This window comes from Salvia miltiorrhiza, chromosome 4 (genome assembly GCF_028751815.1).
Source record: "Salvia miltiorrhiza cultivar Shanhuang (shh) chromosome 4, IMPLAD_Smil_shh, whole genome shotgun sequence".
In the NCBI taxonomy this organism is placed as follows: Eukaryota; Viridiplantae; Streptophyta; class Magnoliopsida; order Lamiales; family Lamiaceae; genus Salvia; species Salvia miltiorrhiza.
Genome location: NC_080390.1, coordinates 37,502,310 through 37,646,488, shown reverse-complemented (window position 1 = coordinate 37,646,488; position 144,179 = coordinate 37,502,310). Strand labels below are relative to the sequence as shown.

The 144,179-nt window shown below is 36.6% G+C and overlaps 10 protein-coding genes and 2 long non-coding RNA genes across 20 annotated transcripts; 6 read left to right on the top strand and 6 right to left on the bottom strand.

The window, feature by feature from the left end:
* The first annotated feature begins 10,336 nt into the window (after window positions 1-10,336).
* Window positions 10,337-13,749, top strand: LOC131021470 (ninja-family protein mc410-like). The gene is made up of 3 exons (XM_057950667.1): window positions 10,337-10,723; window positions 11,165-12,190; window positions 12,948-13,749. Exons 2-3 carry the CDS (start codon window positions 11,185-11,187, stop codon window positions 13,433-13,435), a joined length of 1,494 nt encoding a protein of 497 aa, XP_057806650.1. The 5' UTR covers window positions 10,337-10,723; window positions 11,165-11,184; the 3' UTR covers window positions 13,436-13,749.
* A 4,254-nt stretch (window positions 13,750-18,003) lies between these two features.
* On the top strand, window positions 18,004-20,917 carry LOC131021469 (uncharacterized). The gene is made up of 2 exons (XR_009100957.1): window positions 18,004-18,173; window positions 20,697-20,917. It is a non-coding gene; the product is annotated as an uncharacterized LOC131021469 (long non-coding RNA).
* Window positions 20,918-23,947: 3,030 nt separating this feature from the next.
* On the bottom strand, window positions 23,948-24,391 carry LOC131023393 (uncharacterized). The gene has a single exon (XM_057952932.1). The coding sequence runs from the start codon at window positions 24,389-24,391 to the stop codon at window positions 23,948-23,950; it is 444 nt and encodes a 147-aa protein (XP_057808915.1).
* An 11,391-nt stretch (window positions 24,392-35,782) lies between these two features.
* Window positions 35,783-42,240, top strand: LOC131021467 (putative E3 ubiquitin-protein ligase LIN). Its single transcript, XM_057950664.1, has 15 exons — window positions 35,783-36,704; window positions 37,445-37,606; window positions 37,710-37,783; window positions 37,864-38,928; window positions 39,302-39,446; window positions 39,526-39,786; window positions 39,870-40,176; window positions 40,248-40,372; window positions 40,438-40,554; window positions 40,663-40,794; window positions 40,871-40,993; window positions 41,094-41,204; window positions 41,287-41,433; window positions 41,501-41,746; window positions 42,080-42,240. Exons 1-15 carry the CDS (start codon window positions 35,943-35,945, stop codon window positions 42,095-42,097), a joined length of 3,795 nt encoding a protein of 1,264 aa, XP_057806647.1. The 5' UTR covers window positions 35,783-35,942; the 3' UTR covers window positions 42,098-42,240.
* Window positions 42,241-42,415: 175 nt separating this feature from the next.
* On the bottom strand, window positions 42,416-46,858 carry LOC131021468 (uncharacterized). Of its 2 annotated transcripts, none has more exons than XM_057950665.1 (3): window positions 46,435-46,858; window positions 43,464-43,776; window positions 42,416-43,252 (listed from the first exon to the last, which is right to left on the bottom strand). In XM_057950665.1, the coding sequence occupies exons 1-3, from the start codon at window positions 46,646-46,648 to the stop codon at window positions 42,658-42,660; spliced, it is 1,122 nt and encodes a 373-aa protein (XP_057806648.1). In that variant the 5' UTR covers window positions 46,649-46,858; the 3' UTR covers window positions 42,416-42,657. The 2 variants fall into 2 exon arrangements, with proteins under 2 accessions (XP_057806648.1, XP_057806649.1); XM_057950666.1 differs by lacking the exon at window positions 46,435-46,858 and adding an exon at window positions 43,976-44,756.
* Window positions 46,859-49,556: 2,698 nt separating this feature from the next.
* Window positions 49,557-60,378, bottom strand: LOC131021466 (GCN5-related N-acetyltransferase 6, chloroplastic-like). Of its 5 annotated transcripts, none has more exons than XM_057950658.1 (9): window positions 60,242-60,378; window positions 60,060-60,165; window positions 59,857-59,909; window positions 58,717-58,753; window positions 58,585-58,650; window positions 58,372-58,503; window positions 55,826-55,979; window positions 50,399-50,475; window positions 49,557-49,818 (listed from the first exon to the last, which is right to left on the bottom strand). In XM_057950658.1, the coding sequence occupies exons 1-9, from the start codon at window positions 60,289-60,291 to the stop codon at window positions 49,726-49,728; spliced, it is 768 nt and encodes a 255-aa protein (XP_057806641.1). In that variant the 5' UTR covers window positions 60,292-60,378; the 3' UTR covers window positions 49,557-49,725. The 5 variants fall into 5 exon arrangements, with proteins under 5 accessions (XP_057806641.1, XP_057806644.1, XP_057806642.1 ...); XM_057950661.1 differs by having other exon boundaries at window positions 50,399-50,469; window positions 60,242-60,365; XM_057950659.1 differs by having other exon boundaries at window positions 58,372-58,500; window positions 60,242-60,365.
* Window positions 60,379-61,843: 1,465 nt separating this feature from the next.
* LOC131021465 (uncharacterized) lies at window positions 61,844-67,582 on the bottom strand. Its single transcript, XM_057950657.1, has 6 exons — window positions 67,402-67,582; window positions 67,164-67,298; window positions 63,011-63,163; window positions 62,753-62,928; window positions 62,472-62,579; window positions 61,844-62,109 (listed from the first exon to the last, which is right to left on the bottom strand). The coding sequence occupies exons 2-5, from the start codon at window positions 67,293-67,295 to the stop codon at window positions 62,477-62,479; spliced, it is 564 nt and encodes a 187-aa protein (XP_057806640.1). The 5' UTR covers window positions 67,296-67,298; window positions 67,402-67,582; the 3' UTR covers window positions 61,844-62,109; window positions 62,472-62,476.
* A 7,708-nt stretch (window positions 67,583-75,290) lies between these two features.
* Window positions 75,291-77,654, top strand: LOC131021463 (serine/threonine-protein kinase RIPK-like). The gene is made up of 5 exons (XM_057950656.1): window positions 75,291-75,852; window positions 75,967-76,102; window positions 76,580-76,716; window positions 76,792-76,915; window positions 76,989-77,654. Exons 1-5 carry the CDS (start codon window positions 75,484-75,486, stop codon window positions 77,375-77,377), a joined length of 1,155 nt encoding a protein of 384 aa, XP_057806639.1. The 5' UTR covers window positions 75,291-75,483; the 3' UTR covers window positions 77,378-77,654.
* Window positions 77,655-79,447: 1,793 nt separating this feature from the next.
* Window positions 79,448-83,976, top strand: LOC131021464 (uncharacterized). Its single transcript, XR_009100956.1, has 5 exons — window positions 79,448-80,799; window positions 80,896-81,121; window positions 81,214-81,677; window positions 81,823-83,263; window positions 83,360-83,976. It is a non-coding gene; the product is annotated as an uncharacterized LOC131021464 (long non-coding RNA).
* A 6,091-nt stretch (window positions 83,977-90,067) lies between these two features.
* On the top strand, window positions 90,068-94,189 carry LOC131021462 (RING-box protein 1a). The gene is made up of 5 exons (XM_057950655.1): window positions 90,068-90,805; window positions 90,943-90,993; window positions 91,083-91,142; window positions 93,694-93,765; window positions 93,857-94,189. The coding sequence occupies exons 1-5, from the start codon at window positions 90,655-90,657 to the stop codon at window positions 93,892-93,894; spliced, it is 372 nt and encodes a 123-aa protein (XP_057806638.1). The 5' UTR covers window positions 90,068-90,654; the 3' UTR covers window positions 93,895-94,189.
* A 15,631-nt stretch (window positions 94,190-109,820) lies between these two features.
* LOC131021460 (guanine nucleotide-binding protein subunit gamma 3-like) lies at window positions 109,821-113,262 on the bottom strand. 4 transcript variants are annotated; one of them, XM_057950653.1, is made up of 7 exons: window positions 112,846-113,262; window positions 112,634-112,738; window positions 112,297-112,547; window positions 111,037-111,089; window positions 110,831-110,875; window positions 110,700-110,744; window positions 109,821-110,290 (listed from the first exon to the last, which is right to left on the bottom strand). In XM_057950653.1, the coding sequence occupies exons 3-7, from the start codon at window positions 112,438-112,440 to the stop codon at window positions 109,951-109,953; spliced, it is 627 nt and encodes a 208-aa protein (XP_057806636.1). In that variant the 5' UTR covers window positions 112,441-112,547; window positions 112,634-112,738; window positions 112,846-113,262; the 3' UTR covers window positions 109,821-109,950. The 4 variants fall into 4 exon arrangements, with proteins under 4 accessions (XP_057806636.1, XP_057806635.1, XP_057806634.1 ...); XM_057950652.1 differs by having other exon boundaries at window positions 112,634-112,807; window positions 112,916-113,262; XM_057950651.1 differs by having other exon boundaries at window positions 112,634-113,262.
* LOC131023392 (uncharacterized) lies at window positions 112,739-117,168 on the bottom strand. Its single transcript, XM_057952931.1, has 4 exons — window positions 116,271-117,168; window positions 115,864-116,159; window positions 115,557-115,712; window positions 112,739-112,807 (listed from the first exon to the last, which is right to left on the bottom strand). The coding sequence occupies exons 1-4, from the start codon at window positions 117,166-117,168 to the stop codon at window positions 112,739-112,741; spliced, it is 1,419 nt and encodes a 472-aa protein (XP_057808914.1).
* Window positions 117,169-144,179: the final 27,011 nt, after the last annotated feature.

Sequence of the window (144,179 nt, the reverse complement as noted above, 5' to 3'; positions counted from 1 at the left end):
AGATTTTATTCCAAGATCAAGCAATGATAAGTGTTGAAAACTATTTACCCCAGAATGCAACAATTGCATGACTATTTTAACATGCAAAAATAGTATATCAAATGCTAACAACAGTTTAACTACTAATGAGCTACTGCAAACTAACTCATAATCATATCTCCGCTCAAGATTAGAGTCCTTGAGAGACTACCTATTCTTCAATATATACTGACAGTGTACTTCTATCTGTATTATATAGTATATCCTGATGAGGAGTAATATATGCAGAGCAGAGGAATCAACTTGAATAGATGAATTATTTGGATCAGGGGAACCATCTACATCAGAGGAATGGACTCAGTCAGAGGAATGAGCTTAGCCAGAGGAACGAGCACAGTCAGAGGAATCCTTGAAGCCAGAGGAATGCTCTACCATATGAGATAGTCAATGATAAGAATGACCGCTTTACCCGGGAAGCACCAGAGCAGAGGAATCGCCCGCCCACAAGCGAAATTACCATGATACCCCCGACCATGCGGGGTGCATGACCCCAAAGGCAAAATTACTATTTTACCCCTAGCATGTACTCTATAAATACCCCATGTACTCCTGCTATGCAATATTGCGTGCTCTTTACTAATACAACAACAAATCTATTTTCTCTCGGCAATTCAATTATCTTCTTGCAACTTCCACGATCTACACTAGGTAAAACTCATAATCTAACCATAATTCACCGATTAAAACATCACTCGTTCAATCACGATTCACCAGCTGGCGCCATCTGTGGGAAAATGAGTTAAGGCGTGAGTTCCAACTTGCGCATGTAGATCTGCAATTGTGGGTGGATTTGCGTGCGCAAGTCCTGATTGGTCCGATGTTTCGAGTACCCAGGTGGATTCGGGATAATAGATCTACTTTTTTCATCCTGATTCGTCCGAAAACTCACAGATTCGTGGGTTTCGTTATTTTCTCGTGTGTGCATGTTCGGATGAGGGGTGAACTTGAGAATCGGGCGCTGGTATCTGTTTATTTCGCATGTTATGATGTTAAATGTGTGTAGTTCTCATGTTTTTTTTATGCGATTTTCGTTTTATCATATCTAATGTGTTTCACTGACAATCTCTTGGTTGTTGCTCTATTTTTACTTGTTTTTGGGTTTTCATGGGTGATTTCTCTGGTAATTTGTTCTTTCTGCCGAATTCAAACCTGAATCCGGGAGGAAATCTGTGTTGTCCTTTCTCCATGTCTGAATCTGTGCCCTGGATTTCATAATGGCCTTCGCGCCAGTGTTCGGGATTTCTTATTTCGGGGATTCCTCTGACAGGGAGCAGATCGATCTGTCTTTTATTGGGTTTTTTCTCACATTTTTTATATGTAGGTACCATGGATTTCTCTGATGCTCGCCGTACCCTTGAGAAGGACTTCGACAACACCGGGCTCAACTATGTCGCCCGTACTGAGATGCCCACCTATCTGCTTAGCAGTCTGCCAGTCAGCACTGTTTTCTCTACACCGCCGGGTTTCCTCAACACCTCCGCCACTCCGCTGACGGGCCAGAACATCACCCCCCAGAGATCTGCTCTGGTGGCCACTGGATCTGAATTGCAGGGCTTAGTCCCCACATCTGGTGGTAGACCACTAAACTTCATCCTGGCAGAGCAGATGATGGCTCTACTAAGTTATGTTGTTGTACGTCAGGCGTTGGAAACTCCGCTCTTATCAACTGTCCCTACCACTACTCCTCTGCTGGGAATGCTCAACCAACAGAGCACTGAACTCCCGCCTCACGCTGCCCTCGAGGTGAATGAACAACTTGCCAACAAGCAACCTGCACTGTCGAAGGAAACACAAAAGTTCCCCGCTGAAAGGAAACCAGAAAGGAGGCCAGAGGGGTGCCGCGTTATGCTGAGTAGCATCGTCAGAAGGGAAGGGGTAGACGAGTCTGATAGTCACTCCATTACTCCTATATTTGAGGAGGAAAGGCCAAGGGAAAATGCGAAACTAAAAAATCAGGTATCACAGCTGAAAAACCAACTTAAGGATCTGGAGGATACTCTGAGGGAGAAGTCTCAGAGGGTTGAGAAAGCACAGAGGTCAGAGAGATCTCGTAGGGCAGATAAATCATACCGGTCGGAGAAGTCACATCGGTCAGAGAAGTCACGTCAGACTGAGAGGTCAGAGGGACGGGAACAGGAGTACACCTCTGGCAGACAGGGACACAAGGGCCACAAACGCCACCACGCTCATGACTCACCAAGGGACAGGAGGGAGCATGGGAGAAATAAGGATGATAAGCACGCCAAAACATCAAGGATCCAAACCACCACTAGCCTAAGCCCGTTTCCCGCTGACATCCTGACGGATACTTTGCCGAGAAGCTAAAGCCCATCTCACTCGACTACGACGGTACCACTGATCCGGAGGTGCACCTCAGCCGGTTTGAGGGTTTAGTCACGCTGCATATGTATACAGAGGGCATCAAGTACCGCATATTCTCTACTACTTTGACTAGACCCGCCCAGTTGTGGTTTGGAACACTAGCCCCGAACTCTATTCATTCTTTCGGGGACCTGCAGACACGTTTTCTTAGGTAGTTCGCGAGCTCGCGAAGGGTAGGGAAGTCAGCCATCTCTCTGATGGATATAAAACAGGATCAGAATGAAACACTCCGGGAGTACACTGCCCGATTTAACCTCGTTGCCCTGGAGGTTCCAGAGGCAGAGTCACAAATCAAAAACTGCGCATACGTCAGAGGGTTGAAACCCGAGCTTTTCTTTAACGAGTTGCAGATCAGACCGACCAGAGATTTTGACGACATCATGGCAAGATTATCGGGGTACTTAAAATTGAAGGACGCCCGAATGCCACGAAAGGCTGAAAATGACAAGCATAAGGCCAGAAGGGCTGAGGCCGCACCGGAGCAGAACACCAAGGGCCAAGATCGGGCACCTTTCAGAGGGTTGCCCCCTAGAATACTTCCTCCTCAAGCAGAGGTATCACCCCACCAACAACGCATCGTGAATGAGGTTAATCGCTTCGATGAATACACTCATTTGAATAAACCACAAGAAGAGATCTTTCATCTGATTAAGAATCAGCCGTTCTTCAGGGCACCAGGTACTTACAGGGACGGGCAGCCACAGCCGGGGCCTAACAATAAATTGTGTGAATACCATAATTCTTACGGGCACTATACCAGATACTGTGGGCATCTTAAGCACCAACTGGAGTTTTTAGTGCGCCAGGGCAACCTAGATCAGTTTATAGCTAGAAGGAATGAGAGGCAGGGTCAGCAGGCCCAGGGAAATTATCAGAGGCAGGATCAGGGAAATAACCAAGACCGACGCCCGGAGGACAACCGCGATCAGCGTAGAGAGGTCGTACAGGGTCGAGTACCTCCCCACCCGGCCAGAAGGGAGGTGCACATGATCTTCGGCGAAAATGGGATACCAACCTCCAATCGGGCCAAGAAATAAATTGTGCGGGCCTTGAAGTCAGGGTACTATCCTAAGCAGGTGATGGAGATCACAGGTGCAGCGGAGAAGCCGGTCATTACTTTCGGGTCAGAGGACCTGAGAACGGTCATGTACCCCCACGATGATGCATTGGTTTTCACAGCCGATATAGCAACTTGCATTGTACATCGTATTTTTGTAGATTCAGGAAGTGCGGTGAATATTCTATACCTGGAATGTCTCCAGAATATGGGGATCGAAGCCAATATTGAGCCCACGAACGCTCCTCTGTTCGGATTTGGTGGCGAAATCATCATGCCACTAGGATTTGTGGAGCTACCAGTTACGCTCGGAAGGGCAGATGCTTGCAAGAACAAGATGATACGATTCCTGGTGGTAGACATGCCCAAACCATCTTACAATGTGATACTTGGACGCCCTGCTCTGACGGCATTCAGAGCAGTCATTTCAATGCTCCACCTGAAGATAAAATTCCCCATCGGGGCAGGAAGAGTGGGAGAGGTATGGGGTGATCAGAAAATATCAAATGAGTGTCACGTGCGAATGCTCACACACTCCTCGGGTCAGAAAAGAGAAAGGATAACAGAGGGATCAGATACCAGGAAAAAAGAGAAGACGGGTGATATCGCTGCTCTGGCAGAGGAACGGCGGGAATTGACAGAGTTGTCGAATACTCGGGAAGGTTCAGAAAAATCCGCCTTGATAACTACTAACGACGTGTGTAACATGATCGAGTTATTCCCAGGAAGGGAGGGTTTTCAGACAAAGATCGGGTCATCTATGGGCGAACAAGTTCTTTGCAGTTAGTTTGACCTAGGCTTTGGATAAACAAGGGTTTGCCTAAGGTCTAAGAGAATTTATGTAATCAGCAGTGACTGATTTTTGGCTTTGGGATTCTCTTCTTCGATTCAAACTTTGGAGAGGCTGGGCTTTGGCTGAGAAACAATTTTGGCAGAGTTTCAGCTTATGTCGTTGAATCGGTGAAGATTGAAGTGATCCTCGAGCGCTATTTATAGGAGAAGTCTTGAATAGATCCGTTGGCAGAGAAGGTCTTCAAGATTTCTTCCGTTAGAGAGTAATTTGAACTTGGGCTGAGGCTTCAATCTTCGAGGTTCCTTGTTTGGTGAGAACGGCTATCTTGAAGAGCAGGAGATGCGACATCTCTGAAAATGTAATCACCAAAGAGGAGTGACCTCTGCAGAGAAAGGATGATCCTGAGATCTCTGCGTTTAATGCGGCTGTACTTCTGGAGTGCGTGGCTTCCTTTGAACGTTGGAGGTTCAGTCCGAGGAATAATGCTTAACTGATACTTGACTTTAGTATCAGTCTGCTGAATCCACGTGGCACGCATTAAGTAATCAGTTCAAAACTGATTCTTCGACTGTTGCTTCAGTCGGCAACTTCAGTCTTCAGTCCTTCGTTCTTCAGTCTTCAGTCTTCAGTCTTCAGTCTTCAGAACAGCAAGCTAAACTAGAAAAAGAACTCTAACACTTGAGTTCGACCAGTTCTAGTCTATTACAAAAGAAACCTATTGATTTTGGTATCATCAAAACAAGGATTATGATATTTCATTAAGTTTCCAACAACCTATTTAGGGTTCCCAACTTTAATTTTTCAGTTTCATAGCTTTAGATTATCATTGATTTCTAGTTTTCTAGAGTTTGGATTGGAATTCTGCAAGGATTGAAGATTCAAGATTGTTCATCAGTTTTATTCAGAGTTTTATTTAATTCAGTTTTTTTACAATTGCGTTCTTTTTAATTATGTTTCTATTTTATTTTAATATGTCTGGCTAGTTTTCTTATCTGATTCTAGGGTTTGTAAATAGTTAATTGAATTCATGTGATTTATTTGTTAATACTTATTTACCTTCCAGTTTATGATTCATAATTACTGGTGTTTGATTTCTTGTGAATTATCTGATTAATAGTTTGCATGTTTAGCTATTCGGTTTGAGACCTAGCGGAGATAGGTGGATCATAGGGAGCTATTCTTATGCGCTTTTGGGAGTTAGTAGATTTTCTTGAGACCTAGCGGAGATAGAAAATATACTAATCTACGATCGTTGCTGCTCTAGCGAGAGTAATTGATTAATTAAGTGATCTCTCATCATAACTGGATTAAACTGGTACATAAGATTAATAGATTAACTGTGTAGATTTAGTTAATGAACTTACTACCCTAGGATCAATTGTTTTTTTTCTTTATTTGATTTAGTTATTTACATTGTCTATTCTTTTGTTGGTATTTTATTTTTGAGTAATTCAACCTCTATTTTATGTTGCTTGTCTACTATTTGTGTTTGTTTAGGAGATAGCTAGAGTAATTTTGATATTTCAATCCTTGTGGAGACGATATTTTTACTTGCTATTTAGTATTACAATTGCACCGTGTTAGTTGCGGTTTAGTTGCTAGAAAAATAGTACATCAATTATTGATTAAGGTTATTTTGATATTTTTTTATTAAATTGTGTGTCTGAAAACTGAAGAATTGAAATCGAAGTCGCAACCGAGGAGATTTCTATTAACGGTCATGGCTACCTATCAAGCTGAACTTGCAGCTATAAAAGCAAGGAATCCAAAGTTAAGGGATTCTCCTATAAACTAGGACCGTGGACGTAGGAGTGTTCTTCGAACCACGTAAAACTAATTCTGTTCTTTACTTTCTGCACTTACATTTTAGTTTGATTATCTTGTTATCTGCTTTTCAAACTAAGCTCACGTTGCACGATCAACACAAACATTAAACTGCACATCAGCACACACAGTCAGACTGACTTAAGTCACTGCCATTGCTAAGCAGAAAAGATAACGTTTAAGATTTTATAAAAGAGTTTACCAACCACCACATTCCGCACATCAGTTAATAGTCCAATTGATCAGCTTTCGAGCAATTAGTAGGATTGCTAACTGATTAATTAGCTAGAACAGTTTCCTTTAGATATCAGTCAAATTGCTATCAATTTACTGATCTGTATCTACCCAACTGACTCATTATCAACTGAGTTGTTCAACACTTAACTTCTCTAATAAAACGAGCAAACACGTTAACTAGTGGATACTCCCATACACCAATACATACTCATCTCGAGACCAACAAAATATGCAAAAAAAAATATATAGGAAATTAAAAGTGGGACATAAATGGGACACCATGTGTAGTACAATGAATCTCAAGTGGGTTCCGATCTTAATTTAGTTTAAGTTATATCTATGTGTATATATAATATGAAAATTCCATAATAATGTATGTATGTTAAAGTTGTTTTTCTTAATTCATTGATGCAAAGATATATATTTTAAAAAACGATCAGGTTAAAACGTTTTTTTAATGAAAAATACGTTTATTAAAATTAGGGAAAAGAAAAACCAAAAGAATAAATTATAAACTATCTTCTTGGGCATATACCTAAGGCAGGAGACAGCCGCTACAATCCAATGGATTAAGGGCAGGGAAGGAGGGACTCAAAGTCATGAGTTTTAAAAAAAATAAAGGGAGTCTTTGCATAGGACTTTATTACAAGTTGATAATAACAATCATAATGTGTTTTTGTGGTATTGTTTGTTCGAATGCGCTAGGAGAAATATGTATAAATTAACAAGGCATGAGTCTAGTTTATACTTATCCCCTATTTTTCAATGATTTTCGAGTTGTTTGGGAAAGGTGCACTACTTCGGTTTTGGCCTAGGGCAATCCCTCCACACTCACACACCCATTTTTACTAAATGTGTTTTGAGTTAGACAGCTCATGGCTACATGATAATATCCCCAAGCCCCAAAAGAAACATTTCATTTTCCTTACAATAAGGTTAAAGAATTAAGCAGCCCTTAGACCATCTTTATCAGCAACCATCCAACCATCTTTAATATTTAATTAATTTCTCTCTCTTCCACATCACTAATATTCATCCCAACCCAACCACCTCTATTTTTGTTCATTTATCAATGACCACCCCAACCATCCAACCACTCAACCACAACATAATTTTATAATTATTTTATTATTATTTTTATTCGTAATAATTTTAATAATATTAAATATAAATTAAAATATTATAAAAAAACTAAAATACAAAAAATAACAAACTAATAAAAATTTAAATTACGACAAACTAAAAATATAAATTACAACAATCCAAACTCGAAATAGAAAAAAAAACTAGATGTTATATGTAGAGAATGAAAATAGAAGAACTTGAAGGTGTGTTGAAATATAGCAAGAGTGGTCTCTATTTAAAGAGAACGAAAAAATATAAATTTTGGTATAATTATTATTATTTTTTAATATTTTATATAAAAGATATAATAGTTTTTATCAATTATCTAAATAAAATCTACTGAATCAATTATATGTTGACAAGTGTCATGTTCTCAATGGATGAGATAAGGGGAGAGAGAGAGACCAAGGGAGGTCGGTTTTTTGCCTAGGTCGACCACCTCCCTTTTGCCACTTTGAATTCTTATTTTCCTTTTCCCCACTTTTAATGACATGGCATGTGACCAGGTTGATTTTTTTCAACCGATAAACATGGTCTTATGGATATAGGGTGGTCGGAAGAATTTTTACCTTTTTGAGTTCATGGATCTGTGGGCAAGGCCGAGAAATACTCAAGGTCGGCTTGGGCTGAGAGGTGTGCCATAGTGCCACTGATGGCCTGTGATGTAGGAGATTCTCGATAGGTACAACCGAGAGCCAATCTCGGATGAATGGATCTTTGGGAATTTTTCAGCAGGCTCTAGTCGAAGGCCGAGTGCAGTCTCGGTGGGCAACAATTAAAGGCCAAGCAATAGGCAACATTTAAAATGGTTACCTACTTAGACATTTCAATGTCTATTCGGGTCACTCGCGATTTTTTTTTTTATATTGGTCCATTGTGTCTTTTTGTTGCTCGAGTTCCTGTCCCGATGTACAAACGCATATGAATGAATCAAGAATTTGAGGAAAAGTGTTATAAGAGAGATATGATCTAGTAATGTCATCAGGTTATGCCCATTGTATTTGCCACGAGGGTGTTAAGTTCCATGTGAGCTCACACTTTTTCCATAGAGAAGATTCCGTTGAGGCATCTATAAGTATCACTTTGGATGTTCTTGATAATCCTCTTGATATTGAAGGGTTCATCCTCAAAGATGACTTGGTTGCAAGCGAACCAAAGGTGATTGACTGTGATAGCTAATGCTATCGGCTTAGCTTTTTGGATTATTACGAATCCTTGTTTTTTTAGTCATGACGTGTTTGATAGCACTAGGGATTGTGCTCATCTGTTGCTTAATCTTTAGCCATTCACGGATGAGATTCCATACTTTTTTGGTTCTTGCATATTTAAAAAATAAGTGGTCATATATTTCATTATACATATTACAAATGGAATAGAGTTTAGGCATTCCCTTTAATATAACATTGATGTAGTAGTATTGAAGTTGCATTTGTGTGTCATCGCAACCATCATCAAGAACATCAGAACTCTAATACATACTCTCTCTGTCTACGAAAGAACTTCCTAAGAGGGAGTAACACGGGTTTTAAGAAAAAGATTATTGAGTGTATTGAGAGTGGAGAAAATGTTGTTGAGTGTATTGAGAATGGTGAAAATGTATATTAATTAGTATTGAAAGAGGTAAAAAGGTAAAAAGTAAGAGTAAATGAGATATTTATAAGTAGTGGGGTATATTTTAAAAATAGATATGAAGTTCTTTTATGAACGTCCCAAAAAGAAAAGGTAGAAAGTTCTTTTGTGAACGGGAGAAATATCTTTATTTTAGTTTATGGGTATCTAAAGTTGTCACATTCGATGCACACAATCTAACCACATTCAAAATAATTGCTAATATTTAATAATATAAAATAATTTAAAAATTACTCTCTCTGCCTATAAAAAGTTGAGCCTATTTTTTGGGTACATATTTTAGTAAAATGAGTGGTAATTTTTATATAGTAGATAAATGATTTCATCATTATATAAAATGAGTGGTTGTAGTCGAATTAATGATGAATTTTATAAATAAGCGGTATTTATATATATATATATATATATATATATATATATATAGGGTTGAGTCCAACAGAGAATTATCTTTTTATTCATCATGAACAAATCTATATATTTTACGAACAGATCAACATAACTAATGAACAGACGTATTTAGTCAAAATATAGAAAAACTCGCCACCAGCAGGATTCGAACCCGGGGCAAATTGTTATTCATGCGGTACATTGATCTGTTCATTAAAATTATAGATCTGTTCGTTTTTATTTTACGAATTCTCTATTCTCCACAATATTTAGCTTATCTGTTGAACCCTTCTATATATATATATATATATATATGTGTGAAATGATGTACTAAAAGGAAAAGTGCACTACTTTTCAGAAATAGTTGGCCCTTATTTTCGTGAATGAGGGGAGTAATATTTTTTCTTAAACAAAAATAAAATGTTCTAAATCCAAAACAAAAACAAAATGTTTAACATGTGCATTGCTACTATTATTACTTAGTAGTTTTAGACTTTTAGTGTAATGTTTTTTTTTTTCCTTTTGAGGCAATTAAAGACAATTATTCATTAGGGTGCGTTTATTTTGATGAAAGGAAGAGAAAATGTATATTTTCACTTTTTTATCATTTTCATATATTTATTACTATGATAGAAATTTTTCTCTAAACATGTGGAATATTTTCTCGAGCAATCGATTTTCACTCATTTTCTCTATAATGCTAAATAATATTACAAGGATGTGAAAATATTTTTTAATATTCTCATATTTTCATCTTTAATAAATATATAATAAAAAAAATTTATTTTTTCTTATCCATCATTTTTCTAATAAAAATTTTAGGCTCAAAGTAAACGAACTCTAGTGCACTTATTTACCAGTGTAATTGAAATAGGAAATTATAGACAATTACAAACAGTAGGAAATTAAAAGAAAGAAAGCCCTAAACTTGTGATGGCCGCTTCTTCGTCTTCTCCACCGCACTTCTCTTTCAGTTCTGTCCTACGCCAATAAACAAAGATAGGCAAGAAACACGATTCCCCAATTTTCTTATATGACCTTTGACCTTTTCTTAGTTGTATTCCCCCTTATTTTTTTATCATTACCCAAAATTCTTAGACATCATTTCCACTAATTCATCCTATTGCTCCAGAAATTTTCCTGATCTATTCTCATCTGCCCTAATTCACAACATCTGAAATCAATCTACGACGATGTATTACACTCGGTGACAGAATCTGCGTATTTGTTGTAGATTCAGAAGATCTAAGGTACATATGGTATCATAAGTTTTAATTCATTGACAAAGCATACGTAATTCTGTATTTGATATTGGAAGTAATTTATTTCTTCTACCACTTGTGATAATAACTAGTTGTATCTCTGTTAATTCAATGAATGTTGAAAGTTTATACAGAAGAAGTAACTGAATTTGTATTGAGCACAAAACTAAACTAGTAAGGAGCAAGTTATTTAATGGAATTCTGATTTAGTTTTCATTGGATTGTTCTTCACCTTACTTTGCTATTTAGGATGTTGTAGCTTGGGACTGCACATCTTAAGCTATATAGTACTTATATTGCAGATATTTCACTAAGATGGTGTTTTGATAACTATTTGGTATTTGCTTCTTTTTTGTTGTTTCTTTTATGTGGCTAGTATTAAATTTTTTTTTGAGGAGGCTGAGTAGGCAATATGTGAAAATCTTGTAGACAAATTTTGACTCTATCAAATGGAGGATGAGAAAGGTCTCGATCTGAGCTTGGGCCTTCCGTGTGGCGGAAATAGTTCCTCAAATAAAAGTAAACAGGGCAGCTCATCTGATGTCAAGTTAGATGAAGGCGATAGAGGTAGCAAGTTAATCAATGAGTTCAAAAACTTTCTAGAAGGTGGAAATCAACAACATCCACCACAAGTTGGAGAGACCTTTAATTACAACTTTCCTAAACCTGCTGCTGAATTAGAAACTTCAAAGAATTCAAATGCTGAAGGATTGTGGTTACGAAGTGATACCAGGCCTATTGAAATTGATGAAAAGACTTCAGGTGTTGGTGAAAAGCGGAAAAACCTGTTTATTGAGACGAACCAACAGAAGAAGTACGAGAGAGAAACCAGTCATCCTGATTTGACTGATAAATCCAAGGCATCACACATCTCCATAACCACGGATGAGGGATCAACTGCAGAAAACGAAGATGTTGCAGATTCAGAAGTAGATGGCTCAACTTCAAGGCATGTTTCTCAGCATGATGATGTTCCAAAACGGTTTGCGTCCACTGGTGGTGTATCCAGGGTTCAGAAGGAATCTCATGCATTTGGAGATTCGAGTGGTGTTGAAATTCTAGGACAGAAAAGATTTACAATCTCATCAGAAAAGGAATTCAACGTGATGAATATGTCCGTTTCTTATGGTGCTACACTCCCAGTTCCACCAGCAAACATGAACATGTCTTACTCGCAACCTGTTAAGGATTCTAATTCTAGTGGTACACCTAATCCATCCAACTATCCAAAGCCTAGCATGATGCATGCAATGCCTACCACAAACATTGAGCGACCAGGTGGCCATCCAGTTATGCCTGCTAATTTTCCTCTAATGTATGGGTACACTCCTGTCCAGCTTCCAGTGCTAGACAGAGATAACTCTCGTGGCATCATTTCTCATCACCAACAAATTAACCCAACTTATTCTGGAAGGAACCCGGACACTCAAAATGATGGCCGGAAGCTCACTCAAGGTATTCCCTTAAGTTTCTTCTATTTATCTATTTATTTTCAATTGATACCTTTTAAGTTTTAGTGACTTCTTTGCTAATGGAACTATGTAGCATTGTTCACTTAGTGGTGTTTGGTAATTTGCACGTTTCATTTGATTTTGATCTCAAACTGTATTGCACTTTTATCTGCATCATCTGTTAAGAAGGTGGCTGCGTTTTTTAACTTCTTCTACAAAGCTCCTGAATCCAAGAAAGTCATCAGCTGCAGCTTGTAACATCTAATCATTTCCATCAATTCTTTTTTAATTTTAGAATCCATTACCTTGAAGTTTTTTTAAGTGTCGTAACATTGTTAAGTAAAACAAAGTCATTTTGATGAGATACTTGCAATAAGTTAAATCAAAATGGGAGCTGTTGACGCATTCTCAGTATCTTCATTCTCATCCTTGGTTAAGAAGATCAGTCATTAGTAATATGCTAACTGTGATGTCAAGGATCTAAACATGAATTTAAAAATAAAACAGCAACACCAGCGCCTTGAATTGTCTGAATGTTGTTGGCACACATCTAGGCCAAGATAGGATGTATATTTATGCTATATTATGCAACAGAGTCTGTGTATACGTTGTAGTACAACAAGCTCATTGTAGAGTTAATGCCCTCCAACAATTTTGACATGATCAAATTAGATAACTGCGAGTTTGCTTGAAAGTTTTCCATGTATACATGAAAAGTGAGGTTCCTAATGATTATTCTGTTCGCTTTGATCCCTTGGCAGTAATTTCACACAAGTCATCTGAAACTACTCAGTGTGATGTGAGGGCTGTAGAACCTGGAAAATGTTATGGAAAGCAGCAAGTTGGTGAAGAAGGTTCATCTTCTCACACAGATGGTGATCTGAAAGGGAATCACACAATTCATCAGGTAAAAGATTCACCTAATCAGCCAAGAGCAGAATCTCTTCCGTCAGAATTTCCGGCTATAAGGCCTGGTATCACTGCAGATCTCAAATTCGGGGGTTGTGGATCTTACCCGAATCTGCCATGGGTGTCTACTAACGGCTCAGGTCCAAATGGCCGAACAATATCAGGTGTAACATACAAGTTCAGCCCTACTCAGATTAAGATTGTTTGTGCCTGCCATGGTTCTCACATGTCGCCTGATGAATTTATACAACACGCCAGTGAAGAAAACAACAGTCCAGATGCTGGCACTGGTTTAACTTCATTATCAGGCAGCAATCCTGCAGCTTCGGCTCAGAGTTGATGCCAGAAGTAAAGCGCGTCAGATTATTAGGTTTGACATTTCAATGAATAATCCTCTGCTTGACATGCTGTTGATTATACTGGAATGTGTGTATGTTGCTCATCTACTGTACATCTGTGTCGTTCATTCTTTAAGAAGCTTATTGTTATTTAGAGTGGTATGGTGTCTTGACATGCTATTGGCTTACAGTATTTATTTTTGAGCAATCTACTTTTGTAAGATAACAATAATTGTTAAAAGTGTGTGATTGAGTTGGTTGCATGTTTTACAAAGATGTATCTGCCATTGGGCTGATAATAATAATTTGTGTAGTATCTTTTCCTTGTTAAATGTATATAGAATTGCTTTACAAAGAAAGCTGGTTCATTTGTGGAGATATCAAGTTTTTTCGCCTCGTGAGAAGGCAGCAAAGATGCGAAATTTTCAGCTTTTTCTGTACAATTGGTGCTATGCTATTTCTTTTAATCAGCTGAGCTGGTTGAAGCAATATTTGCTTGCATTGTTCGTGATTTGTTCAAGTTGATGCGAGGAGTATCAGGGTTGTGATTCAGCATTACTCGACTTTAAGTTGTGGTATATTCGAGCATATTGAACTTGAATGATACTCGAATTTAACATAATGTATATATTTAAAGTAGAATGCATCTAAAGAAGTTGTTTACCTCTCATGAAAAGTTTAGTTAGATAGGTGAGTAATAAATAGGTCTGTTTTTTTACTGGGTCGTCCCAAATATAATGACATGTTTTTATTTGGGTAATAATTTCACTACAAATAATATGATCCTACATACACTTTTACACACTTATACTTATGCACACAATTTTATTCTCCTAAATATCCATATCAAAATAAATAGGTCATCAATATTGAGACGGAGAAAATACTTCTTTATCAATATGTAGAGATACATAGATCAAATATTAAGTGTTCTATTGAAAATGACAAAATTTCATTAATATTGAAAGTGGCAGATAAGGAAATTTTGCCACTTTCAATAGAACACTTAATATTTGATCTTTGTATCTCTACATAGGGGGGTGTCTGTTAGAGGTGTAATTATTAAAAAAAATTGATATTGAACATTAATTCATTTTTACTTATTAATAATTAAATTTTGGTATAATATTTGATATTATATGAAATTAGTGATTTAACAATTTTGGAGGCTAATATATAATTTAGAAATATATATATATATATATAATAAAAAAATTATAAAAAAAATAAGTGGAGAGTGAATATTCAAAAAAATATTCTTTTAAATTTTTGAGTTTGACGTAAATTGTTGGAGTAGAATTACTATTTGGAGTGATATTTGCTATAAAATAGGTATGGATTTGGTCTAAAGTAGTGTTAATTTGCGAATTAAATCATGTACATTTTCTATAGTTTGATTTTTGTCCAATTTTTTAGAACTGTACCATCAATATCACAAACTTTCATTTTGGTGTGTCCCCCCGAAACAGAATTTCAATGACATTAAAACCAATGTTGCAATCGAAAGTGTGTAGTGTGTGACATAAGAATGTGTTAAAATGTTGCAAATATTTTCATGAATTCTAGCGTTTCAATCGCGTCCTCATGAAGTTGCTCAGAGATTAGCATAAATGTAATCATCATATAAACAATATTTATTAACAAGATCTCGAGTACACACTACTACAAATAAAAATAAAATTTCAATTCTAAAAAGAGGGGAAATAAAATTCCACAATTCAATTTTCAAAAAAAAAAATCCACAATTCAGATTTCGACAGCAAGTATGCAGGCTTCGTTTAAAATGGTACTACAATATTTTACCATTTTTGGCAAATTTTTGGCAAGTTTTTTTACTATTTAATACTATAACGAATTAACGATATTATTTAGATAAGTCAAAATTGTCTTTTTAGCGGTGAGAGTCAAGGTCATATATTTCTCTTATTACGCAAAAATAATTAAAAACTCGTGTTTTATTAACTCGTGGCCCAAATCCTCTTCAGGGCTCGAAGCCCACACAGGGCCTCCTTCAATTTCTGGAACGCGTGGAAAGTTCTCCGGAACAATCCCAAGTTCAAATCGATGTACATCGTTGGAGACGTGTATGCCTCCAAGAGGACAAAGACTACGGAAGAGGGCGGCTTCACCACCTCGGCGTCGGGCGAGGAGATCTCTTCTGCCCGGCTCATTGGCAACAAGGCGGCGAAGGCGGCGGCGAAGGCTGCAAAGCGGAAAGGGAAGGCAGCAGCGTCGCATACGAGCTCGGAGCCTCCACCGGAAATAGTGGAGAGGTTGGACAGGTCCGACCAGCAGATGAGGGCATTCATCGCCCAGTACCAGCGGAGGAACGATATCAGGGAGAGGGAGCTTGATATGCAGCTCCTGAACGCGGATACGACGCACATGACGGACGCACAAAGGGCATTGCACGCGTCCATGGTCGCCGACTTGCTCAGGCGTCGTGGTCTAGACTAGGATTTTAATTATGTGATTTTAACGATGGGGTAATATGATGTTTTAGGTGTTTTTAATTTTTATGTTTAATGGCGTATTTAACTAATGTTATTACAAAAATATGTTATTTAAATTATGCAATAAAATTTAAATGAAAAACATAAAATCAAAACTAATGTTATCAAGTAGGCTATCAAGGAACCCCAATGCAGCACTACCTACTCAATAACACAACCACTATCAAGTAGGCTATCAAGGAACCCCATTGCGGATGCTCTTATATACGCACTCCCGTGCGATGCACGGCGATTATCGAATTAAGCGACAAATGAATAAATATAAATATTAAACAGAATTAAAATATAAAAAAATGCAAGTATATTTTGAAAATGAAATAAAATAATCGACATCAGTTACTCAATAAAAATCCGAATACGAAAACGTAAATCCTGGAGGAGGGGAGAAAACTCATTCTTTCTATATTACTTATACGTCCACCCGTGCATCGCATTGGTCAAAGCATTTTTTATACGAAAATATTGAGATGATAATTTTTTTTGATCCATCCATGAAAAATTTATCACTTTTATTTATAATAATAGGGTGTATATTATTACATCACAAATCCACTCACATTTTATTAGATCTCGTGCCGTTCAGGATGTGGCAAAAAATTTATGAACGGAGAGAGTAATTATTTAAAATTTTAAATTATGTAGTGCCAAAAAATCACTATTTATGACTTAAATTAATTAATAAGAAAAACATATATTTTATTATTCAAATATTACTTTATTTGAAGTAGTGTAAAATAATGAATATTGTGAACCCAATGAAAATAATATTAAATTTAATAAATATCATATTACAAAAAATAAATTATAAAGAAAAAATTAGAATTATCATAGCAATAATACAAGCTGACATTTTTTATATATATAAATCAATTATTGATGCATATTACAATATTCAATTTATTTTTTTATGTAACTAACATTTAAATAATTATTGTACTATATAGTCTATATCAATTAACATTAAGATTGTAAATGAGTCTGCGTTAAAAAACAATGAATCAATAATTAATCGGATTTGATATTCAATGAGATGTTGATGAAATATTTAAATGTGGATATATTCAAATTCTATACTGAAGTAAAGGTCTAGATTTTTTCTAACACCCCATTATATTTAGTGGGGTTGTGGTTTGACTCTGCCATTTTATATGTTGTTGGGCTGCGCAGCTTTTAATGTATTTACCCTTGATATGTTATTTTATTTGCTAAAATGCCACAAACTGTGTTTTCATATAATAGATAGATAGATTAGCCAATGACGCCTAACTCAAGTGACAAAGTTGAGACACTCAAATACTCTCTTTTGTGAGAGATACGTCTGCGTGCGAATAGTTTTCCTATTTTTATGTGGATAGTGATTTCGCATGCTGTAATACCCGGGATTTTGATGACGTGTTTAATTTCTTGAGTTTGAATAATTAGGGTTTAGATCCCTTGTTTGATTTACTTTGTAAAGAGATGAGGAGTTATATGAAGTTTTCTTGTTATTTTTTTTAAGATGTTGAGATGTTCTTTCGATGATGTGAGATTTTATATCCGTATTTGAGTTTGAGTATTTGAATAATTCGAGATAATTATTTGAATGAGAACGATGAACTCGGAAGTGAGATCTGAGTCCGTTAAGACGTTTTTCAAAATTTTGACTTTTTGACGATGAATAGTAAAATACTGCTATTTCGTCTTTTTGTCGACTTTCAAAATCTTATGTGCACGTCGTCGAGAAATATTCTTAGTTTTTCGATACGAGTCCAATAATGAAAGTTTTTATTTTTGGACGACGAGTGAATAGTAAATCAGGATTTCTCGATAAACGAAATGAGCTCGTTTATCAGAATTTCGAGAACGAGCTTGCGTTTTCTTTATTTATATAGAATTACGAGTGCAATGAAAGTGAGTAGAGGTTGAGAGGGCGAGTAACGAAGAGTATGGGTAGTTAGTCGTTAAAACGAGACGAAACGAGATATTTAACGACTAACGGGTTAATATCCTAAATATCTAAACCTACCCTACCCCAAACCACCCCCCAACCAACCAAACCCACCCATTCACATTTATTACACGGCTATATCAGCCAACTCACACAACAACAAACACATTCACACACACAACACCTAAAACACACACACACTTCACGCCATTTTCATTTTAGCTTGAGCTCAAGCTTTTGACTTCCGATTTGAGCACCGAGACGAGCGCCGATCATCTTTTCGATCACGTATCTAAGTAGGTAAGATCTCTACCTACGTTTTGATGGTTTTCTTTTCGATTTTCGTCGACGTCGAAAAACGTCGATTCTCGACTTTATTTTGAAACGACGTCGGATCGTCGTGAAATTTTAGTATGTTGTTCTTGGGTAGATGTTGAGCATGTTTAATGAAGGGAGTAAGAACGGAACGGACCGTAGCTATGAAACCCATGAGGGCAGCCCCGTTTTTCACATATTAGCTTGTCTTTCGATTTTTGTTTGATCGTTTTGACTTGATATTTGTGCTTAGGGGTATGCTAGAATCGATATATATTAAATTCGTATTTTTCCAAGCACGAAAATTGTATAAGTTTTTAGAGAATGATTATTTAAATTCGTGAAGTTTGGGACGTTGCATAATGAATATTATTGCGTATATGTGTTCTACGATATCACATGAGCATGCTAATTGATTTACAATTTATGGATGATAATTGTTGAACGAAATTAAAACTGGAATTCTGTCAAAATTTTACAGCAGTTTCAAGCTTATGTTTCGATGAGTTTTCATTGCTTGATGGCTCTGAAATTTTAGTATGTTTATCTATGATATGTGTATTCCGTCGCTGCAAAATTTCATGTCTTTTGGATGATGTTTGCTATTTTAAAGATATTTTGAAAAATCCTTGACAGAATCTGTTAACTGTTGGTAGACTTCACAAAAACGTTTATATCTATTAATCCATGAAGGATTTTGCATCACCGTTTTTTTTAAACGAAACTAGACTTCAATACTTTTCTAAAAACATAAGATTTCGATTTTTATGATCTCTGAAACAGAGCAGCTTATTATTTCAAAAATGCCCTGTTCTGCTGTCATATTTGTCCAACAGTAAAAGTGTATGAGTTTCATTGTTTATTTGGCAGATCATATGAACGTTTTTTCTTGTGAAATTTTAACCAAATCTTCAAGGATACCTTTAGTTTTGGCTGATTAAATTTGATGGAATTTTATTAAGGTTCGCCTTGGTTTCTAATGGCCTAAACAAAATTGGCAGAAACTGTCAATCATTGACAGCCTGCACTAAAAGAGCAATATCTCCAAAAATCTTTAACCTTTTTGGTTAACTACCATTTTTAGAGTGAACTACACTTCATGAAGTTTTTGAGATCAATTGGTATGAGAGTTTATGATGATTGAGTTGGTTGTTATGAAGTTTTAAAGATGACACAAAAACAGCAAAACTTTCTAGAAAATAACTTGATTATATTTGTTTTGATGGATGATACGATATGACTAAATGGTGTGAGTTGTGAGAGTTATGATTAACGCACATAAATGTTGGTATCTGACACTCGAACAATTGGTGTCGAGTATAAATGATAGTTTACTGATAAAGAGTTTTGATGATTTTGAATTGTTTGGGTTGCGTTGAAAAGATGTCAAGATGTTAAGTTTTGAGTCGAGAGACGAGTTCACGTAGTGAGATTCACGCGTTGAAATCTCGTGGCTGACATTATATATGAATAGGTCATGCCGAAATTTTTAGTGAAATTAGAATTTGAGCATAGTCGATTCTTGTTGACCCGTGACTCAAATACATGCCTAATGGAAAGTTTAACTTTCTAATTGGTTAATTAGACGAGATGAGAGCGAATAGATCTGCTAAGAAAGTGGACTTTTCGATGTGTTAAATATTTCTTTTAATTGAAGCGCTGCTAATTATAACATAAGGATGTTATAATTAATGAGTAATGACGAGAGATAATAATTGTTATATTGATTAACAATCAAGAGAGATGAACATTAGAGATACTAATGTTTCATAAAAGAAATTAGATTATTAATCGAGGTTTCTTTTATAACTTCTCACCAATTCTTCATAACGATGAAGGTCCTGTTGGGAAGTAACGACTTGAGGGAGAGAGTGATGTTACTCATTGATACAGAGACACAACGAGGTGGGCATTACTTTTACTATACGTATATAGAGATCCCCTGCGTGTCGTAGGCCTCTTATACGAATGAATGCATGAGATGATTTAACTGTTAATTTTAGTTTTATATATCTATCAAACGAGTTTAATGCTACCTTTGAGCAAGTTATTTCATGACAAAATCTTTGAGTTAAAGTTATTTCAAGTATTGTCTTGCCATAAAGTGTTTAAATTTTAGTATGATATCTATCTGCTTTGGCTTTGCCAATGATGCAATCGAATTCGGGTCCTGAGCAGTTGATAGCTATCCTGCCAGGACTAGTGTACACCAGTGACCGTGAGTCATCTAGCGGGTTGGCCGGTCAAGTGACCGTGAGAGGTGGCCACCTCTCCGGCACACAGTTTCAGATATGATAGATTACAAAAGAACTTAGTCTGATCAGACGAACTTTAAGAATCACAAATGAACTTAGTAAGCTTGGGCATTTTTAGCGAAAAACTCCCTTGCTGTACTGATTATGATGGCATGACAATTTACAGTTTTGAAGCATGTATTTTTATACCTAGGCATACGTGCCCACTGAGTGCTTTTGTACTCAGCCCTGCATATGTTTTCTAAATGTGCAGGTTGAGCTGATGTGATGATGGTGCTGCAATGAGCGGAGTCTCCAGGGTTGTTAATAAATAGTTAACCTGTCTAGAATATGTCTTCATACATATGTCTAGCTACTTTCCGCTGCAAGATGTTGTTGATGTTATAGTATGTTATGTCATACTTTGAGTCTTAAGAGAATGGTTTCATATGATGTATAACTTGATTAATGATATTAATTAAGTTTTATGCTGTCTTTCATAGACTGTTTTCAATTGAGTATTAATGAATAAAAATGACGAGTTTTATTAAGATGAGTAAGTTTTACGGCTATAAATAACGCCCCTTTTCTTCCCCTTCTTCTTTAACCCCATCCCTAGTCGTAGATCACTCGGCCTAACTATCCCTAGTTAGGGCGGGCTGTGACACATGCGTACGGGTTACTTATTTGATTATAGGGAAAATGTGCAGATAGACCCTTTAAGTTGTAGCCCTTATATAGTATAACTCCTCTTACTTACTGTGTGTGCAATTAAACCTCCGAACTCAAAAAAATCGTGCAATTAGGCCCCTGACCAAACCGCGTTATCTACTGGTAGTCAAACTTTTTTTTATTTTATTTTATAGTAATTTAAAAGTGGGGCCCACCATTAGCGTGTTACAACAGTGGATAAAAAAAGTTTGAGACGGGTGCCAAGGTGGAGATTAAGCTTTGAGGTGCTTGGTTTCCGGCGGCGATTCTTCGAGATTTGGGGAATGGGGCGTATTTGGTCGAGATGAAGGATAAAAATGGCGAGATGGTTGAAGTTGAAGTCGATTTTGGGTCATATTAGGCCTTGCCCTCCCATTTTTAGAGAGAGAAAGTTTGGGACTTGGTAAAAAGTGGATGCGTTCATCGATTTTGGGTGGAGGAGTGGATTGATAAAGGAGAAGAGGTTGATAAGAATGAATACATTGTGTTTTTTGAGCTCACGAATTGGAATAGACTGTTAAAACAGTCGGAATTGAGGCTCCATATGGATTGGCGGGATGGGAAATGGTTCATTTGCGGCGGCGGCACAACGCAGAATGATTCAGGGGAAAAACACAACTCCCAAATGCGGCGGACTCCATCTCCAATTCATGGCTCAACTTTGCTGCAATGGGATGATGGCTCAACTCTGATGCAATGCCGATGGGCATTAAACTCAAAAAGAAGAAGAAAATTGCGTGTTGCGAAAAACTACAAACCCCCAAATGAGAATGCAAATCAAGAAAACGAGCAGATTCTTGGCCGCCAATTGATCGATGGAGCCAAATTCCGCTGTGGTAGTAGCAGAATCGATTGAGCCGCGGGAGCATAACCTATTGCCCTTTGTGAAGCGCAATGCAGTTTGGGAAGCCGTGGAGTCGATGGAGGTGTTCAGGAAGATGCCGCATTTCTAGCCCCTGCGCTTCAACAAGGAGCGGGAGCGCGAGGGGCTGGCCATAGGCTGCATGGTGACCTTCTCCGACTTGGTGGAGATGGCTCGCAACTTGAAGTTCAGCAACCCCAGAAGCGTGGTGGACGAGCTGCACCAGACGCTGCTCGATCTTGAGGCACACGGGTTCGAAGCTGGGACGGTGAGGGAGCTTGTGGTGAAGCTGGTGGCGGCCAAGGAGGAGGAGTAGAGGCTTGTGTGTGAGGCGAAGAGGATCAAGGATGAGATTGAGGAGCGCGGGTGCAGGAGGATCAAATGCGGGAGCTCAACGAGCAGATCGGGATGCTCAATTGTAAAATTATAAAATACATAAAATTATAAAATTTAAAAAAAAAAAAAAGTTTGATGAACCGTAGATAACACCGTTTGGTCAGAGGCGCCTAATTGCACGGTTTTTTTTAGTTCGGGAGTTTAATTGCACACACCGTAAGTAAGAGAGGTTATACACTATAAGGGCTACAACTTAAAGTGTGTATCTGCACCTTCTCCCTTGATTATATTTAGACACCTCTTGTAATTCTAATTCAAAAAAACTTATACACCTATTCAAAGTGGCTATATATTACTTTCCACCCTTATAATTTTGTCGAAATATTGATTCGAGGAAGAATCTATATAATAGGAGTTTTTTTTCTCCATTTTTTCCGTTTCTTTTTCTCTCTTTTCTTTCATCAATTTTTTCACTATTTTTTATTGTTCATTTTTTATATTTTAATTATTTTCTTAGCATCGTCAAATTTGATCCATGAAAAAATATTTAATATACATTTTAAATTTAATATAGTATAAAAATCATGAAAAAGTGAATTTATATAATAGGAGATTTTTTTTTTCTCCATTTTTTCCATCTCTTTTTCTCTCTTTTCTTCCACCAATTTTTCCACTATTTTTTTAATTTTTCTTTTTTATATTAATTAAAATAGGATTTTATTAAAAAAAGGGAAAAAAACGAAGAAAAAACAACAGAACCTAAACCCTTGAATGCACAGAAACGCAGACTAAGGGCCGAGCCTCGTTAAAACCTCAGGTAGAGGAAAAAGAGTACTCGTCTATATGAAGAGAAGGTGTTAGAAGTGGAATTGAGAGAATCTCAGAAACTCCGGCCGCACCATCGTTCCTAGATAATCTCGGCTTCTCAACACAAGAAAAAAACCCAAATAAAATAGAACACAAAGGAAAAAGAGTCAAAAACGAAAAAGCAAAAGAAACGGCAATCGGAAGAACCTCAGCCGGTAATACGCCGTCGCTGAGGCCCTCTACCAGACCGCCGAAACGCAAGAAAAAGAGGCCAAACAGCCGGTGATGCGCCGTCGCTGAAGACCTATTTCTTGGAAGAAGAAAACCGCTGACAATCTCGCAACAAGAAGCGTCCTCAAGAAACATTCCAATCAAAAAATCGAGCCCTCCCCCTACATCTGAGGTAGATACGTCCCAGAAGAATTAAAAACACGGGTAAGGTAGTCGAATCGGCCGGTTTGATGCCGTCGCCGAAGACATATCCTTCCCGAAATAGTCTCCCATCTCCAAAGTCTGATACTTAGCTCAACCCAACAGACCAGCATCCTCTCATCCCCTGAGCTGTAACGCCGCCCGCCAGTTGTATGAAGAAAACCCGCAATGAGAGGCCGAAATCTCAACCATCCCCAGATCACCACCAAATGCCAAGGAGTAGTCATCAAGCCACAACAAACGCTGTCCAAGAGCTGCGGCAACACCTTGAGGATGAAGCCCCTGCCCGCATGCCCACCAGCTGTTCGAAGAAAATCCGCAGAAGCTCTACTACTGCCGAAACAGCAGCGCAAAAAGCTACCCCAAAAAAAAAACAATCAATGCTTGATTCGGACATGACTGTGGGTCGCCATGTCTTTGACCACGGCATGTTTGATTTCGTCTCGAGCATAAGGCCACCATCCTTCCGGCATCGCCGGATTAGCCATCAGATCAGCTACACAATTTCCTTCTCGAAAAATATGCGACACATGCACCGAGAATTCCTCCAAAAGCCGAAGGGCCTTCTTCCAAGCTGCCATGAAACGCCAGGGAACGTCTAGCGACCTAGCCTCCAACAGACGAACAATATAAGCAGAGTCCTCTTCAATCCACAACATTAGCCAACATCTTTGATGCGCAATTGTAATAGCATAAATCACGGCAAGGAGTTCTGCCTCAAAGGCAAAACCCGTTCCACCTTTAAAGTGGTAACAGCCCCGGACCCAGCCCCAATGATCCCTGAAAACACCACCAGCTGCAATGCTTCCCGGAGCACCCATCGCAGAACCGTCTGTATTAACTTTCATCCATTGTCCCACCGGAGGCCACCAATGGACTTCAATCATAACCGGTGGAGGAGCAGCACGAGTGGACACCCCAATACTTCGTAAAATTAAATAATCCGACCAAGTATTATTAGAGGTACCAATTTTGGAAAAATGAGCATCAATTTCTTTGAAAGCCACCTTAATAAAACGACTGACATCCCGTGGTTAGAAGTTTTTATCTTCAAAAGTAACTTGATTACGACAATCCCAAATCTTCCATAAAATATTGATGACCCCCGCTTTCCAGAACGAATTAACCAACGGGCTGAATTGAGCATTCCATGCAGTGACAAGGAAATCATGAATGTCCACATGATGCATATACTCGGTCTTCTGAAACCACTCCAAGAACTCGCGCCAAACCAGTTTTACCGCCGAACAGTTCCAAAACAAATGGCTTAAAGATTCTTCTTCCGTACCACAGAGAGCACATCTATTCGGCCCCATCATCATGCCATGACGGATTAGAAGATCTTGTGTAGATAAGCGCCTATGAATAATTCTCCAAGTAAGCAGAGATCTACGCTCCGGGATAAACTTTTCCCAAATCCAACGGCCCCAGCACACTTTGAGAAAACAATGACTATTGGCCGCAAACACCAAAGCAGCCGAAACCTCACCAGAGAGCGACAGTTTCCAGAAGCGCTGATCTTCTTCCTCACCAAAGGGGATGAGCAGAATATCCACAACAATATCCGAACAATGAATAATAAAGTCCTCCGTGAAATGCCAAACCCCGTCGAAAAAAATAGTCCTCAATCGCCTGGTTGAGGAAGTCATGCATAAAAACAGGGATATTCAGCTTATCAACGAGCTTATAACCCAACCAATCATCTTTCCAAAAGTATGTAGTCGACCCCTTGCCCACATAAGAATAAGAATTCTCAACAAGATGATTCACATGTTCCCGAGTGCCCGTTCAGAAAGGAGAAGAGGCAATGCTGATAACATGCTGAAAATAGAAAAAGACAAAAAAAAAAAAAAAAGCAAAACAAAAAGAAGAAGAAAAGGAAGAGAGAATAGCGTAAGGGATAAATTTACAGGAGCGTATTATTATGAGAACAAAGCATCTCTATTTATAGAGAGATACAATGTCTTCATCTATACTAGGAAATGCATATTTACAACAAAAATTCAATTGTTGCAATCCTATTTACCACTAACGATAGCACGTTCATTTTAAATTTAACAAAGAAATCCATAAAAGTTAAATCAATTGCCCAAAAAATTTCTGTCAAAACTTTATTAATATCACTATTAATAATGATTAATTTCATTATTAATTACATTATATATATATATATATATATATATATATATAGGGTTAGGTTCTACTGATAATTTGAATTTTCATGAGAAATGAGAATAATGAACAAAATTATAAATATATGAATATAGAAATATAACTAATGAAATAACGTATATATTTAATATGTTGAAAATCTCATCACCTCCAAGATTCCAATCCCAAATCAAAATGTTTGTTCATAAAAATTATTATTAACATGTTCATCAAAGTGAAAGAACTTGTTCACGACTGTTAAGACGAATTCTCAAGTCTCACACTACATGTGAATTCTCAATAGATCATTTCTATATACATATATGTATATGTAATTAATTTGTTTAAAGAATTTCTATATTCAATTAATTATAACCTAATTTAGTGTCAATCAATAGATTTCAATTTTAATTTTAATAATTTGTGTGGATATTCTCATACTTCTTTATTTAAAGATAATTAAATTAGATATAAAACTACCAAACATCTTATAAGTGTAGATATTCACATATGTATGGGCCTATATTAAAATGTGATAGTCAAATCAAATGTATATGATTTTACTATAATTTGTGTAACTAATTTACTATATTTTCATATATAATGTTATAATAATTATGAATCTGAAATATAATATTTGGAATTTGATTTTATCTATATAATAACAGAATGATAGCAAAATTATTTTCCCACATTTGCAAATATAGTTTTTTTTTGGCAAAATAACTTACTATTGTTGGAAAGTTTAATTGTTTGTTGGCCAAATTTGATCAAAATAATTTATCCATTTAATGCATAAAAAATATTTAATCCTTGCTCATCTATTTTAATATAATTGTTTTTAGGCGGTACTTGTTACTCCCCCGTCCTACTAAAAATAACATGTATTTCATTTTGGACTGTCCCATTATAAATGGTCTGTTTCCATAAATAACAAAATTTAACCTTTAAAAAAGTGTAGGCCTACAATTTTTAACCAATTTACACATTCTCTTAATTTACATGCCCAAAAGTTTTGTGCCACTTATAGTGGAATAAATGGAGTATTATTTTATCAAAATACAAATTTTTAAATTAAACTATATATTCATTGAATATAAAAATAGTATATATATATATATATATATATAATATTAACACACTCTCTCTCTCTCTCTCACACACACACATGTGTGTGTGTGTATATATTAGTAGATTTTTTTGTATGTTATTTTAATATATATTATATCAGCTTTGATTTTGTCATGTCAATTTTGATTTAGGAGAAATCAAAATTAAGGGTAAATTTCAGAATGAGCTAAAATTTAGAGAATATGCACTCATATAGCCATATTGGAGATTGGAACTCAATATTAGGCCCTTCATCTTGAAAACACAAATTTTGGCAATTTTTTGCAATTTCGAACTGTATTGCCCTTAATTTGAGCAGATCGGATCAAGTTGGATGTGGGTTTGAGTGGTACTTTTGGCACTAATGTTATAATTTGTGCCAAAATTAAGTACCAAATTGCTTAGAACAAAAAAATATCAAGTAATTTGGTACTTTTGGCACTAATATTGTCATTTGTGCCAAAAGTACCAAATTGCTTGATTTTTTTTTATTTTTTATTTTTTAAATTTCTGTTGGTACTTTTGGCACTAATATTCTCATTTATTCTAAATAATTTGATACTTTTGGAACAAATTATAATATTAGTGTCAAAAGTACCAAATTATTTAGTGTTTTTTTGTTTTGCTTTCTGTTGATACTTTTGGCACAAATTATAACATTAGTGCTAAAAGAATCACTGCGTGCCCACCGATCCCATCCGCCCAGCGGAATACAGTTTGAAATTGTAAAAAATGGTCAAAATGTGTATTTTTAAGATAGATGGCCAAATATTGAGTTTCATTGCTCAATATGACTATCTCAAAAGTTGACTCTAAAATTTATGTATTTACATTACAATTTTATAGAGTCGAAAAATAACTAAAATTCACTAATAGTTTTTGAATTTACAACCAATTAACGTCTCGAAAAAATATGTTGTGAAATACAGATTTATAAAAAGTAATTGAAAGTTCCAAAATTTCTTTATAGACTAATAGAGAATTTGAAAGAAAAAATATCTAGATGTTTTGGTGGAAATTTTAAGTAACTAATAATAATCATTAGATTAAAAAGATTTTGTCAAGATCTTGGTCATTCATTTGATACGCCTCCAACTATAAGACGATTGTATCTTCATTTTAACGCTACTATTTTTGTTAGAGGTATTTTATATAATATATAAGAACTTATTGAGTATTATTTTCTAACTATAAAACATTCTAAAAAATATAATTTTTTTTACTATTTTAATTAAGTAGGTAACACATTGCATCGGACGGCAGTAAAACTCATAAATAATGACATTTTGATATTTTTACACAATTTAAAATTTTTAAAATAATAAAATACAGTGTGGCCCGTGGATCGCACATGAGTGCATACTAGCATAATATAAACAAGAACAATAAAGTAAAACAAGAGAGTAACAATAGAATTATAGAGCAAGAGAAATGAATTTAACACATAAAGAATGGAGGAGAATTAGAAGCAGAAGAGAAGAGAGTGTAAAATTGTTAACACAATGGGATCGTTTAGAAGGTGGAAGAAGGGGGGTATTTATAGATAAAATTGGGTGGGAGAAATCTGAATTTGAATTTGAATAAAAAAATTAATTTAAATTTCGGCAGAAATCGTCAGTTTTGGGTGGAAAGCGCCAGTTAACCGCTCAAAATCGGCGGTTTCTGCCTTCAACATCGTGCGTCTGCCGCCTAGCCCCTGCCGCACCAGTGCCTCATCTGTCATGTCGGGCCTGCCAGTTTTCAGGCCGAACTGCCGAGCTGCGATTCAAAATATCTCGGCCCTGAACCGTGTTAGCAGTTTCGGTTTCGAAACCGGCACGCAGTCAATGGTCCGGGCCGGAACTGTTGACCACGGGTCGGTTCGGGCCCAAACCACCGGTTTTAGTTTAATTGTGGCAACACTAGGTGAAAGTGGACGTAAACCTGTTATTGGATCATCAGGCGCCGATGGCCATAAATCATAAACGGTCAAATATCCTAAGGTCAGGCTTCACTGTAGAGCCATGATCATGTCATAAAGAAAATAGACCTTAACCCTAATCCAAATTAGAATAAAATCAACCCACAATCTAAATTTGTTTATTTTAATTTGGGTCAGGTGTTGCATCCGCGGTCTATTTGCTTTATGATATGATTATGACTCTCTAGTGAATCCCACATTAGGATATTTGTCTATAGCCCAAGGTGCCTGATGATTCAATGATAGGTTTATGTCTATTTTCACCTCCATCGGCATCACCATTTAATACAGTAATTATTACTCCCTCAAAGAGTGTGCGGTGAAGTGAAGGGCATGGATTTTAATAAAATAGTTGGAAGTTATGATTTTAGTGTTAAATGGTCCCACAAAGAGTAGTATTGGGCCCACCAAATTGTAAAAGTCAAGCGTGAGTATTTTGTAAATATTGAGTATGAATGAGGTTTAAATTATAAGGGGTTTCTAAAAAAGAAAAACACACAATCTTTGTGGACGGACTAAAATAGTAATAAACACACATAAACCTTAAACCTTATATATCTATTAAAATTTTGTTTTATTTATTAGGCGACGCAGATTTCGCCAACACTTCACTCCAATTTGGATAGATTTTGGCCAAATTTGAAGTCTTCCGACCACACATGGTGTATTTAGCGGAATTGACGAGGCCTGTTATTTTGATATAGCCTTAGTATATATTTTAATAAAAGTTTTATTTTATTTATTAGGCGACAACATTCCGATTGCACTTCGTTTCGATATGAATCGAGTTTGGTCGAATTTGTATGGATCAAATAATATTACATTTTGGCCGCAATAATGAAATAGGTACGGTGTTTATAACGGATTTGGCAGCGTCACTTATTTTGAGTAAGGCTGGGAAAATATACCGAAAATTCGGTATATCAGCCAAATCGTACCAAAAAATATTGTAAAATACCAAACTTAGGTATACCGGACTTTTTGGTAAGGTATGATACCGTACCAAAGATTTTCGATAAAGTAAAGGTATGAGTTTTTTCAAATATCGGGGTATAGCAGTGTATATCGGTACCGTAGTATATACAAAAAAATCAATAAATATCGTATTAAAGGTATATACCGGAACAAGGTATGATACCATACTATTGTTATACTGGTATATACCGTCTAACGATATGTACCACTAATGCAGTATGATACCTTTGCATGGTATACCGCAATTTACAGTATATACCGGTAATACGGTATCATACCTTGTGCGGTATGATACCGCAATTATCGGTATACCAAAAATTACGATATATACCGTATCAAAATCTATATTTTTAATATATATATATATATAGGGGTGGGAATGGGCTACCATGAGAGCACATCTTAAAATAAGAAATATGAGCAATTTTTAATAAATGAATTTTATGTAGAACACGTATGAATTCGCTGTATAAAGGTATGAATTGTGAAAAATAAATTTTTGCTACCTTTGTGATTCGAACTCAGGACCATAAATCCATCCAACAGGATTACGAATCAACCGTAGATCTTGATGATCTAAGGGCTGAAAATGATTCTTATTTTATATTTTAAGAAATGCTCTTATTTTAGCCATTCCCTAGAGCACCTCTTAAAATAAGAAATAAGAACTAAGGAAAATGTATGAATTTTATGTAGAACACGTATGAATTCGCTGTATAAAGGTATGAATTGCAAAAAATAAATTTTTGCTACCTTTGGGATTCGAACTCAGGACCATGAATTCATCCAACAGGATAATGAATCAACCGTAGATCTTGATGATCTAAGGGCTGAAAATGATTCTTATTTTATATCTTAAGAAGTGTACTTATTTTAGCCATCCGCTATATATATACATATATATATATATATATATATATATATATATATACACTTTTAAAAGTATTGATTAATAATATTGTAGAATGATGTATACAATCTATTGTAGTTTATTATACAATTTAACACTATAATATATGAATATACACGTATGAGAATATATCTAACTTATAACATATAATGTAGTTTATTATAATATATGAATATACATACATGTATTAGAGAGAATATAAATATAATCAAACTATATAAAAATAAATAAAATGTAATATATAATTTATATAATTTAATATAATCGAATTATCACATTGTTTATACTAACATTATAATATTATTAGTATAGAATTACCTTATATGAGCTACATAGTTATAATATACATATATGTGAATATGGTATTGTAGACTTGTACTAATTTGAAATTATTGAGACATGAATAAACTTTGTGTAGTTAATTATTTTATTGTGTTTGAGTTTATTGTAGTTATTATATTTGTTAGATGTTGTTCATTAGGTAAGCATGTCTGAAAAAATAAGTTATCGGTAATGCCGTATCGAAACTTATCAATTTTAATATACCGATTATTTTGGTATATCGTAAAAGTACGGTATACTGAAATATGATACGGTATACTGAAACACGGTAAGATATACCGAAACAAAAGTACGGTAAAGGTATAAGATTTTTTCATACCGTACTTTAATTAAGGTATACCGGATTAAGGTAAACTGTAGGTAAATATAAGGTAAAGGTATGCGATTTCTTTATAACGAATGTAAAGGTAAGGTATAAGGTATAAGGTATGAGGAATTTAGTAAGATATACCATACCGTCCCACCCCTAATTTTGAGCTAGCGATACGGTTATATAAAGGGTTGTATAATTTGTACCTGTTGAGTCATCCCACGTTATCATATATAGTCCGTAAATGAAGACATTCAGAATGTGTTTAACAAATAACTAAATGATATTAGGTCATCGTTCTAAGAGCACCTCCAGCGCGCGAGGCGAAGGAGGCGTCGATCCGCGTCGCTGGAGAGGCTCCCGCGCTGGAGACCCAGCCAGATGCGAAGCCGTGGCGAGGCAGAGACCTGGGGCGAAGGCTGAAAAATTCTCCTGCGTGGATGCCACGCGCGTGAAATAAGAAAAAAAAAATTGAAGAGCGAATTGAAATTTGCAGAGCGGCTGGGTGGGGAAGGAGGGGAAGAAGGAAGGGAAAAAAAGCTGGGTGGGGTGGGGTCGGTGGGGTTTCAAAAAAAAATTTCTTTTAAAATCCTATTTATTTTAGTTAATGTAATATTGAATATTTCAATTTTTAAAATCCTATATTTTTTTATGTATTTTTTTATTATTTAAATTATGTAATATTTTTTATTGTAATGTTTGAATTTTATTTTTAATAAAAAATTGAAATTTTAAAATTAAAGTGTAGAATTGAGGATTTTATTTTAAAATTGGAGTTGAAGGAGCACATTTGGTCTCGTTTTGATCCGATTGAGCCCTAGAAAATTATTGTAATTTTTATTTTATTATTATATATTTAAATTATGTCTTTAAATTATTGTAATATAGAATTTTAATTTTAATAAAATTTAAATTTTAAAAATAAAAGTGTAGAAATATGATTTTTGTGGAAATGGGGATTTAAGCACTCACCTAAGACAATGCATTGGAGAGGGGTGTGTCTTAGGTGGGGCCCACTCCTAAGACACCCCTCTAAGACACCACCATTGGAGGTGCTCTAATTGAGGGATGTTTAGAACAAGAATTGTCATGGATGAGTAATTGGATCAAATCATAATTAACATTATTATAACTAAGTATCAAAAAATACTTTTGGAGTCATTGAGGAAGATTAGTTGCAATAAAATGGAAGTTTGATTCTGCGGTTAACCTTAAAAATAACAATCGGTTAGAGCTTAAACATGTTGTATTTATATTTATTGTTGAAGGGGTTTAATTACATGGAGTTGGTCATCATGAGAATCCTTATTTTTCGAATGTATCAATATTGCATTAAACATATAAAACTATTACGTTTGCTATTAAATGTAATTGCTTTTAATTTTTCCAATAACAGTTAATTTGATTGTTTGTGAATGCAATGACTGTATATATGTAATACTAATGTTCTTATATTCTCATAAAAAATAAGATTTTTCATTTGAATCTACTCTCAAATACACCATTCTAGTAGTATATCATACTTAATTGTTAGTATTTCAAAAAGTTATATACCTTAGCTTTGATTTTACCAACCTATTACTAGTTAATAGAAGTAAAATTAAATGATAAAAAAATAAATATATACCTTAATTGGATAAATAAAGCCTAGTCCATAATTGCAAAATTGAATTAAAACATATAAAATTGAAATTAGATTAAAAATATACTCTATCTATCTACAAAAAATAGTTCATTTTTGCCGTTTTGGGATGTCCATAAAAATTAATCCATTTCCATTTATAGAAACTATCTATCACATTGATGGGTCTCATTCTTCACTCACAAGACAATTAATTATCATTATGAGATCATTTTCCACTCATAATACAATAACTATTTTTATTAAAATACGTGTCGTATCTTACTAGCACCATTTTTTGTGGGCAGAGAAAATATATATAATAAAAAAATGAAATTAAAACATAAGATGGGACACCAAATATGGCACTCTATATCTCAACTCCAGTTTCAACCATCCCCATCTTATCTATACTAACAGAAAAATAGATTAAGGCAGTCTAAGGCATAACTTTTGAATTGCCTATTTTACCCATGTTATATACTCCCTCCGTCCACCAATCAACTACCCATTTGATGGTCGGCACGGAAACTAAGAAAGCTGAAAAAGGTGGTGTAAAAGTGGTGTAAAAGACTAAAAGGGTAGTGTTAATATATTTTTATTACTTTTACTAATCTTTCATTAGCTATTTAACATAGATTATGCCTTGACTTATTAAAGTGTTCTTTTTTTTATAAGCTATTTCTTTCTTTCTTTTTTTACTCTTTAATTAAATAAATTGAAAATTCAGAAAATAAATAAACTGGAAATAAATAAATAAATAAACTGAAAATTCGAAAACAAATAAATAAATAAATTAAAAACTGGAAAATAATTTTTTTAGAAAATAAATAAACTTAAAGTTCGAAAATAAATAAATAAATAAACTGAAAATTCAAAAAATAAATAAACTGGAAATAAATAAATAAATAAACTGAAAATTCGAAAACAAATAAATAAATAAACAGAAAATTCAGAAAATAAATAAACTGGAATTAAATAAATAAATAAACTGAAAATTCGAAAATAAATAAATAAATTAAAATCTGGAAAATTATTTTTTTAGAAAATAAATAAACTGAAATTAAATAAATAAATAAACTGAAAATTCGAAAATAAATAAATAAATAAATAAAAATCTGGAAAATTATTTTTTTAGAAAATAAATAAACTTAAAGTTAGAAAATAATTAAATAAACTGAAAATTTAGAAAATAAATAAACTGGAAATAAATAAATAAATAGACTGAAAATTTGAAAATAAATAAATAAATAAACTGAAAATTCAGAAAATAAATAAAATGGAATTAAATAAATAAATAAACTAAAAATTCGAAAATAAATAAATAAACTGAAAATTCAGAAAATAAATAAACTGAAAATAAATAAATACACTGGAAATAGATAAATGAATAAATAAACTGGAATTAAAATTTTCAAAAAATAAATAAATAAATAAACTGAAAATTGAAAAATAAATAAACTAAAAATTCGAAAATAAATAAATAAACTGAAGATTCAAAAAATAAATAAACTGGAAATAAATAAATAAATAAATAAATAAAATGGAATTAAAATAAATAGAAAATAAATAAATAAATAAACTAAAAACTGAAAAATAAATAAACTGGAAATAAATAAATAAACTGAAAATTCGAAAATAAATAAACTGGAAATAAATAAATAAATAAATAAACTGAAAATTCGAAAATAAACAAATAAATTAAAATCTGGAAAATTATTTTATTTAGAAAATAAATAAACTGGAATTAAATAAATAAATAAACTTAAAAATCGAAAATAAATAAATAAATAAATTAAAATCTGGAAAATTATTTGTTTTAGAAAATAAATCAACTTAAAGTTCGAAAATAAATAAAATAAACTGCAAATTCAGAAAATAAAATAAACTGAAAATTCAGAAAATAAATAAATAAATAAACTGAAAATTGAAAATTAAATAAACTGGAAATTCAGAAAATACATAAACTGGAATTAAAATTTTCAGAAAATAAATAAATAAATAAACTGAAAACTGGAAAAAAAATAGAAAATAAATAAACTGAAAATTAAAATATATATATATATATATATATATATATATATACTGAAAATTTCGAAAATAAATAAACTGGAAATTTAAAATATCTTACTCCATTTAATTAACATCAAAATTAGATTAAGTAGATAAGTAATGGTAGAGTGTGGTCGGTCCAATTGGTAAAGTGTAGTAATTTAAAAAGTAAGGGAGGGGTATATGTGTCCAAAAAGCAGAGTAGGTAGTTAATTGGTGGACAAAATTTTAGAGGCAAATGGGTAGTTGATTGGTGGACGGAGGGAGTATTTCTTATTATATTTATAAAATATAAATCTTTTTTGATATACATTTATTTATCACCCAAATCTATAAAAAAATACTTATTTTGCATTAGAAAAGAGTCTTAGGTACAACATGTGGATTGCCTATTTTACCCTTATTATATATTTTATTTTAAGGTTATATTACATATTATATATTTATAAGAATATATAATAATTAATTAGATATTACACTAATTCTATGCGATATATATCTATAACTATTGATAAGGCTTATAAATAAATATATTCATCCAATAAATTATCTAATAAAAGTAATGAATTAATAGATTTTTTTAGATAATAGATTATCAATTAAAATAACATTAATTACACGTACAACGTACGTTCTTTATGCTAGTATATATACCTAAATTTGCACTTTTATTTTCTACAGTGAAATCAAGCTCAAGATTAAATTGCTGAGCACGATTGATTCAACAATTCAACGGCTGCTGTTTTCTTCGGCAATTACGCATTAAGATGGAGGAATAGTAAACTTCTAAGTTCCGCATTAAAAAGAAAAACATGCAAATGGCAAATTTATATAATCACTGAATAAAATAAAGCACAAGTAGTAAAATAATGTGCCGGCGGAGTGGTAAAGGCCGTCCAAAATCTCACACATTAGGCGCCAACACAAAAAACAGGTGAAGTATGTTAAGTATAACCAACAACAACAAGTCCTCTTCCACCACCACCACCACCACCGCACCAATGTCCGCCGCCGAAATCCTCTCGCACACGGCCCTCTTCCTCTCGGAAACCGTATCCCAACCCGAGCTCCGCCGCCAGCTCCACTCCACCTTCCTGGAGAGAGTCCCCACCGCACTCGCAAAGCCACTCGGCTTCGCCTCCCAAACCGTGGAGACGGCCATTTGCAGCAGCAGCCCCTCCGTCCGCGCGTCGTCCCTCCGCCTCGCCGAGAAGCTCCTCTCATCCAACCCGGCCAACCCCTTCTCCTCCTTCCTGCTCTCCCTCGTCCACCACATCTCCCACCGCGCACTCGACGCCGCGCTCAGCCTGCTCGACGTCTTCGAAGCCGAGCCGTCCCTGTCCCGCCTCGAGATCGCGCCGTTTCTCTTTCAGGAGCTCTTTCTCGTCCATTTCGCTCAGATTCTCGAATGGTACGACCGCCAGAGATCCAACATCCTCGATTCCGGCAACGCCCAATCCATCTTGTCGGAGATGAACGGCGGGCAGGCTTCGGCGCTCAAGGATTTGGAGAGGGACTACGAGGTTTTGCTGGAAGACAACTGCAGGATTTTCGCACAGTATATGAAGCAAGTGCTGCGAAGCCGAGAGGAAGTGATTTTCCCACCTGCGATACTACTGTTTCGCAGAGGTGAAAGTGAGGATGGTGGCGATCAACATCATATCAGAAACCAAGGATTCGAGTCGCCAAACAGACGGTATAATGTAATGCATGCTTTATTTATCTTCAACCTTAATTTTTTATTCATTTCCTCATAATTTATCTCTAGATGTGGCATGCACTCCAAAAATACATCGTCTGGATTCACTTGCAGATCTTATAATTACATTCATATTAGTAATTACGGGTTTGTGTTACATTTTTATTAATAAATAAGTTTCAAATATAATTAATTGATCTGTTAGTAACAATAATTTGTGCAAGTCTTTTTAAGTACATGGAATCTTGTTTGAAATATAAAAGAGAAGAATCGCTTTCAGAAAATAATAAAGGAGCCCCTGATAATCTGATATTATATCTAGAGTTTATAAGAATTTTCTTACCTAATTAATATCTTATAGTATAATAAAATAAAAAAAAGGACCATGAGACGTGACCTAGCGTTCTCATGGAAAAAGGTTACTAGTTGGTAGAACACAATGAAAGGCATCGACACAAAAAAAATTAAAAAGAAAAGAAAAGCACTACTATTCAATAAGTAGTAGTCATTAATTAGTGTCTAATTTAATTAGGTACAAATTAGTCAAAATTCTGTGCTGTCACCCTATTTGTTTATGCCCCGTTGCACCTTTCGTTCTGGACAAAATATTCCCCAAAAATTGTGCTTGTTCTTGTTTGGCGTCCCCCAAAATCAACTAAAATAAAAAGAAGAGAAGGTCAAACAGTGTATAAATTCATCATTTCATTTAAGATTAACGTGTGGTTAGTTGTGTTGCACTTGCAGCCAATATGGTGTGAATTAGAAGACAGATCATTCGAATCAAAGACGACAGATTCCAAGAGACTCTCCAAGTTCCCATCCCTCTGCCCAGTCAGAGTATCTGCCGAGGTCCTGATGAATCAAATCCCATCTCGCCAAAATGATGATTCCCAAACCCAAGATAAGGTATTAATGAATCGATGATACCAACAATATAATTAATGAAAACGCAACAGATGGCAAGCTACTTAAATATTCCAAGAGGTTGATCAAGTTACATGTCGTGTAGGAAAACATCCAGAAACCGGCATTGTTTGACTCCACAAAGAAGCAGCAGCAGAGCAGAAAACTAAGCGATCGACGGTAGGAAATATATCCATCACAATTACTGAAAAACAAAATACATATTCGTATATTTGGATTAAGGCTAGTTGATTGCTCAGTTGCGTGGATGATTCTTCAATGGAAGAAGCAAGCAGTTGCAATGCCCCAAAAGACTTCGTGTGCCCCATCACGACGCGCATATTCGAGGATCCCGTGACGCTGGAGACAGGGCAGACCTACGAGAGAGAGGCCATTCAAGAATGGGTCGAAAGAGGAAACTCGACATGCCCCATCACGCGCCACAAGCTGCACAGCTCCGACCTGCCCAAGACCAACTACGTGCTCAAGCGCCTCATCGCCAGCTGGCGGGAGCGCAACCCCTTCCCTTCCGTCTCGCCCAAGAGCGTCATCACCACCGCCGACGGCGCCATCGCGGCCGACCTCAGGCTCGCCATCGCGGACGTCTGCACCTCCGAGGTGCTGCGTGAGGCCGAGGCCGCGGTGCTCAGGATCGGGCGCTGCTGGAGGGAGGGGGCCCTCGAGCAGCACCAGATGCTGGCCATGCTCGCCAAGCCGCCCGTCATCAACGGCTTCGTGGAGATGCTGCTCAACTCTGTGGACGAGCAGGTGCTGAGAGCCACCGTGTTCCTTCTGAGTGAGCTCGGGTGGCGAGACGACAATGTGGTGCAGACGCTGACGAGAGTGGACTCGGACGTGGAGAGCATTATCCAGTTGTTGAAGAAGGGCGTGGTTGAGGCTGTTGTGCTGGTGTACCTGTTGAGGCCGTCGGCGACGAGCCTCGTGGAGATGGAGCTGCCGGGATATCTGCTGGATACGCTCAACAGTGATGAGGAGGTTGAATATAAAATGTTTATGGAACCCAAAGCAGCTGCAGTGCTTCTGCTGGCGCGCATTCTTGGTCAATTGCAAGGCAGTGGTGCACAGATAGTTAGGAGCATTGTTTCCACCGGAGCAATAGACAAAATCGTGGAAGCTTTACAGACTGAGCAAAGGGTTGGTGCTGTTAGTATTTTGCTGAGATGCATTTTGGAGGATGGCAAGTGCAGGAACATAGTAGCTCGCAAAGCGGAGTTAGCTTCTCTCTTGGAAATTCTCTTTCAGCTCAGTGATGGAGAACGCCTGCAGGTCATCCATTTCTTTTCCGAGCTAGTTAAGTTGAACAGGTATATATTGCTCTCCGCCCTAACTTCCTTTACGTAAAATACTGGGATTAATCATAGTTTATGTCCCCAATTTCCAGCATTTTTTAAGAAATCTCTTCGACTCGTGTTTTCACTTTAATTAGGAACAATCAATTTTGAAAGAAGATTGATATAAACCACGTCCTAATGATAATGATGAGTCACTTTGATGAATTCTTAGGTCGATAATAATTCAACTAATCCCTAAAGAATCCGGCGAGGGGTACATAAATAAAATGTTTTCCAAAATTGAGGGTTTTTACAGCCGTGAATTGTGAACATTTTATGAAAAAATGTTGAAAGTTATGATTAACCCTAAATATTGCATAAACTAAGCAGATTTTAAACTCCACAGGAGGAATTTGAATGAGAAAATCTTGCGCACCTTAAAAGATGAGGGTACGTTCAGCACAATGCACACCCTTCTTATATACCTACAAAATGCCCTCCCGGATCAGTCTCCGATTGTGGCCGGACTTCTTCTGCAACTCGATCTTCTGGTACGTATGTTTCTATATATCTGTGTTGTGTTATGTGTGTGTGAGAGAGAGAGTTTAAGCATTAGCTCTACCGTTTCAGGAGGAGCCAAGAAAGATGAGCATATACCGAGAAGAGGCTATAGATGCTCTTCTTTCTTGTCTGAGAAACTCAGAATCCCCAGCTGCACAAATCTCTGCTGCAGAGACAATATTGTCCCTGCAAGGAAGGTTCTCTTATTCAGGAAAGTCTCTTTCCAGAGCCATTCTCCTCAAACGCGCAGGCCTCGAGAGGAGCTATGTAGCATTCATGCGAAGGGATCAACGTCGCCACAACATATCTTCTAATGCCCAAGACACCATGGTCAGATCATCTTGCTACCTCTAATTTGTAACCTTCTCCTAAACACTTGAGATATTTGATGAAGTTGGTCACCATATGTATAGGAAGATGAGAAAGCTGCTGAAGAGTGGGAAAGAAAAGTGGCTTTTTACCTTGTGAGCCATGAGTTCGGCCTAGTGTTTGAGGGTCTCGCACAAGGCCTGAGAAGCAACAACGAGGAGTTGAACTCGGTGTGCTTCATGGCTGCGACATGGCTGATATACATGCTCTCGATTCTCCCGGATACAGGGATAAGAGGAGCAGCACGCGTGTGTCTGCTCGACCACTTCGTCTCCATCTTCAAATCGGACAAGAATATCGAAGAAAGGGCACTCTCCATGCTTGGCCTCAACAGTTTCATCAATCACACCGGTTTGTTGCATCTCTTTACTTTTGATTATTTCATCATCTGATGATAGATTTACATGAGTAAATGTTTTCAGAAGGGTTGCAAGATCTAGCAGGTCATACCAAAGACATTCTGAAAGGACTGAGGGAGCTCAAGAAATCCTCTGCCATGGCGTTTGAGATGCTCAAAGTCTTCTCACAAGAGCACGACAACAGCGCCGTAAATTTTCTTGCTTGCTCACGATTTCTAACAATGTACATCTTTAATCAGGATGATGTTTGCAGGATATTTGGAGTCATCAAGAATTGAGTCAAGAAGATTGCTCTAATAACGGAGAAGTTCTTGCAGTAACATGCTTCAAAGGAAAACTTTTCTCCGGCCACTCAGATGGAACTATAAAGGTTTGAATAATGAAGAGAAAAATGGAAAACAAGTAACCACTCTCCTTGAAATAAGCAGATGTTAAAAAGCATGTGAGATTTTTGAATGTGATGTCTTGAATTTTGAAGGTTTGGAGTGCTAGAGGTTCGGAGCTATGTCTCGTGCAAGAAATCCGCGAGCACACGAAGCCGGTTACTAGCTTGACAGTGCTGCAATCAACAGAGAAACTCTACAGCGGTTCAGTTGACAGGACTGTGAGGGTACGATGTTTATCATGTATCCATTCTGGTGGAGACGTATCTAAAACTTATGATTTTTTTGTTTTCTTTTATGCAGATTTGGTCCATATTGGAGGAAGGAATTTACTGTGAACAAGTCGAGGAGGTTAAGGATCAAATAAACAACCTCGTAGTTGCTACTAACATTGCATGCTTCATTCCTCAAGGAGCCGGCGTCAAGGTAACAACATACTTTGCTTCTCTCACAACTCTACGAATTATTCAAATACTTTGACAACTTATAAGATCTAAGTTTGGTTGATATCTCTCCGTGCCGATAGCTACACTCGTGGAATGGAACCTCCAAACTACTAAATCAACACAAGCACGCGAAATGTTTGGCTCTGGTACAAGGAAAACTCTACTGTGGATGTCACGATAGCAGCATTCAGGTTATCCAAAAGTGTTATTGCATCATAGCAGATAGATGTGTGTGTGCACGAGCACGAGATTTATCTCACACGGGTATTTCAGGAAATCGACTTAGTCACAGGAACGCTAGGAAACATACAGACCGGCACCAAGAAACTCATAGGGAAAGCAAACCCTGTTTACGCTCTCCAAGTTCACGATGGACTGCTATATGCAGCAGGCCCTTCGCTCGATGGAGCAAATGTGAAGGTATTCTTGCTCATATCTATGATTATGATTTCTGAATAAGCGGCAAGTAATGTTTGTGATCCATTAGATATGGAGCACATCAAACTATAGCTTGGTCGGATCATTGCCATCGACGTTGGATGTACGGACCATGGCCGTAAGCTCGGAGCTGGTGTATCTCGGATCCAAAGTTGGAAGCGTCGAGGTTTGGTGCAGAAAAAAGCTTAACAGAGTAGAAACGCTTCAAACAAATCTCACCAGCAAAATCATTTGCATGGCCCTTGATACCAATCAGGATATGTTAGTCATTGGAACCTCTGATGGCAGAATTCAGGTAATGCTATCCAACTATTCCTCTAAATTACAGATAATCGAGTAGAGTAAGGGAGCATTACTTGAGATATAGAATCATTGATAAAGTATAGAATTGAATATTTAAAGGATAAGATGGTCAAACAAGTTCAAAATTAATCTCCATCAAAATAAATAGTAGATTAGCTTGAATTACTTTTATCCATCATTCCTATCACTCAAAGGGAACGTCCCCAAAATCAAATTGTCTTTAAAATTAGTTTGCATTTTGATACTTGATATAGATTACTCGATGATGAGGTTTGAAAACTCTTTTCCGTTTTAACAAAGGAACTTGTCTTGGTCAATTTTGCAGACATGGGGGCTGAGCTAGAGCAAGGCTATAAAATGCCAGAAGACTTAGAGATAAGATATTTGTTATATTTTTTGGCCTCAAATAAAAATTTGTTTTCGGCTTCAAGAAGACATACATACATACATCTATCTATATATATATGTGAAGAATTTATTGTATCAGCAACCTTCAACGCCTATTCATATAATAGCATCAAATGATGATGTCTAACATGAATTTCATAAGACCTACGCCTAAATACACTTACAAGAGGAGATGCAGATGAAGAATTGAGGGAAATAGAGTGAAACAGCCAAGTTGAAAACGATGAATCTGCAAAATCAAAAACCATAAAAGTGTAAAAATGGCTTGTCATTAAAAACTTGGTATATCTACATTTAATCAACAGGTAAGTCGACTTGAATCGTGGGCCACTAATCACATTGACGATTGCTACGCGTAGACATAATAACCAAAAGGAAACATTTTAGAACACATAACGGAAGCTGTAGATACGCATAGTTTTAGAATCCATGGAGATCTTCACTAGAAAGAACACCAATTGTCACAGTAGCCTTTGTCATTATAATCATTACACACTAAAATGCATCCCTTCCAAGAGCACGCCTGTCATCTCGTCTCCGGTTCATATGCATATCACGCGGATAACCTTTAGCTTGTGGCCCACCTCTAACTGGCGACCTGCTCCTATCCCTGATTTGAGATGCCCAGCCACGAGGAGGAACTGTTGATGGAGGAGGTGGAGACAAAAACCTACCTCCATACCCTCCTCTCCTCTCATGAAAGAAGTTATCCCTTCCACGATCTCTATGGTCCCACTCTGGCAGTGGGGGTCTATCGTAATACCCGAACCTGTCCCTAGGATCATCTTCAAGGAAATTTAGCCTTTCACCGCGCATTAGGGGATCAGGGAATCTTACTTCATTTCTTCCCAGTGGTCCAGAAGCTCTAAAGTCTCTGCTAGCTTCTCTCGGCCAACCACGAGGGGGAGACCTGTAGCCACCATTCATATTCCTTACAGGAGAGTGATCTAATAGAGGAGGTGGAACGCGTTCGTGTGGGGGGAATGGGGGACACAAATACCCTCCTCTCCTAGGACTTCCAGACAAAGCATAACGGGGCCTGTTGCAGTTGTTGCAATGCTCACGCCTTGCGAAATTCAAATTTTTACATCTGAAAGATGGTAGAAAGTATATCTCAGATAACCAAAAACAAAGAGCTGGAGCTAAAATGCCAAACTTACTACTGCAATAGAAGCTTTGATATTAAGCAACACTCAGTATCAAAACAATGTTTTCCTTTGAAACAAAACATGCCAAAGACACATACAACATCAAATCAAAACGCAAGGTGAAAGACGGAAAGGAGTATAGCAGACACTTACAAGGGATCTGGGCAATACCAATCTCCTTCTCTTGGTCGTACATTAGGATTATTTCTAGGCACACCTTCGACTCTTAATGGTTCAGGACCTCCAGGCCCACGTGCAGACTGATCATAACCTCTACCAGGAAACCGACCTCCATCCTTCCCACGGGCATATGGGGGTGAGTAGTCACGATATCGACCAGGTTGTCTCTCATTCCTGAAACCACGACCCCTTGATGAACCACCAAAGGTTTCAAAACCTGGACTAGAACGATGATGAGCATCCCTACGACGGACAGGAGAAACAGAACCTGCACGCATTCTATATCCTGAAAAAAGCCAGTGAAGCTTGGGATATAAACACCAAATCACAAAGAGTAGATGTCACCAAGAACAGTTCCCTACAGAAGCCAATATTTGCAACCCGAGAAATGCCAAGCACAAATTAAAATCATGTCAACAAACAGTAACCATTGCTGAAGCATCTCCTTGTCAAGAATACAAACAAGGAATACAGTACTTACTCACCCCTAAGATCACACTCAAGATCATCAGGACAAGCCAGCTAGCTTGAAATTGATTCGGTGCTACATGTTGCAACAATCACACATTTAAACTATGTTGTCCCTACATACAAGCAAATATAAAACGACCAATGACTAGAATCCAGTTGACAATCCAACAAGAAATGGCAATGCACCATGTGCTTCGCCTACTGCACCAAATATTTTAGAAACAAACTTCATTTCAACTCCAACTGCATCCCGGAATCTTCAAAGTTCACAAGGGCTCATCCAAAACACCTGAAGCTACTCAAGTTACACACATCATAGTCCCTCCATCACCAAGCCAAAACATAGCCAGAAGGTTTGACCAATCAGACCTTAAAAGAGCTTGGAAAGGAATACCCCACCGGGTAATAGCAATTACATCCCAGATGATCATAAATCCATTTAATACCACTAAACTTGGATTCCACTTTCAGTCTGTTCACCACCAATATATTGAACTCTTGCCAGTAGTATACTTGCTATAACATGATTTACAAGATCCAGCATCTAGCAATACAACACATTATAACAACCCCAGTTTCAGTCAGCTCTTGGATAACCTTGTGTACTTTCCAAAACCCCAATCAGATCCCAAAGGCAATTGTATCGTCTAGTTTTGTACCATAAAAATGAAATCAACATATTGTAAAAGTTAGTATTCATTGCCAGCTTTGCCAGTGCCCTCCATTCCTCACCCTCACCACCATGACAATTTTGCTGACCTAAAAGTAAATCCTAACGAATTTGACTTTGACACTAATTTAACCAAAAATTCTGCCACCATTCAGGACATCTTCTCACCCTAATTTAACCAAAAATACTTGATGACCTCACATGCCCATAGTAGTGATAACTTAACAAAAGCACACATCCCAAGGCTGGTGGTCAGTGGTACAAATCATTATTTCAGTACTCTTGTATATCCATCAAGTAGTTCTTCACACATATTAAACCTCTTAAAATACCAAAATAGTTCCAAAACGCCATCCTCAAGACCCAAATTCTTGCACCAGGCAATATTTACAGCTGTAGAAAACAACAGGAAAACTCATTCACCATTCAACGATCCATATGCGAGATTGCTTAACATACAACACAAGGCAATGTATCCCCTGCTATGGTGACAAATCTTATTTTACAAGAAATTATTTCCACGTTAGTATATCCAACAAAATATTACAGCACATGAAATGACAACTAATATAAGTATCACTTCATATACTAAAGCATTACTTATCATATTTTTTTTCTGAAAGTGAGGACGAGAACTGTACGGATCCTAAAATGCACATGTTAGCCCAAATAGTATCATATCCTTTAAAAAGATGAAGTGCTCTTGGGAATAAATATGACTATTTAATTCATTATTTGCATTTTATAGTCTTCTAATGCACATATATATTGAAGAAGTTAGATGAATGCACCAATAGCACAAGGAGCAAGCTCTATTCTCCAAAGAGAAACACTTGTCTATCCCCTTCATCTATATTAATGTTGGGATAAATAAATGACTACATTAAATTTCTATTAGTGGTAATTATGGTTTATCCTCAATATAAGGGAGGTATTAACTTGTATCGCAAGCACATAATTGCTAGAAATCCCTCAAAACACTAATTATTGTTATGTCAAGCTTCTAATCAAGTGCAAGACACAACTCACAAAGCAACTATAACACTCCTCACAGAAACCCATGTATCATATAGCTGTCTTTACCAACCAAGCAAATTCTGAATTTCCCTTTAAAATTTATCAGTCTTAATCAAAATAAAACCAAGCATAATCAAATGACTGAAGAATATGAACATTTGTGCTTCCATGTTTGTTGGACAATTCATTTCCTAGATCATAAATCAGCATAACTAGCATAAGCATGAAAACTGCACTCACTGAACTCAAATAATTAGAAAGTGAATTAACCATTGTCTCATAAACAATCCGAATATTTATGATTGATATTTGAATCTAAATGCTTAAAATCAACACGAAATACTGCACAACCTGAACCAACTAAGAGAACCTCATTCTGAGAGACTTCAAAAAAAAGAATAGAATATTATCATTGGCTTTCTTCATAAATCAAATTAAACAAAAAATTCACACTATCAGGTTGCATTCACCGTTGCTTAAAACCAAAGTATATATCAAATTTGATTAAAAGTTTGGAGCTAAAAAGGCATCTCGTAACAATTCGCAATCTGTTGAATGTTTGTTCAATGCATAAGAAAAATTCTCGGAAATTCAAATTCAAAAATTCCAATACTTGAAAATCGACACGTAAACAACTATCTGCAATTAATTGAAAAGGAATTAGTCAATTAGTTAAAGCGTTCCTTTTAAGGCTAGAACTTCTAGGGTTAGGTTCCGGAATTAGTCAACTAAAGAAGGACGAAAAGAAGCTAGGAAAATTAGTAAGAAGAATAAACAGAGTAGTACCATGGCCCTCGTGCCGATCAGAGCGAGAGTGAGGAGGCGGATCGCGGCGAACTTCGCCGGGCTCGTAATCGCTGCCGGTGGCTCCACCTGTGGCAGCGGCAGCGGCTGCACCTGCAGCACTATCGGCGGGACGTACGACAAGGCTGCTCAAGAGTGGCTGGTGGGGCGCGGCCGGATCCTTCTCTCGCGAACCCATTTCTCTGTCAGCGCACATAAGCCGGAAATGTCGATGCGACCAAATTTCAAATTTTCAACAAATAAAAATTTATTTTTATCGTCGAACCGAACGAAACCCTAAACAATTTGATACCAAATTACCAATAGCGAATTTTGGTATTAGACTATTATGGCGTGGATTTATCAGAGTACTCCATAGTACTACTAGTCAATTTCATAAAGCGTGAAAGCTAATATCTTCATCTATAAAAATAAAGTCTTATAATCATTAGGGTACTTCAATATCCTTAGAACAAATTAAAACGTAAATGACGTTGAGATCTCATTTATTTATAATTTAAAAAATAAATGAAAAGCTAATTCTTTAAACAACACTCACATAAATATTACTTTTCCGTCCCAACGAAACGGTGTGCTTCTTTTCGACACGAGATTTAAGGATAATATGATTGTAGTGTAAAAGTGTGTAATGATATTTGGGGACACATTGTTTGTAGTGTAAAATTATTACCAAAAAATGAAATGCACCAGTTTTATTGGGACGGCTCAAAAAGGAATACGCACCGCTTTCGTTGGGACGGGGGAAGTATATATATTTTCCCTTCAAAAATCTATGATTTTATGTGAGGTTTAAAATTCACTTATAAAATCCAAACTTTATTATTTTTATAGTTAAAAGTATTAAAATACGATCAATTAAATACACACTAAAGCATAATTAATTAAATTTATATTTATTACACACTGAAAATTTAATGGCAACTGACTTTAAGATTATAAAGTCACGATGAAAACAAGAAGAACGAGAAAATACAAAAAACACAAATTCAGTTTATTAAATACTCCACATTTATTTCATATAAGAGAAATTGTTGTGTAATTGTGGGAATAAGTGTATACTAATAAATTCAATTTGTTCATTGTAGATTCAAAAAAGAAAGCAAGAAAATCCTCTAAAATAGTGCAGGACCCCATGCACGATTATTAGGAATTGAAAAAAAAAATATATTGTATATTGTGAGAGGTATGCGAAATATTCATTTTTTTTCTTAATTTTGCGTGTACATGATTACTGTTCTATAGTACACGGTTGCATGTAGATCCATTTAATAAATGTTTAAACTTTTTTGGACTATTATTTAAATGTTTATAGGACCAAACCAATTAGTTGTTATATATGTGATTTATTTCATATTTTGGACTTAATTATGACATCTACAATACTATATATGTAAGCAAATAAGTTTTTCACCCTTTAGGGTTATTCCGTACATGGTTAGAGTTTTTCAATGTACAGTTTCATATATCATGTACACAGTTTGGTGATTATTGATTATGATGTTATTTCATGCATTTCTGTATATAGGTTTCATATTTTTATGTACACGGTTGTCTATTTAGTAAATTTGATTGTGTATTTGTGTTGTTTTTTAAACATATTATCATTATACGCTATGTTGGTAAGTGGGAGAGAGCCGAGTATGTAGGCGGTGATGAGGTTGTTGTATACATGGTCGTAGAAAACCTTTCTCATTCTAATTTGATGTGGGAGGTTCATGAGCAATTAAACGAGAATAGTCGAACAAATTATATGCTTTTCTACACATCAACCACCGACGAAGAGAGAAAAATTAAAGTAGCATCGAAGGTTGAATCAAATTTGAATCGTCTAATTTTCGAACAAAAAAATATCATGTTGTGTATGTGATCGAGAAAGGCAAACAATTTGTAGTTGCGGGTCAACACAATGAGGCAGGATTATATGATTTACAGTGATCTGCTGTGTTGCCTTCCGAGATGGATGCAAGTAGAAGTATCCCCAAAATTGATGATCGCAACAACAATTCGTCGGCACAGGAAGAAAAACCCGAGTCTTCGGATGAGGAAGAAGACAAGATACGGTGCAGGGAGATCTTGGATTCAGTGACAAATGAATTTTGCACTTGGAGAGATAGTCAGGACATCGCAACTTCACAATGGAGCATCAGTCTGGTGTCAAATCTCATGGGGGAGTTGACGAAGCGTGGCCTGAGCTACGTAATTGGGCAATTCCACTCCGTATTTTGACAGTGTGCTACCATTAGGTTGGCAAGAACCTAGTGTACTGGAAAGCAGGATATTATCAGTGGGTGTTATATTTCGGACGAAAGATGACTTGGCGATTGTTGCGGGACATGTATGGACGTAACCAAGTATACCGAGGAGGCTGCAATGAATAATAAATTATTAGAATAATCAAATATCAAAGTAAAACAATCAAATCGTGCACAAAACAAGAACCGTGCAATCAAGAACTAATCGTGCACACAATAACCCAAAAGTCATATCTAGTAATACAAAACATGTGTATATATCAAACAATGCAGAAAAACACATCTGTGCAAGAAAGTAATAAGTCAACCGTGCACGGAAGAACGAATTGTGCACAGATTTTAGTGTCTGAATTATTCAATACAGGCGTATAAATATCAAATAAACCAGAAAAGTGCAACCGTGCACAATCGTGCACCGGAGAACTCACCGTGCACAGTTAAATCGTGTACAAAAAAATAATTTTAGTGTTCAGATTACACAATTCGTGCATATAAACATCAAAGGAAACATAAAAGATAACCGCGCACGGAAAAAACTCAACCATGCACGGTTTAATTCAAATCAAATTCTAAACTCTAATTTTCTATTCACGCTTCAGTTCACGTACGATATTATAAAATATGTAACAACATTAAAATTAAACATTTAGACTGATTCATGTACGAAATTAATTACTCACCGGATGTGGCGCCGAATATATTTCTTTTCTTGACGAGATGTAGTCCGGTGAATCTGTTGTTATTTGGTCTGTTGATCCTCCCGTTCGAATCTGATTTAGTATCACTACTCATTGTGAATTGGTGAAGTTAATTGACGCACGGGTACTTATCTCATATTGAGGGTATTAATAATGGAGAAAGAGTCTTACATTAAAAATAAAATTGTCAAATTATATATGAGATAATATTTGAAGATAGAAATTACATATATTTATGAAACGTATCAAAAAATAAAAAAAATATATATATAATTTTAAAGAAGGAATGAAATACTATAACTTATCAAAGCTCATCTTCGACGTTAGATGGAAAGGCGAACATCACAACTTGAAACGTCAAGGCATAATAAGTAGGTTTGTTCCACGTAAAGTTGAAAACTTGCTGCATCAACAACCTGAAATGAACTTTCTTAATCACAATCAATAGAAAATACCTTCTATCTAGAGCAAGCAAAAGCACATGACATTTTTATTCCATTTTTGGTATCTCGTTTTCAATTTTTCTTAGTTTTTAATTATTTTTTCTTCCATCCTAATTTCTTATATTTTTTTATAATTCTAAGATTATTGTTTAAGGTTCACTAACTCAATAAGGATTATAATTAATTTTATATTTATTTAGCAATTTTTTAATTAATAATTGATTTTTAGGATTACTTAATCTATAATTAGTATATACATATATATATATATATATACAATTTTTTATTTTTAATCATAAAGTTTCATATATAGTAATAATTTTTATTTTTATGATAATTTTTTTTACATAGTATTAAATATATAGTGAAGTTAATGGTAGGAGACAGTGGTACACCAAAAAGAAGATAATCCATTTTTGCCTTTTTTCGTGTGTCTATAAAAAAATAGTCCATTTTTCTTTGTAGATATTACTGCACAATATATTACTTTCAATATATCAACTTATTTGCGTATTCTACTTATGGTGGACCATTTTCTCAAATGGCAATATACCTGAAAGCCGATCTTCTGATACAAGTTTCGAGCAGGTTTATTGTGACGGTGGACATGTACGAAAACTTTTTCTGCACCTTCAACCAATTTCAAATGTGGAAATTAATTTAGTGTATATATTACAGCTCGTTTGTTAGCCGTATGCATGGATAAGATATGACATGTTTGATTAAAACGTTTTTTTTTTTCATTCTAATTATCAATATTGGGTTGTTGGATGTATATTAAAATATTTCAACAATAAATACATATTTATTTTATTACTAGGACGATCATCCGTGCGATACAAGGCGAAATAGAAATTAAATGATATGTTTAAATAAATAAATATAAATATTAAACAGAAACAAATTATAATAAATGCAAAATATGGTTTAAAAATAAAATACTAATTACTCAATAAAATTTCAAATTTAAAAAACGTAATTTTTAATTATGTATAAAGTGTAATGACAATTATAGTTATTAAATTATTTTAAATTATTTTATAATAAAAATTAATATTACACATTATTATTATAGAGTAATAATAATAATAATAATAATAATAATAATAATAATAATAATAATAATAATAATAATAATAATAATAATAATAATAAATATTTTCATACACAAACATAAATAAAAAGTTGTAAAATTTTAACAAAGAGAAAGAAAATAAAATATTTTAAAATTTTAATAACCTATTCGTTTTAAATTCATTTTTGATAATTTTTATACCATATCAAAGATCTTTTGACGAACTTAAACTTAAGATGCACATTGAATATTTTTTTATAAATTAAATTTGACAATGTTTAGAAAAGAATTAAAATTATTAAAAAAAAGATTAAAAAAAGTACAAAAAAGTGATGGAAGAAGAGGGAGAAAAAATTGAGGGAAAAAAATATAGGGAGAAAACTCCTCTTTTATATATTATATAGATAGATTTGAGTTGTCGAGAATATTTCAACAATATATACATATTGATTTTATTATTTGAATTATCGAGGAGGTTTCTCTCTTGCAACAAGGTCATTTCAATTAAGTTCCATCACATTGTATATATATGTTGTATTTTCATTTAACTTATTATTTAGACTAATTTATAAAAGTACCCACAATCGAGCTCTTTGCCCTCCTCAAACCCCGCCATTCGCGCCCCCTTACATTGTCGCGCCGTGCAGCTCGATGCCTAACTCTTGTCCTCGCGCTCGACTTTTTGGTTGAGATATTAGGCACGCGCTATATTGAAAAAATGAAATTTTAAATTTAATTGCATTCAACTGATCTTTTTGTAGCTGATTTTATGTTTTTTTTTTCCTCTAAAATTTAGCTGTTTGCAACGGCATTGTTCTTTTTTTTTTTCCTCAAATTTCTTTATAAATATTACTTCATTCATTTCATTTCTCACATCAAATTCAATTCCTATTTCTCATTTTTCTTCTCCAACAATGTCTTATTCTTCCTACTTCTCTTCCGACTCTTCCTCTGATTCATACACCGATGAGGTTCCGGTCGCTCTGACTTTCAACGTTGATCCCGCCCTTCAATTCATGCAACTCGTGAATGAATTATTAGAAATAGCGAGTCATGTAGGTCTATCGGATAGCCCTCCAAAAAACGGAGGGAAGAAAAGATCATACATTCATCGTGGTCGTGAAGCCAGTGGCGAACGGTTTTATCGAGATTACTTCGCCCTCGATTCTGTATTTGGCAAAATATTTTTCCAACGACCTTTTCGTATGTGTTGATCCTTGTTCTCACGTATCATCAATGCAGTGGAGTTCAATCCTTACTTCCAACAGTGCAAAGATTCTATTGGGAGATGGGGCTTCACACCGCTGTAGAAATGTACGGTTGCAATTCGAAAACTCGAGAATGGAGGTGCCGCGAATTCTTACGACGAGTACCTACGGATTGCCTAGTCGACATCACTGTTGTGCATGAGGAAATTTTGTCGAGCAATCGTCTGCATTTTCTGTTGGGAACTTAATGAAATATCATAATCCTAGTTTTGATGATACCAAAATCAATAGGTTTCACTTGTAATAGACTAGAACTGTTCGAACTCAAGTGTTAGAGTTCCTTCTCTAGTTTAGATGTTGTTCTGAAGACTGAAGAACGAAGGACTGAAGACTGAAGATTGAAGATGCCGACTGATGTAACGATTAAGGCAAAGTCAAATATATCAGTCGAAGGATCAATTTCGACTGATTACTTAATGCGCGCCACGTGGATTCAGCGGACTGATACTAAAGTCAAGTATCAGTTAAACATTGTTCCTCAGACTGAACCTCCAACGTTCAAAGGAAGCCACGCACTCCAGAAGTACAGCCGCATTAAATACAGAGATTTTAGGATCGTCCTTTCTCAGCAGAGGCCATTTCTTTTTGGTGATCACCTTTTCAGAGATGTCGCACCTCCTGCTCTTCAAAGTAGTCGTTCTTACCAAACAAAGAACCTCAAAGATTGAAGCATCAGCCCAAGTTCAAATTACTCTATAACGGAAGAAATCTTGAAGACCATCTCCGCCAACAGATCTATTTAAGACGTCTCCTATAAATTGCGCTGGAGGATCACTTCAATCTTCACCGATTCAACAACATAAGCTGAAACGCTGCCGAATTCGTTACTCAGCAAAACCAAGCCTCTCCAAAGGTTGAATCGAAGAAGAGAATCACAAAGCCAAAAATCAGTCACTGCTGATTACATACATTCTCTTAGAACTTAGGCAAATATTGTATATCCAAAGCCTAGGTAAAACTAACTGCAAAGAACTTGTTCTTTGTGGTTTAGTTGGCGAGTTTTCAAACCTCTCTTCAATGAACCGAATTGAGTGTTTGTGTCGAAAAGAAGTTCAGACCAGTGTTCTGTCTCCGTGAGATCTTAGTGCCCAGTGTGCGCTAGGAGTGAGAAATCCAACCCAATGCGTTGGTACTGAAGATAGGATCTTCAGTCGTCTCGATTTGTGTGCACCCGTAAGCACACGTTCAGGTTTGTTGTGCACCCGTAAGCACACGCATCAATTTGCAGTGCACCCGTAAGAACTTGCCCAGTGAAGTTGTTGGTCTGATCAACCGACCGTGGATGTAGGAAGTGTTTTCCGAACCACGTAAAAATCTCTGTGTTATTTACAGCTTTCAGTACTTACCTTCTTACTTGTGCTCTTACCTTCATAAACTAAAAACTGATTAATTGCAAAAAGAAACTTAACGACTGACAACGTGTTTAATATCACAGGCTATTTCAAAACAAAAGTTTTTCGTTGCGTGTGTTATCAGTCTAACTGATCTATCTTCTGATAGTCAGTAAGATTCATAACATCTCTCTATTTATCAAACTCGACTGAAGCCTTACGTGTATCAGTTAAAGTCTTTGACTTAACTGATAACTCCTTACTGAAGAGTATTCAGTAGTAGTCGCCAACCCTGTTTTGACAAAACTCTTTTCAGTAAATAGGTTGAGTCAGTTTGTATTTAAAGTTTCGTTTTAACTAAGAAAAATAGCCCATAGGTGTATTCTCTCCCCCCCCCCTCTCATACACCTATTCGAGACCCTCCGGACCTAACATTTTCGACCTGAAATATTTGAGGAGACCGACTTTCACCAACTGTCAAAGGCTACTTGCTATGCACGAGGCGAAACAAGGTTCCCGGGAATGCTAGGGCGTCTCGATTGCATGTACTGGACGTGAAATAAAATTGTCCAATGGCGTGGCAAGGAGCATACACCCGAGGTGATCACAACGAGCCGATGATCATCCTCAAAGTCGTCGCATTCCAAGATTTGTAGATCTGACATGTGTTTTTATGGGTACCTAGTTCAACAACGGCATCAATGTGTTCAACCAATCATTGTTGTTTAACAACATTCTTAAAGTAAGGGCTCCGCCGGTGACATTCCAAGCCAACGACTCTTACTACACGATGGGCTACTATTTAACTAGACGGCATCTACCCTGATCGGCCCACTTTTGTAAAGAGTCCTCCATTCACGTCGGACTAGAAGAAGAGGTTCAAATTGATGCACGAAGCGGATCAGAAGGACATACAATGAGCTTTTGACATCCTTCAAGCTCATTGGGCTATTACCAAAGGATATGCTATCTTGTTTGCATGCATTATTTTGCAGAACATGATAATCTAAGACGAAGAAGAATACACAATTGAATAGGAAGTTGAGGGCAACAACGAGACGTCGAGTAGCATGATTCCATCTCGTACTCGGACTGGAGCTCCGTCGAAATTCCGAGCGTATTTGGCTCGACAATCCTCCCTTCGTGATTTCCGGATTTAATCGAGCACATTTGATCAGTTCAATTTGGTCCGGTCTAGCCATAACTAAATTATATATTGTGATTTTATTTTAATTATTGTAATTTTTTATTATATTATATTTTAATTAATGCAATGTTGAAAATTTTAAATTTAATGAAATATTCGATTTTAAAATTTAAGAAGTTATCTAAATGAAATAAGATGTCTTTTCAAATTGCATCATTTGAATTGGATGTCTTGATCTATACTCATATATAGATCTTTATTCTAAATAAAAATAAAATTTTCAAAACTTAGTTTTTAATGTGGAATTCAATACAATATCGACTTATTGTAGCTTTCAAATAGTTTTAATTCTAATTTTTTATTTTACTTTTAATTATTATTTTTTAATCTTCGAATACATTTTAAATAAATTAAAATAGAAATAAAAATTATTATAATATGTTTCAAATTATTTAATTTTTTTAATTAAGATAATATTAAATTTTAATTTCAATGGAATTTTAATTATTAAATTAGATGTCAAATTTAATTGTAAACAATATTAAAAATAAAAGAAAAATAAAAAATAAAATTAGAGAGTCAAGTAGAAGGCTCTCCGACTAGGTGGGCTCTTAAAAGTGATCCAACCACTTTTTAGAGCCCACCTCAACTCTCTACTATAGATGCTTTCATATCCTCTTAAAGCCCTCAAAGAGACTTTTGAGGGTGTGGATGCTCCAAGTACTAATTTAGTTGTTTATGTTGCACTTCCCAAAATATCATTTCTAGAGTGTAAGCGCATGTGTGTAGATCACTTGAGTTCAGTGTCCCACTTTTTAAATTTTTCTTTTTCCAATTTCAATTTCTAATGTTTTAGTTTAATTTTTTATTTATTAATTAAGGTTTATTATAACTTAAAGGATATACTCATTTTTAGCATTTAAGTTCAATTTTATTAGCTGATTAATAATTAGGATGGATAAATTCATAAGTAGCGTATATGATTTTTGGTTATAAATGTTAACTACAACTCATTCTACTATAATAAATTTTTGTTTTTAAATATTTATAATTCAAATAAAGAATTTCAGAATTTGACAGTAGAGCGTAAAAAATATTTATTAGGTTAATGGACAATCGAAACCAAAGAAGGTACTATAATTAGGTTAAGGTTAATTACCATTGGAGTTGGCAGCGGAAATGGCATATCTTAGCATGGTGGTAGCAACACCCTGGCGGCGTGCAGATTTAGCGATGCATAAATTTGCAATATAGCCGTAGCAGATTGAGCTTTTTCTATCCAAGAGGCACACAAGAGGATGCTTCAGCCTTTCCTGAATTGAACAACTTTATAATTAAAGCACTCATATATACTTCAAAGGGTTAATCATCCAACTTATCCCGATCTTTACCAATTTATAGATTCTATTCTAATTTTTAAATTTATAAACTATATCTATGGGTGGACCAAAATACCGAAAAATCGGTATACCACATTTATCGTATCGAAAAAATATCGAAAATACCGAATTTTTGATATACCGTAAATTTCGGTATGACATGGTACCGTATCGAAAATTTTTGGTAGGATAATGATATCATTTTTTATCATACCGCGGTATACCGTTATATACCGATATAACGGTATATATCGAAAAAAACGGTATATACCGAACCAGCATACCATATCGATTGAAATAAATTATATATGTATATATATAATTAGTGATAAATTATATATATATAAAATTATAATTATTAAAGAATTAATGACAACTTACAAAATATAAATTCATTAATAATTTTGATAATTTAGACATGAAACAACATACCAATAATTTTGGTATACCGTCAAATATAGTAAACCGAATTTTGGTACGGTATACCCCACTATTGGTATGATATTGGCATGAAAAAGTTCATACCGAATTTTTCGGCATATCGATCTTCGATATACCAAAGAGTCTGGTAGGACAACAGTATGAAAAATCTCATACCGCAATTTACGATAAGGTATACGGTATGACGAATTTTTTTTGGCATACCGTACTTGTTCACCCCTAACTATATCATATAGGGCTAGTAATCGGTCTGATTCGATTATAACCGAACCGATTTACCGGTTAACCGAAACCGATTAACAATCAAGTAATAATCGAAAATCGAACCGATTTATAGTTTGGTTAATCGATTAATTCGGCTGTATAAATCGCACAGAAATCCGTAGACTTAAATCCCACATAAAAGACCTCTAGCTTATTATTAACATCTCTAACTTATTATTAAATGGTTAGTAGCGATATAGAACTGAACAATAAAGATACCACAATTTATATTCTTTATCGAACATGTATCTCCTATAAAACTAGATATTATTAAATCTGAAATCAAGGAATATAGTTTTTTAAATAATACTGATCAGATCAAGGGTTATTAGTCTGTAAATACACAAACTTTTTATATTTTCTAAAATTTAACATGACTTTTATTTTTAGCCCACAAATACACGAACTTAGCATTTTCTCTGATTTTTGACATCGATAAGAAAAAATTCTAATTTACTATTAACGTGAAGGCCGGTATACCATGTCATTCACTCTCTAATCAAAATAATGAATCAAATTACTCTATTCAAGTGCATATTTCGTAGTCCACGTCATGTATTCCTGCCTCCACCTCAACAATAAACAGAGTTTTTTCATATCGATGTCAAAAATCAGAAAAAATGCTAAGTTCTTGTATTTATGAGCTAAAAATAAAAGTTATGTTAAATTTCAAAAAATATGAAAAATTCGTGTATTTACAGGCTAATAACCTCAGATCAAATACATCGTTAGGAATTAATGTTCAATCTTTTAAAAGTGTCAATGATCGAATGATTCTTTCGAAGGCTACTGATTGGTTCTATCTATGACACAACGATTCCACTTAAAAGTTACACTTCACATATTTCCTTTGCTGTCAGTATGAAAATATTGAATCTTCTTCAATGAAGAAGAAATATATTTCTCAAATGGATTTCTAGCAAGGTAAGACCTCTAATTCATCCTTTTTATCTCAAACTTAAGGTCGAAAACTGGAATGGAGAAAGAAGCGGAAGCGAAGCCCTATTCTTTTTCTTTCAAATTTTAATTAATTTACAACTTAATAAATATATAAATTATTTAATTAATAAACCGGTTAATTCGGTTTAACCGGTAACTTACAGGTTAAACCGATTAACCGAGTAACATAAATTATTATAACCGATAACCGAACCGAACCGAAAAATTCACCGATTTTTTGATTCGGTTCGGTTATAACCGGATAACCAGAACCGATTTACCACCCCTGATATCATAACATTTAACAATTCTATTAATTTCATTCCGTCATTTGAAATCGATCGATCAATTCTATTACAACCTTTCAAATTGCATTATTTGAATTTTAGTTGAATTGTGACATGACGTACCGAAAAAATGATCTATATTTTGCTCCCCAAAAAAAAGATGTATACGAAAATATTGATATTTCATTTATTTTTTATTTTTTAAAAACAATTATCTCAAAAACCGATTGATAAAATTGATAGAAGTTGATATAAATATTGCCATAATTGCTAAAGGTTGAGACATAATTGATAATAAATATTAAAGATTGAAATAAAATTAGTAAAGGTCGGGATAGATACGTTTATTAATTAAGCTTATTGAAATGGCAAATTAAGTATGAGTTGGAGTGTACCCCTGGAAAGGTTTGTCCATGTGACAAATGTTGAATGCTCAAGTCCAAGGTTCCAGCTACACTTTTCAATATGCTATGTTTTAGCTCTCCATCTTCCTTCTTCACCTCATCTTCTCCATCAACATCGCCCTCCTATATCTATATTCGTTAATTATAAGCTACATCTGTATTTACAAACAAGTATAGTATATATTCCACATTGATTTACTGTACCATCACAATACACATGCACTTTTCTCCCAGTTTTGAGTTGTATCTCCTTGTCATCGCATTCAACTCCTGGGGGAAGACACAGTAAATTTTTTGAAAGTGATTATTCAAGGGAAATTTGCTACTTTCTTCTACCTGTTGGGCGAATTTTCTTCTGTTACTCTCAGCATATCTGATATTATAAGATGAGCAACCACCAATTATTATGATGCTTCAACTTTTACAATTGTACTCAACGTTTCAAAATTTCTTTTTTAATGGGTCAACTTCAATCACCGATGAGATCATTGGCCGCTGAAATTTAGACCCACAAAGCCTTCAAATTAACTTTCCAATCCAACATTGATTTGGTTTGGTGGTGAGAAGTTAAGGTTCCGTGAGTATTTGAGGTAAAATTCTAGCGTCAAATTGATGTCGATTTAAGAAATTAATTTAGAGATTTTGTAGCTCATTTCTAAAAAAATTCAACCCCCCCAAATTATGTCTTCACGGCCCAATTGAAACCCAACCCGTGGTCTCAATTTCAGCTAACAGTGATCACAGTGGCTGTAATTGAAGCCACAATAAAAGAATGTTAACTTACTACCTATGTTTTCTTCGAAAAAAAAAAAACTTACCAGCTATTTTAACAATAACGACAGTACATAAAATGTGTAAATTAATGTTTGTAAATATTACTCCCTTCGTTCCACTGCAAGTGATTAGCATTCTATTTTTGGTTGTTCTAATATAAGTGGTCTGTTACTATAAGGGTGCGTTCTCTTTGGTTGTAAATTTATCATGAGAAAAAGAAGGATAAACAAAATTTAACCCTTTAAATCATTCATTTCTTTTCCCACATTTCCTACTTGACTCATACTCACTCTTCATTTACACTACAGACACTACAAAGGAGAGATAATATTATCACACCATTTTTGAAGGGATAATATTATCCCTCCTTTGTAGTGTAAATGAGGAATGAGTAAAGGTCAAGTAGAAAATGTGGAAAAAGAAATGAATGATTTAAAGGGTGAAATTTTGTTTATCCCTCATTTTCTCATGATAAATTTACAACCAAACAGAACACACCCTAAATGAATAATTTAACCCTTAAAAAATATGGGTCTAACACTTTTAACAAAGTTACATTTTCTTAACTCTCGTGCCCGAAAAGTTTTGAGTCATTTATAATGAGACAGAGGGAGTACTTTATTTGTAATTTTATTCTCAAAAAGTATTAATTTGTAATTTAACGTACGTGGTAGTAAATGAAGGATATGATTAATTCCATACCGTTCATTTTCTCGGCCTTCCCAGTGGCTCTCTGCTCTCAGCCAAGCGGCCATCTACCAAAGCAAGAAAATTGAAACACCAGAATACCAAAGAAAGAGTTTGTGTGCCAGTGTTAATTTTGATTTTTTTTTTTTAAAGTGTGAATGATTACTTCACTCAACCTATGTTTAATTTTGATTAAAAGAAAAAGTAGTGTTAGCTACCCAGTATTCCTCATGGTGTCGAGCTTCACGCGGTGTGTCGAATATGATGTTTGAAGGACTAAATTTCTTCAAGAAGCCTGCACCCTTGCTTGCAGAAGCCTGCACCCTGCACCATTAATTAAACAAACAATTCCTCTGTAATTAATTAGGTAAGTCACCAAGAATACATGAACAAAACTCACATTCTCCATCTTCTTGAGAAATTTGGTCTGTGTAGAGCAATCGTCGACATGAATCACAAGTTTCTTTTTCGGCTCTTTCCTTTCTAACCAACCAGCTGTCGCTCCTCTTCAAGTTTTGGACTATAATGGTTTCAGCTGCATTCGACTTAGTTTATTTCACAGAATTTATAAGTTTCAATAATAATTTATAAAATATTTCAAGAGCTTATATAATACTCCATCCGTCCCAGCCAAGATGATACATTTCTTTTCGACATGGGATTTAAGGAGTTGTAGATTAGTGTTTTAAATGTGTAGTATAAAAGTGATAAAGTAAGAGAGAAAAGGTAATAAGGGAGTGATTAATTAGTTGTAATTCTGCAATTAAAATCCCTTATTTTTGCCGTATTTAAAAATGTAGCATCTTCATTGGGACGACCCAAAAATGAATATGTAGCATCTTCGTTGGGACGGGGGGAGTATAATATTTGATTGTGCAATATAACGTTAAAAGCTTATAAAATATAATTATAAAATATTTCAAGAGCTTATAAATTTATAAAATTTTGTGCGTATTAGTTTAGTGGTAGAATAGTCAATGTTCGAAACCAAACACCTCAAGTTCGAATTCATCATCGAAACCAAACACCTCAAGAGCTTATAAATTTATAAAATTTGGTGCGTATTAGTTTTGTGGTCTTTATTCAACGAAAAAAGTAATGGCTCCAAAATTTCATAAGTTGTTTTATTAAAAAAAAATTATAAGTTATCAAAATATTTGGATAATTAAACTTATAAATTAAAAAGAAAAAATTTAAGAGAAATGAAAATGGAATATATGTATTGTAAGTAACAATCATAGTAGAGTTATTTTAGGAAAGTAAACTATTCATGTCATTGCATTCGATTCGTAATTGTAAACTACTTATATATTCGAATATCTTTCAAATTTTATTTGAGATTCGTAAATATTCAAGTAAAATCAAATATTCATTTATTTTTTTTAAGTATATTCTAAACAATGCAAATCATATACTCCTATTCAATCCAATTTCCTAACATTCAATTCATAATTTTCAAGGAGAATTTTTTTTATCTTTTCACATTTTCATTTTAAACTTGTGTTCATCCTTCCTAGTAAGTTATTTGGAAGACGAAGAGAGTTTTTTTTTCTTTGATTATTATTTTTCTTTTCCCCATATTTCTTTTTATTTAAGTAAATATTTTACTTTATAGTTTTATAGTACTTTACCAGTATTGAAATCTTATTTGATAATTCATTAATGCAGAATATATGGAAGGCACATAATTATTGTCTAAATTGGAGACCATAGAATCCTGAGGCTTCTCAATAGCTCTTAAACAACATATTAACTATTTTAAAGAGTTTATAAACTCAGGTAAACACCCAAGATTGATTTAACAAAATCAACTAGGCAGGTCTTAAGATGAAATACTTGCCTTTCGGTTGAATGTTTGAATACCCCATTACAAACACCCAGCCTCGATCTAGCATAATCTACTTTACAAGGTCAAAATTATAATATGGCATGAATACTAACAGAAACATCAATCGAAAAATGCATGCATCAAGGCATAATAGCAAAGAATAACTGCACAGAATTTGAACTCAAAAAGCATGCTCACTAGCTCAATTAAAAATTTGCAGCATTCATGATCAACCTTCTTCCGGGGTTAAATCTTCCTACCTGCTTTGATATGTACCACGAAAGGGCAGCCAGCACTCGCCCAGTTGTATTTAAAACAAAAAAGAAAGTGGTTGGGGAAGCAGCACGAAGATGAAATAGCAAATTGCATTTACTCGAAATTCTACTCAAATGGGCAGAGCCCACTGCTGGTTTACTTTGCAGATAATGCACACCTCCAATCTAAAGAAGAAAGGACAAAGTTAGTTCTGACTGTGCTCAAGAAAATATCTATGCAGGTAATGAATCCAATTGAAGCATATACAAAAGTGGATCTGTTGAAGAGATGTATTCACATGGATAATGATAACATATGTACAAAGTCCAATCCGTGAGGAATTGATGTAGACAAAATGACTAAATCTTGCTTTGCAAAAGAGTAGGCCAACACCATTGGACTTTGTATATATGTAATCATTAGAACTCTCTCTCACACACACACCAAAAAAAATTATGCTTAGTACTAGTTTCTCTCCTTGAATAGGCTAATTTTAGATATCTTTGGTGTCTCGGAACTTTTTAAGTAAACGCAGCAGATAACGTACCCACTTCATTCTTCATCAGTATGCGTAAAAATGGCCTCAACCCGGTCAAGTGACGCTTGTAACCGGCCAGAATTCATGTTAAACAATGGTTCATCAGAGCCGACACCCCTGTAGAATGTAATTATTTTGAAGTGCACTGTGGTACAAACTCTGGATATTAATTAAAGACAATTGAAATAGCTGAACTACGGCATAGAAATTTACTGCAAGGTGTAATTTAGAACCACATTGACAGATTTCAATATCTCTCACTGGCCACAAACCAGGAAAAAACAACTTACCCAGTAATTTCAGGGAGAACATAATCAGCCCTCCACCCAAACCGGAAATCCACTCCAGGACATAAACCAAGAGATGTTTTATTTCGAATCCTGGATATACCATCTCCACCCAAAGATGTTGTCAGCTTCCATTTCCAACCTGTAGCGTGCAACTGAAAGCTGTGGCCCACTCCTACCTGCACTATTTTAAACACTTTATTCAGTGAAATAGCCACATTATAGATAAAGCGTGCATTAGGAAAGACAAGACCATCACACCTGAAGGTTAAGGAACTTTGTTATAGGAATTTTCTTGGAAACAAGCTGCACATCTTGGTATAAAGGCTCATACATTAACTTCCATTTCCGCTCAAACGCTAAAGGTTTCAAAACCAGTTTCGCATGGTAGTCATTCAGGGGAGCATTATACAACTACATAAAAGCAAAGAAATTGGAACTCAGACTGATTTCTTCATTGTGATATTTATAGTCGATGGCATGTGCTACGCAGTCGAGAAACCAAGCAATAGTAGACATGCATAGTTATGCTTTGCATGGTTGGCTCATTCAATTTCCCTGGTTTTAAATATTGAACATAGTGAAAACAAAAGTGAAGGAGCTATTACGAAATTGGCATCATATGCATGATTTATTTGTTGTATAATGGATCATGTTAGTAGTCCGTAATTGATGATGGTTGTGCTTCTACAATATTTAGTAGTCAATTGTTGAAGAATGCTTATGTATCTACAAGCACTAAATATGTCTGGAAGGAAAGAAGCCTAAAAAAGCTATATATTGCAATCTATAAAAAGATGGAAAGCTCAGTTTTAGTCTCCTTATCTTCAATATAATTTCCCAACTTAGCTCTGTATTTTAGATTCTAAGTAATGCAGCCATAGAATTATCATGACATAGACCTTGTATCATGGAGGTTGAATCCTATGAACTACTTCAGAGCTAAGCCTACAGACTCAAATGAATATCCTGAAAATGACAACTTTAAAGGTAACGACTGTCTTCTGCAGTTGGGTCTGTTTGGTGAAATCCCAGCTGCATAATGTAAAATAGTGGGAGAGGTTGAAGTTGAACAGATTAACCTACTTAAATGTTGGACAGAGGAGATGAAATTGAAAAATATGAAGGTGTTATACTATGGAAACAACTTCAAGACACTAAATTAAGAGATTAAAAGTGTGAGGACAATGACTTCATCTGATGTATGCTTCAGCCCCTAAAAAAAATAACCCAACAGCCTATCACATCTTCTATTTCCACACAAAATTAAGCATAATGCAGTTGAAATAGATTACCTTTTCTATCGTGATTACCTTTTCTAGAATAGATTAGTCTCTCTTGTATACATACATGCATAAATCAATACATGAATATATAAGTATATTCATTGAAACATGTTCTCCACACATGGATTCACATGGCATATTAATCAATATGCTCATAAAAAGTTGTTTGGTGAATAAACATGTAAACACAAAATAGTAGACAGCAAACTTGTCACTGATCAAATCAAGGAAACCGATTTCACAGTGATTAAATATGTTGATGTGACAATTGGGACAAGCAGGCACTTGGGCTAGTGGAAAACTATTTTAGCAACAACCCTAAAAGCAAGGTTCGTAAGCCACTTCATGTGTAAACGGACAAAATACCCTTCGCTAAAAAAAACTAAACACTAAAACCTAACCAACCTCCACCCCTTTCACAGCCATCATGCCCCTGCCCCATCTTCTTCCTGATGCATATAACCTTTTTCTTCTTCTTCTTTCTTATTTCTCGATTCTCCGTTGGTTTACATTCAATTTCTTCTTATCATTTTGCAAATCTTTAATGAAGAAAGCAAAGATACTCATATTGCTTTGCCGGTTATTGTGTGTTCTTCTGTTCTCACTATATATTTCTTTTTCTTTGTTACCAGTTATTAATTTAGTACAAAATCGTAGTTCATGTTTACACAAAACACAAGAATTTGAGTACTCATATAATGTGCTCGCAAAATTGTGCAACTCTCGATGTTGATACTTGTTAACCAGGAGATTACCAAAAAAAAAATGGAATGTAAGAGAACATATATTTCATTTCATGAACTTCAGAAAGTCTTAATTGGGATAGTTCAAAATGCATTGCAAATTATTGGAGGAAAGAAACATTCAGGGCGTTGAAGGGAAAGCCCAACTAGAGTAAGCCTTCCATGATACATACACATTGACATCACGTCGCTTAGAAGACTCCTTATAATTACTTCATTAGATCCTAAAAGGGCCCAACTATGAGAATCAAGTGTAACATATACTAAAAAGAATTAAAGAAGCCATGATAGTGGCATTGCTACATTAATTGCATAAGCAGTTACTAAACTATAATACTTGTATTGAATTCAGTAATGAGTATTGAGTACTAAACTTCTTATTTGGTTCAGATGGGTAACAAGCATTATTGTTTTTGCAAACTTGAAACTTCATTTGTAATGCAAATGGCTAATCCTTTTCTTATGACATTTTACACTTAAAATAACAAGAAGAAGAAGAAATTACCTTTGCAATCAAGATTTAACTCAATTGAGAAATTTTGGAATCTATTTTCTGCTAAAATAAACAAAGATAGAACAATGGTGGTTAGAGAACTTATATATTCACTTACTAATAGTTGGAAATATTAGATCATGATGATGTTAGTGACTGAAGAAGACAACAGTTAAAATTTAGGTTTAAAATAGACTAAGAGGTATTTTTTTTTAATTTATTGGGTTAACTTTCAAGTAAGAATAATGTTACAAAAGAATCTAAGCTTTGTGCTGATTGAAAAAAGAGTTGTCGCGTCCATGCTGGGCTCTTAATTCCACTAAATCCATTCATTTGTAAAAGTGTTGAGTATTGTGTGAAAATGATAAAGACGTGATACGAAATTGAAAGTTCAGTACCGACTTTGATATAAATATAAGTCCAGTTCTAAACTGATAGAAATATAAATGCAGTACACATGTTGCATACAATTAGTGTTCAATATCCTATTTCAGAAACAAGACATAATTTGGTGACCACCCATGACATTAACTTGACACCGCTTATAAATATGATTGAAAATAAAATAATAGTACATGATTGCCTTCCTATCACATAACTGAGGGTTTATTTACTCACCAAACATTTTAGGGGGTGTTTACTTCAGGTGATAGGTTGCTCAAAATAGGATAGGCTAATCCACCACATAGTTTGATGGATTGAACAATTTTGAGCTTCTTTAATCATGTAACCCTATAAATGCTGAATCATATGTATTGTAAACCCAATCTATTACCCAAATTTTGGACATGTTTAAGTGCATAACTTACATTGGAGGCAACACTCTTTGAAACTCACAAATATGATGTTTTTAAATTATCAACAGAAGAGTAGGTTCAGTTTAACATGTTAATGGGGTTAAGTTCATTAGAATGAAATGAGGTCATTTTTAATAAGTTGCATAAAAGAATGAGAGGCCACTTCTTATAGATTGTCAGGAGACCTTCGGAATTACTTGCACAACAAGAATTAGCAAGAAATGTCTGCTTAGTGGTTCATAATCAACCATACCAAAGACTACTCCAACTTATGGCTATTCACTGTACAATAACAAGTCGTACTACTTATGTATAATAAGTAAATATATGGGGTCATTTTATAGTGTCTCGTATTTGTAAAACTGGTTAGTCTCAAAACAGTACTTGTGTGAGCTAGCTGCTCCTTATTGATTGTTGTGTTTCTTTTGCATTTATAATCAAATATGTACATTCGATATTGCTTGTGCATTATCAGCAACGAGCATTAGTAGGGTGTTACTAAACTTTTTTGGTGTTCCTCAAAATTTATTAGCCAACCACATATATGAGAATAGTTTCTCTCTCCGTGTTTTCTGCAATTTTGCTTTCTAAATTTGGTGTATATGGTGTGTAACAGTAGAACTTCTACAATGGGCTTATGTATTTTACAGACTGATTTAATAAAATCATCTACATCTAGTAGCAGGATGTATGCTTAAACGGCCACATAGTTTATACCATTGCTGTCATCTACAGAAATTCTTCATAGTTTATACAAATACACAGCACAGGGACCTTGAAGAGCAAAAAGTTATGCAGCTATCAAGTTGCACTGGAGGTTCTTACCAATAATCAAGAAAAGAAATATAGACAAGCAAGAGGCATTTCTTACTATCCAACTAAGAGAATGCACACTCCCCAGTAATTACATACTAACAACACATTAATAAAATTCATAACAGGAAAATCAATTCACTAACATTCAATGTCACACATAAATTTGGTGTGAATCAGATTTGTTGCTAGTCATATACTCAAAAGTGAGAGCCAGTAATACTTCAGTAAAAACTAGTAATTTTTTGTATCAAACAATGAGCTATAAAGTGAAACAAATACCTCTAAATTAACGCCAACGCGGAACCCCTGAATCTCTTTCCTGAACTTCAAGAAAATCTCCGTAGGCATCAAATTGAAGTTGTAAAGCTCGTCCCACGATGTGGGTTCATCTCCGTTCGATGTGCCTTCCATATCCTTGAACATCAAAAGACCGAAAAAGAAAAAATAAATTTCAATTGCAAGCCCTTCAAATTTATCAGTAGAAGAAGAACCAGCAAATAACACGGAGAATTGAAACCTTTCTGGTTGTTCGAAAGAAATTGAAATTGCTGCTCTCGGTAAGGGTTGCAGGGAAAGGGTAATGAGCAGCAACCGCCTGCACTCTTTCAGTCCTTGCTTCTGAGTTCAGGGTTTTCTATCTTCAACTGTCACGAAGCACTTTTACCCCCACCCCAAACAAATAATTTTATTTTCTTCGGTTATTATTATTTTTTTTATCAGAAAAAGTAATATTATTAGAAAAGCATGGTACCAGAAGTACCACAAGGATTACACAACAACAGAAGAAAGGGACTCACTCATCCAAGATGAAAAACAATTCTCCTCGGACAAATATTTAAAAATTGTATTCCAACTCCACATCCTTGCTTTGATCTCCCTAATCACACATAGTGGCTCCCAAGTCTTTCCATCAAATCTACTCTCGTTACGATTCTTCCATAAGATCCAAATTGTGCACATCCATAAGGCCTTCATAAACTTCGAACTTTTCTTGTTTCCCCAGATTAGAAAAAGCTTTGAAATGTTCCATAATACCTTGTGGTCTTGGAGCTTGAACGCCCAGCCAGCTTTGTACTCCGTTCCAGACCTCTTCGACTTTTGGGCAGCTAATTAGTACATGCTTTGTCGTTTCCTGTTGATTGCAACAACCATTGCACCACTTCTCCACTTCTCCGATAGAGATATTCCGTCTCGTCAAGTTTTCACAAGTTGGCAGCCTATTCCAAATAATTCTCCAATTTGTAACTCTTGCCTTCTGAGGAATCGGGGTATCCCACACTTCCTGGAAAGTTTCTTTATTTGGGCTTGTATGTGACTCGGTGTTTCTTGACTGATTTAGAATTCGGTAGGCTGACTTCGTTGAAAAGACTCCATCCTTGGTTGCACTCCAACACCAAGTGTCTTCGTTACCTGCATTAGGAGCAGCAGAGGAGATGGCTGCAAGAAGATTGTTAGTCATTTCTTTCTCCCTATCAAAAAGCTCCCGTCTCCATCTCGGCTCCCACTCCCATCTACCCTCCACCCATTTCCCAACATCACTGACCTTTGCGTCTTTACTCTCACTGAGTTGGAACAATCTAGGGAATTCTTCCTTAAGTGGTCTCGACCCAACCCACGTGTGCTCCCAAAACTTGATGTCTTTACCATTTCCCAGCTTCCTCCTGATGTTTTTACTAAACCATTTCTCCGTTTGTCTCCAGTTACAAGGATTTTAGGCCACCATCCACTGCAATTTCTCCCCATCCTTGGAACACCCAACCCCTCTTCCCCCACGTCAATCTCCCCAAAAATGGACGTCATCGTCCTTGCCCACAATTTCCCCTTTCCGGTTAAGTATCTCCAGATCCATTTCATAACCAACGCCAAGTTAAACCGTTCTAAATCTCTGAAACCCAGCCCCCCTTCATTGTATCCGTCCCATGAAGCATGACACACTTCTTTTTTGCACGGAAATTAAGAAATTGGTATTTTGTGTCTTGAGTGTGGTAGATTAAAAAGTAAAAATGTGAATAAAGGGTAAATTTTTTGCCATTTTTAGAAACGTGTCATGCTTCGTGAGACATATCAAAAAGAAAACTGTGTCATGCTTCGTGGGACGGAAGGAGTATATTCGAATATATTTGAACCTCTTTGATTTATAAAGATCCTGATATTAATCTCAAACTCCACTAAACTTTTTTATATTCGAATATATTTCAACCTCTTTGATTTATAAAGATCCTGATATTAATCTCAAACTCCACTAAACTTTTTTACTAATAGTTCTTGTCACAAATCTATATAACAGGTCAACTATTTTTTTTTACTAATCGTTTTTGTCACAAATCTATATAAATAGGAATAGTATTTTTTTTTCTTTTTCTTGGTATGAAAAGCATAAATTTGTATAATAATACTCACCAATTATCCAATTTAGAGGCAAATTAATGATTTGTTGATAGGGGCCTGAAATTGTTGAAGTATGAATTCAGAAGGTATTATACGGGGATTTGGGAGCGTTAGTTGCCGAACCCAAAAAAAATTGGCAGTCTGTACTGTTTGTTTTATGTCCAAATAGAATATTAGTGAACTTATGTTTGTTTTATGTCCAAATAGAATATTAGTGAACTTATGATTATAACTCAGTCACTTAATATAATAAATAGTTGTTCTTTTTTTTCTTTCAAAAAAAATATTTATTCTCTTTGTATTAATTCAAGAATATACATTGAAAGCACAAAAAGAGCTACATTTATGTGTTATTTTTAAATTATTTCATCTTCTACAAAAATAAGTTAATTTTCATTATTAATAATTTTTAATCTTACTTTAACTAGATGATTAACTCAAGGGGTGGAATTTAAGGTACCAACTTTGATAACATGTTTATGGAAAAGAGTAGTGTTATATTTGGACAAAATTTGTCCGGACAAAAATAAGGTTAAATTTTTTTAAAAATCAATTTATTTATAAATTTTGATTCAAGTTTAAAAGGATTTAGTTAGTTTTATTGTTTTCTTCATATTGTAGTTTTTTTCGTAATTTTTTAACTTTTTTTTTTTATTTTTCATTATTTTATTTGTAGTTTGTGTACTTTAAAAATAATAATAATTAAAAAGGTTATTAAAAAATTACAAAAAAATTACAATATAAAGAAAACAATAAAACTAGCTAAATCCTATTTTATTTTGAACCAAAATTTATAAATAAATTTATTTTATAAATTATTTAACTATATTTTGTCCGGACAAATTTTGTCCAAATAACATTATTGTATGGAAAATACTCACTCATACAATATGTCTTATAAAACTACCCAAAACACAATTGATGTTGGTTGGTTTGCATGGTTTTTGTAAAAGTACACATTTCTTACTTTCTTACACAAGTACAATTGTGTAAGAAAATGTGTAAGATAGGTAGTTAAAATGGTTCAAAATCTGAGAAAATGACATTAATTGCTAACTCACGTCACTTTGTAACCCTAATAAAAATCCTAAGTTTGAAAGAATGACGGCACGTTTGTGGGTTATAACCCATTAATACAAATGCTAAAAAAATTCATATTTATGTATATTGTGAACAAAAAAAATTCTAAAGGCAACGGAGTAACAAGCCTCCGATAAACCCTAGCCGCCTGCAGAAGCCACGCGGTGTTTTCATGTAGGCTTCTGCAGGCGGCTAGGGTTTATCGGAGGCTTGTTACTCTGTTGCCTTTAGAATTTTTTTTGTTCACAATATACATAAATATGAATTTTTTTTGCCTTCGTATTGATATTTTATAACACACAAACGTGGCCTCATTTTTTCAAAATGTTCAAACCTACAGTACATGAAAGTGACGTGAGTTAGCCTTTATTGTCATTTTCTCAGATTTTGAACAATTTTAACTAACTTTCTTACACATTTTCTTACACAATTGTACTTGTGTAAAAACTTTTGCAAAATTCAATGTCCACCTATCAACATCAATTGTGCTTTGGGTTGTTTTATAAGACATATTATATGGGTGAATATTTTCCATAGACATATTATGAAGGTGGGTAGATTCTCATATTTAGACTTAACTAAAACACATCATTGAAAATCTATATAATATATAACAGATTAGTTCTTTCCCTCCATTTTTTCCCTCTATTTTTCTCTCTCTTCTTCCACCAATTTTTCACTATTTTTTTCTTTTTATTTTTTATATTTTAATTATTTTCTAAACGTCACAAGTTATGAAAAATATAAAATATTTTATTTTCTCTCTTTATTAAAAATTTGAAACTTTTTATTTATGTTTGTGTATGAAAATAATTATTATGATGAATAATACTATGTAATAATATATATAATGTAAATTTTCATCATCGAATAATTTTAAAATTTATTTAATAACTAAATTATCATTACATTTTGTATAAATTGAAAATTTATACTTCTAAATTCAGGATTTTATTGAGTAATTGATGTGAATTATTATGTTTTATTTTTAAAACATATGTTGTATTTGTTTATATTTTGATTTTTATTATTTATATTTATTTATTTATTTAAAGTTATCGTTTAATTTCGATGTTCGTCGTGCATCGCACGAATGGACGTATACTAGTTAGCTAATAAATGAAAGGAACAAAAATAACATAAATTAACAAATTAAGTATTACAAATCACTATAAATATTATTCTCTCCGTCCCTCAAACATTTTCCTCTATTTTCATTTTGGTTCGTCCCCAAAATATCCTCCTAATCTACTTTTGGAAATAATCTCTTGTGTATGTATAAACCACGAAAAGGATGGCACGGATAATCATGATAATGAGTGAAATCGGAGAAAATCGAGGGTGGATCTGGCCTTCCCTCCATGGAAACAGTCGCCATTTCGTATGTGGCTTTTCTTGAGGGGGTGGTGTCGGAGAGTGAAACCATGGTGGCGGAATTCGATTCCATGGTGGCCGAAACGGAATCCATGGTGCTGGAGACTGAATCTTTCATAGATTCGACATCGGCGATTGGATTTGTTGAGCCGTGGTTGCCGCTGACTGACACTACTCTTTTTGCGGTTCCTGCGCATGGATCTATTGATGAAGCTTGTTTCTACAACTTTTTGCAGTTCGAAAGGCGAAACTTACACGAAATATGTGAGGCTTTCGGAGTCGACGCTGCCTGACAGTGGCTACGACGCGTGGGTTGGTGTCGGTGGTCTTATCCCTGATGAAGAGTAGTCGATGTTCGTGAAAACGGGGTATGAACCCTGTGCACACCACCGCCGTCTTCAAACCCTAGCACTTTTCTTTCCTACACTGCTAGATCTGAGTCAATAAGGTGATATTCGACTATTATATATCCCCTTTGTTATTTCATTTCGGGTTTGTTGGTTGGCTGGTGATGCCATTTAATTGGTTGATTTTGGTGGGCTGGTGATGCCATTTGCTTGTTGTGATTGTTGGATATGAACTGATCCGAGTTGTGGTGGGCTGGTGATGCCATTTGCTTGTTGTAATTGTTGGATATGAACTGATCTGAGCTGTGTGTGGGCTGGTTATGCCACTATGTGATTTTCAAACTGATTATGAATTTGTGATACTACTACTTGCGATTGGAATGCCATTTCCCTCCAAATGTTTTGGAGTTAAGTGAGCAAAAAAGTGGCGTCATTTTTTTACCATTCAATGTAATCTGCCACTGCATTCCAGGTTTATTCAGAGTTTGTGTAATGAAATTAGAATTCCCAGTTTATTCATTTTGTGAATTCTGAATTTCTAATTTATTCATTTTGGTGCATTTCTTAAATTTATGTCTACACAATTCATAAAATATTTAGAGTAGGAATAAAATAAAATAGTAAAGAAAATAAAGAAACAAAGAATATAAAAGAATACTTTAAGTAAATTATAAATAAGCAAAAGTCAAGTCAAAATAAATAAATGAATAAAAATAATGTCAAATGTCTTTAAACTAATGAAAAATTAGTAAAAGTAAGTAAAAGTCATTAATATTACCCTTTTATTATACCTACAATATCTTTTTAATTTTCTTAATTTTCGTGTCGAGCATGAAGTAGATACTTAATTTGTGGACGGAGAGAGTATATATAGGTAAGAGAGAGATGAATTTGTTTCAAAATTTGGGGCCTCTACATTTGAGGGTACCAGACCTTTGCCCCACTCTCTCCACTGGACATAAGAGGATGGCCTTGTTCATGTGGTGCATTTATCTCGAATGTTATAATTATATAATTTAGCTAGCTGTAAAACTGTGTTGAATTATCAACTATCCCGCGTTCGGAAACGCGCAGCTGGAAATATAGCCTAACAACAATTTAACTATGTACAGTATTCAAATGCGACATGCAAAAATGTTTTTATAATTTGTATACTTACTAATCAGCTGGTCAAACACGAAAGCAAAATCATTTTCCATTCAACCAAACACCAATAATTATTTTGTCTTTTAATTTGTTTCTATATATTTGTGTTGTTTTACCTTCCGGAAATGTTTGCAGTATTGTTTTATTATTTTATTATTTTTTTCCATGAAGAATAGTATTGTTTGAATTTACTCGTTTATATTCATTGCAATTCAATTAATTATAATGAGCACAAGTTTTGAAAAATAGATGTACTTGAAATTGGATACAAGTTTAACCAAAAACACGTGATTCATGAATTATTTTTTAATTTTAATTTTCGAAATAATTGTATCTAAATCACTTATATATACTCACTCCAGTCTCCCTCCAGTTTCATGCTCTTTTGAGAATGACACATATTTTAATAAAATGGTTGATCATATGAAAAGAGTGAAATGAGGTTTCTATTTTTATGATGATAGTGTTAAAGTGAAGTAAAAATCTTTTTTTTATGAAGTTGAGTGAAGTAATTTTATTAAAAATAGAAAGAAATATCAAATATGAAACTGAAATAAAATGGTCCACGACATCGTTTCCATTTTGTGGATAATAGCTGATAACTTGATAATAATGATATTGTTGCAAGTGGAGCTTGGGTCCCACTATTATTGTGAGTGAAAGTTTGTGGCAGTAGCGAAGCCAAAAATTTAGGGGGGCTAAATTTGTACCCGATTTTTTTGGGCATTTCGTATATTTCAGGTATTTTTTTATTAAAAGACAAACATAATAGTAATAGTAAGGAACAATATTTTCATAAATTATATAGTTTCAATACACTTTTGGGACATTTCGTACATTTAGGAATTTTTTATTAAAAGAAAAACATAATAGTAATAATAACGAATACCATTTTCATAGATTATATAGTTTTAAATAACACAATTAACATTAAATTAAGTATATATGAGGGGATATAACAAGTAAATCAAATTTTATGTGACAAAGTTATTTTATAATAAGTATAAACATATATATTATATATATTGGAAAAAAAAAACTCAAAATTTTGGAGGGGCTCCAGTCCTCCTAGTCCCCATGTGGCTCCGCCACTGATTTATGAACTTTATTATTATAAATAGAAATAAAAGCGATATTATAGACGGATCAAAATAAAAAAAATGAAAATGATATCGTAGACGCATGAAATATAAAATCGATGGAAGGAGGGCAGGGGCGGAGCTAGCCCCCCCCCCCCCGGATTTTCAAAAATACTAGGATATTTTCGTAATTTTATATTAAAAATAAAAAATATATAATTTTATCTACATCATTATCTTGTTGAGCTATTTTATACTGTAACTGATATGTAAGCTTTAGAGTTAAGATGCTTAGAATAAGTAAACACATAATTAATTTATGCATATCATGCTTGGATTTGATTCTATATAGAGATTTATTTTTTAAATTTGATATTGAAAGTTACTTTGCCTTACAAAGTTTCATGAGATTTTGGAAAATAAAATCACAAACTATTTTGAATTTGCAATTTTAATGTCTTTTGAGTGTGGCGAATTAAATCACTATTTTTTCAAGTTTTGCAATTTCGTCCCCGAATTTTTTTCGATCGCTAGAGTGTTGAATTGGAGCTCACATGGATTAGTAAAGACGACGTCGCTTTTATGAGGCCTAAACGACATCGTTTCGTAACATTTCAATTAAAAATTTCTCCAAATTAAAAAGAGACTGTATCCTGTATTTGCAGTATATATAATATTCAATATTTAGTAATTTTATTGTAAAATACATCGTAATATGAATATGAGCTTGAAAATTTGTTAAAATGTGTTTTTTTGTAATTTAAATAATATTATAATTGTTTTATTGATTATCATTTATTTTTAATTTAATTTAATTTTTTTTATTTAATTATTAATTTTCTTTAAAAAAAATTGGACCCCTGAATAGAAAGTCTGGCGAAGTAATCAATCATACTATTCAATCATTTTTCATGTCGTAAACAATAATAATGTTCAAACTGTAAAGGTAATACTAATACATATTATATTATATAAATATAATAATGTAGTGGACAAGCACGCACTGCACTGCACTGCACCTAATTTAATTATAAAATAATTAGCTAGCGTAGCCATATTCATTCATGTAATTCCTCACCATATATCTTATAAAACCATCTGCAAACCTTATACCTCCATGTCTAGAGAGAGAGGGAAGACGTGAATAACTTCATTCTTGATTCTCAATAAAATTAAAATCAATATATGGCAGTGAAGAAGAAGGCGGCGAGGTGGCAGGACTTGATTCCGGTGTGTTTCAAGGTGAAGGCGGCGGAGAAGAAAGCGGCGGCGAAGCAGCAGTCGTCAAGGATTTCATTATTGGACTTGAGCAGCTCGACGCTTTCGGAGGAGCTCTCCGTGTCGCTGGCGGCGTCAAATCTCCACGTTTTCACGCTTCAGGAACTCAAGCTCATCACTCACAACTTCGCGTCCACCAATTTTCTCGGCCAAGGCGGCTTCGGCCCCGTTCACAAGGGCTTCATTGATGACACCCTCCGCCCCGGTTTGAAGGCCCAGCCCGTTGCCGTCAAGCTCTTGGATTTGGACGGCACACAAGGCCACAGAGAATGGCTGGTATTCAATTATTTTCATTTTTTATTCCATCATTATTGTTGTTGCATTATATTCACTTACCATCATCATCGTTCTAAATTGATCGTCTTTTGTTTTTTAATATTTGGTGATCAGACAGAAGTAGTTTTTCTTGGTCAATTAAGACATGCAAATTTGGTGAAGCTGATTGGATATTGTTGTGAAGAAGCGCAGAGGCTTCTGGTGTATGAATACATGCCTAGAGGCAGCTTGGAAAATCAGCTCTTCAGAAGTAAGTATTATTGTCTATTATTGACTCAGCAACCACTTTTTTGTTTTGTTTTGATATATTTTTCCTTTTCTTTCTAGAAAAGGGGTTTCTCAACTGATTCAAGTAAACATATATATAAATATATATAGATATATAGTGTATATAGCTCTCTCTCTCTCATGATCAACTTGTTAGAAAGAGACTATATTGGACATATTGAAAAAAAGTCAGTCCCTTGTATGTTCTTTCCTGGTTAGTAAATTGCAAGCTGGCATAATTTGATTGTAAATACTAATTGGTCAATTATTTTGTTAAACAAGTTAATTTACAGTACTCCACTAACCACTTTGTCTAGCTTGTATGATTTTTGATATAATAATATTAGATTCAACTACTCCACATATCTCACCTATAGTGTTTTTATATTGCAAGAGATGATTACTCTAAAGTCTCGTGATTACCCTATATTAATTTATTATGAATATTGTACGTACTCAGAAATGTGCATTCCACTTCCATGGTCAACAAGAATGAAGATTGCTCTTGGAGCTGCAAAGGGGCTTGCCTTCCTACACGAAGCCAACAAACCAGTCATATACCGCGATTTTAAGGCGTCCAACATTTTACTGGACTCGGTAATTCCCCTATTCATCATATACTTGTTGGATCTCAACCGCATTTGCTAATCCTTCCTTGCTCCCTTTTCTCAGGACTTCACCGCAAAGCTCGCCGACTTGGGGCTCGCCAAAGACGGCCCACAGGGCGACGAGACACACATCTCCACACGAGTTATGGGAACTCAAGGCTACACTGCCCCTGAATACATCATGACAGGTACTAATAATATAGTCATATGCATAATTACTAACTTTAACAGATCAACATTGAATGATAAGTGTACGTGTAGGTCATTTGACATCAGCGAGCGACGTATACAGCTTCGGAGTAGTACTCCTGGAGCTTATAACGGGGCGAAAATCGGTAGACAAGAGCCGGCCTAACAGAGAACAGAATCTGGTGGAGAGGGCGAGGCCTATGTTGAAGAACCCGCGGAAGCTGATGAGGGTTATCGATCCCAGACTCCAAGGCCAATACCCTGAAATGGCGGCCCAGAAGGTGGCTGCCTTGGCTTATCAGTGCTTGACCTATCGCCCTAAGCTTAGACCAACCATGGCTGAAGTTGTCAGAGTTTTGGAGCCCTTGAAAGATGTTGATGATACTCAATTTGGCACCTTCGTATTTACAGTGTCCATGGACTGCAATCCGGTCAAAATTTTTCCTAAGGAGAATACTTAGCAATATTGCTTTTCATAGGAACCACTCTACTACACATTGTTGATACAGATTTCAAAAGAGCTTTGATTAGTATAGATAATTAGAAATGAAAATATAATCACACACCCATTTAATAGTACTTAAAATTTATTTTTTAATTGGTTCATCCCATGGAATTTTTTTTGTGTTAATAGGCAATAAAGCCTTTTCTCGGTTTAGTATCTACAAAGTCTTCCCTTTTAAATGTGAATGTATATGTTTATTTTTGTTCCTTCCATTATAAAAATACAATTATATATACGCTGTCAATTTGGGTTCAACTTATATGTGCCAACCAAAGGGAGCAGGTGTGGCTTGGGAAATTATAAGTCTATCCGCTGACTCAAGACAATTATACTATTATTAAAACTTTGGAGACTTGGTACTCTTGTCTTGACTCTTGTACAAGGAGCTTATATATCTTATAAGGTTCTTTATTATTTCCTAATTTTTATTGATAATTTTCAATTGTATATTAAATATTCGTTACTTTGATTTATTATGGGTGATGATCGAGTTAAAGACTCAGTGTTCTTCATAGTTTGGATTATGACATTATTTATATGATCTGGGTGCTACATATAGCAGGTCTCAATATATGAGTCCGAATTGATAATGTGTTCTTAGGGGCCGTTTGGTTTCGGTTTATACACCATATTAGGTATTTTAATCCAGGTTATTATGGAGTTTGGTATTCTATTCAAACATTGTGGAGAGCCCTGTTATAAGCCAGGGCCCGTTGCTAAATCTCTGTATTACGCTGCATTAATAATCCCTCCAACCCCCTCCGATTAATAATCTAGACAATTTATCCCAACATATTTCGATACCCTCGCACGACTTCCGATGACAAACTTTTTGCCATTTCTCTCATCATCCCCACTCGGTTCTCATTCCATCTGATTTCGAAAGGTTTGAACTTCGATTTTGCGATTTCAAACCATCATCTTCCAGCGGTGTTGAAAGGAAAACTGGGAGAATTTCGAAGGCATCCTCGGCAGTTGCAAAAAACGGTAAGCAACAGCATTTGATGGGTTTTGTTCAATTTGGGGTTATTCGTTCGACTGTTCTATTCAGCGGCGAAAAATTTGATATAAATCCAATATCGCATTACCAGGAAAATTTGGGGTTTGGATGTTGCTTAGGCGCGATATCTATGCACCTGATTTCTTTGCTTTAGATTAGGTATCTGAAATGAATCTCCTTTATCCGTTTCTCAAGCTCACTCTCTTACCTCCTTTTTTGAAAATCTCAGTCTCGCGCTCACTGCACATTCTCACCCATTGCCTGAACGCCTCCGACGCCGGCGACGCCCCTGCCCCCCGGCCTGCTGCCGTGCTGCTCTGTTCAGACGACAGGCGTAGTCACGCCACCACCACCGCCGCAGCCTTCGTCAAGCGCTTCGTCGCTTTTTTGGCCGAAGGTAATCTTACTTTGCAGTTTGCAGCTTATGGTCTTTTGATATTTTTGCATAAAATATTGTATTTTTAGGCTAGTGTCATTTCTTCAAACACATGGAGGCTAGATACTAGTTATCTCATGTTTAGTAAATTGGAGTTCTCTTTCGTAATCTAGTTTTCTTTGAATTGACATATATTGTTTATGATATATACATCTATTTGGATGTAGGATCCTAGAATTAAAGAATTCTTTCGTGAATGTGATTAAAGAATTCAATTCTGCAATATTTTGTTGGGGACTTCTAATATAAAATTTTGTGTCTCTAGTTTTGCATCTGCTTTACAATTCTGCAATATTGCTTCACAATTCCACATGTATGTTGTTCTAGTGCTTTCCCCATCACTGGATATTTGAAAATTTCAAAGGCTCGATTGAATCGACTCTTGTTTATAACTGACTTTAGTGGGAATGTTTTTGTTATCTTTTATGTTTGTTTGATTTACTGAAAATCACTTGATTATGACTGAATATTTTGATTTTTCCCTGATTTTGTCAACACACATGTATGGAAACAGACAGACGAAGGAACAAAGACCAGTGAGGTGAGACAGCACAGGTCAGATTATCGTCTTATACAAGTTCCATAATTTTTGTTATTTCTACAACATATGTTGGCTTATTAATATGTTAGATGATGACATATCTTTCGGCTGGTGTATAATTGATTAGTAGACTGCTATATTGATATATTTGGTTGCTTTAAACAGCTTTTGTTCCTTGAGCTGAATGATAGTTGTTCTTTGGTTTAGGCATAGCTGGTTTTGAGATATTTCTGGCATGCTGTCATTTCACCTTCTAGTTATTGCAGTTGGTTTGATAGTGCTTATGTTTATTTTTTGCTGGAAAATATGTGCTGTTAAATTTGCAACAATGACAAAAATTACAAATGCTCAGTTGGAAATAATTTGAGATTTATGAGATGAATGATACTTGTTATGTGGTTTAGGCATAACTGCTTTTGTTCTTTGAGCTGAATGATAGTTGTTCTTTACTTTAGGCATAGCTGGTTTGTAGATATTTCTGGAATGCTATCATTTCACATTTTTGAATTTGGATTGATAGTGTTTTTGTTTATTTTGCCTGGAAAATATGTGCTGTTATATTTGCAACTACGACAAAAATTAGGTGTGCTCAACTGGAAATAATTTGAGGAATTGTGAGATGAATGATACTTGTTATGTGGTTTAGGCATAGCTTCTTTTGTACCTGGAAAGATGTCAAAATATAGGTGTGCTCAGTTGGAAATAATTTGAGATTTATGAGCTGAATGATAACTGTTCTATGGTTTAGGCATAGCTACTTTTGTTCCTGGAAATATGTCATTTCACATTCTATTTACTGCATTTGGATTGACAGTGCTAATGTCTATTTGCAAATAGGATTCACCACATACTTCGTGGCTTGTGTTTTTAATGTCTGGGAGGGAAAGTCTTCGTGTTAGTGACATATGCTTCCTGTTGTTACAAGAGATTTTGCGTGAGCACTTCCTTCAGTTGGTGATTGTGATTGCATATTATGTTAAGGCTACATCAAAAAAAAGAAAGCGTGCTGAAACGACCCTAAAATACGAGTTGTTGAGCAGGATAAACGACCAAGAAAAACATTTAACTCGATTGGTCGGCGTAAGTGATGTAGACTGTATTTCGAACCTACGTATGGATCGTAGAACTTTTGCTAGACTGTGTATGATTTTACGTGAGCGGGGGGGTCTAGTTGATGGCCGGTTCGTTACCGTTGAAGAACAAATAGCAATGTTCCTTTCAATTTTAGCACATCATAAATAAAATAGGGTCGTGAGATTTGATTTCTGGAGATCCGGCCAAACAATCTCGCATTATGTACATGCGGTCTTAGCGGCGATTCTACGGATACACGATGTGTTTTTAGCCAAGCCCGAGGCTGTGCCCGATACTAGCACGGATCCACGATGGCGGTGGTTTAAGGTAGATATAGGCTAACATGCAATTACATTCATTACATATAGATTAATTCAAATATAATTCTATTATTAATTCATTCAAATTGTGTTATTTGAGTAGGGTTGTTTAGGTGCCTTAGATGGCACTTATATCAGTGTCATGGTTGGCAATGAGGATAAACCCCGATACAGAACACGAAAAGGTCAAATATCAACAAATGTTCTAGGCGTCTGTGACCGAAACTTGAATTTCACTTATATACTCACTGGTTGGGAAGGATCAGCGGCAGACTCTCGAATCTTACGAGATGCCATTAACCGACCTCATGGCCTTAAGGTCCCAAAGGGTATAAATTCTAGCTAATATTCATTGATTAGATTTGGCTTGACAATTACATGAACATAACTTCATCTTTCTTCTTGATTGACATGTTGATAGGGAGGTACTATTTGTGTGACAACGGTTACGCGAATAGTGATGGTTTTCTAACGCCCTACAGAGGTGTTAGATACCATTTGAAGGAGTGGGGTCCAAATGCTGCAAGACCACAGAATAAAGAGGAATTGTTTAACTTGAGACATAGTAAGGCTCGTAACGCGATAGAAAGAGCCTTCGGCATTTTGAAGATGAGATGGGGTATTCTTCGTTCTCCGTCCTTTTATCCAATCAAAGTCCAAAATAGACTTATTATGGCTGCCTTTCTACTCAATAATTTTGTTCGGATGGAGATGCCCTTTGACCCCATAGAACAAGAGTTTGAAGCTACGGCTCAAGAGAATGGCTCCGGCATAGTCGTAGAGACCGATGAATTCATAGATACCGTTGAGTGTTCTCCACAATGGAACGCGGCGAGGAATGACTTAGCCGAATCTATGTGGCTGCAATATTTGAATAACGTTTAGGTTTGTGGTTGATCTATTTAATACATATTCAATAAAGCACTTGTGTTTATGTAGTGCTGGTAGTGTTTTATAAACTGACTTTAATTATATGATTGCTGTAAATTCAAAGTTAACTTCAATTCTCGCTTGTTTGTTTCATTGGTAGGATGGACGCCGCATCCGAAGTATCAACACCAACCCCTCCATGCAGCTGTGGCAACGGAAACATGAACTTAAAGTGCGCTGGTTATGGTTCAAGAAACCCCGGGCGATTCTACTACAAATGTCCATTGGGTGGGGTCCGTGGGGATCACCCGAAGGGATTCATCTGGTACGACGAATACCATGGACTTGGAGTTAGAAGGCTGCCGCAATCTCCTGGATCTTCTCAAAATCGTGGTTTCCAGCAGCCGTTTCCATCTCATCCACTAGCACCTAACATGTTCGTGGCTGCCGGAGATTCTGATTTGCAGGGCAACGGTTGGAACTCAGCCCGTGGGTATCTGGACACTATCAGCGCCGTTATTTGTTTCACTATACTTATTCTTATTGTTGGCATTACAATAGGTAAATTTATGTGAGGGGATTTGATGGTGATAGTTCGAGCAGTGTCCTTTTCTTTTGATTATGATACTTGGTTTTACTTTAGCCTAAATTGAAGTACTCGTGGGCTGACTAATGTTGTGATAACTTTTGTTGTGATGGAGATTGTTTGGTGGAGACATTTTCTTTCAGTTATGTTATTAATTTGACATTATGGTATCTTACTTTTGCAATGGAATAGAAATGAATTGTTGGTCTGCGATTTTTCCTTGTTTTTCTTGGAAAAATATATTTGAATTAAAGCATATTTGATTTATGTTTATTTATTATGGCTACCTTTGTACTCCTTCCCATATTTATTGCAATTCTTTGATTTCCCATGCGTGTGCATGGGAAATATACTGCAGTTCTTTGGTCAGCATTAATTGGTGGTAATTCAAAGTGACAACAAAAAACTATTGGTACTTCATCTATCTAGGAGTATCTTTTTGTTGACCAATTTTGTGGTCTAATATAGCATTAACAACAGGTGTCTTTGCATTTGATGGGGCGTTGACAGCTAACCCCCAACCTCCCAACAACAATTTTATTTATTGCTCCATTCCTCATCTCTATGCATCAAGCCATCTATAAAAGACCATAATTCACGTATAGAGAGTTCAAAAAATACAAGACGACCAACACAGAAAAAAACTTCTCAAAACACAACCACCCCTCAATCTCGCATCATGCTCCCTGAAGTTGGCCCCCAATCGCTGTTTTTTTATGTCAACAAATGGGATGAGACCAAGGATAAGATGCTCTTACAATGTCTTATCGAAAAAATCGAGGAATGTAGCCCATCTCCACCACATCTCTCTCCACATGCATTGATTTATGCGATGAAGACGCTGAATTCGCAATTGAATGCGGGTGTGTCCCTTGTTCAAGTCGAGGGACGAGTAGACTTCCTCCATGATCGGTATGTGTGTTTCAAGTACTTGTGCAATCGGCGCGAAACCGATTGGGATAAGCATTCAAACATGATTCATGCCGATGATAAAGTGTGGAAAAAGCTATTCAAGGTTTTTAGTTTGGTTAACATGTTCCATAAATCCATCTTTGAATCGTGATAATGATTGTGTTACCTATACTCATTTTTTTGTTTGTGTTTGTTATAGGAAAATAAACTCTTCCAAGCGTATTATCGTAACGGTGAGCCCGAGTACATTCAAATGTGCTCCTTGTTCGGCCGTCACGACGTCAAGAGAGAGCTGTCTCATACCGTCATCCTTATTGAAGACTCTTCAACCGTTAAGAAACAAGCCGAAGACTCAAGCGAAGACGAGGTAACCTCGCCTATAATGAAACCCAAACGAGTTGTGCCTAGGAAGAAGCTCTTTGTAGAGGATGCTTGTTCTAGCGTGGAGCCGTCTTTCCCCACGCCATTCAAGGCTCAAGTGCATGTCCCATGGTCGCCAATTAAAAAAAAGTTTGCTAAACCAATAAGCTCTAACTTTCCTGCTGCAAATGATTTTCCGATGAAGCCGAAGGATGACCAAAATCCCAATGTCGGGTATGGTGGAAGCTCTTGCGCATCATCTTCTCCTTTTAAATAAACCAATTAACGCTGGCCTATATCTTTTGTCGATGTGCTAGAATTGGGCTTCCATGATAAACTATTGCACTGCTAGAATTTTCTCTTCCAAGTTTGCTTTCTATGTTTTTGTTATTTCTTTTGTCATCACTGCATCTTATTGTTTGGTCGAAGTTCTAATGAAATTTGTGTTTCTCCTTTGCTAATGACTACATCGTCTGCTATGTTGTTTCCTAATTGACAAATATAAAAATCTTGAATAATTAGCTAACATTTTTTATGCATAAAAGTAATTCAAATTTTAACAACAGTTTAGGGTTTAGCTAACCTTGCGATGAAGCTATGCATCACATAATATGAACAACAGTTTCAAAATAGCCCCAAGTTCCCATTCTTGCGTAGGACAAGCTAAAGATTGATCAAAAGAGCATTAAATAACCAGAATTTCATGTTCTAGCATAGACAAAACAATGGGATGACTAACACCCAACAAAAAAACGAAACATAGACCACATCAAGGTCAAGTTCTTCCTTGCAAAGGAAACCAAATTGTAGTCTGCCATGCATACTAAAAAAAAGAACAGTAAATCACTCATAATAAGTGACTTAATTACGCTTCAAACCGAGTAAATAGTGCACATAATCGGCCTTCGCTTCATCCGGGAGGCTGAAAAACACGTCAAGACGTTCCACCTCCTTTGCAAGCATATCCGTGATCTCGAACTTATCCAGTTTTGAAAGCCCCTCAATGGCACCCAATTCAGCGAATACGAGCTTTCTTGCTTTTGAGATATCGAAGTCATAACCCATTCTACTGGCGATTGTCTCAATTCTCTTTTCTGTACCCCGACCAATCTCAGTTATCGCCTCAAACAACTTGTCTTCGAATGAAGTACCAGATCGACGCCTCTTCCTAGACACCCGCACCTCGTCTTCGGCCTTGTTAGTCTCTTCTTATTTGTGTGTGTGGCTCACACTATCAGCCATTTCATCATTCTCAAAAATATCTTCTAATGATACGTGATAAGAACCATCGGGCGGGGGTTGGCTTAGATCGATTTTTCGATACATTTCATGAGCCGCTTCCATGAGATCTTCCGCCTCATCACCCGTAGCCCTATCCTTGCCGAAAATTATTTTCCAATCTTCATGATACGGCCAACTTTTGGTTCGCATGCCGCGTGTGCTCTTATCGGTCTGCATTACAGTTCAAATGACTAAGCAATATATAAAAAACGTGATTAAAGTTATCAGTAAAGTAGACTCGCTAACCTTCACAATGATTTCCCATTGTTCGTTGTCTACATCGATCATGTGCGTGCCCTTTACATTGAAGCCAACTCCACTAAACTTGAGGATGTGTGTGAGTGAGTTGTAACTTTTCTTCCACGTCGTCACCTTTGAGTTAATGTGAGGCATCCCTTTCAAGTCGGTGGTAGGATTGTCTTTCTTCATAGCTTCCTCTAGTTTGTTCAAATAGCCGGCTCGAAATCCGTTGTCGGATTTCCATCCTTGCGCGACTAGCTCTTTCAATGCAGCGATTAGCACTCTTTCTTCGCTAGCGGACCAACTGCGGCGCGTTTTGTCCGTCTTGTTAACGCGGTCACCATTTACGAATCCATTGCTATCTGGTATATATACAAAAATCCCGACAGCAAAAAAAGTTATTTCAGCATCTACATTGCTATCTGGTATATACGAATCCATTGTTCCATACTCACATCTACATTGGTAACAATCTTACAGCAAAACAAATAAACATACCAGCAGCCATATCATAGAATAATAGCAGCAGGAATCTAATACGAATAATAAACAAAACAAATAAACATACCAGCAGCCATATCACTCTTCAAAAAAAAAAAAGATAACAACTTCCTCGTCGGCTGAATCTAATAGCAGCAGAAAATCAAAAAATACAGATCTACGAATATAACAAATATTAGAACATGCCAGCAGCCATATCACAGAATAATTACAAATGCTTCTTCGTTCAAGTCGAGACACTCATTGACGCTAGCAACACTCACCGCGTACGATAATCAAATACGAATGTAAAATAGGCGAGAAGATAAAGCAGTGAATAACCTTGTGTCGCCGAACTCATTTTTCGCAAAACCCTTGTGTTCGTCTTGCTGTTTCGATCGTGTGCGACGTTTCGTCTGTGTGAAAAATGGTGGGGTGGCGGGCGAAATATACTCCAAACACGTTTGCTCATGAATTGGTGGGCTAAGGGTACGCTGGTATTTTCAGAAATTGTAAAGGGACAATTTTGTCCTTTATTAAGTTTATCTAACTTATATCAATGGATATCAAACAAACACTTGCGTATCTATGTAGTAACTATGTAGAATAGCAAACACCAAATCAAGGTTATTAATCACTCTTTATCCATGTTAGTAATCCTGATTACAAACTATACTGACTAATCCTAAAACCAAAACCAAACGCGCCCTTAAGTAACTATGACAAAGTTGAGGTTTACGCCTTTTGAAAAATAGATTAATTAAATCATAAAGTTGTCAATATTATAATTCATTAATGGTCATTAGATTTCTAGAAAAAAATGAATATTAGATTTCTTAAACACGGAAAATTATATTTACAAGAGTCATGTTCATAATATAATATGGGCTACGATGGGTAGTGCACTATTAATTTTTTATAAGGCGTTTTATTATTCAAGATTTATAATATGAAAATGTACATTACATTATACTAAAAATAGGAATTGTAAAGTACATTACATTATACTAAAAATAGGAATTGAAAAGAAAAGAGTTTCATATCATACAGTTTATATTATAAGACAGAAGAACACAAATTTAATGACTTACATAAGTATTGTATTAATAAAGATATTAGATACGTAAATATTTTATTAAATATATATATATATATATATATCAAGATTTAAAATTTGTTATTCAAGTAGCTAAATTAAAATGATATACATAAACAGTTTTAATATACATCTTATATATGTAACTTATACATTGCTAAAAAATCTTTAATTACCTTAATCAATAAGGAAATTAATTTAAGTTTTAATAATACCAAATTTTTAACTGAAAAACATTAAATTTAAAGATAATATCGTTTTATGTAAATTATGTATTACTAATATTATAAAAATATGTAAATTAGATTCACAAATATATTAATTTTGCATATGGGCCAAAACCAAAATATTTATATGCAAAAATGGGCCACAACAGAATAAGAGGCCCAAATAGCAGGAAAAAAAATGGGCTCAATCCATTTGCTTTATTGGGCTTTTGGAAAAAAATTCTTTAATTAGCATCATCACTTAAAAAAATTGTATACTAATTACACAATTACCAAAATTTTACAAAACATAACTACTTACAAATACTTTGTTTTGTAAATTCGAGAGAAATTTATATAAATACTCTCTTGATAATTTGTTCCTGTTTAACCCAAAACCAATAATATTGCTTACAAAACTAAACTATCACAATTTTATAATATTTAAATGTTTTTTTAATCTCTTAGTAAAATAGCATTTATACTATCAAAGAAATGTACACACATCCACAAAATATTTTTTTTTCGTATTTTGTAAAAAAAATTGAACATCAACTATCAAAAATTACTATATCATTAATTATCAAAATGTACTATCTCATTTCAATAGTTTTATAAGTATTAATATTTGAATACAAAAGAATAATATATTTAAGTTAGTCAATATCATAATTAATCACCGACTTCTTCAAAATAGATTTTACCACTTAACACTACACTTCCATCACTTCCCACTAATAACCTCTTTAACTTTTGTGTAATTTACGATTCTAAAAAAAAAAAGAGTGAACATTAGTAGCCATTTATTGAAACTACCTATGCATATCCTTTCGTTAGGGTGGTCAGCCCGTGTGGGGCACAATTTACGAATATGTAAAATTTTGCATGTAGTAATAATCAATAATTAAATGCATATTCTCCCGTTAGGGTAGGGGTGAGCAAAAATCAAACTGCAACGCAAAATCGAATTGAACCGCATCATTTCGGTGCGGTGCGATTTTTGGTTCAGTTCCGAAAATTGTAAATCAAAAATTTTCGGTTCGGTTTCAGTTTTTAATTTTTGGTGCGGTTTTGCACCTTCACTACAACACTGTTCTCCTTCTTCTTTATGCTTGCATATATCCTCCATTTACAAGGCTCTTCACAGTAAGCCTCACATTTTTCTTTGTTTACTCTCTTGAAATGTATAGGGTGGCCCTTCACAATACTCCAACTAATCAATGCCTTCTTGCATTAGAATCCATCCTCAAACCGCATCCCTAACACTAGTTTCATGTCTGCAATCTCCCTTTTTAGATCATAAACCAACCTTGGCTGCTTACTCCTCACTAACTGGCTATCTGAGTCACTAATCATTGAGTTCTCAGAATCAGAGGACTCTCCATAATTTGACACATTTTCAGTTTGTTCCCTAGAGATAGCCAAATCATCTCCAAGTGTCCCTATACTCTATCTCACATTAACCCTAGCTTGCTTATATTCTTCATCCTCTGATCCTAACTCAAAATCTCCTAAAATGTCTTCAGACTCTACTAACTCTTCTTATCCCTCAGGGTGATAATCATCATCATCATCTGAATCTGTGTTATACTCTTCTGTGTTTGTCAATTGGGAGTAAATAGGCTCTATATCACCCTGGAAATTAACATGTTCCTTCCCCTCGGCTACATTCTTCTCTCCCATCTCTACTTTATCCTCTTCCTTATCTCCCTGCTGCCCTCATTCATCTACCTTTCCTCAGTTTTACCTGACTTTCCCCCTCTCTTATCAACTGATTTCTTAGTAGTTGTGATTGTTTTTGTTACTGTCTTGGTCACCACTTCAGTCACAGCTTTAACACCAGCAATGTTACCCCTCTTCCCATCATCTACATAAATGCTAATACTTCTACAAGTCTTAGAGACATGCTTGACCATTTGCATTACCTGCTTATCCTCAATCAAATCCATGAAGACAAGAGTTCTCGGAACCTTATATGCTAGACACTTCCAAGAGACGTACCCTAGTTTCTGGACTTCATCATCTAAATCCAGATATCCAAACCTATCTTTATCGAAGCCAAATCTAGGTGAAACTTCACCCCCAGAATACAATCTGCTATTTGAGCCTATGGTAACGAACTTCCCTCCATGATGTATATACGGAGCAAATTCATCGCTACAAATTGAAAAAAACAGACAAAGAATGGGAATTAGTTCTAAATCAACTTACAGATTTCAGAACTCACCTCAACCCTAAATGCTATAATCTAATACTCCCTCCGTCCCGCTAAAAGCGGCCACGTTCTTTTCGGCACGGAGATTAAGAAAAGAAGTATTATGTTTTAATTAATGCGGTCCACCAAAATCAAATGACTAATTAAGTTTGGTCGCATTCTCACTGCATCTGTTCCGACGACGGCGATGCCGCCGGCGGCGCGCCGGCGACGGTGGCCCCATGCCCCTCTATCAAACCGCAAATCCAACACCCAAACTAGATTCATCAAATCGCATAGCCAGAAATTCTTCAAACTCAAAACCAATTCTCCAAGAAATTTTTCCATTCCAAAAATTCTTCAAACCCATAAATCGCATAATCCAAAAATCTTCAAATCCAGAAATTACCTTCAAATTCTCCCATATGTGTTTAAAAAATGATTTGTTTCAAAAATTGAGTCTCAATTCAATACATCAGAGAGACCAAGGGAGAGAGCAGAGATGAGGGAGAGTGAGAGGAGGGTGAGGGGACGGATGGAGTGCCATAGCCGGAGCAGAGCAGTGGCATAGCCGGACGGACGGACGGACGGAGTGGCCTAGCCCCCAAAATCAGACACCCAAATCAGAGATTGCAGGGGACGTCGCCGGAGCCCTAGCCCCCAAATCGCGCGGTGAGGGGAAAGGTTCGTCGCCGCCGCCGGAGGTTGCAGGGGTGCCGCCGACGAGTGCCTACCTTCGAAGAGAGAGAACTAAGAGAGAGAGAGGTGAGAGCGTGAGAGAGGTGAGCAAAAGAGAGAATTTAATTAGAAAGCCCTAATTTTGATTAAATGGATTTAATTAAATAAAATATTTCTACTTTTAGAAAGTGGTCACTTTTAATGGGACAAACCAAAATGGAAATGTGTCCACTTTTATTGGGATGGAGGGAGTATGATATAGATGACACAAACAAAGAAAAATATGTAATGAACAAGGTGTGCACAAACCCTACAAAGTGGGAAGCTCGTACCTGTCGCCCATTTTCCCTCCAAAGATGAAATACCCAAGCACGAAATTTTCGTTCGTTCAACTCGTGTAGCTTCTTGTCGACAGTGGTTTCTCTTCAACTTTTCGTCAACTTCTCCTCTCGTCAACAAGTTCTCGCCTTCTTCTCGGTCTTCTCGGAGTTAAAATTGCCTCCACAGTAGCAGTCAACAATGGTGAAAGTTGTTTTACAGCAAGAATTATAAGGGATTAGGTTAAATTCGTGATTTTTTACCTGCCAGCCACAAAACAACGTAGTTTAGGTAGTTTAAATTATAAAACGACGTCTTTTAATTAAGTGCTAAAAAATGACATCGTTTAGTACAGTGCCACGTAGGAGACATGTCCGCTCGGCGCATCGTTGGAGCAAAAAATCGTGGAAAAATTAAACGCGCGTCTAAATTGAGGGAATTTCAGACAAAAATTAAAAGTTCATGGAAAAACTTAGAATCGGGACAAAGTTCGTGAGTTTTAGCGCAATTAACTCTTTTTTTTATTGAGCACAAAAAAATCACCTATATGTTGTTGAATGAACAAAGAAGAGAGCAACACACCATACACAGTTGTTCACTCCGAAGCTTAAAAGTTAAATCGGTGCCCTAGCCTACTTAAGATGGCCTCACTTGATACCGACGTCAATATGGTTCCCGCCGGCGATGGATCCTCCGGCGCCGGGCCCTCCACCATCAATCCCTCATCGTCCACCAAGAAACCCAAGCGATTCGAGATTAAAAAGTGGAACGCCGTCTCCCTCTGGGCTTGGGGTATAATTCAATTCTAAATTAAACTGTAATTCTGTAATTCGGTTTTCTCTTTGCTATAGCTTTTTTTTTTTTTTGGTGTGAGTACGTTGTTTCGTTTTTTAGATAGCTTCGGACATAAACCCTAATTATTCGTGCAGATATCGTGGTCGACAATTGTGCTATTTGCAGAAATCATATCATGGATCTATGTGAGTCTCTTTTTTGCGTTATTCTATTCTATTTCTAATTTGTAACTCGTTTTATTTGTTTGATTTAATGTTTGTGATGCTCTAATTAGGCATCGAGTGTCAGGCTAATCAGGCCAGCGCAACAAGCGAGGAATGCACAGTTGCATGGGGTATATTCCTCACCTTTCTCTCTCTCCCTCTCTTTCTCACTCACACACACACACTTGCTGTATTTTGTTAGTATATTTTTCATGGCTCGGTTGGTATGTTCTATTCAATTTTTGGTGTGATTGAATTTGATGGTTAAACAGCTGGATCACGACTCCTTGCATAGTATATTGCTACTCCATGGACAGAAATTTAAATGTGCTACAGGCAGAATATTTGTTGACCTTTTTATTTCTAAAAGTTGTTAAAATCAGTTATGTCTACCAATTTTGCTTACATTATTGTGTCCTCAGATTCTCTTTTAATCTGTTATTGGCTTTCTGGTTTAAGTAGTATTTGTATGTTTCTGTTGCAACGTGTCCCTTAACCTTCAATGTTCTTGTGAAAATTAATGGCATCCAATTAGCAGAGTTTACCATTTAATGTTATAATTGGGGTTTAATTTTCTTCTACTGGAAAAGATGATATTATCACTGCAGTAGATGTGCCAAGAGCAGAATATAATCCTCCTCTAAACATATCCATCAATCGAAGTTCTAGATGTTGGATAGCATAGATATTGGTTAGAAGGCCAGTTGAAATGTGCATCTAGGTCACTTGGCATTTGGTGAATGATTTCTTGAGTCTACTTTCTATTCATAGATTTCAGGATTAGGGAATCCCAATGTTGGTAAGGAAAATAAACATTATTTTCTGCAAATAACTCTTGTTCTGGTGTGCATATTGTAGTAAGGCGAAGAAACCAAAGGCTGTGCTTCTATCTCTTGTTTCGGTATTCCATGTGAAATTGAGTCTAGATTGGCATCCTAGACCATGTAAGTGAAGGTTCGCCAGGAAAGATTTTATCCCAATTCCCAATTAAACTCTTTGCATCTCTTCTTGTTTGTCCTAAACTGTATAACTACCACTAAGTTTCTGATTCCGGGTTCTCTAGGATATATGTTTTGCTCGACCTCTATTATCTTGTATGTAAACGTAATGAAAAACTATGAAAAATCATGATCATCTATATTGACACAAGATGTTTAAACTTGAGAGTTGTATTTACACTGCCAAGTGCCAATATTGGTATATCTTAATGTATTATCTTGGCCATAATGCCAGAAAGTGTACATAAATGACATTACTTGATGTATTTTTAAAAAAATTGATCTCAGCAAGCTAAGCTTGTAACCGAACTTCCTGAAGATATCTTTGACTCTATGTGTTACTTACGGAGACAGCAACAGTCATTAACATAACATTTGAACCATATATAAAGGGAATTCAAACTTAATTCAACACCTGCTGGCCTTTTTTTTGTGTTGACTTAGTCTTCCATGTCAAGATCTTTGGTTGAGATTTCCTTTCCATTGGAGACAAGCTTCTCTTGTGGGGAACTCAAAAGATAGCATGCCATAAAATCAGCTGGTAAAATCTTGTTAACTGGAGCTTCATTTACCTGTTAAGCTCTCTCTTGTGGACATCTGCATGAGATCCTCTTGCTTGCACTGAATTTTCTGACACGTGCTGCTGAGCCTTTCATTTGTATTTCTCCTGTAGTGACCTAGTCTTTGATTTGCTTTACTATGAAGCCTTACAGTTTATTATGTTCTATTTTGAAATCGCTACAGTGGTTTCATGGTGAATATTCGTATGTCTTGCAGTACTTTATTACTATAACTTTCTATTATGGTGCAAAATGCTCGCTAGTTTCATTAAGCCTTTTGTGTTCAATTATTCGGCTTTGATAATATCTGTGGCTAATTTTGCATACCTGAAGCTGTGGCATCTCTATCTAATTGCTTCATTTATTGAGCTGTGGCCACCTTCTCATGCATATGGAAAGTAACACCATAAAAGTTGTTCGGCAATGTGCTTTATTTTAACTATTGAGTTGCCACAATGATCCAGGTTGATGGCAGCAAGAACAGAACTTTTCTACTGTATCTGTACAAATTGACATCAAACATGTATTTAGTGATTGAGATGGAACTCTTGATATTTAGTAAATATATTCCAACTACAAATGTTTGTAAATGTAATTTTCTTTATGGATTTCCTATAAAATATACTTGTATCACTAATCAGGATCAGTGGCAACTTAGACATTATTTCTACTTACTGACATACTGTTGAGCTTTTGAGAAATTTTTACAAAACAAACCCATTCCTCTAATTTGTGGAATTAATGGCCATTACCATCTGTCACCAATATTTATTTTCCTTGTGAACAACATGTAAAACTTGTTTGTGAAACTTGGAGTAGTTACAGGGGTTTTGAAAGACCAAAAAGAGGATGTACTGAGAAGAGTATGCAATGATCTGGTTCTTTGGGTAGTTGTACTCTTTTGTGGTCGTTTCTTAAACCCCCAACTCCCCGTAGGCGAAAGCTTGGAGAGTTCTATTCTTGGAGTCGATGACTTGATGGTGTTGGTATCGCATCACTACTTCTTTTGTGGTTGTTTCCGTTGACCTTGTTGAATCCAAATGTGGTAGTTGCATCTATGGGCTTTGTTTCATTAAGCAAAACTATCGTTCTACGTTTTTGTTTTTAAATTGAATTTCCTACAGGTGTTTGCAATCATGCCTTCCACTTCCATTGCATTAGCAGATGGCTCAAGACTCGTCAAGTTTGCCCTCTGGGTAAAGTGCTCATTAATGTTACAGCCAATAATCTATATTGTCTTGCAGCCATTGACAGATTTCATATCTAATCCTTGACTAAATCATGCAGATAACAGCGAGTGGGAGTTTCAGAAGTATGGTCACTAGAATTTTAAATCGTTATCTTCTTCTAGACTGGAAATATGACCTGTGAGTTTTTGAAGCAAATTTGAAGCACTTCCTTTCTTGGAGAAGAAGTAATATGTTCTGTGAGTTTTTGAAGCAAATCGTTATGTAGCAAATTATGTTGCAATTTGCTATTAGTTCTTTAAGTTATTATCTTTCTACGCAAAGATAATGTGAATATTGTGCTTATGATGGTTTATATTGTTATGTCTGGAATTGAATCATTTTTCTCTAATGAAATCGAAAGGTACCTTCTCGAGGCACCGAGGCCCGATAATTATGGATTTGCGCTTCATTATTTCTTGTCCACTTTCATAAAATTATTGTACCATATTTAGGCCCTCTTTCTAAATTTTCCAGTTAGTTTTAGTACCTTGTATTGCATCTACACCGAGTTCCGGGACACTTAAAAAAAGGGAGGGAATATATAGATTCTCATGTAATTATATGCATTTCTTTTTACTTAATAAAAATTTCCATGTTTTGTTGTTTATACAAAAGGGGTAATTGTAGTTTCTGTGAGTATTTCAGAAACAGAATTATAAAAATAGAACTTTCTATTCCTGATAAAAAAAAATATTCTATTTTCGGAATATGTACTACTCGTATGTCCCCGGGGACGATATGTTAAAATACACTCTAAATACGTGTTGGGGGATGCATTTTATACCACTGAATTTTTAATTAAAAAATATATGGTGAAATGCATTTGTCCCAAGCAAACTTTCATCCCTCACCTTTCATGCCCCCCTGTCGTGCTGCTGGGTTCGTTCTCTATTTGGGAAAAGAATTAAGTGAATGGGTAGCACAATTAGGTTCGCAAGCCCTAGTTCTCTATTTTAAGTGATTGGGTTGGGCCCCATCCAGTTTAGGGGATCTGCTGGATGCATTTTTTTATCTCATTTTCAATTGTTTTAGCCTAAATTTAGAGTTAGTGATGCATTTAGGTGATCTGCTGGGAGTGCTCCTAGTTCTCTATTTTAAGTGATTGGGTTGGGTAGGACGATTTTAGGCATCTTAAATTCTTATTTTTATTTGGTATTTCATTAATTTATTTTTCTTAATGAATTATATATATATATATATATATAATAAAAAATAAAAACATATATTTTAATATTTATTTAGTAACAAAAATCAGCACAAAAATTTAGTAAAGATAGCGAAGATAAACATACAATAAAATGATTTATATACAATATTACCAAGGTCCATAACTATAACTTTGACCTTCAATCCTTTCCATGCCATAGGCATAAATATTTATTTAATACAGGAAGAAAATTTGCATATATATTAATAATTAATAATTAATTTAATATTATTATATTGGTTGCAGATTAATACAAAAAAAATATCTATTTTTATAATAAAGTAAAAGTTATTATTTCCTAAAAGTGAGGTCATTACGTGCATGTAATTGGTCTTTTTTTTTTTTTTTAAATATCAAGAGTGCTAGATTTATGATAGGTTGAATTCTCATAGCAAGTACTCCACTAATGTAAATAATTTTTTCATATGAACTCGAGAGCTGCATTTGCATATCATGCTGCAGTTTCTCATCAGATAATTTAGATCATTCATGTGGGATCAAAACACTGCAAAAGCCACCATTTCTCCACCTCACATAAGACAGAAGCCATCAACATCGAACACCTAAAAAAACAGCCAAAGATTTTACAACTGGAAAAAAAAAAAAAAAAACTTATATTTATCTATATTACAGGTATATGTAGTTGACACAAGCAATAGCATCACTTATGAAGCAATCAAAACAGCAGAATAAGTGAGAAAAGTGCAGTTCAAAACCTACTAGAATCCTTTGCCAACCAAACCGGGCCTAGAGTGTGTGATTCCAGCGATGAAATTGAAGAGACGGTTAGTTTAAGTTGGTAGGGGAATGTGGATACCAAATGCTTCGCACGCTCTTACGTGTGATCTCTGACTCTCAGTAAGCATCCCTCTCCATCGATGAACAATTCCTAAAGCAATTCCTTTTCCCTCAAACACCCTCCCATTTCAACACTTGCATGATCAAATTTCACAGCCTCCGCATCACTTATTGCTCCAACTGTGGTGATGCGTTGATCAATTAATGAGCAAACTCTCACTTCCAGCCGTTTGCTGCAGGCAAATCAACGAGTGGTTTCTTGCTTACCTGTGACAAAGTTGAGTCATTAAAATGAAATGTAGAAACAATCATAAAGATAAGGATGGTTGAGTCATAAAGATACCTCCAAACTCTCGAATACTACAAAATACCATTTCTCGTAACATTTTTGCTCATTTATTTTTTGTATCTTCATATGTTATTTACAGTTTTACTGTAATGTTTTATATTAAATCTCAATTTAATAATGATTTTATTTTTCATTTTCTCCTTGATTATCTTTACAGAGGTTGTCCACAATACAATCTGCTTATACTAAATTATCCATGATGCTAACAAATTTAGAAATTTGAAAGTTGTTTTTTGAGTTTGATTCTAATGATGATTTGTTCTTCATTTTAAGCAACCAAACTATGAATCAAAGATCAATAACTAAACATAGTAGTATTAGTTAAATCATTGAATAACACCTTTATTGTCAAGTACTCCCTCCGTCCCATGACACAGTTCTTTTCGACACGGGAATTAAGAAATTGGTATTTTGTGTGTTAAGCGTGGTAGGTGAAAAGTGAAAAGATGAATAAACGGTAAAAATTTTGTCATTTTTAAAAACATGTCAAACTTCGTGGGACAAATCAAAAGGAAACTGTGTCATGCTTCGTGGGACAAAGGGAGTATTTAATGGTGACGATTTTCTACATCGAGTATTTGATGAGCTAGTAATATATGAACTCGTATATCAGTTTAGAGAGAATGGAATGATAAAAATTGTGATTGAGAATGAGGAAGGAATGCAGAATGGAACAGAGAAAAAATGGGTTAAGGAAATCTGGAGCAGAGGTTGGTGTTTTAATCTCGTAAGGATTAATCCTTCATTAAGTATATTGGGAATATAAGGATAAAATTATGTATTTAATTTGGGCTATAAGTTATAGGGTACAATTGTAAATTTATAATTATTTATTATTATTATTATTTTATATAGAGGCTATATTGAATAAAATGGAGGCAGTAAATAGAATTACCCTAAATAAAATTATCCTTTTTCTTTCGTCTAATCAATTGAGCTAGTGAACTTATTTAGATTGGGCTTATTTATTTATGTTGGGCCTTTTCATTTGTTTGATTATTTAATTTATTTTATACTAGCTTTGTTATTGATTTGTGAGTAGATTGATTAACTATTTGTATATATGTTCAACTTCATGATATGATATATTTCATGCATTTTAAAAAAATGTAAATAAATTTAATGAAATGATAGCCCTTAAAGAAAGAGGAGTTTTGAGAAATTTGATATAAGAACAAAATTTACGCTAATTTTTAATATGATGAATATAAAGTTACACATATCCTAACATTTTGACTTAAAGAGAGAGAATGAGCTTTGTTGGTGTGAAAAAAATATGCAGTGCAGATAAAATAGAGTGCAAATAATTAAACCAAATATTGAGAAGGATAGAAAAGTGTAGAGTGAGATATTTTTCTTTTCATTTACCATCTTGTTTAAACATTTGCAATTCAACGTACATAATTTTTTCAGTATTTGTTATTTAATTTAAATTAGACTACTACGCCTCCATTGTGATGCACGAAAAATATTGTATGTATTATAAATATAATATTTTATTAGTGAATGCAAAGATATTCAAACTTATTATTTTTATTTTTATTAAATATTTCATCCGTCCACCAATTCGTGTCCTAAGAAAGGGGGGCACAGATTTAAAAAAAAATGTATTATTTATTTGTTGAGTGGAGAAGGGGTACGACTTTTAAGAAAAAGTGATTTATTTGTTAAGAAAATAATTACTAAAAATGGGTAGGACACGAATTGGTGGACATACCAAAATAACAAATTAGGACACGAATTGGTGGATGCAGGGAGTAACATAAAATGTGATTTTTTTTTAAATATATACATGCTTGGCTCGGAGGATGTAGTCGTGTCCTTCCCATCCGAGCCCTTGGAGCGCTTTGACGAGTGGACATCATCGCCGGTAGACGCGAAGCGCTGAGATTCACGCAGAATCTGTCAAGCTTTGAAATACTTGAATCTAGCTCTGTAGTTGACATTATAACTCTCTTGTGCTTGTTCAGTGATTACCACTCATTTCACTCCTCCAAGTGGCGACTCCCACTGCTTGACGTCCTTTTGGACGCGTTAAAAGTGATACTTGATCTGCTTGTTGTCATGGTGAGGAGTGCCAGAAAGTAGAGTTTCGCTGAACCTTCGAGTTATCTCCCCCCAATACGTGAATGCCTTTTGATCAGAGCCGGAGTTGTGGTTAGCCTCCACCCACAACATATAAACTAGCTCAGTCTCCGTTGAGGTGCTGCCGGTTCGTGATCTTATTTGTCTTAGGGAGTGATGGAATTTCTGCTATATCATCGTCACGAGTGAAACGAGTTTCATTCAAGTTGATAGCATCAAGACCGTGGCGAAGCATTCGAGCCTTAAGAAAAAGACGAGAACCCCAATCGGGAAAAAATGGGAATGCCCGAAGAATGGGCTTGATTTTTGAAGAACTCATTGAATCACGATCCTTTTTTAATAAGTGAAAGATGAGAATAAACATGTGAAATGAGAGAAGAAGATGAAAAAAATGAAAGAATTATGAAGTGTTTGATGTAAAAAAATGAATAGAAAATAGGTATATTTATAGGAGGAGAATGAAATAAATACATAAAAAAAAAAAAACAAAGAGGGAAGGAGCTGTTGGGAAGCAATAGTGATATTAAAAAAAAACAAATTTTCAGATTTTTTAACAATTGTTTAAATTTTCTTTTTCAAAAAAGGGGCGGCGTCCGATATATACTTCTTCGAACCCAACGCTAAAATTGGAGTCAAGCCTCGAGCCGATGGGGGCAGCAACGCAGTGAGGTGCGAAGCGCGCGCAGGCTCGAGCCACCTTGCTCGCACTTAGTGAGTTAATCAACTATAGCTTAGAGATATAATTTGCGTGGTTTTAGTTTAATGGTGTGTATTTCCATTTTACATGTTATGATGTTAACATGTTACGAATCATTTTAGAATAAAGATGAACTGAAAATACCACAATTAAAATTATTGATCACAATACAGTAAAAGGGAATGGCAAAAACTAATAAATCCTAATAGAATTTATAAATCTTAATCAAGAGTAAGAGCATCCACATTAGTTGACTCGTTCGATTAATTCGAGTTAACCCATGCAGGCTTCGATGACTTGAGGCGTGGCGCGATAGGATGAGCTCGACTCATCTGGTAATATATCAGACGCGTGTTTACACTCGCTTTAATTATAAAAAAATAAAAAAATGTTTGAAACTCGAAACTTCAACGCCTATTTCGCCGATTTTTAATTTTTCCTTTTTTTTGTTCTCTTCTTTTCCTCCCAACTGCTATTGCAACTTTTTTTTTCTCTTTTCCTCCAACAGAACTTTGCCCCTTTTTATTCCATTTTTTCTTCTATAAATACCTATCCATACTACACTATTTTCACACTTCACAATATCACCCTCCAAAAACTTTCTCTTAATATCTCTATTTGTTCTTCAATGGATCCCAACTATCCCGATTATTTTTTCTCAAATTGGACTGGTGATCTTTTCGATTCATACTACCAACCGGACCTCTCGACGGTGAATTTGGACGGCGAGCCTCAAGGCGAAGGTCATGGCTCAGCGAAGCCACAACGTCCAACGTCGAGGAAGGCGAAGGCCTACAAGGTGTAGGCACCGGCTAGTGCAGGCGACAAGAGTGTGTGGATCGAGGAGACCGACGATGTCATCTGTGGTGTCGACCAGAAAGGCGAATCCTATTGGGGGCGAGTATTGGATGGAGTTAATGCCATGGTGGGCGGGTCGTTAACCGTCCACTAAATCAAATCGCATTGGGCCCGTATCACTGCCAAGGTAAAGCTTTGGGAAGCTACATGGGTAGAAGCCAACGCCAAGTGGCCAAGTGGTCACTCCCATGACATGATCCGGGAAAAGGCTCAAATGCTATACACATTGCGTAGCTAGGATGTTCCATTAAAGTGGTGCAACGCGTGGAAGATTCTCCATGCGAAACGGAAGTTCAAGTTGTTGTACATCAAAAGAGACGTTTATTCCTCCAAAAGGACAAAGACGTCGAAGAGTGACGATTTCACTACCTCGACCTCGGGCAAAAAATTTTTATCTTCCCGACCAATAAGTAACAAGGCAATGAAGGCAAAGGCGAAGGGCAAAGCGTCAGAAGGTTCGGTCCTTCCTCCCGAGTACGTGAAATTTATGCGCGAGACACGCACAAGTCTTGGAAGAATCGCCGAGGGGTACTACACGAAGAATCGCCTCAAGCAAGAGATCCATGTCGACATACGTCGAGGATGACACCCGAGCAACTAGAAATTCATGTGCAATGGGTGGCGACGATTCTAGTGAGACAGAGAGGCGGAGATGTTTGATTTTCTTTTTTAATTTTATGTAATTTAATTTTCGTATTTTAGTTTATGTAATTTAAATTTTCGTATTTTAAATTAATGCAGTTTTAATTTTAAGAATTATGTAATTTAATTTTGTCATTTAAATTAAATGAAAAAGCCAAAAATCAAAACTAATTCTATAAAGTCACCAGGATGAGTTTAATGCAGCCCTTGATTCATAAGTGGTCCCCGAACATGGATTAATCAAGGCTTGACTCAACCAATGTGGATGCTCTAATAAATCCTATCAAAATTAACAAAATCAAATTAACCCCCAATTATTAATTAGTTTTTAAATACTACTCCATCTGTCTATAAAGATTGTGTTTTATTATTTTTGTTCGTCCACAAAGGGTGTGTGTTTTCATTTTCTAGAAACTCTCACTTATACTTTAAACCTCATTTATACTCAATATTTACAAAATATTCGCTCATTTCTTTTACAATTTGGTGGACCCATCCTTTGTGGGACCTTTTTAATATTATAATCATGTTTCAACTAGCTATTTCATTAAAATTCGTGTACTCACTCCATCACACACTCTTTGTGAACGAATGGAGTACTTATTTATTGATTGAGACCGTTCGTACAGTAAGAACCATTGCCTTGTAGTTTGGTGTAACTATGGACATTCTTAAGATTACTATTCCAATTGGTCGAGTATTTGATCACAATTTGTGTAACCATTAGACACATCAAATTCGAACCCTCTTCGAATCAAATCGATCATGTTAGAATCCACCATGACGTGGTCCTTCAATTTAATTGTTAATCTATACTAATAGAAAAGGAGCCTAAGACGCTATAAGGCACAATTTGTGGATTACCTATTTTATCCCTGTTATATATTTATTATTATATTTATAAAATATAAATGTATTTTGATATATATTTATTTGTCACCCAAATCTATAAAGAATATTTTATATCTATAGCTATTGATAAGGCATATAAATAAATATATTCGTCCAATAAATTATCTAATAAAAATAAAAAATTAATAATTTTTTAAATAATAGATTATCAATTAAAATAACATTAATTACACGTACAATCTGCTAGTTCCTAAAAAGAAAAAAAGAACTTGAACCTCTTGAGTTTTGATGGAGGCGAATCTAATGGAACAATTGTATCACTAACCTACTCAGAACCTTCTTCATCCAAACCCATTTGTCCAGCTCCATGCATACCATAAAGGGATATTGGCCTCAAAATACATGAACTTTGAGCATTTTTTGGTTTTTTCCCATCAACTTTTAAAGTTGTCAAAAAATACACCAACTTTAAGATTTGTTGGAAATTGACACTTTCCAAGTTTTGAATATTTAAAATTTACCCCCTTCAAAAGATTTATTATGAAATTACCCCACTTGTTCTTGAATTTGATAATACCTTGGTTAAAATTTTGTTAAAATTTGTTCACCCACGCTCACGCCTAAAATGGTATCAAAGCGGGTTTTAATTGAGGAATTATATTATATTTAATTTATTTTATGATTTACCTTGGGGATTAACCCATGTGAGAGGAGACTCCATTGAATTGGAATGGATCCGGACGAATGTCCGAGATGTCTTGTATACAGGATATCTTTCCAAATTTTGGAAAGAGAGGCTAGTCACCTAATGGGTGAATTACGATGGTATTGGAGAGCACTCATGCTCAACATTACCGAGGACGAGGAGACTGTTCATGAGATCATTACGAACATCCAGGAGCATCTTGATGCCCTATTGGAGAATGTCGTGGCCAAATCGGCAAACAGACAAGCCAGAGCCTACCTCCATCAATATCATACTTGATGGAACCGAAGGACAAAGCTGGAGTAGCTTATCCAAGCTACCACAAGATCGAGCCAAACTCTTCCGACAACGTCAACTTGCGGGAGATTCAGAAAACGGTGGAATATTATGGTGTCAAGCTGTATGAACTACCGATGAAAATAAGCAGAATATCACTCAAACAAGAGGAAATACTCACCCTCTTGCGTGATATCCAGAAAAGAGTGGAGGACATCGAAAGGCGAAAACCATGTTCCGGAAAAATGTGGAATAAATGGTCCAAAGACCCGACGTATCCATTACCACTCGATGCAGCACCCAAGGAGTTGCAACCGGAGGACATAATCCGAATCATGAAAGGCAAATGAATAACCTTGATCGAATCGGATTAGAAGATCAACAAGAGTTAGCAGAATCTTTTGCTAACCTAAATATGGTTGATCTAAAGATGAACCAAGGAGAAGGGGTGCCCAAAACTGAGCATCAAGAAGGAGAGTCGTCAAAGAAAGGTGGGGCTCAAGAAAATGAGAGCCAGTTTCAACGAACCAGACGACGACGGCCCCAGATGCGGGATACTCCTGTAGGAAAGGCCACATTAGAACCAATCCATCCATACGGATTGATTCTCAACCTCGATGAAGCCAGTTTCAAAGATTGGGAGAGTCTCATCGACGAATGGGCTTCATCATTAAAGATCGTGATTGCCACGATAGATTATGACAAAGAAGAATTTGTCAAGATCTTCGAAGCAAGTTTTGCCGGCATGGTAAAATAGTTCTGGGATAGAGCCGATACCCAGGGAAAGAATGATTTGTTTAGCCACACGTCAATTTCTCAAATCCTCGAGTTGGCTACTAAACAAATTAAAATCCATTTTCTTGGAATGGGTTTTTTCGAAGGATCTGCAGAGGAGAAGCGCAAGAAATATCAACAAGCACTTTACAATTTAAGATTGGTTGTGCTAGAGCCCAAAGCTCTTGATGAATTTCTGCGCCTGTACACCCTATATGTCCATATGGGGGTGATTGATGATCAGACCGCCAAGGATCTCTTTTTCACAAAATTTCTGAGTCCATGGAGGGAGATGCTCATCAACGAGTATGTGTCACCAGGAGAATATCCACTTGACAATGCGTCAAGAAGGATGTCCTATGTTCACAGGAAGCTGTCCGAATGGTGCCAGAAAGCAGCGGACCAGAGGAATCTCAAGAAATTGAGAAGACTCAATAAGAGATCTTCATTGATGTGCGACAACATTGATCTTCCAACAGAGATTGGTGCTGAGTTGTTGTATCAACGGAAGAGCAGAAAGAAACATAGGTACCAACCCTATGAGAAAAAATCAAGGAGAAGTTCTTGGAAGCCAAGGACTATGTGGACCAGACAGAAGGCACGCTCCTACAAATCGGGCCAACGGAGCGGACCATCCAGAAACCGATTCTCATCTCAAAAGAGAATCCCGGTGAGGAAAACTTTCAGGCGTACTCAAGCCAAAGCAAATGAAAGTTTCAAAGATTGCAACTGCTGGACATGCGGTGCAAAATGGCATATCTCTACCAATTGCCCAGACAACGAGAGAAGAGGGCTAAAGAAATTTGAATCCACACAGGATATCGAAGATGCCCTCTACTACCAGAAATTGATACCCGTGTATCAATTTGAAGATATATCCTCTAATGAGAGTATATACGAACAAGAAGAAGTCTTTAGTTCTGAAGATTCAGGTTCAGATTGGACCAATGGATCAACCGGGAACGAGTCAGACTAAAGAAGAGAACGAGATTTTCCACACTCAGAAGGAGGATCAGAATGGATTTACCAGTCATTTTCTGATCCCACAAGAAGAAGTGGTGAAGAAGCTCGTAAAAAAACTCAAGAAGGAAACCGAGGAAGTACAAACATACCAAGGGTTTTCTAGTGGAAGACTGAATCAAGTTTTTCACAGCTTGAGTCCATTCAAAAGGAGGCATCATGTTTATTTCGGCGTCACCAGCCGAGAAATGGCGCTTCCAATCGAGATTACAAGTAACCAGGTGGAGATCCAACTTGTTCCAGCCGAAGATATAAGGCGGGATCTCAAAAGAATGAAGCCAGAAGTCGCTAATACGATGAAATGGATTCATATTGGAGCAATTCAGTTGGTAATCAAATCTGCCCTCTTCCCTGGGACATATCAACCAATTGATGTTGCGCTCTGCGACAAGAGAATTAGGCATGCTAAAGAAGCAGTTCTTGGAGCTTTTCCAGGCAATCTCTATGCCAAAAAGATTATAACCGAGATGTACCCACAAATCACTTATAATCTACAGAATTCATCCTTCAGCCGAGCCCTGACATTATATCAGGATTACAAGAGGAAGGATCTCATGACGAGAGGAAATAGGCCATACTCACTCACATATCAAGTATCGTATGCCCTATCGAATTCCCATCACACAGAATTGTTTCTGGGAAAGAAATTTATTGAAATTCCAGAAATATTCAAGGAGGTAGCCAAGGCAGTCAATCCAAACCGAGTGGAGATTCCCCAGATCAGGGAAATCGACATCGACGTAGGAGACAAGCAGATGCTAAGCCATGACCAGAGCCTCAAATTGGGAGCACCAAGGCTATCATTCCAAGGAAATAGGCTAACTTCAGGGCCTATAACAAGAAGTTTCTCTCTATCTTATGAGAGAAAGGCGATTCAGAAAATACCAGTTCCAGACATGAGGGTTAAGCTCAAATGTCCCGAAAGGATGGAAAAAGGTTTCCACAAGATTTAATACAACCGAAAAGGAAAATAAGTTTCCTTGCAACATGTTGTATTATTTGGCAAATCCAGAAAGCAACCGATATATCGAAATTCTGGAGGTCGGAGGCTTTGAAATCCAAGTCAAAGGCCAAGCCGGACAAGAAACTGACGTTCTGATCTTAGGACGCAATTTTCTCGACAAATATCAACCATGGTCGTGGAAAGCAAGTGGAATGGAGATTACGATCGGTAGACAGAGGTTGCTGATCTGATGACAAGTCCATTCTCGATATACATCTCTATTGGGATGTTATATGAGAAGTTCAAAGCAGAATATTTTGCTGCTTATGTAGATTCAGGAGCAGGAATCTGTACGGTAAAACGAGGAGTCTTTCCAGCAGAAGTTGAAGAAGAACTACCTCGAATTGCGGGAAGAGATTTCTCCAAGAAGGTTTTGCTCTTATCAAAGGGAGTAAAACAGACGGAAATATTGATCGGCGGTGCAGGACAGACACCTTGGTACAAGGTCAAGACCCCACCGATATATTTCCATGATACCGGAGCAGATATATTATTTGTAAATAATTTTCTGCAAACCTTCAAGCGGTATATATACACAGGACAATGAGGCCAGGAGGCTGGTGTTCACAACCAATTGTGACCACAAGATCATTGTGCAAAGGCTCGAAGGAGCTTTTAATCGCTCAATGCCATTGAAATTTCGCAGCAAGCGTGGTGATGATGGCAGACTCCGGAGACCACAAATGAAGGATCAACGGAGATTCAGAGATGTTCTGCTTAAATGCAGAATCGAGGGATTCCCAGATCTCTCCGAGGAAGAAACTAAAATCCTCAAAGCCTCCCTGAGATCACACAAAGATATCAAGGAAGAAGAACAGGTGTCCATTGCCGACGTCAAAAGGAGGATTCAGAAGTGTTACCATGAGAATCCTTTGGCATGGTGGGACAAGAACCAGCTCGAAGCTACCTTGAAAGTTAAAACTGGAAAGGAGCATGAGTTTGTAAGATTCAGACATATCCTGATGAACACTCAAGATCAACAGGATATGAGGAGTATAATCAAGGAACACCTTGATTTGAAGCTGATCGAACCAGGGAAGTCGCCTTACAGCAGTCCTGGATTTCTGCTGAGAAATTATGGGGAGATCAAGCGAGGAAAGCCAAGATTGGTCATTAATTACAAAGGGATTAATGATATTCTTGAGTTTGATGGATATTTCATCCCAAGCAGAGAACACCTTATCAACTGCATCAGAAGTGCAAGGGTATTCTCAAAGTTCGATTGCAAGTCAGGTTTCTACCAGATTCGCATGGAGGAATGGAGTAAGAAGTTCACAACCTTCTCAACTCCACAAGGACATTATGTCTGGAATGTCATGCCAATGGGGTTAGCCAATGCGCCTCAGATATTCCAAAGAAAAATGGATAATCTCTTCAAGGATTATTCTTCGTTTATGTTTGTTTATATTGATGACATTCTTATTGCATCAAAGAACATTCATGAACATGTCAGGCATCTGGAGATCTTTGCGGATGTTTGTCAACAAGAATGACTAGTGCTATCTGAAAAGAAGGCAGTCATAGCCACCCAGAAGATGGAGTTTTTGGGAATTGAGATCGATGAATCTGGTATAATTCTACAAGACCATATTGTGGAAAAAGTCCAGAATTTTCCGGAGGATCTCAAGGAGAAGAAGCAGCTCCAAAGTTTCCTCGAAGTTGTCAATTTTGCAGGGATGTTTATCAAAAACCTTGCAGAACAAAGAAAAGTCTTCAGTCCACTACTGAAGAAAGATGTTCCATTCATATGGAAGGAGGAGCATCGGGAGGGTATGAAGAAGTTGAAAGAGATTTGCAGAAATCTCCCAAAACTTTCAATACCACAAGATGAGGATGACTTGGTCCTCTACACTGACGCGAGTGATTTCTGGTGGGCGGCAGTGCTCACAAAGATCACCCCATACGGAGAAGAACCTTGCAGATACTGTAGCGGCCTCTTTTCCGACAGTGAAACTGTGCGCTGGCACATAAACGAGAAAGAATTTTATGCAGTCAGAAAGGCATTCAAAAAATGGCCGCTTTTCTTACTTGCTAAGAAATTCGTTTTGAAAGTTGACAACACTAATGTTAAAGCTTTCTTAACAAAAAAGATAGAATCTAAACCTGAAAAGGCTAGATTGCTTAGATGGCAAGCAGAATGCCAATATTATGATTATGATATTGTCATCTTGAAATCTGATCAAAATGTTCTTGCAGATTTCTTAACAAGGGATGGAGCCAACTAAGGTTGACTCTATCATGGAGAACCAGAGGCAGCTCCTGGACAACCTGGAAATGCTACAACAAGAATGGCAAGAGTGTTTACTCCATGCCAAACAAGCGGGAAGGATACAAATGGATGATGAATCCAAAGTAACCAACCGTATACGAGAATGCATCAAGAAGATGTTAAATCTTAATGATGCAACCCACAAGCCGCTCCTGCGCGGGATGATGGCTCCCATGATCGAAGCAGGCCTTACCGTACATGCCGGATTACCTGTAGTAGGGGATTCAAATACCCCTAGCACGAGTCCTAAGGCTAAGGTGTCAAAACCGGATCCTCAAGGAAAAATTGTTGCTAAGGCTTCACAGCCCGAACCAACAAGTTAACCCTCCACCTCTGGGGTAAAAGAGGGAGAGATCAATCTTAGGCCGCTGACAGGCAAATCTAAGATTGATACTTACATTATTGAAATTTCTCCTGTTTGACAGTTGTACCAGTCCAGATGGGAAAAACTCAATACCAAAAAGGGGCTCAATCCGAACTATTGTCGGGTTGATATTGCGGGAAAATATCCTCGCATTTGGATGACCACCGGAGCTAATCCTCAGGAGGTCAAAGAGTGGTATGAATTCGGGGCATTAGCCTCAGTTTATACAACATCGCCAACATTCAGCGAAATCAAGGGTCTACCAAGGTGGATCCAAGAGACGGTCTATGATGCTTGGTCGAACAACCAGTCCCTTAACCGGGGAGATGTCCTGGAGTTATATTTTCTTAGTGCAGCTCCAGAACCAGCAGGCAAAGGGAATCATGAAGCTTTTCATTTTATTAAGCTTCGGAGACCCGACACGGGGGCCTTAAATAGAATTAAGGCACCAAATCACGAGATCTCCATCGTCACAACTTTTACGGAGGAACAAATCTCCACAAGACGTGCATGGGGACTATGGGTCTGTCTCACGGAGATGGACAAAGTAAAGTACCAATTCAAGTTCTCTCATAACTCGGGACTTGGATCTTTCTTGTTAAATTCAATGACAGGAAAAACTACAAGCTTTGCAGAGAAGGCCTTCGAAGAAAAAAGACAGACTCTCTGGCGAAACAAGGTGGCGGGGAGCAAAGAAACCCGTCATAAGTTCTGCAATATGGCTCATTTAGGCCATTGGGTAGATCATATCTGCACGGAGTGTCCGACGCAGAAGGAACCGGAGTTCGGCAAAGGCTTCTTTCCGAAGCCTAACAAAAAGAAGTTCCGCTCAGACAAGTATAAGGAGCACAAAACTCCACATGGACGAACACCTCGGGCACCAAAAAAGTAAGAGGCCCGACAAAGAAAAGGGAGTCATGTGACTCAAGACAGGAGAACCACCCACTAAAAGAGAAACGACGAAAGTGGGTGGATAATAATGCAGGACAATTACCCACTGACCAAAGTGGGTAATTCTACAGAAGCTCCACTCATCAAAAGAAGACAAAGGATGGTGGAAAAGTTGCAGGCTGGCCCCTCACAGCATTATCAGCTGAATAATGGAGTATGAGACCAGAAAAAGACCACTCACCGAAAGCAAAAAGACAAGGCTGAGTGGAGAGAAAAGTAGATGGACCTCACCAACCATTATCACAAAAGGATAAAGGAAGGTACAGCTCCATGTGAAGGCACTTACTAGTGTCGGCAATGATGGCCGACAAAAGAAGGTGGCTGTCACAATCCAAGCTAGCTGGCCACGAAGAAGGAATCCAAGCCCAACTACCGAGCAATTATAGAGGGCATCAAACCTCTATATAAACCCAAGCTCTGGAGAGAAGAGATCATCGAAAATTTCACAAATCTTTCACATACCACACTCTCTCTCTAGAAAACTATCTTTGTAATTTTTGTTTTCAAAGTTTTTTTTTTTAAATTTTTTAGTTTATTTTTATTTTATGTATACAAGAATTAGCTACCAATGAGTAGCTAAACAAGTTAGTCTCCTCCTTTAAGGAGATATTATGAAATAAATTAAATATTATATAATTCCTCTATTAACGCTTTGTTTTGCCCAAATTTCCGGTTTAGTAAAAATTATCTTTCATTTTTCAACAAAAATACTAGAAGTTGGCACTTAGTGAAGGAGGAATGTTGCAATCATCTCTTGCGAGTGCGTGGTTGGACGAAGCCTGGAGGGCAGACGGTCCGTAAAACGCAACAAGAACTGACTCCTGAAGAAGACCAGTCGACGAAAGGTATAATGTTGATTTATGATTAGATTTATTTTGAAGTGTTACGGAAGCATGTTGGGCCATGATCTTTATTTTGTTAACAAATTTAACATTGGTATTTGAAGATTTCATTTTGGGGTTATTTTGAGCATCTATGTTTGTAAAGGGGTTGATTTATAATAATTTGAGAATTGGGATGTTAAAATTGCTACAATCAAAGAGTTGATGTATTATTTGACAATTTTGTAAGTTCATGGGAAAAACCAAAATGGGTTCAAAGTTGGTGTATTTTCTTACCAATATCCCTACCATAAAATATTTGACAAGACGTGATGGCAGCCATGATTGGGTGATGTTAAGTAAATTAGAAACCTATTATCAACCCTATGTAAGTACTCCATATCAAAAGACATTTAGAGCCCTGACAAGTTAATGGGCCCCGGATAAAATGACGAAAAACAAGATTATATTCATAAAAAATTACATACAGTAGTAGCAAGGGAAGCAGCAGCAGCTTTTTTGACAACATGAACATATATTTAGGTTGGGACATTTAGGATAGCATGTACACCTTGGGCAAGAGCAAGTTGGGCATGAAGACCGCTTAGGCATGCAGCAGCAGCACCACTTCAAGCTGCATTTCCACTTCTTAAAGCATTTGCTACTACAGCAGGGGAAGCACTGGCACGCAGGTATTCTGCAGTTCCGACAAGGGTTGCCGCAAGAATTACATGTCATACAGTCGGAGCACCGCGGCATCCGAAGATCCCACGAGCAACCACAGCAGCAAATCCATGAAACGTCGAAGCAGCACGCTCCACTGTGCCAAGAAAAGCAACTTGCGTCAACAGAATTCTAATGGTATAAGGTAAAGCAACTTGGCACAAAGTGCAGCTCAGTTGATAAGACATTTCCCGTGACTGGAGGTTTGAGTCACCACAGAGAAGAAATCGAGAACCATTATTGATCCAAAGTTTTTTTTTCTTTCTAATGTCCACTCTGCATTGCATTCGTTATAGAATAGCAATGATAAATATGTGCAAAATGATTGTGTTGAGCAATATAAAAATATATTTCCTGAAGATTTAGATGAAGAAAGTATTCTTGACAGTACTGAATATAACTTTGATGAAATAAGTGGGGAAATTTATTTAGGTGTTCCATGATCATGAAGATTCAAGGAAAAAAAAAACACCTTAAACTAAAGTATGGAGTTTAGAGGTAATTACCAGAGCCATTTCCAGAAACGACATGATCTACGAGTCTTCTTAATTCTGATTTAAAAATGGAAGAGATCTAAAAGTGAGAATTTAACCATATGCAAAAGTACCAAGGAAAGAGAATCAGTTTTTCTGCTTACGTAGGTATGAGAGGATCGACATTTCCGGTTACAAAATCAGCGACCCTGCAAAAAATTAAAATTCAATTTGTTATGGCCATGCTGTAATAAGATACAAAGACTTTGCCACAGTTTGATGAACCAGAAACTATATTATCTGAAGTTTGGTTGTGTTATTATGATTAATACTCGAAAAGAGAAGTTAACGCGCGACCAAAATAACATACTCTTTACAGGATCTTGAAGCTGGTGGAATGCTCTCAAGAGATTTCAGTTCTTCCTGCTCACAACAATATTCCAACCAAATCTGTTATCGGGAATAGAATTGGACTTGTGTTCATACGAACAAAGCTAAAAAGAATCAACAACCCGAGATGAAAGAAAATGATTTGGAGCAATCGTAGAGGACTAATTAAATTGATAGGAAATTAGGATGCAAATCAATCCTTTGCATAGTGAGAAAAGTTTCATCACGTTTACTAATAAATCTGCTACAGAAGCAAAATTCCCACTTCACATATCATAATGCCAACATTCCGGCAACAAAAAGTTCCCATTACAAGATTTTATTGACATAGCTTTAGAAAAAATTTAAGCATCCAAGTATCTTAAAGTCCACATTAGACAAGTTCTCTTGCACTGCATCAAACCAAATCTCTTCAACATTCAACAACTAGTCGAAATCTATGAAGTATTTTATTTCTAACTTAGTTTCTGGATTCATTCAAGTAATGGAATAAACACAAGGAAAACTCACAAAGAATATGAACTTATTAGCCAATTTCAAGAACTTGAGACAAGCACCCTTCATTGGGAACATTAATCTTTAAGTAAGAAATACATAGTTCGAGTGAAGAAGTGGTCCAAAGCAAAAAAATTCAAAATTCAAGTTGCACAATACACAATGATCTGCATTGGGCTCCAGGTGCTAGATCGCCAGATTGGCAAAAGACACTCTACAAAATATCTAGGACTTTGTATTTTCCACAAATAAACAACAGTTGTGAGTCGTCATTATTATTATGCTATACTAATACTAATATTGGAGTCTCTTCCTACTCACCTACCCTACAAATTGGTCTAAAATAATGAGCTAAAAAGATGCCCATCATAGGCACATCCACGGCAACACAAGTAGGTAGCTTCTTCATTGAGGTGTCTTCTTTCCTAAATTTCACCTCACCATAATTTCTGAAGCTAAAAGCAATTACTTACCCCTGCATGAGTGAGCTCTGATTCTCAATCCCTAATTTCTATCCAATTTGATTGCAAATTAACAAAAGATAGTTAATTTGACTAAGAAACCTACCTTCAAAATTCTTCAAATTAAACAACTTAAAAACACTGAATTCTTAATTATATGAATTCAGAGACAAAAGCCACTCAAACTCGCAAGAAATGAGAACTGAAACAGACCAATTTGAATGATATATGCAATGAAGAAACTGTTGATAATTATTTAAACTTAATATTCCATAAAAACTCACGTCTAGAAAGCCAATCTCCCTTTCCAGCATCTGAACCCTGGCCAACTCCCTCCGCTTCCCGTACAAATCGGGGTACTGCGGCGGCGACCTCGCCTGCGGCGGCGGAAGCGACGGCACCGAACCGTTTCTCTTTAAACCAGACATTATTTATGTGACCATATAATAGAAGAAGAAGAAGAGGAGGTAAGACCGAGAGTGGCTAATGGCAGAGTGCGCAAATGTTTTACTCTAGTGCTGGAAGTTGAAAGATGCTGCAGAGAGAGAGAGTGATGTTAGGTGTGGAAATGGGGGAATCGAAAAGTTACAAGAAAGAAAACAAGACAGGTGAAATAATTACTGAGAGCTTCTGAGTAATGGGTATAATTAGAGGGGCCCCAAAAGTTCTGTCGCACAACAACTATCGTCAGAGCCATTGACAGAGGCAGCGAAGCTAGCAGCGTCACTATTGCGAAGCAACACTCCACATAAATACATGCACAAATGCCATACTAAAACACACTCCAATAAATGCCTGCATCAAACTCAATCAATGATTCATTTATTACTCACCCCCACACCTCTCTGCCGTTACCCAGCATTTCTCAATAAAATTAATCTGAATAAACGAAGTTCAATTTACCGGGGTTAGGGTGGGGTGAAAAGCGGGCAATAATGGGGATGAAAAAGACTGCTGCAAACAATGATGGCGATGCTAATAGTGAAAAGGGCTGACATACGGTGGGGGGGCGGGCTTTAGCTGAGGTAGAGGTAGAAACAAAACAAATATTACTGCGAAATTTCATACGTTAAAGTAAGAGCTCTGTCGCTTTCTCTTTTTTTTCACGCAGTGGAGCGGGTGTGTGTGTGAGAAATTGTTGCTGTATTTCGATGGTGGTGCAGAGAGGTGGCAGGGGTTGGCAGGGTAGGGCGGGGCGAAAAGCACGACGCCGTACCGCAGAGCACACGTGACTGCCTGTGTTGTGTGTGGGAGATTAACTTTTTTTTTATTTTCATTTTTTGACAGTGGCGTTAACTGTACCTTTTTTATCCTCGTTTTTACAGTATTTGGTAACAAAATCAAAAGAATTCTTAGATTTGCTTTCGTCATTTTTTGGTTTTGTTTGTGAGACAAACCAAGCTTGTTTTTGGACGACGGGAGGAATCTGTATTCCGGTTTAAACCGCAAAACAGATCCCATCTGTCATATTTAATTATTTTGCAGATTTATTTATGATTTCTGTATTAAATGTCTGCTTTTTTTTTGATAAGGAAAGTAAATATTATAGAACGAAAAGGCACCAGTAGTACCAAGAAGATTACAAAATCATCGGTGATTCCTCATTCGACATCCACCTATGAATCCCAACTCCATCATTAACAAAACCAAAAATTCTACCCCAACTCCACACTCTAGCTTTGATTTCTCCAAACAAGTTTGCACTCTCCCATATTTTGTTCTCAAATCTACTCCCATTACGCATTTTCCAAATAAGCCAAGTAGTACAACACCAAAGAGCCATCAAGAGCTTCTTATTTCTTTTCCGGCCACTCAAACTAGTAAAGAACTGAAAGTGCGAGGACACGTCATATGGCTGCGCCATGCTAACTCCGAGCCATTGAAAGATTGCTTCCCATACCTTTGAGGTCTTTGGACAGTGGATCAACAAGTGGTTCGTGGATTCCTGCCGATGAAAACAGGCGTTACATCCCACCTCGACTTCACACAACATCACATTTCTTCTCGAGAGATTGTCACACGTTGGAATTCTGTTCTTCAAAATTCTCCATGCGGTAAGCTTGACTTTGTTTGGAATAGGGATCTTCCACACCTTCGTACTCATATCAGTTTCCTCCACCGCCTCCGTAGTCTCGTTTGCTTGATCTTTAATAGCTTCATAAGCGGACTTGGTTGTAAAGCCTCTCCCGATGTCGCCACTCCATGTCCATCCGTCCTTGTTACCTGCACACAGATTAGTACCAGAAACAAGGCTAAGCAACTCCGAAACTCCTTCCATCTCTCTCTCAAATAGCTCTCTTCTCCACCTTAAATCCCAACACCATCCAGTATCAGTCCATTCCCCAACTTCACAGATTGCAGCTTCTTTATTAGCACTCAACTGAAAAAGTCTAGGAAAAGTAAACTTCAACGGCTTTTGTCCAACCCACCACTGACTCCAGAATTTAAAGGTCTTCCCATCCCCCACCTTTGGCTTCAAATTTTGAACAAACCAAAAATTGCTCGCCCCTCCCGCCGCAGAAACGATCTTCGGCCACCACCCATCTCTAAATCTACCTTTCCCCGCGTTTTCCAGACCTGTCTCTCCCCACTCAACCTCACCATAAATGGACCTAACAATTTTAGCCCAAAGCATGTCCCTTCCAGTAAGGTACCGCCACAACCATTTAACGACAAGTGCCTGATTAAACCACTCAATATTTTTAAGCCCCAATCCTCCTTCATCTTTTGAAGCACAAAGCACCTTCCATTTCACCCAAGCAATCGCACTTTTACTAGAACCCCCTCCCCACAGAAAATTACCAAGTAAAGCATTTAGGGAACTCACAATTGATTTTGGTAAACAGGTAAAAGAGAGCTGGTAAATCGGTATAGATTGAAGCACAGCCTTCACCAAGGTCACTCGGCCCGCGAGAGAGAACTTCCCATTTTTCCACGAATCGATTTTCTTTCTCACCTTCTCAACCAAGTATTTCCAATCAGCAACCTTTTTGCCCTTGCTACCCACTTTAATACCGAGGTAATTGAAAGGTAAGGAGCCTACATCACAACCCAAAACAGCCGCCATCCTCTCGATCTTATCCTCCTCGACCCCAACTCCAAAGAGACAACATTTTTTGAAATTCACAGCAAGCCCTGACAGTAGCTGGAACACTCTGAGAATCCTTTTAACTGCCACTGCATTTCTTTCATCATCCTCCATCAAGAAGACCGTGTCATCGGCGTATTGGAGGTGCGGAATTGAAATGTAATCATTTCCTACCTTTACAGGCTTAATCAGCTCCTTCTCAACAGCTCTCGTGATCAAAGAGTGGAGCCCCTCCGCTGCAATAAGAAAGAGAAATGGGGAAAGCGGATCCCCCTGCCGTAATCCTCTTTCTAAACACACCTCACCAGATGGAGATCCATTCACCAAAATATTCGTCGTCGCCGAGGAGATACAACCTCGGATCCATTTCCTCCATAATGGTTCAAAATCCATTCTTTCAAGCATTAAATCCAAGAAATCCCACTCGACGGAGTCATATGCTTTCGCGAAATCCACCTTGAAGATAATCCTCCCTTGTCTCTTCTTAGTAGCCTCCGCGATTGCTTCATTTAGAACCACGACCCCATCAAGGATGTAACGGCCGCCAATGAAGGCACTCTGATTATCCGAAATAACTGAATCCATGACCTGTTTCATCCTATTCGCCAAAACCTTCGCAATGACTTTGTAGAGGCTACAAATAAGTGAAATAGGCCTAAACTCCTCAAGTGAGCAAGCTCCTTTTTTTTTTAGGAATGAGAACGATGAATGAAGAGTTACATCCCCGAGGGATTTTGCCATTGGAGTGAAATTCAGTCATCACCTTTAAAAAATCTTTCTTGATAATCTCCCATGACGCTTTCCAGAACTTGAGGTTAAAGCCATCCGGTCCCGGGCTCTTGTCACCGTCACAGCTCCAAATGGCCTCTTTAATTTCTGATTCTGAAAAAGTTTTGATCAGCTCCGCATTATTCGCTGCAGAAACTCTCCGAGCAGTGAAATCTCCCGGTATCATAGGTAGGACGCGCGGCGTCTTCTTGAAGTGATTCTCGAAGAACGTTTTGACGTTCTCCTTAATGGTCTTTGGATCCTCGATCCAGCAGCCCCCAACATCAAGCCCTGCAATTTCATTCTTCTTTCTTCTCCCAACAATTGCTTTGTGATAAAAACTAGTATTCAGATCGCCCTCCTTGACCCATTTGACTTTCGCCTTTTGTTGGAGAAGACTACATTTTTCTTTGGATTTAAGGAAAATCTTTGCTCGTAATTCATTTCTCCTGATTGTCTCACTCTCCTCAAGACCAAAGGTGTCATCAAAAATGTCCAGCTCCTGAAGTTCATCCTTAAGATCTGTCAATCCGTGCTCAATGTTGCCATAAATCCTCAGATTCCACTCTTTCAACGCACTCTTCACCAATTTCAATTTCTCTTTGAACACAAAGCAGCTCCATCCTTCAATCTTAGCTTCATCCCAAGATTTCCTTACCAACGCGCAAAAATCTGGGTGGGAGAGCCAAGAATTGATGAACCTAAAAGGTTTGGGTCCCCAGTTCTTGGTTTTTGTAGTCAGGAAGATCGGACAATGATCCGACACTGATCTCTGAAGCCCCCTTCCGACTGTGTCCGGCCATTCCTGCATCCATTTCTCGTTGACCATAAATCTGTCTAGTTTGCTCTTACATCCTCCACCCGATTGATACCACGTAAACTTTCTCCCCTGTGTTCTGATTTCCAGCAGATTACTTTGCCGAATAAAAGCGTCAAAAGACCTTGCATCTGCTTGATTAAAGACAACACCTTTCCCCACCCTTTCTCCCGGATCACGCACTGCGTTGAAGTCGCCAAGAAAACACAGGCAAGAGTCTTTGTTTTGAAGAGCAATGAGCTGTAATGTATCCCACAAAGATTCCTTTTCGGTGGTTCCCATGGGCGCATACACATTAACAAAACAACAATGCAGGCCTCCTTGTAGCCAAATCCCATTAACAATAACAGCCCCCGTCACGTTCCATTTACTAGTTGCCACAAACTTATCCTTGCTCCAAACCGATAGTATTCCACCCGATCTGCCTTCTGACTCCCTCACAGCCCAATCAAAATTACTCCTCCCCCACCACTTATCACACATTGAGGAACAGAAAATTTCCATTTTGGTTTCCTGAACAAAACAAAAATCTAAAGCATTTTTCCTAACCAATTCTCCGATATCACTCTGTTTAATGAAACTCCCCAAGCCTCTAATGTTGTAAGATAAAATATTCATTAAAAACCTGTTTCAATATCACCCACGACCTTCGGATGTCCTGCCTTTGCTCTTTGCTCCTTCAATTGCTCGATCATGACCGCGTCTTGGTGATTGCTCGACAAACCCAACTTCTTGGCAAAGAGCCATGTTCTTGTATCTTCATCTCTCTCCGAATTCTCCCAATCCGCCTCAGTAGATCGCGAGCCACTTCCATTCTTGCCCATCTCACCCTCTGATTCAATATCAGCAATGAAATTGCCCCGAACTTGATGCTGATTTTCGGTGGCTTTTGATTTCTGAGTTTTCTTCCTCGAACCTCCTCCTCGTCTGTTCGCCGTTCCTTTCTTAGAAACAACCCCCGCAGTGAGAGAATCTGGTACCCTCGAGGGATCGCACTCCTCCCCCTCAAGTTCATTTTGAAATTCCTTCTCTTTCTCGTTTCTACTCCCTTCATTGATCTCTCTACCTCTAGTCTCTGGCTCATTTGAAGGCGGTTTATCAGTCCCTTCGGAGGAAACCCGCTGGACTTGGCTTCCTTTATCTGTGTCAGAGTAATGTGAGAACGGGCCAATAGTTTCCACAACCTTCCTCTCGAGTTCCGAGACGCCGTTTTTTTGAGTAACCGAATCGTTTCCTTCACCGTCCTCTGTTTCCGACTCGACGATGAAAGCCTTCGCCGGAGACTGTGAGATATCTTGTAAAGAACATTCTGAGTCAGCATCTTCGTCCAAAGACCACACCTCCTCCTCCGGGGAAACGAAATTATAGGGCATTTCTTCCACCCGGATTTGGAACGAAGCACCGTCGATTTTACATTTCAGTATGTTTCCGATGGAGTTAAACCCAGTAGACATCTGTATAAAAGCCACGTCCAGCCTCTCTTTCGTTCTTGTTTTTTCTTCAATTTTCAGAAGCAACCCGAACCTCGCGCTTGCCGTACTGAAGAAACGGGAATTCCAAACTTGTAGCGGGACTCCGGTCCATTTAGTCCAGACAACTCTTTGATAGTTGATATCAACAGATTTCCAAGGCCTCCACCACTGCAACCAGAAGTCTCTCCATTCGTTAAGCTTATTGAGATTTTCCTCGGTCGTCTGCTCGTTGCTGCTTTGGATTAGGACCATGTTGCCACTGTAACACCCCGCCTATTTATATTAAGTTTAGAATTTATTTTAAACTTAGATTAGGATGATTTACGCCGGAAAAAAATGAAAAATGATTTATATTTTAAATTCCAACAAAATTTATTTTCAGAAGCCTTTATAAAAATTTAGTCTTTTGAAATTTTGTGCATTTCATAAATTGAATTATATGAATATGTGATTATTCTATATGATTAGTATTTATTTGTACATGATTTAATTTAAGTCTATATTAGGCTTTAATTTTTGAATGTGTTGGGCTTTGACAAATATTATTTTGGGCCCTAGTTTTAATTAAGTCTTCCTTGTTAATAATTAAGCCCAAAAGTCATTTTTCCTAAAAAAAAAAAAACCCAACCCACCACCTCCATAGCTGCCAAGTACAGCACCCCCATTTTGACTCCTTCACCCATCTCAACCATGCGCGTACAGCACCTCCATTTTGACTCCTTCACCCATCTCAACCATGCGCCCACTCTTTTGCACGCTCCCTACCATTTTTGACTCCTTCACCCACGCTTCCTAACTTAACATGTTCATCCTACTCCCTTAGATATCCCCCTTATTCATCTAATTCCTCACCCCAGCAACGAAGTTCAAACAGAAACAAGATCACCACATAATATAGCAGAATTCATTCAATCAAGGTTTTACCTTCTAAACTCCAACTTATTCCCTCTGCATAAATGGCAATACGATGCATCCTATCTATGTATGCTGTTTTACTTCTACAACTTAACAAACCAACAAGCATGAGTAGCAGCCCCATAACTGAAGATACAAGCTTTATATATATATCTGCATATATACATACATATATGATGCATGTTTGAGATAAAAGGAGAAGAAGTTGAGTTTGAAACTTTGATTTTTATTCCTTGTTTTTAAATTGCGATGCTTGAGTCGGGCCGCTGCCTCGAGTCGAGTAGAGTCTGGGCGGCGACGGTGGCTGCAAAGAGCAGTTGCTGTCGACCGGAATTGAGCAGGATGAAGGGGTAGATGGGTGGTAGCAGCGGCCATTTCTGCGGTCTGACAGAAGGCGAGACCGGAGGCGGAGGCGCAGCCTGTAGCTGCGTCGTCGTCGGAGAGAGATGAGGGAGGCTGGGCTTGGCGGCGGTGGTGCCGCTGCTGCCCAGCCAAGGACGGACGGAGGGGAGTGACAGAGAGGAAGTTTCAGAGGGCGTTCGGCGGCGGCAGTGGGCTTCGTCTGCTGTTGTTCGCTGGTCTGTTTCGAGGGACGTCAGGCGGCGGCGGTAGACCTTGTCAGCTGCTGCGGCCGCCGATTTAGAGAGGGGGGCGGTCGGCGGCAGCTTTCCTGCTGTAGTCGCCGGACTGATTCAGCGAGAGAGAGGGAGAGTGATGTTGTGCGTGCCGGGGTGTGGAAGAGAGGGAGGAGCGGTGGCGGCTGGTTCGCTGCTTCGCCGGAGAAGCCGCGCCGCGTCTGTGTATGCGTGAGTGTGTGTTGCGCCGCTAGAGAGAAAGCGAGAATGATTCTGCAGGGTGTGTGTGAGTGTTGTGCGGCTGGGGGAAGAAGAAAGGGGGGAGGGAGTGTTGGGCCTTAGGTTTGGGCTAGGATGGAGTTGGGCTGTTGGGCCGATTTTTCTTTCAGTTGGGCCAGTGTTTAATTAAATGGTTGGGACTCATTTTATTTAAACTTGGGCTGCCATTTTTTTTTTATTTTTGGGCTGCGAATTTTAAAACAAAAAACATGGGCTTCCATTTAATTGTTAGACTTCTTTAATTGATTTATCAATTTAATTCTTTAATTTGGGTTTAAATTAATTATTTTTGAAAAAGTTTGCATAATAGTATTTTCTTATTATGTGCATATGTTAAATATATTTATTTAATTATGTGAGTTAAAGCATGAATTAATTTTTGCATCAAACATTTTACATAGAATCATTTATGATTAAATTGGTTTTATTATTAAAAATCGAATAAGGATATTGTTGGTGTCCTTGACTCAAGAATTTATTTTCTTAAATATTTAATTATTAAAATATGAAAACCCGGCTAAGTGAATCATAGGATGATAAGCACTTCACTATGACTTAAGATTAGATTCGGGAGACCTATTAAGATTATAGATTTCTTGTAGGCTTTGTGGATCGTGAGGACTAGCACTGCTATACCAATTCAGAGTTAAGAATAAACGACAGGCTTTGCCTATTCAGGTGGGCTTATTTACCAAATGTATGGTTTAGCTATTGAGCTTAAATGTTTCAATGAAATAAAAACTGTTTATCCGATAAAATATTTTGTGCACTCTGCTCTGTTTAAGGCTCGCAACAATGAATCGATCGAGGTTCTCTCTTGACCTAACACGTTATTTGAGAATTGTGTACACCTATTAGCTGACCTGGTGGGTTGATCTCCATCGGGCACTAATCATGTATGAGGCGTTATAAGGGTGCTCGACGGGATGTGTTCCGGAGCATTGGGTCCTAAATGGGAACTTGACTGGGTTACGCCCTCAGTTCATGTAAAGCAGGAGTAATGGATCCGTCGGTGGCTAAAAGGTCCGGGATCACAGCGAGTAACGGAAAGGGAGTGTGACAATTGCGCGCAATATAATAAAATGTTTTAACATGCTTAGAAGTTATTTCAATTTAAAACCTTCTAAGTCATGTCAAGTATAATTGGATAAACTGCTCTTATGATTATGAAATGTTTATAAAAATGCTAGCCCACTAAGTACATTAGTACTTAGCCCAAAATTACTTTCAAATGTTTTCAGGTTGATTGGTTGGTGCTGACGGGGCAGAGCTGAGGCTAGGGTTCAACTCCGTATTTTGTCTTCCGCTGTTGCATTAGCTCTTATTTGTCTTATGTTTCTCTATCTTAAAAACTTTTATGTTAAATTCTGAATTATGTTTCTTATCGAGCTTAGACTCTCAACTCTAGCACTATGTTATTTAATATTGGTTATCAGAAGCATGAAACCAAACTTGTGATCCTAAGATTTAGAATGTTATTAATTGATTACTATCAGTTGATTTATGTCTTTCTTCACTCAAAGGGCGTTGCCCGACTTCTTATCCTATTATTTGAATTTCACAAGGTCCTTCCCTTGTTCATTTCTATGATTTTAATCGCACCCCGATTATAGTTTATTCCTTCAAGAATTGGGGTGTGACAGAATGGTATCAGAGCATAAGTTTTCTTTCATGTCTCTGATAATCGTAAGCTTCTAATGTCGAGTCTAGAATAGTACCTCTAGGCTTCTAAGAAAATTTGTTGACCCTCAGCTCGCCGTCACACTGCTGCAACAAAAGGTACGACTTAAAAATTTCAATGATTTTAAATGCTTTCAAAGTTTTTAAGAAGTGCGCGCTTTCAATGGATGATGTTATATGAATTGCTTATCCCTTTCATATTGTTATTTTGAGCCTTTAACTCATATAACCAATGTATGTATGTATGTCGTGTTTGGGACTACCCGAGCCCTTAACGAATCAATGAATTTATGGTCGAGTCAGATTCCATTAATCTTTCCGGCTTAAGAAAAATTTTATGAAAGGGGCATTTATTGTCCATATGTTTAAAAGTTTCAAAAGAAACAAATGATTAAATGAATGAAAAGTTTTCTGTTATCGTGTTAGGTCCACTGCCTGTACGATATGAATGATGAGTCTCTTACAAACCGTTTGAGTACTACCCAAGGATACTTTAGAAATGTTAGTCGTGAAAGCTCCGCTTGATCGATTTAAGTAAGAAATGATAAGATAGCAACGTTTAACATAGATATGTTATAACGTAGAAGAAATGTCATGAGATTAAGGTTTCACTTAAGTTATTCCATTTAAGTTTAGATTAGTTTCCACATAGAACTAGTCTTTCACATGGTTACACCATAGAAGTGATATATCTCATGTATATCTATATATGTATGTATGTATGCCGAATGGGTCTTTTCTTCTGTTGATTCTCGTCCGTCAATCAGAATGGAAGGTGCACCAAGAGGGCGTGGTAGAGGGCGCGGACGTGGCCGTGGGCGCGGTAGGGGATTTGTACCCGAAGAGCCTATTCCACAAGTAGCACCAAATCGCACAGCCGAGGAAAAGTTTCGCAAGGAAAAACCTCCAACGTTTGATGGATTGGGCGAACCTGCGGATGCCGAGAAATGGGTTAGGGCAATAGAACGGATCTTCAACTACATCCGTTGTGATGATGAGGAGAAAGTGGCATGTGCAACTTATCAGTTGGTGGACGAAGCTGACTTTTGGTGGGAGTCAGTAAGGCGGACTATGACTGACGAACAGTGGGAGAATTTCACATGGGAAGAATTCAAGGCTGAATTGTATGAGAAATATATACCAGGATGTTACCGACAGAAGAAACAGAATGAGTTTTGGAATCTGAGACAGAAAACGGGAACTGTGACTGAGTACGACAGGGCCTTCAATCAGCTATCAAGATATGCTCCGACGTTGGTGGACAGTGATGAGAAACGCGCAGAGAAGTTCAGAAACGGACTGCGTCACGAGATAGCGATTTCCCTAGCAAGTCAAGGGGGTCTCACATACGCGCAGACATTGAGCAGAGCCCTCACTATTGAGTCATTGTTGCCAAGGGAAAAAGGAAAATCCCCCGAACAGTCTGGATTTGTACCATCTCAAGATGGTAGTAAGGGAAAGCGAAAATGGAATGAAGGAACTGGTGGAAACATTGGAAATGGGAAGAAACCATGGGTGGCGAATCAAAATCGGAACCAACATCAGAATCCACAACCTCAAGCAATGGTTCAAACTCCTTGCCCAAAATGTCAAAAACTCCATCCGGGAGAATGTCTGAAAGGAATGAACGTCTGCTATAACTGCGGAGAGGCCGAGCATTATGTCTCGAATTGCCCAAAGAAGGGAGGTGGAGCACCCCAACAACAAAATCCCGGGAACCAACAGCGACAAAACCAAGGTCCTAGAGGAAATCAGGTGCAACCACAATACGCTAGGGCCTATGCCATTAACCAACACCAAGCAGCGGGAGATCACGGAAACCTGGCAGGTACCATTATGTTTTCGACATGTCGATTATAGCTCTATTCAATATTGGAGTATCCTATTCTTCCATTTCATATGTTGCTTGTAAGAAATTAGAATTTACGCTATAATCGTCCGTAACAACGTTAGAAATTAGTACAACTAACGATGAAAGACTGCTACTAAGGACGTCACCGCGAACTCAGAGCTCGATATAGGCGCGGAAACATTTAGACATACTTACATGTTATTCCTATGATAGAATTTGATGCAATCCTCGAATTGGTTGACTTACTCAAGTCAGAGCCACGATACTTTTAAACAAGAGAAAGATCCCTCTTCAATCTTCAGGAAAGGACGAGACAAGTTTCCATAAGGTACCAGATTTTGAGGAAAATTTTCTAGTTCGAAGAACAATGTCACACTATTAGAAAAGCTAAGACCGCATATGATTTAGTGCCACACAAGAGTTGAGTGGAATGAAAGTCTAGTATCCAAACTAGATGACCCAGATATGCAATTTCGAGGACGAAATTTTTATAAGGAGGGAGGAATGTAACACCCCGCCTATTTATATTAAGTTTAGAATTTATTTTAAACTTAGATTAGGATGATTTACGCCGGAAAAAAATGAAAAATGATTTATATTTTAAATTCCAACAAAATTTATTTTCAGAAGCCTTTATAAAAATTTAGTCTTTTGAAATTTTGTGCATTTCATAAATTGAATTATATGAATATGTGATTATTCTATATGATTAGTATTTATTTGTACATGATTTAATTTAAGTCTATATTAGGCTTTAATTTTTGAATGTGTTGGGCTTTGACAAATATTATTTTGGGCCCTAGTTTTAATTAAGTCTTCCTTGTTAATAATTAAGCCCAAAAGTCATTTTTCCTAAAAAAAAAAAAAACCCAACCCACCACCTCCATAGCTGCCAAGTACAGCACCCCCATTTTGACTCCTTCACCCATCTCAACCATGCGCGTACAGCACCTCCATTTTGACTCCTTCACCCATCTCAACCATGCGCCCACTCTTTTGCACGCTCCCTACCATTTTTGACTCCTTCACCCACGCTTCCTAACTTAACATGTTCATCCTACTCCCTTAGATATCCCCCTTGATGTGTGTATTTTAGCTACCTAGTTTAGTGTGCGTTTTGCCGTGGTTTCATGTGATATTACATGTTTTGCTATGTTTTGGCGCAGGAATGAGAAGAATTGGAGATGGAGCTGCTAATTGGAAGAAAGTGGAGAAAGACGAATTTGCAATGGGATTTGACGTGAAGATGGAAGAAAATAGAGATTGGGCTTTTAATTTAATTGTTATATTTTTATAAAGCTCAAAACTCTTAGTTTTATTTTATTTTGGGTTTAATATTATGTAAGGGCCGAAAGCCCAATTATTTGGAGTAGGCGGCTACTTAAGGGATAATCCCTTAAGTTTATTTGATTCCCACTCAGCCGCATAGTTAGAATTCTAATTAGGTTATAATTCTTATTCTATTACTATTAGATAGAGCCGCGTAGATAGTTAGTTTAAATTAGGTCATCTTCTTATTTTTATTATCATTGATACAGCCGCACTTTATAATTTTTGATAGCCAGTTGACTTTGTTAGAAACAATTTAGAATTCCTTTCAATTTAGTACATCACGTTTTGATTGCTTAGCTTGATTAGGTGGATTTTATTTTGTTTAGCTTTTGCTTGATTGGAGAAGTTGGCGGCTGGAACCAAACTGTGGCAGAAGAATTGTTTTCGATTTTGGTTTCATTGATATTTCAATTTCATTTAATTTGCTTAGCATAATTTTCGTTGTTTTCTTTTATTGCAATTCATTCGTTAATTTTGTGTTTGGTTACTTCATGTTTGATTTTATTTATTTTATTGTTCTTAATTTAAGCATGAGTAGCTAATTCTTTTAATTCGGCGAGAATAATGAAACTCTAATTTAATGATCTGTGAGACCTAATTGGTTTAAAATTGATTCCTATTGATTCCGATTAATTCCTAGGTTCCAAGATAATTCTGATTTTATTTAAGCCTGATCAACTTAGATTAAATTGGATTACAGTCAATTAGTTCCTGCCAATCCGTAATTGTTGGAATTGGACTAATTAGTGATACAACTACCGTGTTCGTAGGGGGAATTAATTGGTATATTAATTATTACTAGCGTCTCTAGGATAATTGATATAAATTGGGTTCCTTTATCTTAATGCTATTAGAATATTAAATCTAGGTCTGGCGTCTCCAGCTAGGTTATATTTTAATAAGGGAAATAAGCAGGTCTGGCGTCTCCAGCTGTTTATCGACACAGTAAGTAGGAATTGGGGTACGTCCGTTGCGTTTCACGGTATCCTATAACTGGTTGGTTGGTAGGGATTAATTAATTATTGCGTCGAGGATCAGAGTTGAATTAGAGTGGATTTATTTGAGCCGAATTACCTCTTTAATTGATTTAATTCAAAAGTATTTGATTTGATTTAATTTGCTTTCTTAGTTAATTAATCTTTTCTCCCAATTTAAGGCGTGGTGGCATCACCAAAAATATAGATTTTAGGGAATTGAATGATTTTACCTGCTCTCTGTGGTTCGACCCTGCTTGTCGCTAGACTAATTTAATTCTGAGCTATTGCAGGAATTATTTGGTGGAAACGACGTCCACCAAATTGGCGCCGTTGCCGGGGAGCGGTGTTAATTAATTCTTTTCCCTTTGTCTATTTTTTTTATTTTCCTTGTTTATGAGCAGATCGTCCAAGCCGAACCTTCTCTACGATTGTGAAATTGAGAAGACAGCGAAGAAGCTAAGGAAGGAGGCAAAGGCGAGGAAGCTACTGGATCTGCTGGATTCGCAGGCTGACCTTCCCGTTCGACCAGAACAGTTCATCGAGGAGAAGCCCGTTGCTGTCGCTGCTGCAGAGGATCCGTTTGCCCAAACAGACCCCGATTCAGAGGCAGACACAGACTTTGAAGAAGAAACCGACTCGATTTCGGTTGCAAGTACTGAGAGTGACATGGCTGACGATCCGAGACTGTGCGATCTCTCCAGCCACGAGGCCGATGACCCACCCACTCCCATTCAGATGCCGGCAGCTGCTACCGGTATTGAGATCAAGCTTGGACTGCTTAATGTTCTCCCGAAATACTATGGCAAGAAGGGAGAAGATCCGTACAATTTTTTGAGCGAATTCATCAAGATTTGCAAAGTCCAGAAACGCCCCACGGGGATTACGGAGGAGCACTTTAGATTGGCGGCATTCCCCTTCACCATGACAGCAGAGGCGAACTCTTGGTTCGCGAGTCTTCCTCCCAATTCTATCACTACGTGGGCAGAGATGAAAAAGCTATTCTTGGAACATTTTTTTCCGCCCACCAAGACGAATGCGCTGAAGAAAGAAATTAGTGGAGTGAAGCAGGAGTACGACGAGTCATTGAGCATATACTGGACTCGATTCAGGAGATTGGTGGACAGTTGCCCCAACCATAAGTTTTCGGATGGGGATTTGCTGCAGTACTTCTATCAGGGGATGACCGTGGATACTAAAAACCTTGTGAATTCATCAAGTGGAGGAGGGTTTTCCCAAAACACGGTGAGTGAAGCCAAAAAATTAATTCAACACTTGGTGGAAGCTACGAGGGAATATGATGAGCCACGCATTCAAATGCTCAAGAAAGCTGCGCAAGCAAGCTCCTCAAATTTGGATGACAAGTTAGAAGAGAGATTGGGAAGGATGGAGAGAATGCTAAGCACTGTGGTGGAGAAAGTGGCGAGCGCTGGACAACCGACGGAAAAACCATGTGGAGCGTGTGGAAACTTTGGCCATACGAGCTTGCAGTGCACAGGGGGTGAGGAAGAGTATCAAGCCCATGCCAATTCTTCCCATAATTTTTACAGCTGTGACGCGCCACTGCCCCATTTGCCCAAACGGGACCAGTACGCGAACAATCATAATGCTCCATGGAGAAACCATCCCAATTTCCGATGGAGAGATCCCGAGCCGAAGCAGCCGCCAGCGATGCAGCAGCCACAGCAGCAAAACTACCGGCCTCCACATCAAAGGACGGGGTATCAAGCTCCACAAGCTCAGCAACATCCTCCCGAGAAGCAAGGCAAGTCGCTTGAGGAGATGATGGCGAATTTGATCGGCAACCAGCAATTTCTGCAAAATAATGTGCAACAGCTTCAACAATCCCAAGCCGAGCAAAAGGTGCAGATTGAGGGGCTAGCCCGTCAGATGTCTCAGCTTGCGACATCCGTGAACCAACTCAAGGGCTATCAAGGTAAATTACCATCACAAGTCCAATTGAATCCAATGGAGAACGTTAGCATGATTACTTTGAGGAGTGGAAAGGAGTTGAGTGAGCCCACAACCCAGAATTCAAGGGGGTGTCCGAGCAAGGATTCTGGAGTCGAATTCAGCTTGGAAAAATTCGAAAATTCTGGAGCCAAGGTGGATTCTGCAATCCAGAATGCAGAACAGTCCGGTTTGGCCAAACAGAACAGTGAGCCGACAGTTGAGCAGAAAGGAAAGGGAGCAGCAATTGAATCCAACGAAGAGGAGCAGACCAAGGTCTCTAAACCGTTGAGCTTACATGATCCCAAGGTTGCAACATCATTCCCTTTTCCAGGAAGATTGGCGAGGAAGAAGCCGGAAGAGGAACTCATCGATTTTGTGAAGATCTTCGGCAAACTTGAAGTGAATCTTCCATTCTTGCAAACACTGAAAATTCCTCCCTTTGGGAAATTTGTGAAGGACTTCATAGCTGGAAAGTCCAAGGCAACTGGAAAGATTGTGATGGGCGAGAACGTTTCAGCTGCACTCAAGAAGGAGTTACCAGCCAAGTGCAAAGATCCTGGTATGTTTTCTCTTCCCATTTACATTGGTGATACTAGGATCGAGCATGCTATGTGTGACTTAGGAGCGTCTATCAATGTTATGCCTCTAACTGTTTATAATAGATTGTCGGGTGTAGAATTGGTAGACACTAGAGTGGTCATTCAGTTAGCTGATGGGTCATATGTTCATCCTGTGGGTCTTCTAGAGAACGTTCTTGTAAAGGTGCATGATTTTGTTTATCCTGCTGACTTTTATGTGGTGAAGATGAGTGGTATGCAATCGAAAGAGTCAGCTGGTGTTCTGTTAGGCCGTCCTTTCTTAAGGACCACTAGGGCACTCATTGATGTTTATAGTGGTACTATTTGTTTGGATTATCATGGAGAGAAGTTCACTTTCAATATTGATGATACCATGAAAAATCCTCTTGTTGTTAAAACTGTTTGTGCCACTAACATTACTGACCCTTCTGTCCAAAAACATCTTGAGACTAAATCTGTGCAGGACAAGTTGGAACCGACCTTGATCAAAAGAGCAACTGGTCTTGATGCTCGTGGGATGAACAATGAAGAAGTCAAAGAATCTACCAAGTCTCTTCATGCTCACTCGAAATTGGCAGATTCTGGAAATACGTTCTGTTTGCCCAAACAGGACAAAATTCTTCATGATGACCCGAAATTCACAGGTTCTGGACATACGGTTCGTTTGCCCAGACGGAAGCCACGTTACAGAACTCTGCATTTTAATGTGGAACCACCCGACTTAAAAGATAAGTGTGAGGAGGAGCTCCGTTTGGAAGCCTATAATACCAACATGGGGTATGCAGATCTAATAGCGATAGCTTATCACAAGCATCGATTCTGGAGAACATTTGAAGTTGGTGAAAAGGTTCGATTCATGCTTGGAAGGCAATGGATAGGTCCTTTTGAGATACAGTCTGTTTGGCCAGGTGGACCAGTGGAGATTAAGAGTTTGGCTACGGCAAAGACGTTTGTAGTCAACTATCACAAGTTGGAGCCATATTGCGATGCATCTCATATGACAACAGTGGAAGAAATTCCATTGTCACCTCAGACGAGATTCTGATTGCATCAACAGTCGAGCCGACGACGTTAAATAATGGCGCTTATCGGGAGGCAACCCGATTTTCTTTCACTATGTTTCTCCCGTTTTGTTTTTCTTTTTCTTTATTTCCGTTTCGTTCAGTTTTAATTCCCTTTCTTTAGATTTAATTTTTGTTTCAGTTTATTAAAAAAAAAAAAAAAAAAAACAGATCAACGGGAACGTGGATGCACTACAGGAAAGCCTCACGAATTTGAACGCCACGATCAGACAGGAGCTACGGTGACAGCGCACACGGTGATTCCCTTCCTTTTTCTTGCTTTGTTTTGCTTGTTCTTGCGTTGTTTTTGCTGTTTTGTGTTTTGTTGTGGGTCCTCGTTGTCCCTTTCTTATACTTTATTTTGTTTGCTTGAGGGCAAGCAAAATTTAAGTGTGAGGGGGGCGTCTTTGAGTTTGTTTTTTGTTGAGTCAGTTTATGTTGAGTTTTGTGAGTCTTCTGGCCAAGTAATTGATAAGTTCAGTTGTTGGAGCATGCTATTAGATTTGAATATGTGTGATAACTTGATCTTTCCCTACTTAAGAATTGAGAGTTTGTGATTGACAGTGTGTGTTTTGATTACATGATGTCTGGAATGACAAAATAAGGGCGATGAGTGAATCTAAACTACACATAAGTGAGGTATTGAGCCTAATAGAGTAGAGCACTCTCTACTATTTTTTGTTTTGAGAGATTTGATGATCCATGAAGTCGTGATATTAAGTGTGTCATATGTGGTGAATGATAAGAGGCACTAGGGTAGCCGTTTGGCCTGCTTTTGAATTCCTACCCGTACACTAACCCCTAGTGAGCCATGTTTGAGCCTTGCCGTGATTGTTCATATTAGTCACTATATATATATAGCCAAGGCCTGTTTTTTGTGAACCTTCTCTTTGGTCCCATTGTGCATGTTAGAATTGAATTACATCTTAAGTGAATTTTGAGGAATGTGCATAAGGATGCTTGTTTGCCCAAACAGAACCGAGCCGAAATTGCATTCTGAATCTAGGACAGATGTTCTGTTTGGCCAAACAGAGGAAGATGTTGACAGTTGGGCAGATTGTTTTTGATGTACTCTTTGCATGATTGTGTTGTCTTAATGAAGTGGTGCAGCAAAAAATTGAAAAAAAAAATCGAAAAAGGAAAAAAAAAAAAAAAAGAACAGAAAAAAGAAAAAAAAAAGAGAGAAAATAAAGGTTGCACCAAGGTTGAATGAGTATATATGCATTGAGTTGTTTGATGGTTGTTGCCCATAGTTGAGTTGGAAGTTGCTTTTCATATGTTCAGAATTCTTTTGGTGTGATTTGATTCAAGCATGCACGATATTTGATCTTCAATGTTTGAGCTTAGGACCCCTAGGATCTTGCCTACATCATTGATAGTCCTCAGCCCCATTACAACCAAAGAAGAAAGACCTTTTTGAGCCATAATGTGACTGCGAAATATCATGACTAATTGGAGTTTCTTCTTGTGTGAGAATTACCTTATCTTATGGAGAGATTGAATGAGCGTGAGAGTTGCACTCATTGTTGCCTAATTTGGACTAGATTGATAATGAAAACACACTTTGGAGGTTCATGTTTTTAGTTCGAGAGTTGGGAAGTGATGGTGAATTGCATGATTCGATTTGATAGACTGTTGCATTCCTGATGCTTTGATGTTGCTTGGCTAGTCGTTTGGTTAGTTCGTGTCTTGTCTCGTTTCCCTTTCTACTTTCCTGTTCTTTGCGTGTGTTGTTGTGTCTGTTTTCAGTTCGTTCGTTTCTAGAGTCTTCGTGTCAAGGAAGGGTGTTGCTTCTAGGGGCTGAATTTCACCATTAATTCTTCTCTTATTTCATACTTGAGGACAAGTATGATCTAAGTGTGAGGGGATTTGATGTGTGTATTTTAGCTACCTAGTTTAGTGTGCGTTTTGCCGTGGTTTCATGTGATATTACATGTTTTGCTATGTTTTGGCGCAGGAATGAGAAGAATTGGAGATGGAGCTGCTAATTGGAAGAAAGTGGAGAAAGACGAATTTGCAATGGGATTTGACGTGAAGATGGAAGAAAATAGAGATTGGGCTTTTAATTTAATTGTTATATTTTTATAAAGCTCAAAACTCTTAGTTTTATTTTATTTTGGGTTTAATATTATGTAAGGGCCGAAAGCCCAATTATTTGGAGTAGGCGGCTACTTAAGGGATAATCCCTTAAGTTTATTTGATTCCCACTCAGCCGCATAGTTAGAATTCTAATTAGGTTATAATTCTTATTCTATTACTATTAGATAGAGCCGCGTAGATAGTTAGTTTAAATTAGGTCATCTTCTTATTTTTATTATCATTGATACAGCCGCACTTTATAATTTTTGATAGCCAGTTGACTTTGTTAGAAACAATTTAGAATTCCTTTCAATTTAGTACATCACGTTTTGATTGCTTAGCTTGATTAGGTGGATTTTATTTTGTTTAGCTTTTGCTTGATTGGAGAAGTTGGCGGCTGGAACCAAACTGTGGCAGAAGAATTGTTTTCGATTTTGGTTTCATTGATATTTCAATTTCATTTAATTTGCTTAGCATAATTTTCGTTGTTTTCTTTTATTGCAATTCATTCGTTAATTTTGTGTTTGGTTACTTCATGTTTGATTTTATTTATTTTATTGTTCTTAATTTAAGCATGAGTAGCTAATTCTTTTAATTCGGCGAGAATAATGAAACTCTAATTTAATGATCTGTGAGACCTAATTGGTTTAAAATTGATTCCTATTGATTCCGATTAATTCCTAGGTTCCAAGATAATTCTGATTTTATTTAAGCCTGATCAACTTAGATTAAATTGGATTACAGTCAATTAGTTCCTGCCAATCCGTAATTGTTGGAATTGGACTAATTAGTGATACAACTACCGTGTTCGTAGGGGGAATTAATTGGTATATTAATTATTACTAGCGTCTCTAGGATAATTGATATAAATTGGGTTCCTTTATCTTAATGCTATTAGAATATTAAATCTAGGTCTGGCGTCTCCAGCTAGGTTATATTTTAATAAGGGAAATAAGCAGGTCTGGCGTCTCCAGCTGTTTATCGACACAGTAAGTAGGAATTGGGGTACGTCCGTTGCGTTTCACGGTATCCTATAACTGGTTGGTTGGTAGGGATTAATTAATTATTGCGTCGAGGATCAGAGTTGAATTAGAGTGGATTTATTTGAGCCGAATTACCTCTTTAATTGATTTAATTCAAAAGTATTTTATTTGATTTAATTTGCTTTCTTAGTTAATTAATCTTTTCTCCCAATTTAAGGCGTGGTGGCATCACCAAAAATATAGATTTTAGGGAATTGAATGATTTTACCTGCTCTCTGTGGTTCGACCCTGCTTGTCGCTAGACTAATTTAATTCTGAGCTATTGCAGGAATTATTTGGTGGAAACGACGTCCACCACCCCTTATTCATCTAATTCCTCACCCCAGCAACGAAGTTCAAACAGAAACAAGATCACCACATAATATAGCAGAATTCATTCAATCAAGGTTTTACCTTCTAAACTCCAACTTATTCCCTCTGCATAAATGGCAATACGATGCATCCTATCTATGTATGCTGTTTTACTTCTACAACTTAACAAACCAACAAGCATGAGTAGCAGCCCCATAACTGAAGATACAAGCTTTATATATATATCTGCATATATACATACATATATGATGCATGTTTGAGATAAAAGGAGAAGAAGTTGAGTTTGAAACTTTGATTTTTATTCCTTGTTTTTAAATTGCGATGCTTGAGTCGGGCCGCTGCCTCGAGTCGAGTAGAGTCTGGGCGGCGACGGTGGCTGCAAAGAGCAGTTGCTGTCGACCGGAATTGAGCAGGATGAAGGGGTAGATGGGTGGTAGCAGCGGCCATTTCTGCGGTCTGACAGAAGGCGAGACCGGAGGCGGAGGCGCAGCCTGTAGCTGCGTCGTCGTCGGAGAGAGATGAGGGAGGCTGGGCTTGGCGGCGGTGGTGCCGCTGCTGCCCAGCCAAGGACGGACGGAGGGGAGTGACAGAGAGGAAGTTTCAGAGGGCGTTCGGCGGCGGCAGTGGGCTTCGTCTGCTGTTGTTCGCTGGTCTGTTTCGAGGGACGTCAGGCGGCGGCGGTAGACCTTGTCAGCTGCTGCGGCCGCCGATTTAGAGAGGGGGGCGGTCGGCGGCAGCTTTCCTGCTGTAGTCGCCGGACTGATTCAGCGAGAGAGAGGGAGAGTGATGTTGTGCGTGCCGGGGTGTGGAAGAGAGGGAGGAGCGGTGGCGGCTGGTTCGCTGCTTCGCCGGAGAAGCCGCGCCGCGTCTGTGTATGCGTGAGTGTGTGTTGCGCCGCTAGAGAGAAAGCGAGAATGATTCTGCAGGGTGTGTGTGAGTGTTGTGCGGCTGGGGGAAGAAGAAAGGGGGGAGGGAGTGTTGGGCCTTAGGTTTGGGCTAGGATGGAGTTGGGCTGTTGGGCCGATTTTTCTTTCAGTTGGGCCAGTGTTTAATTAAATGGTTGGGACTCATTTTATTTAAACTTGGGCTGCCATTTTTTTTTTTATTTTTGGGCTGCGAATTTTAAAACAAAAACATGGGCTTCCATTTAATTGTTAGACTTCTTTAATTGATTTATCAATTTAATTCTTTAATTTGGGTTTAAATTAATTATTTTTGAAAAAGTTTGCATAATAGTATTTTCTTATTATGTGCATATGTTAAATATATTTATTTAATTATGTGAGTTAAAGCATGAATTAATTTTTGCATCAAACATTTTACATAGAATCATTTATGATTAAATTGGTTTTATTATTAAAAATCGAATAAGGATATTGTTGGTGTCCTTGACTCAAGAATTTATTTTCTTAAATATTTAATTATTAAAATATGAAAACCCGGCTAAGTGAATCATAGGATGATAAGCACTTCACTATGACTTAAGATTAGATTCGGGAGACCTATTAAGATTATAGATTTCTTGTAGGCTTTGTGGATCGTGAGGACTAGCACTGCTATACCAATTCAGAGTTAAGAATAAACGACAGGCTTTGCCTATTCAGGTGGGCTTATTTACCAAATGTATGGTTTAGCTATTGAGCTTAAATGTTTCAATGAAATAAAAACTGTTTATCCGATAAAATATTTTGTGCACTCTGCTCTGTTTAAGGCTCGCAACAATGAATCGATCGAGGTTCTCTCTTGACCTAACACGTTATTTGAGAATTGTGTACACCTATTAGCTGACCTGGTGGGTTGATCTCCATCGGGCACTAATCATGTATGAGGCGTTATAAGGGTGCTCGACGGGATGTGTTCCGGAGCATTGGGTCCCAAATGGGAACTTGACTGGGTTACGCCCTCAGTTCAAGTAAAGCAGGAGTAATGGATCCGTCGGTGGCTAAAAGGTCCGGGATCACAGCGAGTAACGGAAAGGGAGTGTGACAATTGCGCGCAATATAATAAAATGTTTTAACATGCTTAGAAGTTATTTCAATTTAAAACCTTCTAAGTCATGTCAAGTATAATTGGATAAACTGCTCTTATGATTATGAAATGTTTATAAAAATGCTAGCCCACTAAGTACATTAGTACTTAGCCCAAAATTACTTTCAAATGTTTTCAGGTTGATTGGTTGGTGCTGACGGGGCAGAGCTGAGGCTAGGGTTCAACTCCGTATTTTGTCTTCCGCTGTTGCATTAGCTCTTATTTGTCTTATGTTTCTCTATCTTAAAAACTTTTATGTTAAATTCTGAATTATGTTTCTTATCGAGCTTAGACTCTCAACTCTAGCACTATGTTATTTAATATTGGTTATCAGAAGCATGAAACCAAACTTGTGATCCTAAGATTTAGAATGTTATTAATTGATTACTATCAGTTGATTTATGTCTTTCTTCACTCAAAGGGCGTTGCCCGACTTCTTATCCTATTATTTGAATTTCACAAGGTCCTTCCCTTGTTCATTTCTATGATTTTAATCGCACCCCGATTATAGTTTATTCCTTCAAGAATTGGGGTGTGACAGCCACCGAGGGAGTTCAGCTTAAAACAACCTGCGCATTCACTATTTATTTCCTCTCGAACTTCCTCCCAGAGAAACTCAGATTTAATGTAACCTGTAAAAGCCCCATTAAGCCAAACCAAGTCTTCTTCCGTCGTCTGGAACTGTAGTGTTTCATCATCAAGTTCTTTATCATCTTTAGCACCTGTAAGAGCTTCCTTAAAGGAGACACCTGCGTGCCTATTATACACCTTCATGTTGCATGGCTGTATCTGTTCCAAATTCTTTTCTTTGATGCTATTCTGCTCATTCCTTCTCTTCTCATCAACCCTTTCGAATTTAGGTTTATAATCCCTTTGGAATTTAGGCTTATAAACTCTAACCTTATAACTGCCAATCCAAAGTTTGTTCAGGTCCACCAGTAAAGTCTCAGACCTCTCCACCCTTTCAAATCGAACAAAGCCGAACGGTCTTCCCCAAAGATCTCTCTTCCTTGGGCAGTATACATCCACCGTCTTCGCAACCGTCTCGAACTTACGTCTGAGAAAATCAAGGCTGCAATCCTCTGGGATGTTGTTAAAGAAAAAGGTTGTAGTGTCATCGCGTTCATTCGAACTCCAATCTCTCCTCCCATTCAAACTGCTCCGATTCCAGCTTCTTGCCTGTTTTCTCTCGACATGTTTTGGATCAATCCCTCTTCTTCTCACCACTCTCCACTCTCTCTCGGTCTCTCTAGGCTCCATTGTAGAAAATCACCTGTTTTATGAAGTAATCAACTACAACGAACAATACATCAATCTAACCAAACAACTGTAAGATAAGCTCTGTCCTTAAACTTTGCTAATTTCAGTTCAAGTCTTGTCCATTCGTTTCACCATGGCACATTCAATTCATTACAGTTATCCTACAATACATTCAACCCCAACAACAACCCATCTGCTTGAAAACCTTCAAGGTAATTTGCTGTCTCAAGTACTAAATTCACTGTCTCAAGTACTAAATTCAGTTCGCATCCATATCAAACTGCACATCACCCGAGATAAGGAAGTAGAACTTAGCTTTTGAATAGGAAGGGATGTCTTGCGGATCTGGACGCTGATCTTTCAAAAAGAGTCGGAAGGCCTAGCTGGATGCGCGTTCTCGCCGGACTTGAGGGCTGCGTTGTGGCCTGGAGGCGTGGTCTCGCCGTAGTGGATAGTCTCGCTGGTCTGGAGTCGAAGATAGCTACCGCAGGTTTCGCCGGAGAAAGGTGTCGCCGATCTGGGCGGCGGATCTGTGGGCGGATCTGGCGAGGTGGCTTGCGCAGCTAATCCCTCCACCGGGATGGGGTTAAAGAAGAAGGGGAAGAAAAGGGGCGTCATTTATAGCCGTAAAACTTACTCATCTTAATAAAACTCGTATTTTTTTATTCATTAATACTCAATTGAAAACAGTCTATGAAAGACAGCATAAAACTTAATTAATATCATTAATCAAGTTATACATCGTATGAAACCATTCTCTTAAGACTCAAAGTATGACATAACATACTATAACATCAACAACATCTTGCAGCGGAAAGTAGCTAGACATATGTATGAAGACATATTCTAGACAGGTTAACTATTTATTAACAACCCTGGAGACTCCGCTCATTGCAGCACCATCATCACATCAGCTCAACCTGCACATTTAGAAAACATATGCAGGGCTGAGTACAAAAGCACTCAGTGGGCACGTATGCCTAGGTATAAAAAATACATGCTTCAAAACTATAAATTGTCATGCCATCATAATCAGTACAGCAAGGGAGTTTTTCGCTAAAAAGGCCCAAGCTTACTAAGTTCATTTGTGATTCTTAAAGTTCGTCTGATCAGACTAAGTTCTTTTGTAATCTATCATATCTGAAACTGTGTGCCGGAGAGGTGGCCACCTCTCACGGTCACTTGACCGGCCAACCCGCTAGATGACTCACGGTCACTGGTGTACACTAGCCCTGGCAGGATAGCTATCAACTGCTCAGGACCCGAATTCGATTGCATCATTGGCAAAGCCAAAGCAGATAGATATCATACTAAAATTTAAACATTTTATGGCAAGACAATACTTGAAATAACTTTAACTCAAATATTTTGTAACGAAATAACTTGCTCAAATGTAACATTAAACTCATTTGATAGATATATATAAAACTGAAATTAACAGTTAAATCATCTCATGCATTCATTCGTATAAGAGGCCTACGACACGCAGGGGATCTCTATATACGTATAGTAAAAGTAATGCCCACCTCGTTGTGTCTCTGTATCAATGAGTAACGTCACTCTCTCCCTCAAGTCGTTACTTCCCAAAAGGACCTTCATTGTTATGAAGAATTGATGAGAAGTTATAAAAGAAACCTCGATCAATAATCTAATCTCTTTTATGAAACATTAGTATCTCTAATGTTCATCTCTCTTGATTGTTAATCAATATAACAATTATTATCTCTCGTCATTACTCATTAATTATAACATCCTTATGTTATAATTAGCAGCTCTTCAATTAAAAGAAATATTTAACACATCGAAAAGTCCACTTTCTTAGCAGATCTATTCGCTCTCATCTCGTCTAATTAACCAATTAGAAGTTAAACTATCCATTAGGCATGTATTTGAGTCACGGGTCAACAAGAATTGACTATGCTCAAATCCTAATTTCACTAAAAATTTCGGCATGACCTATTCATATATAATGTCAACCACGAGATTTCAACGCGTGAATCTCACTACGTGAACTCGTCTCTCGACTCAAAACTTAACATCTTGACATCTTTGCAAACCAAACAATTCAAAATCATCAAAACTCTTTATCAGTAAACTATCATTTATACTCGACACCAATTGTTCGAGTGTCAGATACCAACATTTATGTGCGTTAATCATAACTCTCACAACTCACACCATTTAGTCATATCGTATCATCCATCAAAACAAATATAATCAAGTTGTTTTCTAGAAAGTTTTGCTGTTTTTGTGTCATCTTTAAAAATTCATAACAACCAACTCAATCATCATAAACTCTCATACCAATTGATCTCAAAAACTTCATGAAGTGTAGTTCACTCTAAAAATGGTAGTTAACCAAAAAGGTTAAAGGTTTTTGGAGATATTGCTCTTTTAGTGCAGGCTGTCAAAGATTGACAGTTTCTGCCAATTTTGTTTAGGCCATTAGAAACCAAGGCAAACCTTAATAAAATTCCATCAAATTTAATCATCCAAAACTAAAGGTATCCTTGAAGATTTGGTTAAAATTTCACAAGAGAAAACGTTCATATGATCTGCCAAATAAACAATGAAACTCATACACTTTTACTGTTGGACAAATATGACAGCAGAACAGGGCATTTTTGAAATAATAAACTGCTCTGTTTCAGAGGTCATAAAAATCGAAATCTTATGTTTTTAGAAAAGTATTGAAGTCTAGTTTCGTTTAAAAAAAACGGTGATGCAAAATCCTTCATGGATTAATAGATATAAACGTTTTTGTGAAGTCTACCAATAGTTGACAGATTCTGTCAAGGATTTTTCAAAATATCTTTAAAATAGCAAACATCATCCAAAAGACATGAAATTTTGCAGCAACGAAATACACATATCATAGATAAACATACTAAAATTTCAGAGCCATCAAGCAATGAAAACTCATCGAAACATAAGCTTGAAACTGCTGTAAAATTTTGACAGAATTCCTGTTTTAATTTCGTTCAACAATTATCATCCATAAATTGTAAATCAATTAGCATGCTCATGTGATATCGTAGAACACATATACGCAATAATATTCATTATGCAACGTCTCAAACTTCACGAATTTAAATAATCATACTCTAAAAATTTATACAATTTTCGTGCTTGGAAAAATACGAATTTAATATATATCGATTCTAGCATACCCCTAAGCACAAATATCAAGTCAAAACGATCAAACAAAAATCGAAAGACAAGCTAATATGTGAAAAACGGGGCTGCCCTCATGGGTTTCATAGCTACGGTTCGTTCCGTTCTTACTCCCTTCATTAAACATGCTCAACATCTACCCAAGAACAACATACTAAAATTTCACGACGATCCGACGTCGTTTCAAAATAAAGTCGAGAATCGACGTTTTTCGACGTCGACGAAAATCGAAAAGAAAACCATCAAAACGTAGGTAGAGATCTTACCTACTTAGATACGTGATCGAAAAGATGATCGGCGCTCGTCTCGGTGCTCAAATCGGAAGTCAAAAGCTCTAAGCTAATGTTTTCGTATATTTTCATATATCGATTCGTAAGACCAAGCTCCCTTATTTATAAGCGAAGAAGACAATTCTAAATTGTCTTGTCTTCCTTAGTCAACAATTACGACTAAGGAATTCACACTTGAGTCAACAATTACGACTAAGGAATTCACACTTGAGTCAACAATTACGACTAAGGAATTCACACTTGAACTGTCTTACTTAGTATTAGAATATATCAAATATATCCTAATCTAGTCCATAATATCTTTCAGTTTTGGTGGGGTAGCCTTAGATATTTAAGATATTAACCCGTTAGTCGTTAAATATCCCGTTTCGTCTCATTTTAACGACTAATTACCCACATTCTTCGTTACTCACCCTCTTAACTCCTACTCACTTTCATTACACTCGTAATTCTATATAAATATAGAAAACGCAAGCTCGTTCTCGAAATTCTGATAAACGAGCTCGGTTCGTTTATCGAGAAATCCCGATTTACTATTCACTCGTCGTCCAAAAATAAAAACTTTCATTATTGGACTCGTATCGAAAAATTAAGAATATTTCTCGACGACATGCACGTAAGATTTTGAAAGTCGACAAAAAGACGAAATAGCAGTATTTTACTATTCATCGTCAAAAAGTCAAAAATTTCAAAAACGTCTTAACGGACTCAGATCTCACTTCCGAGTTCACCGTTCTCATTCAAATAATTATCTCGAATTATTCAAATACTCAAACTCAAATACGGATATAAAATCCACATCATTCTCACATCATCGAAAGAACATCTCAACATCTTAAAAAAAATAACAAGAAAACTTCATATAACTCCTCATCTCTTTACAAAGTAAATCAAACAAGGGATCTAAACCCTAATTACTCAAACTCAAGCAATTAAACACGTCATCAAAAGCCCGGGTATTACAGCGGCGGCGAGGCTCGATGCAGAAGGCGCGTCGCCGGCGGGGCCTCGGGGCGGCGGGTGTGCGTGGGAGGAATGGGGGCTTTTTTTTGTATTAAATGTCTGCTGTTTGTAAATGTGTTTGAATTGGATGAGACTAATTCTCTTAATTTTTTTTTTTTTTTTTTAAATTCTCTTTATTTTTTTTAAAAAAAAATACAAAACGAATCAGAAAGATGAAGTGTGGCGCCGCTTTCGAAGTCTCTCATACATAAATGGAATAAAACTGGACTATCAAATAATGAAAAACCAGGTAATCTAAATTACATTAACGTACTCCCTCTGTCCCAATAAAAGCGGTGTATTTTTTTCGATCCGAGATTTAAGAAATAGTGTAAAAGCGTATAAAGATGTATAGAACTATATTATTTGTAGTGTAAAATTATTATAAAAAAACACTATTTTTGTTTTTTGTTGGGACGATTCAAAAAAAGAATACGCACCGCTTTCGTTGGGGCGAAGGGAATATTATTTTCAATTGTTTAGAGTAGAAAACTTCCTTAAAAAAGTTTATATAAAAAGATGAATAACTCGTCGCCTGAACAGAGACATCAGTGTGGTTTTGTTTTAATATTTAATATATTAATGTATTGCCGAAAAATTGTATTTAATTTCACAATTCGAATGATGGGTCATGTTTACGAAAACAATTGGTTTCGCTTTTGGAATAACTACAAAATAAATTACAATCACTTTACAATTTTGACCTTACTTTCAAACTAATTTAGCAAATAAATACGAGTATCAAATGTGAACGGATCCACCTCAAGGGACTGAAAATTTATTAAATATAACGTTTGAAAGTATTTCCATGAAATTTGAGGACGTCAATATTTTTTAACATTTTGTACTAGTAGAGTCTTATTATAAATTTAAGATTTGTACTCAATCACTTATTATAATAAATAGTTGTTTGAATTTCCATTAATTTAACAATAACTATATTAAAAGTATATAAAAATATAACTTTATGTGTTTTTTAAAAAAATTATTTCATCTTCTAAGAAAATAAACTAATTTTCATTATTAATAATTCATAATTTTACTTTAATTAGAGAATTGACACAAGTTCAACATTGAAAATTATTTAAGAAAGGAAAATGTGATAAAAATAACACAAATTTAACAAACTAATATAACAAATCATTATAAAATGTTAAGTAATTAATGTGAATACTACGATGATTAAAACAATGTACTTCCTCCGTCCGCATAAATATGCATAGTTGATTCGGAACGAGTTTTAATAAAAAGTTGTTTGAAGTACTGATAGTGGAGAAATGTTCCACATTGAATTGTTTTTCGATTGTTTCTCTGCTCCTCGGTTTTTTTTTTGCTTTGGTTAGGATGGACCAGCTTGGTTATCCTAGCTTTATATTCAGATTTTATGATGATACTTAGTTTGTTTTGGTTTGTTTCATATTTGATTTTGCTTCTTTTTTCTTCTGGATGCAATCACTTTTGGGCTACATTTATGTATGCCTTTAGCTCGATTGGTTTCTTTTCTTCCTTGTTGATCCTGATGGGCGTTGTCACTTTTGGGTAGCGTCGTGTTTGGGACATTGGTTGATGGTTATGTACAGGTTGGGGGTCTGCCTAACCCATCATCCTTCGGGTGTTTGTTCTAAAAAAAGAAAAAAAGAAGTATTGTTAAGTAGATTGTGGTCTAAGTTACAAGAATAAAATTGTGAAAATTATTTGTTGGGTAGTGTCAAAAATAGAGTATGCATAAATTTAGGAGATGTACCAAAAACGAAAGGTATGCATAAATATGGGGGACGGAGAGAGAAATATAGTTTCTCTTGTATTTTATATATATAGATATATGTATGTATATATATAGGATTACAATTTTTGGAAATTTAAAAAAAATTGTCGTAAATTCATTTTTTTTTGGCACGACCATCGTCAAAATTATGCATATAATTAAACACAAATATGCATAAACATAAACACAAATATGCATTACGTTGGATAGAAATATGCATGAGAATATATCACTATGCCACCGTCCCGCTATTCATGTTTCGTTTCTTTTCGACACGGAGATTAAGGAGAATGAAGTAAGTAGAATAAAGAGTGTGGTCCACATGTTTAAGTTTGTGATTAAAGGATTGTTAACGTTAGACAATTCCAATGAAAATGAAAAATTCTTAAATAATTAAAATTCTGAAAATGAAAAATTGAAATTCTGAAAAATTAAAATTCTAAAATGAAACTGAGCAAGAACAAAAATCTGCAATCAACGAAAAATTTGCAAGAACAAAAATCTGCAGTCAACAACAAAAATCTGCAGATTTCGAACCAATCGAACTCAAACAAATCAAACAGATTTCGAACCAATCGAACTCAAACAAATCAAACAACATTGGAGAAAATTTCATGAACAGAGAGTGAAACAAAGAGTGAAAATTTCATGAACTGATTTCTGGTTATGATTTTCATGAACAGAGAGTGCAAAATTTCATGAAAAGAGAGTGAAACCAATCGAACTCAAACAAATCAAACAAAATTGGAGAAATATCAGGAACAGAGAATGAACTTGGAGAAATCTCAGGAACAGATCTGGATCGTCTTCTCGCTCAAGCCGCCACCGCTTGCACTCCGCCGCGCCGCGCCGCTGCTAGGGTTTCATTCAGAGGGGTGGACGGTAGATAGACGCAGCTGGAGCGGGCTTTTGATGCGAATCGCGGCAGATCGCCTCGAGCCTCTGAATCGTCTTCTCGCTCAAGCCAACACCGCTCGGACTCAGCCCCGCCTCGCCGCTGCTAGGGTTTCACTGGAGGGGGTGGCTAGAGTGGGCTTTCGGCATGGATCTCTGCGGATCGCCTCGAGCTTCTCCTCGCACAAATCGACACAACTGGAGAGAGGGTTCGAGATGGAGAGGGCAGACGATGACGTGAGTGGAGGCGGCGGCGGGCCAACGGTGGAGAGAGGGTTCGAGATGGAGAGGGCAGACGACGAGGTGAATGGAGACTAGTAATTTGAGAGAGAGAGACAATTGCAGAGAGAGAGAGAGAGAGAGAGAGAGTTTCAGACGTGTTCTACATAAAATTCGTACATTAAGAAACATTTATATTTTATACACTTAAGAGTGTTTTTATTCTAGCCCACCCCTATATATATATATATATATATATATATATATATATATATATATATAATATGGGAGGGCTAGAATAAAAATACATTTTTTTGTATAAAATATGAACAATTTTCAGCCCTTAGATCATCAATATCTACAGTTGATTCATCACCTTGTTGTATAATTCAGGTCCTGAGTTCGAATCCCAAAGATAGCGATTTTTTTTTTTTTTTGCAATTCATACAGTTACACAGCCAATTCATACGTGTTCTACATAGAATTCATACATTTTAATTCGTTTATAGTTTATATAAAAAATATATTTTTATTCTAGCCACCCCATACTATATATATATAGTATATATATATACTGAGTGCGGTTATAGTGAGAACCACACTTATCGTGAGAACATAAAAACCATTAAAATCAATGCATCTACTATATAAATTAATGCATTCGCTATTAAATTTAATGCATCCGAAAATAATAAATTTTTTGCTCCCTTCAGGATTCGAACCCAGGATCTGCATTCATCCACCAAGATGATGCATC

Coding starts and splice junctions, on each gene's coding strand:
- LOC131021468 (XM_057950665.1), bottom strand. CDS start 46,648: ATGTGCGCTGACAGAGAAATGGGTTCGCGAGAGAAGGATCCGGCCGCG. Junction 43,777..46,434: donor TGATCGGCACGAGGGCCATG/GTACTACTCTGT, acceptor GGCTTTTTTCAG/GATATAGAATGCGTGCAGGT. Junction 43,253..43,463: donor TGGTATTGCCCAGATCCCTT/GTAAGTGTCTGC, acceptor ACCATCTTTCAG/ATGTAAAAATTTGAATTTCG.
- LOC131021462 (XM_057950655.1), top strand. CDS start 90,655: ATGGCCTCACTTGATACCGACGTCAATATGGTTCCCGCCGGCGATGGA. Junction 90,806..90,942: donor CGTCTCCCTCTGGGCTTGGG/GTATAATTCAAT, acceptor TTATTCGTGCAG/ATATCGTGGTCGACAATTGT. Junction 90,994..91,082: donor AAATCATATCATGGATCTAT/GTGAGTCTCTTT, acceptor TGCTCTAATTAG/GCATCGAGTGTCAGGCTAAT.
- LOC131021465 (XM_057950657.1), bottom strand. CDS start 67,295: ATGGAAGGCACATCGAACGGAGATGAACCCACATCGTGGGACGAGCTT. Junction 63,164..67,163: donor GCGTTGGCGTTAATTTAGAG/GTATTTGTTTCA, acceptor GCTTTTATGTAG/TTGTATAATGCTCCCCTGAA. Junction 62,580..62,752: donor GTTCTCCCTGAAATTACTGG/GTAAGTTGTTTT, acceptor TACATTCTACAG/GGGTGTCGGCTCTGATGAAC.
- LOC131021460 (XM_057950651.1), bottom strand. CDS start 112,440: ATGTCTGGTTTAAAGAGAAACGGTTCGGTGCCGTCGCTTCCGCCGCCG. Junction 110,745..110,830: donor GTCGATCCTCTCATACCTAC/GTAAGCAGAAAA, acceptor TTTTTAAATCAG/AATTAAGAAGACTCGTAGAT. Junction 110,291..110,699: donor CGTTTCTGGAAATGGCTCTG/GTAATTACCTCT, acceptor TTCTTGGCACAG/TGGAGCGTGCTGCTTCGACG.
- LOC131021467 (XM_057950664.1), top strand. CDS start 35,943: ATGTTAAGTATAACCAACAACAACAAGTCCTCTTCCACCACCACCACC. Junction 37,607..37,709: donor ATTCCCAAACCCAAGATAAG/GTATTAATGAAT, acceptor CATGTCGTGTAG/GAAAACATCCAGAAACCGGC. Junction 40,373..40,437: donor AAGAGCACGACAACAGCGCC/GTAAATTTTCTT, acceptor TGATGTTTGCAG/GATATTTGGAGTCATCAAGA.
- LOC131021463 (XM_057950656.1), top strand. CDS start 75,484: ATGGCAGTGAAGAAGAAGGCGGCGAGGTGGCAGGACTTGATTCCGGTG. Junction 75,853..75,966: donor AAGGCCACAGAGAATGGCTG/GTATTCAATTAT, acceptor TTTGGTGATCAG/ACAGAAGTAGTTTTTCTTGG. Junction 76,916..76,988: donor CCCTGAATACATCATGACAG/GTACTAATAATA, acceptor GTGTACGTGTAG/GTCATTTGACATCAGCGAGC.
- LOC131023393 (XM_057952932.1), bottom strand. CDS start 24,391: ATGGGTGCTCCGGGAAGCATTGCAGCTGGTGGTGTTTTCAGGGATCAT.
- LOC131021466 (XM_057950658.1), bottom strand. CDS start 60,291: ATGTCGACGATTGCTCTACACAGACCAAATTTCTCAAGAAGATGGAGA. Junction 58,504..58,584: donor AGTGCATGTGTATTGTGATG/GTACAGTAAATC, acceptor ATATAGATATAG/GAGGGCGATGTTGATGGAGA. Junction 50,476..55,825: donor TTCCGCTGCCAACTCCAATG/GTAATTAACCTT, acceptor AATTGGTTGAAG/GTGCAGAAAAAGTTTTCGTA.
- LOC131023392 (XM_057952931.1), bottom strand. CDS start 117,168: ATGTGTGATAAGTGGTGGGGGAGGAGTAATTTTGATTGGGCTGTGAGG. Junction 116,160..116,270: donor CCTTAAATCCAAAGAAAAAT/GTAGTCTTCTCC, acceptor ATGAAATTGCAG/GGCTTGATGTTGGGGGCTGC. Junction 112,808..115,556: donor AAGGGAGGATTATCTTCAAG/GTGGATTTCGCG, acceptor AGTTTGATGCAG/GCATTTATTGGAGTGTGTTT.
- LOC131021470 (XM_057950667.1), top strand. CDS start 11,185: ATGGAGGATGAGAAAGGTCTCGATCTGAGCTTGGGCCTTCCGTGTGGC. Junction 12,191..12,947: donor TGGCCGGAAGCTCACTCAAG/GTATTCCCTTAA, acceptor ATCCCTTGGCAG/TAATTTCACACAAGTCATCT.